General features: G+C 44.2%; 1 protein-coding gene and 1 pseudogene across 2 annotated transcripts; one reads left to right on the top strand and one right to left on the bottom strand.

Annotated features, from left to right (window-relative positions):
- Positions 1-2,995: 2,995 nt before the first annotated feature.
- tln1 (talin 1) lies at positions 2,996-101,410 on the bottom strand. The gene is made up of 55 exons (XM_083639421.1): positions 101,267-101,410; positions 95,617-95,714; positions 92,977-93,106; positions 91,478-91,630; positions 90,814-90,956; positions 89,402-89,529; positions 89,190-89,250; positions 88,416-88,520; positions 86,339-86,494; positions 84,232-84,333; positions 82,715-82,791; positions 81,407-81,587; positions 80,404-80,517; positions 80,106-80,214; positions 77,275-77,483; positions 75,069-75,167; positions 72,961-73,128; positions 71,754-72,048; positions 63,665-63,831; positions 62,299-62,427; positions 61,066-61,179; positions 59,754-59,867; positions 55,959-56,093; positions 54,992-55,120; positions 52,908-53,010; positions 48,931-49,139; positions 47,803-47,922; positions 47,185-47,382; positions 46,353-46,492; positions 45,759-45,852; positions 44,828-44,917; positions 43,700-43,822; positions 39,830-39,973; positions 39,570-39,731; positions 38,473-38,613; positions 37,640-37,821; positions 36,289-36,421; positions 35,318-35,419; positions 34,260-34,430; positions 32,947-33,195; positions 30,593-30,712; positions 29,871-30,017; positions 28,393-28,559; positions 27,279-27,462; positions 26,366-26,491; positions 25,764-25,880; positions 24,657-24,842; positions 23,712-23,819; positions 16,697-16,802; positions 15,802-15,926; positions 15,354-15,479; positions 13,409-13,471; positions 13,137-13,319; positions 5,676-5,801; positions 2,996-4,743 (listed from the first exon to the last, which is right to left on the bottom strand). The coding sequence occupies exons 1-55, from the start codon at positions 101,394-101,396 to the stop codon at positions 4,609-4,611; spliced, it is 7,626 nt and encodes a 2,541-aa protein (XP_083495547.1). The 5' UTR covers positions 101,397-101,410; the 3' UTR covers positions 2,996-4,608.
- A 4,699-nt stretch (positions 101,411-106,109) lies between these two features.
- On the top strand, positions 106,110-107,095 carry LOC310777734 (non-structural maintenance of chromosomes element 3 homolog pseudogene; annotated as a pseudogene). The gene is made up of 2 exons: positions 106,110-106,150; positions 106,396-107,095. The product of its transcript is annotated as a non-structural maintenance of chromosomes element 3 homolog pseudogene (transcript).
- Positions 107,096-117,983: the final 10,888 nt, after the last annotated feature.

Genomic DNA, 117,983 nt, shown 5'->3' with positions numbered 1-117,983 from the left:
ACTTAGAGTATGCTATCAACTGCCCCCATTTTAGAGTTATATCTTTCATAAATTATTTGAATATTAATACTGATTTATTAACTGTAAGTAACATTTTAAACCTATATTAACAATTTATGCTCATTTTGGTAGTGTAGGTAGGCTAATATATATATATATATATATTATATATATATATATATTATATATATACATTTTTCAAGATTAGGCTATTAGGCTATGAAATGTTTTAAGCAATATAAAATACTAGATTATCAGCAGCCTTCAAATCTAGTTTGGTGTTGTGTGCGGGGGTGGGGGTGTTGTCTCTGTGTGGGGGGTGGGGTTTATCTGTGTGTGTGTAGGGGGGGTGGGGGTGTCTGTGTGTAGGGGGGTGGGGGTGTCTGTGTGTGGGGTGTCTGTGTAGGGGGAAGTGTCTGTGGGTGGGGAGTGTCTGTGTGTGGGGTGTCTGTGTAGGGGGAGGTGTCTGTGGGTGGGCAGTGTCTGTGCGGGGTGTCTGTGTAGGGGGAGGTGTCTGTGGGTGGGCAGTGTCTGTGCGGGGTGTCTGTGTAGGGGGAGGTGTCTGTGGGTGGGCAGTGTCTGTGCGGGGTGTCTGTGTAGGGGGAAGTGTCTGTGGGTGGGGAGTGTCTGTGTGTGGGGTGTCTGTGTAGGGGGAGGTGTCTGTGGGTGGGCAGTGTCTGTGCGGGGTGTCTGTGTAGGGGGAGGTGTCTGTGGGTGGGCAGTGTCTGTGCAGGGTGTCTGTGTAGGGGGAGGTGTCTGTGGGTGGGGAGTGTTTGTGTGTGGGGTGTCTGTGTAGGGGGAGGTGTCTGTGGGTGGGGAGTGTCTGTGCGGGGTGTCTGTGTAGGGGGAGGTGTATGTGGGTGGGCAGTGTCTGTGCAGGGTGTCTGTGTAGGGGGAGGTGTCTGTGGGTGGGGAGTGTCTGTGTGTGGGGTGTCTGTGTGTGGGGTGTCTGTGTAGGGGGAGGTGTCTGTGGGTGGGGAGTGTCTGTGTGTGGGGTGTCTGTGTGTGGGGTGTCTGTGTAGGGGGAGGTGTCTGTGTGTGGGGAGTGTCTGTGTGTGGGGTGTCTGTGTAGGGGGAGGTGTCTGTGTGTGGGGTGTCTGTGTGGGGGGATGGTGGGTGTCTGTAGGGGGAGGTGTCTGTGGGTGGGGGTGTCTGTGTGTGGGGTGGGGGGTGTCTGTGTAGGGGGAGGTGTCTGTGTAGGGGGAGGTGTCTGTGGGTGGGGAGTGTCTGTGTGTGGGGTGTCTGTGTGGGGGGATGGTGGGTGTCTGTAGGGGGAGGTGTCTGTGTGTGGGGATGGTGGGTGTCTGTGTAGGGGGAGGTGTCTGTGGGTGGGGGTGTCTGTGTGTGGGGTGGGGGGTGTCTGTGTAGGGGGAGGTGTCTGTGGGTGGGGGGTGTCTGTGTAGGGGGAGGTGGCGTGGCATCGGTCGGCTGACCAACGCCCGATGTCACGTTTGTGACAGAAAATGTGACTGACAGACACGCCCGTTCACCTAGGCAATTTTATAATAAGGATTGATTTGAAAAGTAGCCTAACTAGTAGGCTAACTATTAGCTGCAAGTAAGAAGTAGGCTAAAATATTTCCATCTAAAAATGTATATACAGTAGGTGGTATATAGCTAGCCTACAAAGTAGCATGAAATGGACTCAAGTAAAGTACAAGTAGCCTACCTCAAAATTGTAGGCTAGCCACCAAGTCACCACTAGCTTTAAAGATTTCTAAGTAAGCTACCGGTATCTAGCCCCTACATGCACTGCTCTCTCTTGGATAGCGAGACAGTCAAGCCAAACTCCATTAAAAAAAATATGAGTTTAATAGCCTACCTTCTTTCTTTTTTTTCTTTGGGGGCATTCTGCCTTTATTGGACAGGACAGGGGGGTGGGGAGAGAGGGGGGGCCACGCGAAAGACCAAGCCCCCACGGCACGCACTCCACCAGGCGAGCCACCAGTTTAACTTACTTGGTGTTTGATAAACATTACACACACTATAAAATATGACTCGAGGTCTATTCTGAATCATCAGTAAGCATTCATCAATTTGGCATACATCGAATAAACCATATAACCTTTATTTCAATGTCGTGTCGGTTTGCTTGATATTTCCCTTCCACATGTGCGTTTGCTGTTGAGCAAGGCTACATGACATCAGATTTTTGAATGCATTTTGGTGCACCAATATTTCCATCAATAATAATAATCCTATAATAAGAATGCGAAATGTCTGTGTGTGTGTGAGTGAGCGAGCGAGCAAGCAAGCAAATCGTATTTGGCCACAGCTATGCCTATGCCATTTTACATGTGATTGCGCTGAATCTACCAGGAAGTGTAAAGAGCACCCCTGCAAGTGACCTAATGAGGCAGATTTTTTAATTGGGTAATTAGGGTTGACTAAATGGGCAAAATGAGTCAACACAGGTTCAGTACCATGGAGAGTTCCATTCATTAGCTACTGATGGAGCACACCTGAGCGGAGTTGGAATCAGCCCGGGAAGTGGACTTTGAAAGAACGCTCTGGGGGGAGAGAGGAGAGGCCTGCCTATATGGCCAGCGATTGTGTGCTCAATGTGAAGTCTGTGTGTGTGTTAGTAAGACAGTTTGCTTTAGTAGTTGCCATAGAAAGGAGAAGACAATTAGGCTACTTCTGAGGCATAATTACTTCACATGAGATATTTGGAATTACCGGTATATTTTTTGAAGGGACATTGCCAAACGTAGGCCTATTCCTATAATAATAATAATTAATTAGGCTATACTTTACTGAGAAAATTAAATTAGACTTTCATATAGACTTGGGGATCAAATGTAGTGAAGATTTGATTAATTTATGTGATTTCTCATTTATCTGTTCATTATACACACGGCAATTATTTAAAGAGAAATGCTTAAGGGGACTTAACCTTACACTTACCCTTCTCTCATCAATCCGTTGAGGAATAGGCTAGTGCAAATCAAATTGATGGAAAATGGACGAGGCAGCGTTATCATGGAAACCAGCTTTATTGACCATAAATCTCTTTTACAGTGCCCATGAGGTGGTACTACCATAGCAATAAATTTAAACCATATTGAAGTCAAAATGTGACAAAATAATAATTAAAAAAAAAGCATATTATCTTGAAAATGTGTGAACTTTGTGTGATACACAAACTTAGTCACTTTTATATGAGGCATACTGGATCAGCTCTGCCATTTGTTGGTAAGAAAAGAAAAAGAAACGTGTATAAAAGTGGATTTATATGAAGCTCTGTTAAGCTAAACAAATGAATAAGTGCACTTCGAATGGGTAAATGTTAACAGTTACGTACACTACACTTGGAAAATACATTAACGTTACATAGGCACTTTTTATGCATTGATATGTTGAAAATACAGGCTTAAAATGAGGCCTCTGACATAATACGATTGTACTTTGACAACAGGAATTACCCACCAAATACAAATGTATTGCTTCAGAAAGAACATTGGGTACTGCCAATGACTAGATGCATATTACAGTCGATCTTTAAGAACCTAACCAATAAAGAGACCCCCCAAAAAGCTATTCATGATTCAAACTGCAACATCCTGGAGTAAAAAAAATATATGGCTTGATAATCTTTATAGAAATAAGATAATTAATCCAATCTAGTCCTAAATAACTGCTTAAGTCTAAATGTTGAAATAAATGTAGAGCTTTTTATTAATATAGAAATTTCATCAAAGATACCGTTTTTACTCATTTCATAGCTCAATCTATAAAGAAAAATGATATGTTTTCCCTCTCAGATGTGTTGTGTTGCAAAGGAAATCATCACAACTCTGGTCCAAATTGCAACGCAATGCAGTTCAATGTCCTTAGTTCTGATAAAAACACAATCTTGACAAATATAACAGATATAACAGACAACAAACGTACTCAAACGTTTGCCCATAAACATTTTCAAAAGTTCTCGTGCTCAAAAAAACAAAAAGTATTTCTATGTATAATGGTAAAGGCACACATTTATTGGCAAGACCTTGTGAATTGAGCAAGCAACACAGTGTGTACACAGTGAAGACATGCAATCCAGATAGAAATAAGGGCTAAAGTACCCCAGACAAGACATTATATTAAAATATATAATCAAAAGCACAGTTACCTTAAGGACTTGCATAATCGCTTTGCTTTATCAAAATGAATGATCAGTGGCACTATTATGCTCATGAATGTATGAAATTAAACAAGGAAAACGCATTAAAAATAAACATCCTGATACATCTTTTCAATCTTATACCCCCCAATAATTTCTTTTAGTCGATTTGCTCAATGTTAGTCCTATAGGAAAGCATCATCCCCCCCTCCTTTCTAGCTAGGGTAAGGTCCTGAGCGTCTGATTTGTCATCGCTGTGTCGAGGCCCGTTCACACTTGGAACGATAACTATAGAGATGAACCATAACTATAAATCATTTTAAGGCAATAGAATGGCTCTCACACTACAACAATAACCATACATCAAAACATCCAGAACGACAACTATAACGATATTCTTGGTTCCATCTCAGAGCACCATTTTGATAGTTATCTTTATACTTATGGTTCTAAGTGTGAACGGGCCTTTAGAGAAATGCGTTGTCGGCACGGGGTGTGTCTCACTGCTCCTGGCCGTCCTCTCTCAGCTCGGTAGGCAGGAACTTGTACTGCTGCTGGCGGATCGTGGCCAGCTTCTTCCTGGCCTCGTCCAGCTCCCTTTCTTTCCTCAGCATCTCCTCCTGCGCCGCGATGATCTGCCAAAACGCAAAACGCAGCGACATCAGAGTGTGCGAAGCAAACATCTAGATATGAAATACAGATTCAGACAGCGGCACACGCGGCTTTGACAGGAAGTAGATATGAAATACAGATTCAGACAGCGGCACACGCGGCTTTGACAGGAAGTAGATATGAAATACAGATTCAGACAGCGGCACACGCGGCTTTGACAGGAAGTAGATATGAAATACAGATTCAGACAGCTGCACACGGGCTTTGACAGGAAGTAGATATGAAATACAGATTCAGACAGCGGCACACGGGCTTTGACAGGAAGTAGATATGAAATACAGATTCAGACAGCGGCACACGGCGCTTTGACAGGAAGTAGATATGAAATACAGATTATCGGCCGATAAAGGCTTAAAAATGAAATATCGGCATCAGCCCGAAACAAAGATTTCTGCCGATATGACAATAAAAAGCCCAAATGCTTGTAATATGCTTGAAATAAGTCCAAACTTGCCCTGGCTGTGGTGGCTATTGTCAGGCTTGTCTCAGGGCGAGCATTATTTATCCAAGCCTCTTTAAGCAGGATGAATCTTTTAAAAAGAATATAAAATAAAATATAATATGGCGTGTTTTACATAACCTAAGTTGATGTAGTTTTCTTATTTTGCCCAGTGAGTGTGTACATTTCGAAAAGCATTGTATTCATGTCTGCGTCTGGCAGTGGGCCATCACCATCAGAGTAGACATAATAATGTTCCACTACAGGAGAGACTTGATGTTCTCTGAAATAAGGTCGGGGGGAGAAAATGTGCGCATAAATCGGCATCGGCCAAAAGGGTTGGAAATGATCAGCATATCGGCAAAACAAAACAAAAATCCAATATGGTGCATCCCTACAACAGACACCTGCGGTCCAAAGCCGCACATGCAGCTTTTGGCCCCTCCTCCTCCTCACCTGAGCGATGCCGCCGACCATCTTACTCTTCACCACCACGGCCTGGTCGTCTTGGGCGTCAAAGGCCGCTTTCTGCGCCGCCTTCACCAGGTTATCAGAGGCTCTCTTGACGGCGTTTCCTGCGGCCTGTGGAATGGTAGAAATGACCGTGATTCAGTGTAACACAGAGTCAGTTTATACAGTGGTAATGTGTGTAACAGAGTCAGTTTATACAGCGGTAATGTGTGTAACAGAGTCAGTTTATACAGCGGTAATGTGTGTAACAGAGTCAGTTTATACAGCGGTAATGTGTGTAACAGAGTCAGTTATACAGCGGTAATGTGTGTAACAGAGTCAGTTTATACAGCGGTAATGTGTGTAACCGAGTCAGTTATACAGCGGTAATGTGTGTAACAGAGTCAGTTATACAGCGGTAATGTGTGTAACAGAGTCAGTTTATACAGCGGTAATGTGTGTAACACAGTCAGTTTATACAGCGGTAATGTGTGTAACAGAGTCAGTTATACAGCGGTAATGTGTGCAACAGAGTCAGTTTATACAGCGGTAATGTGTGTAACAGAGTCAGTTTATACAGCGGTAATGTGTGCAACAGTGTCAGTTTATACAGCGGTAATGTGTGTAACACAGTCAGTTTATACAGCGGTAATGTGTGTAACAGAGTCAGTTTATACAGCGGTAATGTGTGTAACAGAGTCAGTTTATACAGCGGTAATGTGTGTAACAGAGTCAGTTTATACATCAGTAATTTTGTACTTTTATAATTACACAATTTTAAGTAAATAGGTTATAACTTGACATGTTATGCCTCCAGAGTCAATAACGTTTGAGACTCCGTATATATGGTTTCTCCCGTTTTGCCTCTTCCCTTTTGTTATTGTGGTCATAGAAATGTCTGCATTTTAGCCTGGGTTAAAGTAAGTTTACTTGTTAGCTTAATCTTATTGTGTAGTACGCTATGCCTGTGTCATCTAAGTTAGCAGGAACTGAAGTTTGATCAGGATTGACTGAAGGATACCGTGTTGGATTCTTTTGTCAGGTATGTTTTCGGGTTTCAATATAAACGTATTCGCTAATAATTCTAAGTGATTCAATGTATATAGCGCCTTTGTAGATACTCAAAGCATTTCACATATCTGTCATGACTGACCGGAGGATTCTGTATTTATTGGATGTTTGGTCAGAATAAACAGATTGCCTCCAAAAGAGAGCCTGGTCTGGGCTGGTTCATCTAAAAACACAACGCACGTCACCCCCCGCTTACATCATCATCAGACACATTTTCACGTCCTCAAGACGCTAAACAAGTGCTTGTATGGACGATCCTAGGAGATGTAGGGAAGACAAATTAAAAGTTATGAAAAGCAGAATCCTCTGTAGTGTCCACTTAGTAGATGCCTAACATTTCTAATAGCTTGGACCATGATTTTGGCTTTCAGGGAACTTGGACTCAGACCCATGCAGGCTTCTTGAAGCAGACTTCACAGCCCTACTGATCATGTACAACTCCTGGAAAGGGAATGTTCGCCCCCACCAGTGAAGCATAACAGTGTGGGGTTTTTTCTTTTTTCTTTTTGCTGAGCGGCTGGGAATAGCTTTAAAAGGCAATGAGGAGCTGCTTGCTCTGCTCAAAACATTTGTCTCCTTTGGCAGCGCCTTTCAAACAAAGACTCGTCCTCTTTTTTCCTTTTGAGGCTCTGCGGGAAGAAATGGGACACTGTGCTGGCACGGGCTGAGCTAGGCAGCTAGCACTGAATCTGCCTCTACTGTATATCTCAGGGTGGAATGTTACTGTTAGTCTGGCCCTGACATAAAACAACACACCCCCACACACACACACACACACACACACACACACACACACACCAAGAGGTGGAACAGCTGTTCTCTAATGCAACACACCAAATTGGTACTATGACGATCTTGATGCCGGAGAGTCACTGCTAGCAGGGCGAGTTTCTCACACTGTGGATGAGATCTTTTTGCTTGGTGGGAGCTTCCTCCAACCTCCCGTGACCTGTCTGACTACACCCTCACCCTCCCCTGACCTGTCTGACTACACCCTCACTCACCTGTCTGACTACACCCTCACTGACCTGTCTGAACCCTCACTGACCTGTCTGACTACACCCTCACTGACCTGTCTGACTACACCCTCACTGACCTGTCTGACTACACCCCCCCCCTGACCTGTCTGACTACACCCTCACTGACCTGTCTGACTACACCCCCCCCCTGACCTGTCTGACTACACCCCCCCCTGACCTGTCTGACTACACCCTCCACTGACCTGTCTGACTACACCCTCACTGACCTGTCTGACTACACCCTCCTCTGACCTGTCTGACTACACCCTCCACCCTCACTGACCTGTCTGACTACACCCTCCACTGACCTGTCTGACTACACCCTCACTGACCTGTCTGACTACACCCTCACTGACCTGTCTGACTACACCCTCACTGACCTGTCTGACTACACCCTCACTGACCTGTCTGACTACACCCTCCCCTGACCTGTCTGACTACACCCTCCCCTGACCTGCCTCCCCTGACCTGTCTGACTACACCCTCCCCTGACCTGTCTGACTACACCCTCCCCTGACCTGCCTCCCCTGACCTGTCTGACTACACCCTCACTGACCTGTCTGACTACACCCTCACTGACCTGTCTGACTGCACGCTCCTCTGACCTGTCTGACTACACCCTCCCCTGACCTGTCTGACTACACCCTCCACTGACCTGTCTGACTACACCCTCCCTGACCTGTCTGACTACACCCTCCCCTGACCTGTCTGACTAGACCCTCACTGGCTGCTTTTGCTCCCGTTCAGACGTGGTGGATTTGACATTTGGAATTCAGTTAATGCCATGTTAACCCATTGATACCTGATGCAGCATTTGCGTGTATATCCCTCATTTGTAAGCAGACATGAAACAGTGACTGCAATTTAAATGGAATGAACGGAGCCGGATTTGTTAATTAGGTGATTGCCCTAATTACCTAATGATGTCATCAGTGATGTCATCCTTCCTGGCTGAGGCTATATAAGTTCAGTGATGATGTCATCCATGATGATGTCATCAGTGATGTCATAGAGCAGGCGAGCCTGCGTAGCGGGCGAGTTGCGTATTCGACGTGCAGAGGGCGAGCTGTGTATGCGAGCTGCGGGGCCAGCTCGGCGAGCTGCAGGGCGGGCGGGCCCACGCAGCGGGCGAGCCTAGGAATCGAGCGCGCGAGATGTCTAGTTATATAAATAAACTAAATCAGGATAGGGAGGACACACATTTGTTAAAATGAGTGCTACTTTTCTCTGCTGCATTGAAAACGTATTGAGCCATGAGCCCAAAACTGAAGTAGGTACAGGAGCTGTTCCACCACGACGAGCTGCAGGGCGGGCGAGGCTGCGCAGCAGGCGAGCCTAGGAATCGAGCACGCGTAGCGGCGCGATATGCATTTGTGGTTATTGTGTATAATTGACCGAAATAAATACACTGATAAAACTAAACCAAACTAAGCTGTCACACAACCACCTGCTCCTCCTCCTCCTCCTCCCCTTAAACTGCCCAAGTATTCACACAACCACCTGCTCCTCCTCCTCCCCTTAAACTGCCCAAGTATTCACACATCAAACAAAGGAGGAGGGGGAATCTAAATGGGGGTTAATCACTCGCCACATTGTGTCAGTACACAGCCTGGTGAAATGGACTTTATAGACCCAAGAGTGCAATTGGGTTGTAATAGTAATCATAGAACGAGGCTAATATTTCCAGTGCTGGATGCAACATTTCCAAGCCACGTTGTTTCCAGAGACACTGTAGACACAAATATATGGGAATTAACCAAGTGGCAGCTGCAAGCCCAGAACAGGAGGAGATAAGTCACTGCTGATTGGATCCACAGAATATGAGATGGGCTGGTATGGTTGGTGTGCAAGCAGCTAGCATACACACACAGCCCTTTAAAGAGATTATTTCGGGGGTTGTTATGTCATGTCTGTAGGGACTAAGCACATTAGATAAATACTGTGGACAGAATTAAGATCAAAGCTATTCTAATGGATTATTCGGTAGGTTTATCCCAAGACGGAATCGGCCTTTTCAGGGCGATTCAGTAAGAAGAAGAGCCTCCTCCACCTCCAGTTAGTTGGCTGAGGTTCGACTCCACACAAAGTTGTTTTCTATTGTAGGATACAGTGAAAAACAAGCAAAGTCTCCCACAGAATTAGAATTTTCACGTGAAAAAAAAACGGCTTCAATCTGGACGTTAAACTACATGATCTAAATGAGCTCTCAAGCTAGTGGCCCAACTAGCTGCTTTCTCTGTTAAAAAATAAAATAAAAGATTACAGGCCATAGATGAATGTCTGCTCTAACCAGTGTTAAATTTAGACCAGCCTAATCCTGATGTGGCAGCTGGACAGATATGGGGACTCACCTAGAGACTCAACCTATTTCGGGACCCCGGCTTACTGCTCGCCCTGCAGTGTGCGTAATTGTTCAGGAGGCACGAGACAAAGACTTGTGCTTCTCTGTTGTGGGATAGGTTTAAACCAAAGCCATAGAGGCTGCACTCTAGAAGACTGAGAACTTAACAGATAGGTTTAAACCAAGGCCATAGAGGCTGCACGCTAGAAGACTGAGAACCTAACAGATAGGTTTAAACCAAGGCCATAGAGGCTGCACGCTAGAAGACTGAGAACCTAACAGATAGGTTTAAACCAAGGCCAGAGGCTGCACGCTAGAAGACTGAGAACCTAACAGATAGGTTTAAACCAAGGCCATAGAGGCTGCACGCTAGAAGACTGAGAACCTAACAGATAGGTTTAAACCAAGGCCATAGAGGCTGCACGCTAGAACAACTGAGAACCTAACAGATAGGTTTAAACCAAGGCCATAGAGGCTGCACGCTAGAACAACTGAGAACCTAACAGATAGGTTTAAACCAAGGCCAGAGGCTGCACGCTAGAACAACTGAGAACCTAACAGATAGGTTTAAACCAAGGCCATAGAGGCTGCACGCTAGAACGACTGATAACCTATCAGATAGGTTTAAACCAAGGCCAGAGGCTGCACGCTAGAACAACTGAGAACCTAACAGATAGGTTTAAACCAAGGCCATAGAGGCTGCACGCTAGAACGACTGAGAACCTAACAGATAGGTTTAAACCAAATGTCATAGAGGCTGCACACTAGAACGACTGAGAACCTAACAGATAGGTTTAAACCAAGGCCATAGAGGCTGCACTCTAGAACGACTGAGAACGTAACAGCGACCAAAACGTGGATCCCACATAGAATTTCAACTCATCTCAGAGGTGACTCGGTAACGTCGTTTCAGCAAATAGTAGGGGGTGGCAACAGTGAGGTTTGGACTCTTTTTGGATAGTTTTAATTTATTAAACAGCTTTTAGGTAGGCTACTAGATCCATATGTAATTGCTGTGTTTTGCAGAAACTGAGAAAAGAGTTAAATAATGCATCAGAGGTGAATACACAAATTGCCAAGGACCACATATATCTCTACCATATCTGGACCATCATGAAAGGTACTCTACCACCATTTCAGCTCTGGCCACTAGGGGATATCCCACAACAGTATATCACTAATAGAGATTAGGGCCCAACCAAAGATGATGGGATTTCAAACAAGACACCCCAACTTCAACCCACTTCCTGTAATTTTGTCACGTGGGTTTTGCCCATGGTTTTCCACGGACATGTGGTTGGATTTTTTTTTATTTTTTTAATCGAATATCTTAGTTACAACTGTATTGAGCTAACAACGGGCAGCTTTGGGTTTATATGTGTGGTTTGTGTGGAGTTTGGGAACTCACAATCTCTATTTCAAGTTAGCTTGCTAGGTCAGCACTAACCCCGCGTCACCAGGCACAGTCCTCTCACAACACTTCAGGGGAGAGGTGACCACGTGACCATTTAGGAGACTTGCTAGTACCATTTGTTGGAATAGGCGGAGCTTGCGGTGACACATCTCTATAATGGACCCAACTGCGCCAACCCTTCCTCTGTTTGTTCACACCTGTAGCACGTTTGGAGTGCTGGATTTTAACGGCTTTAATCCCGGGTCAATTTGAACTCAGGCGGCAGCCAATAACTGCACTGAGATGCTGAGAATGTGGGTCTCGGTCCTCTTCCAAGAGAGATGCAGTGCGGTGTGTTGACTGAGAACACAACCCAAACGACAGGAAACGGTTTGTTAGCAGCGGAAACGCAACCCAAACGACAGGAAACGGTTTGTTAGCAGCGGGAACGCAATCCACACGACAGGAAACAGTCCCAAAATGCTAAATGCTGACAGCCAGCAAGCAGTTCCTCATACTTGGAAAGAGTAGCATAACGAAATGAATGGAGGACAAGCCACAGTCTGGACTATTCCTTCATGTGTTATTACCTGGTGTGAACACCAGAGACGGTCAATTACAGCAAAGAGCAAGTCCATCATGCTAAGCTAAAGTTACAAGGACAATAATTAGTTTCCGATTGTTTGCAAAGAGTTATGGTAAGACTTTATATTAAGGTACACATATTCAAAATTAACCAGTTGCTTATTAGCATGCATATTCGTAGCATATATCAGCTGTTTATTAGTTATTATAAATCACTTATTAGTTTTCCTTCAATAACCTCCTAATGACTGTTTATTGATAGTAAGGAAGTTGTTGTACATGGATTACGATCTTATGCTTTAGTGGTACTACCACCTTATAAGGCCCATACTGAGCATAGCATATTATAAGAGCATAATAATGGTCATAATAATATGGTCATGTAAAATAAGGCATTCATAAATGCTTTATAATGACTACTAATAAACAGCCAATATTCTACTAATATACTTATGCTAATAAGAAACTAGCGAATGGTGAATATGTGTAGCTTAATATAAAGTGCTGAGAAACAATCTGAGACACGCAGTGGTTGTCAAACAGAAATGATTGGATGTACTTCTTGAAACAGACTCAACAGCCATGGAGAACTGACCCTGCGGTGATGTACTCTGTATGTACTGATGTATTCTTCCAGTAGATAATGAGGAACTCTGACATTGTTGATCTTTCAATCATATAATTTATCAGAGAAATGTGCTTTGTTGAAAGTATATATTTTCTACATGGATCTCCCATTTCAATTGAATGCCTCTGACAGCCTACTATTAAACATCGATTTGATAAAAAGTAACTAATACTCCAAGTAGTTTTTTAGAACAGTACTTAAAACAATTAGGCTACCATAACCTGAACATTTCTTAATTTAGTTCATTGATACAACAACTTTCAAACCAACTCACTGAGTTAATTTGAACCCAAGTAGCTGCCAAAATAATGGAAGCATTCAAGTAACTGAGGGATGCATTATTATAGAAAGCAGGCCAAACTGCGCCCCCTACATTATGCAACAAAAACAGAAGCAGGTGTGAGTGTGCAGAGCAGCGTGGAGCACTGACCTGTAGCCTCTTCATGGTCTGGGAGTCCTGGTCAGCCTTGACCTTGCAGGCCACCAGGAGCTGAGCGGTGGAGGCCGCCACCTGCTTGGCTGAGGAGATGAGCTTCTCCTCGCTGGCGTGACCCTGCACTGCAGAGTTGGCTGCCTCGCACAGGTTGTTCGTTGCCGCTGCGACCATTCGGGCCTGGGCATTTGAAGGAGACAGATCGTGAGCGAATGTTTCAACGGCAAGTTGGAAGATGCCATCAAAACGATTCCCGGCAGGACACTTACAGCTGAGATGAGCCCCTGAGACCATTGTCCGTCATCTACTGCATTGGCTTGTATAGCGCCGACCTGGTGGGCAGATTAACAATCACAATGGCTTTATTGTCATCAACATAAGAGCGACATTACATGTATATAATATTTACAGATGGGATTTTAAGAAAATGAATCTAAAACAACCACAGATGACCAATGAATCCACATTTTTTCAGGGATTACAGGGATCATCACTATCCATTCTGACTAGGGGTGTCACGATACACTCAGTTCACGATACGATACGATACACGATATTGGGTTCACGATAACGATACGATACTTTAACAATATTTTTTTGCAATCGATTTGTAAGTTGAGGGGGCATCCTCCACGCTAATTTGAGTCATTTCACCATTTTCATCCTCCGTGTCTGTAACGTCCCTCGTCTGTTCAAACAAAGCAATGAAAAGGAGAGCGAGCATGCAATCAGATGCAGATCAGTGCCACCATGTTCAGCTTATTTTTCTCACGATATGAGATTTCATCTCAACGATACATATTGTCACGTTCTGATATCGCGATATATTGTGGGACGATATATTGTGACATCCCTAATTCTGACTACCTTATAGTTACTCTTAATCCACAAATGACATAAATCATTGCAGCAATATCTGTCTGGCTGTCCTCCCCTAACATTTCCTTTTATCTTGTCTTTACCTGTTAGAGCGTGGAATCCCTTGATTCACTCAAAAACAATTCACGATAGAGAGATATTTAGGATCTCCAGTTTAATACCGTTGACGGTGTGAACAGAGATGCCCATGTAATTCCTATGACAACCTTTTGCAGATGGGTAATGTCATGTCAAGTCATGGGTCTACTTTGTTAAGGATTTTTATTTTAAAGTCATTTATTGAGACGGGCTATTCTAATGGATTATAATCTCTTCCCAAAGACTTATAGCAGCTGAGTTTAGGGGTTTATTTTCTTTATGAATTTGGTTGTGTCTTTGGGAATTCATTTCTGGGTGTCATACCGTACACTGTCAGGTAGAGGTTTGGGGACACTGCAGTTCTCTTTATTTGTACCATTTTCTACATTTTACAATAATAATAGATAATACAGTAATAATGATAACAATAGTAAAGACATCAACACTATGACACTATGATAACACAAATGAAATTATGCAGTGACCAAAAAAAGCATTGAACAAATCCAAATCTATCTATTATATATATCTCTGTATTTTAGATTCTTTAAAGTAGCTGCCCTTTGCCTTGATTGAAAGTTAAAGGCTTTGGAAATAAATTCATACATAAGATCAACATCACTATTTATTATTTGTCTAAGAAACACATTTCCAGCATTTAACACATTCACTGCCAGCCGTTTTTTTTTTTACTGTAGGTAGCTTCTGCCAAAGGTTTTTTTTGAGGATTCTGGCTCATCTTTCAAGACCCGAGGATTCTTTTCTGCTAAGATTTTGTGAACACAAAATATCTCAAAAGAACTAATAGAATGTGTGCTTTCTCTGTCTAAAAGAGTTAGTTTGTAGAGTTAGTAGTTATGTAGGCATTAGCACTTGAATACAGCATGGTTTCAGCGTCTGAAAATTTAAGCTGAGATAAATAGCTTTTTGTGAAATTCGATAGAACAGTCACTTTAACCATTCATTTTTGGCATCAGTAAGACGTCAGACATCTAAACAATAGTTTTGAACAGTAATTTCCTCCATAACAACTCGTCATTGGCAGTCAACCGTTGGATTTTTTTTGATGTATCAACTCGTCATTGGCAGTGAACGTGTTAAGCAGAAGCCTTTAGATCAAAATGGCTTCAAGATAGTGAAAAACATTCCCCAACCGCTACGGTACCTGGCTGGTACCTTGGTCTAGTTTGAATGTCCCCAGAAGCACCCTGAATCTGAGGCAATCAGAGGTCACCAGGCAGGATGCGTCACACGTACCTTGCCTTGAGCGACCAGTTCCCTCTGAGCTGCGGAGGCGGCTTTGACCAAAGCGCTGGTGGCGGCCGCGATGGACTTGGCTGCCTCCAGGATCTGCTCCTCAAAGTTCAGGCTCTCGTCCGCTTCCTGTTTACGTCGTCAAGCAAGCAAACGTTCGAGCGTGTAAACATCATGTATTCATACGTGCAAAACAGGTCTTGTTCGTATCTAGTTTTCGTGTCCTTCTGACATTTCAATGGATATCAACATATTTCAAATGCATGCGGTATGTACCCGTAATCCATTGAAATAACATATTTTAATTCATTTACATTCATTCGCACAAAATACCCCTAACATTAATTTCAGGGGTAAAATTCAACATGGGGTGAGGAGTCGAGTTGATAATATGTTGACACTGAGGTAACGGGTTAAGTGTGTATGGTAGGGTGCTGTGAGGCTGGTGGACCTTGGGTTTGGTCCTGGGTCTCAGCTGCTCCAGTTTCTTGGCGGCCGCTTCGATGGCCGCCGCCGCTCCCAGCAGCTCGTTCTCCGCAATGACGGTGGGATCCTCGGGGTCCACCCATTCTGTACCTGCAACACAAAAGCACAACAGTGACATCACATGAAATAACCATAGCACCACTAAATAAACCTCGCTAGGTGAACACAAACTGGTTGAATCTTCCACTAAGAATACCTACTATATTTGAAGGGGCACATTCATACGGTTCCATAGGATTTGAATGACCTGAATATGTAAATATAGTGGAGGTGGACAGGTGATATGTGCAGATTTATAAAATGGGTAGCCCAAATCAAGCAATCTGGGTGATAGCCGGCCCAGAGCCGCACAAGTCAGCATCCGCGTCTGAGAAGGGCGTTCAAGCAGCACTGCAGACCTCTCGCATCATCAATAGTTGTGGCTTCACGTAACAACAATTTCTCAAAACGCCACTGAGTGACTGAAACATTAGCTGACTAACATGTACAATTTACGCTGATTCAATGGTGAAATCGGTTTCCTGCTCAGATGCTTGGTCGCTGGAGAAAATGGCATTTTACAACTACCCAAAAAAACGCTAGCCCAGCTTCGCGCATGCACAGTTGAGCAATTGTGAGCTGCGCTGAGCACCGCGTGGATCCCCTCGCCTGTTCAGTGAGCTGTAGGAGAATGCATTTATCCATTGTTGAATGATGCCACTCTGGCACCATTCTGAGTGTAAATAAAGACGTGAACTACCCCCACGGAGAGGCAGGGAGGACGACAGGTTGGGCACATCACTCAGTGGTTGAAGACCCCAGAGAGGCAGGGAGGATGACAGGTTGGGCACGTGACTCAGTGGTTGAAGAGGTCAAAGTACCTTTCATGGCCTCGGCGGCCTGGATGAGCTCGGTGACGGAGCCGGCCACACGCTTGGAGTAGTTGGCCAACTGCTGCTTCAGGTCGTGGGTGGGCTTCTGGATGATCTGAGGGTGCAAGACAAAGCGTCAAACATCTCGCCTCGCATTCATTCACAATCAAGATTGGCCTTCTGAGCTACTGTACTGCACTGCATCAATGATTGCTTCATATTTGACCCTGTGTGATGCAAATCTCAGACTCTCAGACAGAAAGGGCCCGGAGCACTGATCACTTTGCCAACTAATAGATGCCTTTACAGAAGACTATGCTGTATGAACTTGTACAATTGCAGGCTCTTGCATCAAAGGTACAATTTTGGACAAAATGAGACAGTACATTCATACAATAATATGCCTGACAATGTGTAGTTCAATGCATGAAAAACCTGCTTTCCGGGCAAGTGAATGAAACGCATAGGGACTCAATATGAGAACACTATGTGCTGCTTTCCCCCACTTTGCCACAAAGACCTGCAAAGTGGATCTCTTTGCAGTTGTGCAAAGTCCCGGAAAGTAGGTTCTTCGTGCAGTGGTTATTACAAGCTTGAAATCTGAGGACATGAGGACAATGAGGACATTTTCTAGAAAAAATGATGGTAATTTGTGTTTGAATAGTTGGTGTCCATATATGTGTTTTGGACTTCAGCTGCAGCTCTGGTTGACGTCAGTGTCCTCAGAGTGTCCTGGCCGGCCATATCCAGGTTGGAGCAGTGCAGGACAGGTGCAGGGCATTAACAGGGCTCAGTCAATGCCCAGCTCAGGTTCATTCAGATGTGTTGGGGACGGAGGGGGGGGGGGTGCAGCTGCACAGGAACGCATGCAATGATCTCTAAACTAATGCTATGGTCTAATGCAAATACATACTGTGCATGTGAATGCACACAGGCAGACTACATGTATGGACACGCAGACACACATGCTGTGACCACCCCATTACCTGAACCAATGAGTCACCTCCATTGCTAAAACAGTATTAGCCACAGGGAAATAGGACATTGTTTTGGTGTCACACAACAAGATACATGTAACTCCATGCGCCAACTCCACATAAAGTTAGTTGACCCGTTTTGAGAACACTTAGTGTGCAATATACTAATCTTATGAGAAGAATTAGTGTCATATATACTAATCTTATGAGAAGACTTAGTGTGTCATATACTCATCTTATGAGAAGACTTAGTGTGCCATGATGTACTAATCTTATGAGAAGACTTAGTGTGTCATATACTAATCTTATGAGAAGACTTAGTGTGTCATGTATTAATCTTATGAGAAGACTTAGTGTGTCATATACTAATCCTATGAGAAGACTTAGTGTGCCATGATGTACTAATCTTATGAGAAGACTTAGTGTGTCATATACTAATCTTATGAGAAGACTTAGTGTGTCATGTACTAATCTTATGAGAAGACTTAGTGTGTCATGATGTACTAATCTTATGAGAAGACTTAGTGTGTCATGATGTACTAATCTTATGAGAAGACTTAGTGTGTCATATACTAATCTTATGAGAAGACTTAGTGTGTCATATACTAATCTTATGAGAAGACTTAGTGTGTCATGTACTAATCTTATGAGAAGACTTAGTGTGACATGTACTAATCTTATGAGAAGACTTAGTGTGTCATATACTAATCTTATGAGAAGACTTAGTGTGTCATATACTAATCTTATGAGAAGACTTAGTGTGTCATGTACTAATCTTATGAGAAGACTTAGTGTGACATGTACTAATCTTATGAGAAGACTTAGTGTGACATGTACTAATCTTATGAGAAGACTTAGTGTGTCATGTACTAATCTTATGACAAGACTTAGTGTGACATGTACTAATCCTATGAGAAGACTTAGTGTGCCATGTACTAATCTTATGAGAAGACTTAGTGTGTCATGTACTAATCTTATGAGAAGACTTAGTGTGTCATGTACTAATCCTATGAGAAGACTTAGTGTGTCATGTACTAATCCTATGAGAAGACTTAGTGTGCCATGTACTAATCTTATGAGAAGACTTAGTGTGTCATATACTAATTTTATGAGAAGACTTAGTGTGTCATGTACTAATCTTATGAGAATACTTAGTGTGTCATGTACTAATCTTATGAGAAGACTTAGTGTGTCATGTACTAATCTTATGACAAGACTTAGTGTGACATATACTAATCTTATGAGAAGACTTAGTGTGACATATACTAATCTTATGAGAATACTTAGTGTGTCATGTACTAATCTTATGAGAAGACTTAGTGCGTCATGTACTAATCTTATGAGAAGACTTAGTGTGTCATGTACTAATCTTATGAGAAGACTTAGTGTGTCATGTATTAATCTTATGAGAAGACTTAGTGTGTCATGTACTAATCTTATGAGAAGACTTAGTGTGCCATATACTAATCTTATGAGAAGACTTAGTGTGTCATGATGTACTAATCTTATGAGAAGACTTAGTGTGTCATGATGTACTAATCTTATGAGAAGACTTAGTGTGTCATATACTAATCTTATGAGAAGACTTAGTGTGTCATGTACTAATCTTATGAGAAGACTTAGTGTGTCATGTACTAATCTTATGACAAGACTTAGTGTGACATATACTAATCTTATGAGAAGACTTAGTGTGACATATACTAATCTTATGAGAATACTTAGTGTGTCATGTACTAATCTTATGAGAAGACTTAGTGTGTCATGTACTAATCGTATGAGAAGACTTAGTGTGCCATGTACTAATCGTATGACAAGACATGGAACGGAAATGTAACTAAGTGTGTTCACATTGTGAGCAACACAATACACAGGTCACTGGAAGTTCAATCATTTCCTATTGAACTGAGGGAGAGTGACCAGTGGAACTGGGCCGATGTGTGGCCGGTCACCAAGCTTGTCAGCAGCTGAGAACAGTTGGCCATGGCTGAACTTTTCACAGGCATCGTCCACCAACAGCCAAACAAATGTCTGCGCCTCTATCAATCTGATTTAGGGAAAAACAAGAACAACTGCATGTCTATTTGAAGTCAAGTATTTTATTTGTTTTTATTTTCAATTAATGCTACCTAATTAACGCTTGCTAGCTAACTAGGTTAACTTAACGTAATATTATGAAAGGCAAAAAAAAAAATCATCCGTAGCTCCATATGTAATTTGAGTCTCTGCTACCGCGCACGACGACTAGAGTGGCCAAGTTGCTCACAGTGTGAACAGGCAGTCATCCTGACGTGAACATGAACCATGTTGACTGACGTGGCCAGTAAAGTTAGATTGCCTCAATGAGCTGATTGTGACGGTAAACTGAGGTGCGGAGCAGCAGGGGTTATGTTAACATTATCTTCCATGCCGTGAGCCGGGAGCTGCTCTGGGATCTGCTAATATGCTGCTGCTGACGCTGTATTCTGTAGGCTTGCTGGGGTGTCAAGTATGTCCCGGGGCATTCAACAAACGCAGCTCCACACTTGTGCAGGTCAATCATGTGGCCTACTCACCGGCTAGCACAGTCACCAGTGAGCCACAACAGCAGTGTCACCAGTGAGCCACAACAGCACAGTCACCAGTGAGCCACAACAGTCAAGGAATATTGACATTGGGGGGAAGAGGAAAGAAAATGGTGGATCAAACACATGAGCACCTTTACTGTACATTATGACATAGCAAAGGTGTTTGCCTCTGTGAGATATTGCTTTGGTGATATTAGTGTACATTTGTACGTTGAGACAAAAATGTTATTCGCAACTATAAATGAAATGATGGCCACAGGATACTTGCTGTGAACCTATAGCCGTTTTCCCACATGCGTACCGGAAAATTACCTGTAAGTCAATATCGGACATTTCCCTTCACACCTCTCCTCTGGCATGTGGGAATCTATCAGCGAAATTGCCTGTATGTGGGGGGGGGGGGCGGCACTGCAGAGCGGGTGGGGAGTGACGTGTCGGCAAAACTCCGAATGGTGAAATAAGTTTGCTTGTTTATCCGTTCACCTGCATCGCGTTGAAGCACTTTTTACAGACTGGCTTCATTTGATGTGTCCGGGCTTGCCTTGGCTGTCGGCAACGTAAGCAAAATACTTCCACTTTCGCTTCGTGCATTTGCTTAGTCCCTGTCGGGCTGTGACTTAAGGAGGAGGACGGACTGTGGCCAGAGAGCGACCAGAGAGGAGAGGGGAAAATCAGCACAGCACACCCACACATGAAGCTGACATAGGCTACTGCTCTTATTATCACAAGATCATTTCGCCAGTTTGCTTTAATGTGCGCGAATGATTAGATTATGCCCGCTGGAACATTAAGCAACGTGTGTACACCTCGCCCATGAGAGTGTCGCGGAAAATGACTGCACCCGTTTCTCACTAGTATCCGCTAAAGCGCATACCGCTCTTCTGACAGGCTAGAAAGTGGTGAAATCTCCGCGACGACGGGGTCGCGCTTATACCGGCACGGTGCCTTTCTCACATGCAGGCATTAGACCACGTACCGGTCATTTTGCGGTACAAAGCGCATGTGGGAAAAGGGCTTATGTTAGCAGGTTTTAGCAGCAGTAAGTGAGAATTGGCTAGAGGCAGGGATGGGGACTTGAACTTGAGTCGCGCACACACAGTGACTTGAGACTCGTCGTCAAAAGACTTGGGACTCAAGATTTGGGAGTCGTGAACAATATTTTTTTTATTTGTTTTTTTTTGGCACATTAGGAAATGCCTAGTGATAATAATGTCAACTATTCAATGCTGATACTGCATGCTAATAGGTAAAGGAGTGAGGATAATACAGTACACTTTGAATTCTTTACTTTTAGCTATGCAGTGTTCTAAGCAGATCGGATGGCATCCAGCAGATGAGCGAAACATGAGAGAATTGAGATTTGACTTGAACTCGTAACCAAAGACTTACGACTTGATTGGGCTTGCAACAAATGACTTGTGCGCATCTCTGGCTGGAAGACGGGAGACACGGTTGGACTAACGAGGGCCCGGGCTTTTCTGATGAAGTGTCTGCTGACAGCCTTCATGGTGTTGGTTGATGTAACCAAAGCACAGAACCTTCACGTCTAACCTGCTCTTCTGCATGCATCATGGCTGGGCAGTGTGCACTGTCTGTGCTTTAGTTGTTTGGGACACGCAGATGTTTGTATTGCACAGAGAGGTGAAGTGAGGAGTGATGGACATCTGGTATTTTGTCTGAGTTGTTGTCACTGAGGAGTGTCGTCAGAGAACTTCAGATAATGTGGTGATATGACTTGACTTTATTTCATTTGGCAGACGCCTTTCTCCAAAGCGACGTACAGAGGGATAAAAAACAAGCATAGATCATGTAACATACATAGTGGAAAGCAGAGATAATGAAAAAGATAAATAAAATAAAGAAACAAAAACAGTTGACAGTTTGCGGGGGGAAAAAACAAGTCCGTGGGCAGCATATAAGGGAGATGAAGAAGTAAGGTTAGGGGGAGGGTAAAATGGAGAGAAAAGAGATGAGTTTTTAGCCGATTGCAGAAGATGGGGAGAGATTCTGATGTCCTGACCATGTGGGGGAGCTCGTTCCACCATTTTGTATGAGCAAACAGAAAAGAGCTCAGGACACAGCCTTGGGGGATACACCTATTAGTAATGATGATGGGAGATGAACGGCCTATGGTCTTTTTTTCCCCTGATCCCCCCCCCCCCTTCAAGACCAATAACTGTCAAACTAGATGAATGATGAATAGTTTGACAGTTATTGAGAGTTGATTTGAGTTAATGAGTTATTCATTTGAGTTAGTGTGGACCAGTGACACACTTTAACACTCAATAACTGTCAAATTAAATGACAGACTTCAAAACCGTTTACAGTTTTCTGATATACTACTGATGTTCTAATGATACAAAGCTGGTTGAAAATGGGCAGAGTGTTCCTTTAATAGTTTGGAAACCAAAACCTGTCCAATATTCAACGTACACTTAATGTGATGTGGAAACTTGAAGCCTGCAGTGCACCATACACTGAGAATGGACTTTACAGTGAAGTAGGAGACATCTTGTGGCCAGCAGGAAAACGTTTGAGATGAAATATATTTGCATATTCATAGATTATGGAATTTCTAATGAGGGAGTCGATTTTAACAAAATCATTTCACTTTTTTTTGTGGGAAAAACATATCGGACACAAGTTATTCAGTAAGTAGAATATTCAAGGCATATATCAGTCGAGTATTTCATATACATGTTAAAACATGACTTTAGGGGGTGTTTAAAAAATGATGAGGTGCACACGGATAAGGCAGCGATCTGTTTCCATTGCCAGCAGGGCATAGAGCTTAAAATAACAGAGGCTGGAGACCAGGTTGTTGAGGCCGTATTTCACTCCTGGCTGTCTTCCAAATGAAGTGACATGGGGGAAGGGGTGAAGGGCAGGAAGCTCGTTGGTCTTCAGATGCCCCCCGTGTAACTGGATCTTCTCACAGGTCACACTGGTCACCGGTACAGGTCTTGGAAACCCACTACCACGGCCCACTGGATTGCTCGGGTCAGCTATAACACAGCTGATGTTTACACGGTCACTTAGCTGTCATGACCTTTTCTTGGCTGAGCTGGTGGTTGACGTATGGGCTGGTGTCGTGGAAGGTTGCGGGAATTCTTAACCGATTTCTACTTTCTAGGGTTTCCACACCTTCTTAAAACATCAATTTCGAGGACGTCGGGCCAAATTCCCTCAAAATCAGAGATGGGCTTGAATGTGTGAACACCTCTCAACTGTGATGCTTTGTCTAAAATATATTCCTGCACCAGAATATATCAATTCAAAGCACTCTTTCAAGAACTTTCAATGCCTTGTTTTTTTCTCTCTCAAATGGACAGACTTTGAAGGAGTTCAAGGACCCGTGGGAACTCGGACTACTTTCTCTATACTGTAATATGCTTTCTGGGGAAGGATATGATAGAAGGAATGGGTCGCGCTGTAAGGAGGTGACTGCATGTTTGTGTGTGTGTGTGTGTGTGTGTGTCTTACCACCAACACATGCTCCAGTAGTCCTAAGTATCCAGTAGCACATTCATTGCCATAACGTAGTGCCCTCATCTGGACCTCCTTGCTGACCTCTGGGTGATAGGCAGCTTGCTGAAGAGGACAACAAGGAAAGAGATCAACCTATGAACTACATATCGTCGCTGTCGGGCGGCGACCTCGTATCTCCAAAACGGCAACTTTTCAGGAACTTAAAAAAATAGTAATACTGAACACCACGTCGTCAAAATTGGCAGATGTCAGAGTTTCTGCAGGCAGTCAAACGTGGATTACTCGATGCAGAAAACATATACACAAAGTAAGCACCGTCTATTACAGAGATTATAATGATACAAAGTAGGTTGAAAATCAGCAAAGCCTCCCCCCCCCCCCGATTTTTATCCCCCGTTAGTGTGCTAATTTTAATTTATTTATCCTGGTTGCTGCTCCACCCTCTGCCAATCTGGGGAGAGCCGAAACTGGCTCCATGCTTCCTCCGAGACATGGGCAGTTAGCCAGCCGCTTCACCGGTAGGACATAGCATCGATAGCATAGATCACGCTATTCCAACGAGTTCCCCTCCCTCCGAACAGGCGCCCCTAACGACCAGAGGAGGCACCACATCAGCGACCAGGATATTGCATGTTTTAGTGTGGGGTTCCTATATGAAGGAAACCCCCAGGGGGCATGGGGGGGGGGACATGCAAACTCCACACAGAAAGGTCCTTTTGACGAACCCACCCGGGCGGCGGGCACTCGAGGACATGCGGACGGGCACGCATTCCTTCAGCGCTCACAGCGTCCCAGGTGGGAATCGAACCCAGGACCTTCTAGCTGTGAGGCGACAGCGCTTACCACTGCACCACCGTGCCCCCACAAAGCAAAGCCTTCTTTTAACCTCATTATATTCATGTAAGCAGAAGGCTATTTCAACGCCTTTGTGTCCTGTACCTTGCAGGAGTGCAACATGTCTGCGATGGCCCTCCTGCTGAGATTGGCGGTGGCGATGACGTCCTCCTGGCGACACGAGTTCCCAGCAGCCACTGCCTTGGCGGTCGCCTGTGTGATGCCTTTAGTCATGCGGATGAACTCCTCTGGCGTTGCCGTCTTTGGCGGCGGGTCGGTGCTTCTGAACACCTGAGTGGACAAACCAGGATGATATTCATGAAAATACTCCTTAGAATTAAACACATCATCGCTGTCGAGTGCTTTTTCTTGTGATATAATCGCAAAGAAGAATAACATGCAAATTAGGTGTTTCCATCACCAATTCAATAAATTGGCTTCCTGAATCTCACAACACCATCAGAAAAATATAGTCTTCCTAGATTTCATCAGTGGAACAGAAGTTGGTAATGTTCTTTATTGCCCACTAGTCTGGGGCCAAAAGCATAGCGCCATGTCATCCGGCTCCAAAAAATTCATCTCTGAAAACATGGTGTCAGATTAACGTCAATAAATGTGATGCGCGTTATCTAAAATTTAGCTACAAAACTAAAATGAACTAACCAATAAAATGAACTAACACCATATAAAACCATCAGAGAGTTTCAGACAAAGCGGAAACACCGCTACTGGCGGGCGGGTCTTAGGCCGGATGATCATGCCCTGTCGCTCTCTCTCCTTTGAGAGAGCCTGGTGACGCCAGGTGAAGTGCCCACAGGCACATTTCATGCTTTCATGTGATGACAAAAATGAAGAAATGGACTTGGGAATATTCTAATGTACCAACTAATGGTCATACAACCACAGTGGAGTCGTCATCATTTCCGGAGGCTGTGGCGCAGATATTTTACAGACAACAGTTCAGCCACTTTTGACCCATAGATATATGATATTGAGGAGATTTGATTGAATTCTTCCATTTTCATTCAGTGTTTCTAATTCCACATAAAAACAAGTGATTGGAAACCCAGCTACTGACACAACAAATTAAACAGATCAACGTATTCACCTTATTCCATTCTCGTACTCTCCAAGTCTAAACAGACTAACTTATTCCCCTTATTCCATTCTCATACTCTCTCTCCCACGTCCCAAACAAATGTGGTTACTCACAGTCAGCTCCTGTTTGATGTGTTCAATAGTGGCCTCCAAAGCCCTGGTGCCTTTGGTGGCTTCATCCTCCACTGCCTTCACCGTCTTCAGCAGCAAGGTCACGTTGGTGACCATCACCTACAGCAACCAGGACACACATGATGCCACTGGATTACATTGATGGCATGCCACAGCTGTTCAATCATGCATTTGAGAGGGTACTGTATATTTGATGTATGCTAATTGCCATTCTTCACTTTGGCATACCTTTTACCCATCAAACTGCATTTATTTTGATACCTTCTCAATTTTTAAGCTGGACGGCTACACATTGAGAATGTATCAAAAAGGCTAACATTGCGTGCAACATCGAAAATAGTGAATTAGAAAACACTATTCACTAATTCCATTGGCCATCTATTATTGCTATCGGTTAGCTAGAAGGCTAACTAGGCCGGACAGAATAACAAACAAAGGGAAAGCATCCAGATTATGCTATTGCTAGCTTCCAGGCTAACAAAGCCTTTTGCTTCAGGAAAGCAGAAATACTACCTTTAAAATGAAAATATATATTTTTTATTGGTGAATTAGTATTTTGTATCATATCTTATTAAGTATCCTACTTTAGCAGAGTTCTTCAGTTGAAGCATGGTGGGGTCATCGTGAGGTTTGCCCGCCGCTCCCTTGGTGGCGCTGATAAGGTCACCCAGGGCCTTGGCCACATCTTTGACTGCGTTGATCAGGACCACCTGCAGGGGGAGCAGCACACATTGCTTTGTATTATATTCAATCCAATGCCTTTGCTGCAGGAGTATGCATCAAGACACATGCAGTATTAGCACAATAAACAGTGGTGTGATTACATATAGACTGATGCAGAGAACATGTATTCCAACACTGCGGAGCAGATCAGAATGGAAAGATACCAGATGATTGGACAAATTGGAAATTCAGCCAGCTAACCAAGCACAAGCACATATTAATCCTTATGTAGATGTACACGTGGAGGTACTATAATATTTATTCATACAAACGGTTCAGCTATATTTAGAATCGGGAGAGACCACAGAACATTTCACTCGGACCAAAACTTGAGTGACAGGTCGTAGCACCGATGAGAGAGCGGTTGGAAAAATGGGCTGCGCCTCCCGTGTTGTCTGATCACAAAGTCGTTACTGATTGGAGAGGACTGAAGCCATCACTGGCATATGACTGGCCAAGTGATGAAAATCTGATAATATGCTACCTGGAGAATGCCACACCTAAGCCCCTGGAGGGTTTTTAGGCAATTCTCCTGCACATTCAATGCTGATTAATGATTATATTTTGTATTTTTTTGTAATTGTTTTTATATGTGTAAATAAACAACAACAACAACAACAACAACAACAAGTGAACGGTTCCCTCCCATAACCAGCCCTCTGAGGGAAAGTGTCCCAGACCCAGAGAGAGCTCTGCAATATGCAGTAACGTAGTGTATCAGCGTAAGAACTCTCATGGGTCTGGCGTTGAGACTAATTCTTCTCCTATCCCTACCTGGGTCTCTGGGTCCTCAGCACCCAGGCTGGCGGCTCCCAGTTTCACCACATCGGCCAGTTTGGTGATGGTGCAGACGGAGGACTGGGCAGCCTGGGCTAACCTCTCCTGGCTGGCTCCAGCACCAGACACCAACAGCTTGGTGTCCTCCACCAGCGCCTTGGCTGTCTTCAGGATGTTCTCTCTGGATGGATTGAGGTCATAAAGTCACCGACATGGACCACAGATAATATCGTATATCCCCAACAGAACGGCTGCCCCTCGTTTTGACATCGCACAAACTTAAAAAAACACGAAGCACAAAATTTGAAATGGAACGAGAAATCGATACAGCATTATATTCTGGGAGGCGGAGAAAGGCAGTTTTTGGCTGTGGCTAAGGAGGAAGCATAGGAGTTGGGGGCCGACCAACACCTAGGGCTTCAGCAGGGGGTGGCAGGGAGAGATCCCTGCCATCGCTCCGCCCACCATGAGATGTACTGGGGTTAAAGGAGCGAAATATCCATGATTGGTTCCATGATCCAGCTGATGACCCGCATAGGCCCTCAGAGGTGTTCATAGGAGCACACCAGCACAAAAGGCACTGGTGGAGGTGCGTCAGGCAGCAATGCCCGGCAGGTAGACCATCAACCTGTATCATGATAATGCATTTGGGGTTTCCCCAATTTCTTTCCAACTGTCAATGCTTTGACATGATTATTTTACACCTTTTTTCAGATTCCCCCCCCCCCCCCGCTATGGAACAAAAGTAAATGTTATTCCATTGCATTTATTCCCACCTATGAGTTCAAATTAACATGTTATTTTTTCCACACTTTTTTTTTTTAACTTCCCAAAGTTGCCACATATGTTGTACTTATAGCGATTCAGTCTCTAAGAAGAATACACAATGATTTACGTCTTATGCAATTGAAAAGATTGTCAGCTGCACATATAATCCCCATTTGCTATATTTATATTCTATTTTTGTTTATTTACTATTTTTATTTGTTGTCTCTGTTACATTTCTCCACAGGGATCATTTAAGTTGAATCCAATCTAATTGCATCTTACAGTATGGCTTAGAAGTTAGCGCTAACATGTTTACATGGGGAGTCCCTGTAGTATTGAGTACCTGTGGTCGGCGAAGGTTTCCGAATTCTCTCTGTTGAGAGTACCAGCGGTGGCGAACATGATCGTGGTGTCGAGGTCAGCGATGATGCCGGACACGGCGCTGGCCGCTGTGATGCAAGCCTGGGTGCCCCGGTTACCCGCCTGGAGGGACGCCAATACATGGGACACCTGCGAGAGGGAGAATCCAATATGACTGGAACTGATATTGTAGTGTTCAATGTGCCGATTTGACTGAAATTACTTTTTAGAATAAGAAGTAGACACTTAGCTCTTAGTTAGCACTTAAAGGTTGAAAGTAGATTCTGCTGCATGTAGGCTAATGCTTGCGTATACAATGTAAGTGGACACGGCTCATGGAGTATATAACTCAGACAGTATGAAAGTTGCTATTGTGAGTGGATCAGTGTGCTACTGTATAACAAGTATTTAGAAAGTTGAAAGGAGTTTCTACTGTTTTCATTGGCTGACTTATAAATCTAATGGAAGCCTATGAGTGACTTGGTTATGATCGCAGCCGTGGTTTCACTGATCGGGACAAAACTTGGTAGAGATGTTCCAAATGGAATTACCAGCTCAGCAAGTTTTGTAGCAATTGCCCAATCACAAGCCAAGTTATAACCTAAAATGTAATAGGCCACACCCAATCGGAAGTCATTTGGGGCAAATTTGGGGTTTTCATGAGTACAGCAACCGCCGACCACAACCGACAGCAACGTTATATACATTTATAAAACGGCTCTCTCAAATCAAGCAATCTGATTGGTTCACAGCCATTGTATAAATCCAGTAACCCACTCCAATAACCCATGGCCATGGGTTATTGAGTTGCCATGGCAACTCTCTTACTAAAAGCCTTTGGTTACCTCAAATGACAATGTAGAAAAAACAAATGGCGGAGACAGCTGTCAGATCCTTGTGAATCGATCTTCGCTTATAACTTTACTAATACTTCGCAGAAAATTATGTTTTGTACAAGAATAGACGCGGGCTAATGTCTTCTTTGCAAAAAAAAGGCTGTTAACCCCGCATTTAACCCCGTAACGTTAGTTGGTGTTGGGCTTTGCAGAAAAGCTCTCAGCTTCTCAGCAAGCGCTGAGAATGCAGCGCTGCGCTCGAGCTGCGTGTCGGGCTTTCCAGAAAGCTCTCAGCTTCTCAGCAAGCGCCAGGATTGGCCAATGTCAACTTCAGTCTCCAGAACGATCCAATCAAATCACCCGCACGTTCTTGCGGTCCCGCCTTACAGTAGTGTTTCAACTGACTCTGCCAGAATGACATGCCAGTCGGACTTATAGTATTATTATTATTATTATATTATCATACTTGGAAACCGTTTTATAAAAGCAATATAGCACTCGAGCAGCGTGTGTTGTGGCATATATCCCGCTGCTCAGCAGTTATCCCACTCGGCCGATAACAGCTGATCAGTGGGATATATTTTCCACAACACACTGGCTCTCATGCTATATTGCTTAAATATACCTTCTCGGAGACTTTGCGGGCGCTGTCGATCAGCTCCTTCTTGGTGAAAGAGTCGTTGGGGCTGCACTGCAGAGCTCCAGCTTTGGTGACCAGGCCGGTACAGGAGAAGCCCAGCTCGCCCACCTGCTTCTTGATGTGGGAACCGATCTGGACACAAACACAGGAAGAGGGAGTTAGGGCGACAGAGAAGAGGACTAAGGCCACGAGAAAAGTTTGGCTTCTGAGATCCAAGTCGGAATTCTGAAATTAAATATTCTCCAAATTCTGAAATTAAACATGAGCATCAAAGGAAATTGGTGGTACATGTCTCAACTCAAGAATTATTGGCACCCTTCATGAACATGAGCATAGATTAATTAATGTGTAAAATAGACAAACATATTTATTCAAATTGTCTGCTCAAGCATTTGGGGGAACTACTTAGTTTTACTACTGTAAGTCGTACCCCAACCGAAAACCTGTCTGAATTGAAGAGGGCAAACCTAACAATATCAAGGATGTTGAAATATGTTGCATGGAGGAGCAGTCCGAGGAACCCTCCCAAAATGTTCTCCAACAATGTCCGACATTACAAGCAAGAGGCTCAGTGCCAATACATTTAACGTTTTACAGACATTTCTGCTCCTTTTCATGAAGGTGCCAATAATTGTGGAGTGGACGGTCTAATGCCAAGATGATGAGGTGAGGTCAGCAGATGATGAGGTGAGGTCAGCAGCATTTACTTCGTGGTTCTCTGCGGTGATGGCAGCATATTTGGCCTCAGTGGCCAGGTCTCCAAACTCATTGGTCAGCTCGTTGGCCAATCCTCCCAGATCATCAGGGTTGGTGTTGGACTTGGTCACCTGAGGACACACACACACACACACACACACACGCACACGCACACGCACACGCACACACACACACACAGATTAGTCTATTTCCAATAGATGCTAAGAGCATCCATCAAGGTAAGGTGGTTCCCACACCTTCTTAAGCATCAAATTGAAGGACTTTCCAGGCCCCAAGGACCCAACACAGCGTAGTTTGAGACATGGGTCAATGTTAATTACTGTTAAGTTAATTACTTAATTACATTGAGAAGATTTATAATGAGAGCTAGTAGCTGTACAGAAGCTGACAGACAACAATCAAAAAGAGAGGCTTGAATGTGTGGACACTTCTCAACTGTGTTGTTGTGTTAGACCTATTTACTAACGTTAAATACATATAAATATCAAATTATGACCCATGTCTATTTATGTTCATATTGAAAAACTTTGAAGGCCTGGATTTTTTTTTCTTAAATTCACAAACATTCAAGGATTTCAAGGGACGGGGGAACCCTGGGTGACACATATGCCCCGCTATACCCGCTACACCTTACCATCTCCTGCACGCCCCACTCTACCCGCTACACCTTACCATCTCCTGCACACCCCACTCTACCCGCTACACCTTATCATCTCCTGCACGCCCCACTCTACCCGCTACACCTTACCATCTCCTGCACGCCCCACTCTACCCGCTACACCTTACCATCTCCTGCACGCCCCGCTCTACCCGCTACACCTTACCATCTCCTGCACGCCCCGCTCTACCCGCTACACCTTACCATCTCCTGCACGCCCCACTCTACCCGCTACACCTTACCATCTCCTGCACGCCCCGCTCTACCCGCTACACCTTACCATCTCCTGCACGCCCCGCTCTACCCGCTACACCTTACCATCTCCTGCACGCCCCGCTCTACCCGCTACACCTTACCATCTCCTGCACGCCCCACTCTACCCGCTACACCTTACCATCTCCTGCACGCCCCGCTCTACCCGCTACACCTTACCATCTCCTGCACGCCCCGCTCTACCCGCTACACCTTACCATCTCCTGCACGCCCCGCTCTACCCGCTACACATTACCATCTCCTGCACGCCCCGCTCTACCCGCTACACCTTACCATCTCCTGCACGCCCCGCTCTACCCGCTACACCTTACCATCTCCTGCACGCCCCGCTCTACCCGCTACACCTTACCATCTCCTGCACGCCCCGCTCTACCCGCTACACCTTACCATCTCCTGCACGCCCCGCTCTACCCGCTACACCTTACCATCTCCTGCACGCCCCACTCTACCCGCTACACCTTACCATCTCCTGCACGCCCCACTCTACCCGCTACACCTTACCATCTCCTGCACGCCCCACTCTACCCGCTACACCTTACCATCTCCTGCACGCCCCGCTCTACCCGCTACACCTTACCATCTCCTGCACGCCCCACTCTACCCGCTACACCTTACCATCTCCTGCATGCCCCGCTCTACCCGCTACACCTTACCATCTCCTGCACGCCCCGCTCTACCCGCTACACCTTACCATCTCCTGCACGCCCCACTCTACCCGGTACACCTTACCATCTCCTGCACGCCCCACTCTACCCGCTACACCTTACCATCTCCTGCACGCCCCGCTCTACCCGCTACACCTTACCATCTCCTGCACGCCCCACTCTACCCGCTACACCTTACCATCTCCTGCACGCCCCACTCTACCCGCTACACCTTACCATCTCCTGCACGCCCCACTCTACCCGCTACACCTTACCATCTCCTGCACGCCCCACTCTACCCGCTACACCTTACCATCTCCTGCACGCCCCACTCTACCCGCTACACCTTACCATCTCCTGCACGCCCCGCTCTACCCGCTACACCTTACCATCTCCTGCACGCCCCACTCTACCCGCTACACCTTACCATCTCCTGCACGCCCCGCTCTACCCGCTACACCTTACCATCTCCTGCACGCCCCGCTCTACCCGCTACACCTTACCATCTCCTGCACGCCCCGCTCTACCCACTACACCTTACCATCTCCTGCACGCCCCGCTCTACCCGCTACACCTTACCATCTCCTGCACGCCCCACTCTACCCGCTACACCTTACCATCTCCTGCACGCCCCACTCTACCCGCTACACCTTACCATCTCCTGCACGCCCCACTCTACCCGCTACACCTTACCATCTCCTGCACGCCCCACTCTACCCGGTACACCTTACCATCTCCTGCACGCCCCACTCTACCCGCTACACCTTACCATTTCCTGCACGGTGATGGCGATGGCCTTGGCCGTCTTGACCATGGTGGTCTGGTAGTCGACGAAGGTGCCGTGGGGCTCTCCTGCGGGGGTGTCTTCCATCTTGTTGATGGCCTGGTTGATGGATTCCACCATGCCGCCCACAGCACCCGCAGCGCCAGCCGCCTCCGCCAGGGTGGCTCCCAGGTCGTCCACCGCCTCCTTCATCATCTGCACCGACTCCTCCAAGGCCTCCTGGGTGTGGGCCGCCTGGGACAAGAACCAGAGACATTTGATTCAAAGCTGAGATAGAACGCATCACAATGTCTGTTCACAATAACGTCAGGGGGACGTCATGTACAATTTAATGGCGCGATACAGATGGGGGCGAGGAACAACTGGGATAAAGAGATAAATGGTCTAAATAGTCTAAAATGCATGTTTGATGCTTTCATATCTCATTCAGTTTTCATACCCACCACCTGGCTTGTGTGCTAGTTAGTTCTGGTCAATGGCTAGAGTAGTCAGATTGTCTGAGCTGTTGCTCATTTGGCTGCTCTGCTGCTGGTTCTAGTGTGCCGCTGCTACCTCGGCCTCGGCCGCTACTGCCCGGGCCGCTGCAGCGGGATGGCCAGGTGGATTGAGTATGTTCTGTCTGCCCTATGGGCTGGGCTCTGTATGCCCTATGGGCTGGGGGATACATAAGACTAATCGTTTGTTGTCTATTCAGTGGTTCATATCACCTGGTAACTATAATACATCACTTGGTTGCTGTAACTATTCGTGACCATATCACCCAGCCCCAGTACTGTATATCCTATCTGTTCTGCTCTCTCTCCTCTTCTCTCTTCCCCTGCTCTCTTCCTACCTCTCTCCCCCTGCTCTCTTCCTACCTCTCTCCCTCTCTTCCCCTGCTCTCTTCCTACCTCTCTCCCTCTCTTTCCCTGCTCACTTTCTCTCCCCGTTTCTCCCCTTCCCTCTGTCTCTTTCTATCATAAGATTGTTCAACCATGTTATTATTATTACTGTTAATTGTTATTGTTGTGTCAGCTAGATTTAGCTAGACATATTCTCTGTGAAGCCCTCTGAGACATGCTTGTGAATTATACAAATACATTTGACTTGACTGGCTGTAACAAACTCACATCACGTTTACAGTGTGTGTATGTATGTGTGTGTGTGTGTGTGTGTGTGTGTGTGTGTGTGTGCGCGCGCGCGCGCGTGCGTGCGTGTGTGTGTATGTATATGTGTGTGTGTGTGTGTGTGTGTGTGCGTGTGTGCGTGTGTGTGTGTGTGTGTGCGTGTGTGCGTGTGTGTGCGTGTGTGTGTGTTACCTTGGGATTCCCTCCAGCCTCCTTGGCGGTGTAGAGCATCTGCAGAGCCGACTCGGCCAGGGTTTTGGTCTGGTCCAAGACAGCCATCTGCTGCTGGCTGCTGACGATCTTAGATGCTGTACCAATGGCTGCCATGATCAGGGGCTCAAAATAGCTCACCATCTGAGAGACCTGAACGAATGGGTGGGAAGACCAGGAGACTATGAGTGACAAGGTATGGAGAGCTTCACACCAATACTAAGTGATAGACGATAATTGTGTTTTTGAAAAAAATGCTGTTCCTTTCCAGTTGCATGTCTGCAATCAGGTTAAGCTCTATAGTGTGGCTAGTTGAAAGAGAGTATCTCCAATGACAGGACTTTTTTTGGTTTGGGAATAGGCTTAAAGCAATATTTCGCTTAGTTTTGAGGGTTATTCGGCACTTGACCACCATGGAAACCATGTTAAAAGTAAGTTGAGTATTATTAAACCCAGGGGTAGTCCAACTTTTTTATTGAAGGTCCCCTTAAGAATTTTACACAAGTTCAAATGTCAGTAAAACGCACCAATGTCCATAACATGACTCCAACGTAACTTTAAGTACACACATTCTATACTACAGTATTGAGTATAGTGGCTTGAAATAGTGGATAAATGTTTGCTGATAACTACTATGCCTTGCACTGACCCAACTGTTCACTGGTCAAACAGCTGCTGTAGGAGTTTTTAATGATGTTCACGGTGGAGAATACAGATTCACATCGATATGTGGAACCAAGCATGGTGAGCACATGAATTGGCGCCTTCTGGAATGTTTGAGAAGCCCTGCTTTAACCTGCCTCCTGGTCGCGTCCGCAGGCACATCCAGCTGGGACGAGGCCACGGGGCAGACCGAGGACCAGGTGGAGTGACTGCATCTCCACGCTGGCCTGGGAACCCCCAGTCAGAGCTGGCTAATGTGGCCGGGGAAAGAGAAGTTTGCCTGCTGGATCTGCTACCTCCACGACCCGACTCCAGATAAGCGGTTGAAGATGGATGGAGATAGATGGATGATAGCATCGTGTGTGTCTGTGGTTTACCTTGTGGCCGAGCTGGGAGGCCTCGGACTGGGCGGCGATGGCCACAGGCTCGATCAACTTGCTGATCTCATGGACCGAGGCACCCATCTGTTCATGGAGAGCCTGTGACACACACACACACACGCACGCACACACACACAACATGGGTTTGTGATTATTGGCATGACAGTGATGCGGCAGCGCCGAGGTCCGTACACTTCACTGAAGTGCCAATAAGGAGGGCACACCCTCAAGTGTAATAATGAGGTAAAGCACACCCCAAGTGTAATAATGAGGTAAAGCACACCCTCAAGTGTAATAATGAGGTAAAGCACACCCTCAAGTGTAATAATGAGGTAAAGCACACCCTCAAGTGTAATAATGAGGTAAAGCACACCCTCAAGTGTAATAATGAGGTAAAGCACACCCTCAAGTGTAATAATGAGGTAAAGCACACCCTCAAGTGTAATAATGAGGTAAAGCACACCCTCAAGTGTAATAATGAGGTAAAGCACACCCTCAAGTGTAATAATGAGGTAAAGCACACCCTCAAGTGGAATAATGAGGTAAAGCACACCCCAAGTGTAATAATGAGGTAAAGCGCACCATCAAGTGTAATAATGAGGTAAAGCGCACATCAAGTGTAATAATGAGGTAAAGCACACCCTCAAGTGTAATAATGAGGTAAAGCACACCCCAAGTGTAATAATGAGGTAAAGCACACCCTCAAGTGTAATAATGAGGTAAAGCACACCCTCAAGTGTAATAATGAGGTAAAGCACACCCTCAAGTGTAATATTGCGATTATACAACAGTTACCAACAAAATACAATACAATACAATATAAGGTGTAATATTTTGGGGCAATTTGCTCTCAAAATAAACAGTTTGTTTTGTTATGTAGTTCCATAAGAGGGAGCGAGAGAGAGTGAGAGAGTGTGTGTGTGTGTGTGTGTGTGTGTGTGTGTGTGAGAGAGAGGGAGGGAGTGTACCTCCTGGGAGACGTCCTCTCGTGGTGTGAGCTGCTGACTAATGGCAGCCAGCGAGGCCTGGTCCACCTCGCGGATGCAGCCGTTCAGCACCTCAATCGCCTCGTCACACTCTCTCTGACCAGGAGCCTTCTCTCTGCGCACACACACACACACGCACGCACACACACACACACACACACACACACACACGCACGCACGCGCACGCACGCGCGCACACACACACACACACACACACACACACACACACACACACGTGTATTTTTCTAGTCTTGCTTTTATCTCTTCCTGTAAAGCACTGTAAAATATTAAAATATGAATATATGTCAAGTCAAGTTTACTTGTATAGCGCAAATTCACAGGCACGTCTCAGAGGGCTTTACAGAGAATGTGTCTATCTAGCTCTAAAATAAACAGGATTTAACAATCTTATATTAGAGAGAGAGAGGAGGGAGAGAGAAGAGAGGGCTTGGGCAATACGGTTGAAATCAATATCACGATAATCATAAGGATCTTTCTCGATACATATGACAATATGGTTCATGTAAGCAAAATCATGTTTCATAATCAAATGATACTATTATCATGTATGTGCTATATAAACATGATTACTCCTGTTGTTGTTTTGGTTGTTGTTAGTGCGGTGCTCGTTCAAAACGTGTCCGTTTGGAACGGGCCCATTGCGTGGCCTCTGGTACTGCTGCTTTCGGCTTTCTCGAGAACCACTCATCCAAACAACTTCACACTCGACACTGCGATTCCTTCCTCCTGAGCAACACAACTGTGCCAAGTGTGAAGGAGATCGCATATCTCGTCTGGAGATATGTGAAGGATACATACAGACAGAGACAACGTTTATTAATTAATATTGAACCTGCATGTCCAAATTGCACTGCCAATACCAACAATCCCAGCTAGAGAAAGGGTGAAAACTAAAGCAAAATGGCGTTTGCTTGCAGCCGCCCCAAATCACTAACTCCGCCCCTGCAAAACACACAACAGCCCCGCTGCTGCACAGAGCGCTGATCACTTGTTTCAAAGTTGATTCATATTGAGCGTGTCACGTGTCCGCTGCTCCACAGAGCGCACTGCTGATCACTTGTTTCAAAGTTGTTTCAAAGTTCATTAAAATTGAGCGTGTCCCATGTCCAAATTGCAGCAAAAATTGCACGTCCCTGGGTCCCCAGCAAGACATCTGCCAAGTGTGAAGTCGATCGGACAAACGGTGCTCGAGATATGCTCATAAACACACACACACGCGCGCGCGCACACACACGCGCGCGCACACACACACACACACACATGCACGCACACACACGCACGCACGCCTTGCTTTATAGTATGATGATTCTACCTCATGTTGGTGATGAGTTTCTTGATGGAGTCAGATACGGTCCTGGAGTGTCCGGCCAGCACCGACCACTTGGGCGGGTCTTTGGGGTTGACAGCCAGGGAGCGGGCGGTCTGGATCAGGCCCGTCGAACTCTCTAGCATGGTCCTCGCTGCTGCCACGATGGGCTCCATGGCTGCATGACCCTGTGGGGGAGAGGTGTGTGTGGGGGTGGGTGGGATGGGGAAGGTGGGGTGTCAACGGATATCATGGTGAAAATGATTAACTGTAGCAAGAAATATGGAATTTCTTAATATTCAGTTCTCACAGTCCTTTCTGGTTGCAACAGTTTAATTTCTGTGGTCTCTTGTGGGTTTACTCGGGGTGTTTTTGGGACATGGTCATGTTTGAGAAGAAATGTGCCACTGTATTACAGAAGTCATATTATTGCAGTTCTGCTAAGTGCTAACATTATCAGCCAATAGCCATATATAAAAAATAAATAAAACATTCATGTTGTCTATCATGTTGAATATCGGCCCAAGCCTAATAAGCTTCAAAGAAATGTGAATGATAATTGAATGATGAGTATTTTGGAACCACAGAATACAGCCAATAACTGCAAAATGTGAGAATGCAGTTATGAATTGATTTGTGGCTATGATCTGCAGATGAGTGTTTGGACAGGAGGGGGTGCTGCAGGGGTGTACCTCAGGGCTGATTTGTGTTTGGACAGGAGGGGGTGCTGCAGGGGTGTACCTCAGGGCTGATTTGTGTTTGGACAGGAGGGGGTGCTGCAGGGGTGTACCTCAGGGCTGATTTGTGTTTGGACAGGAGGGGGTGCTGCAGGGGTGTACCTCAGGGCTGATTTGGGCAGGAACGCTGGCGAACTCGGGGTTGGAGGCGAAGGCCGTCAGGTTGTCCACAGCCTCTATCAGAGGGCCGGTGGCCGCCTTACACTTCTCTCTGTTCTCCTGGTTAAACGCTCCGTCCAAAGCCTGCACAAGAGGGAGGCCATTTAAATCCACTAGTCCACTATCAATTTAATATCTTAAAGAAAGCTAAATATATGGTTTTAATAGGACAAAAACTCGGTAAGAGCATCACCAGTTCGATTTCTAGAATGAGTTTGAACTTCAAAAATGATTCAATTCAATCATTCCATACAAATTCCGAAAGGAGAATTTAAATTCAGTTGTCTGCTGGAACAAATCTCACCACTTCCAATCTGTCATTTACACAAACACAAAATCTCAAGTCAAGACTTTAAACATTTTTAAGTCATCAAAAGTACAAGTCAGAGTCAAGTTAGTCTCAACGCCAGACTCATGAGAGTTCTTATGCTGATACACTACGTTACTGCATGCTGCAGATCTCTCTCTGGGTCTGATACACTACGTTACTGCATGCTGCAGATCTCTCTCTGGGTCTGATACACTATGTTACTGCATGCTGCAGATCTCTCTCTGGGTCTGATACACTACGTTACTGCATGCTGCAGATCTCTCTCTGGGTCTGATACACTACGTTACTGCATGCTGCAGATCTCTCTCTGGGTCTGATACACTACGTTACTGCATGCTGCAGATCTCTCTCTGGGTCTGGGACACTTTCCCTCAGAGGGCTGGTTATGGGAGGGAACCGTTCACTTGGCCAGTCATATGCCAGTGATAGCTTCAGTCCTCTCCAATCAGTAACGACTTTGCCATCAGACAACACGGGAGGCGCAGCCCATTTTTCGAACCACTCTCTCATCGGTGCTACGACCTGTCACTCATTCAATTTCAACCCGCCTTCAAAACCAGCAGTGGCTGTGAAGTGGCACAGACTCACTAATGTAGTATGCGGAGTGCAGTGATTCAACATAATATTTGAGTCTGGGGGGAGAGACTAGCGTCAAGTCCCAAGTCACCAGAACTCAAGTCAAGTGTCTGAGGATTTGAGGCGGACTCACCTTGATGGATTTCACCAGGTTGGCCGTGCTGTTGGCCACCTCTTTGGCCGACTGGACAAACTGCCTTTTGGCGACGGGGTTGGGCGTTTTGGAGGAGGCCAAGCGGCAGGCGTTACACAGCGCAGACGTGTGTTTGGCAACAATGGTAGCTGCAGAGAGCACCTGGGGGGGGGGAGACATGAGCAGAGTGCAGTCAGGGAAGTGGATAGGAAATGATAGGAAATGACGTTTACTTGCGGCGGTGTGGAGCTGATGGCTACCTGGGACTGGGTGCAAGCTGGGTCCACCAGGTTCTGGCAGGCCATCTGAATGGACTGGTTGGCCCTGGCAAACTGGGCGGGGTCCACTAGGCCTTTCTGACCTGCTCTGCTGTTGGGGTCTGATACTGCCACCAAGTAGGCAGCCTGCCAACATGGACAGATCAATGATCAGTTTACAACAACAATCACCACAGGATATTTTGTGAATAATAATGGGAATCTTTTGATCCCCAAAAATCTGGAAAAAAAACATTTTTTTGTTACATTATTTTGTGCTCAACACGCTTCATATCCAGGTCAATTCACACACCTGTGCACATTGTATGATTGTACATTTTATGTACGACCTTTATATGCAGTATAGCAATGATGGGTGCTGAAATAAAACTCAGAAAGACTGACTGACGTGATGTGCACTGTTTTTGGAAATATGGTGCATCTCTAGAAGTGTATGATTCAACTTTTTCCCTTGGTCTAGTGTTAAAAAAGAAAAAGAAAAACACACACACACACACACACGCAAATCTTAATATCAAATTGCAATAGTTGTAGGATCACAATACTTAAAGATTCACAATACATATCGAATCGGCACCTAAGTATCGTGATAGTATTGAATCGGGAGATAAGCGTATTGTCCCAGCCCTAAAATTACCCCACCAAAGAGAAACAGAACCCCCCCCCCCCCCAATATTGTATATCACGGGACCAGTGTTTATCATATAGTTATCTGGTAATTGCCAGACTTTTACTATTAGAATTAATCAAAGTCCGACAAATTTAAATCTCCCGGACACCAAGTCCGGTGAAATTATCTCCCTCTAATCACAATTTGAATTGTAATAGGTTAAAATTAAATGTCCACACATCTCCTTTTAAATAGCCAGCCTAGGTGAATATCGTTATGTGTTTAGCCTATATAGCCTGCCTACCTTATGCGATGAACAAACAATGTTACATTTACAATTAGGATGCATGAGCTGGAAACATTGGCTTAACTTTAAAGGTAAGAATAGGCTATTATTGTTAGTTAGCTGTAGCCTTCATCTGAGAACTGAAAGCAAGTGTTGAGCACTACAGTATATCCACAACCACTGTTCGGTTGATTTTTTTAGGCGACTCCTTTTTCGTTTTTCTCACTTGGCATCTCAAGACAATCCCCCTGCTAATTCCACTGCGGGCTCCAAATTCTGTGGAATTTGCGGCCGTTGTCTGAGACTCGACACGCAAGGCAGCGTGTATCAGTATCAATGCTGGGTAGCACGGAGAAATTTCTCAACCCCAAAGCTTGCATTTGGGGTCGTTCCGTTCAAGCATGGTTGGTGCAGGGAATTTACAGCAATATGGAGATTATAGGCTACGGCCTACTATCAATTGTTTTTAAGATCAATAAACAGCGATCTAATATTTAACCGGAATTTATTCCATTTGTCCGGGTGACAAAATCTGCCGGACACGTTGACCAGCACCGTTTTTATTGTTTTTTTCAACGGAAACGCTGCACGGGACAGTAGTGAGATATCAAATTTGAGATATCGCACAAGCGTACCCCAGACAGAAATGTATAAATGTATGGTATAATTTGAGGCATATAGACAGTAACTGTATACGTCATAGTATATTCATTTTTTTTTTTCAATAAAAATGTGTCTGAAGGGATATAAGACTAGTGTGGTAACTGTGGAGCAGCCAGGTGGAAATGTTATTTATTAGCTGTGACCAGCAGCTCTATAAGTCACTGGGCCACAAAAAGTTCACCACCCTTTAGCGGCCACAGATCCTGCCCTAGGAGGCTGACATTTGGCATGGAGGTCAAGTGTGTGTGTGTGTGTGTGTGTGTGTGTGTGTGTGTGTGTGTGTGTGTGTGTGTGTGTGTGTGTGTGTGTGTGTGAAGATGTGTGTTTGTGTTCATGGCTATTGGCTGGGACAGAGAGCTGAAATTTGGCATGGAGCTTAAGTGTGCGTATTTTCAGGCCAATTGGCTAAAAGGGGGCGGTGGGCGGGTGGGGATTTAAAAATGCAGGGTGGCAGAGGCAGAGTAGGGTGGGCTGCCCCTGCATACGGTCGTAGCTATAGCGAATTCGCACTTGTTTATTTATTTATTGCTATGTTATCCGATGATGAAACGGTGTTTCTGTATACAACAAGCTGCTCATAACTAATTGCCCCCTCGTGGGATTAATAAAGTGGTGGCAACTTGAACTAGCTCGTGTGGCTCTCGGGTTTCTGCAGTGGCCTTCAAAATGGTGGATGTGTGAATGACAGGATATGCGTGTAAAGCATTTCCTCATCCACATGATATCCAGTGTGTCAGTGTGGCTTCATCCCAACTCAAACCGCTCCCTCTGCGTATGGGAAGCTCATTGGTAGCTCAAGAGATTCATCATCAGCGTTGGAAGCCTGGCACTGACTGGATTACACCAGCATGTTCAAGCGTCAATCTTGCTACCATGCTATGTGTGTGTATGTGTTGGTTTCTCTTTCAGACTAGAGAGTCTGACATTATTATTATGATGTTTTCTTTTTACCTTTTTTTAACCAGGAAGTCCCATTATAATACTGATAGTCTAGTAATACCTCCATGCTATGTGTGTATGCGTTGGTTTCTCTTTCAGACTAGAGAGTCTGACATAACACTGATAGTCTAGTAATACCTCCATGCTATGTGTGTAGTGTTTGTTTCTCTTTCAGACCTTCAGACTGATAGTGTAGTAATACCTGTGCAGCTGCTTCAGTGATATTATAATAGTGATAATGTAGTAAAACCTGTGCAGCTGCTTCAGTGATATTATAATAGTGATAATGTAGTAAAACCTGTGCAGCTGCTTCAGTGATATTATAATAGTGATAATGTAGTAATACCTGTGCAGCTGCTTCAGTGATATCATAATAGTGATAGTGTAGTAATACCGGTCCAGCTGCTTCAGTGATATTATAATAGTGATAATGTAGTAAAACCTGTGCAGCTGCTTCAGTGATATTATAATAGTGATAATGTAGTAATACCTGTGCAGCTGCTTCAGTGATATTATAATAGTGATAATGTAGTAATACCTGTGCAGCTGCTTCAGTGATATCATACTAGTGATAGTGTAGTAATACCTGTGCAGCTGCTTCAGTGATATTATAATAGTGATAATGTAGTAATACCTGTGCAGCTGCTTCAGTGATATTACAATAGTGATAATGTAGTAATACCTGTGCAGCTGCTTCAGTGATATTACAATAGTGATAATGTAGTAATACCTGTGCAGCTGCTTCAGTGATATTATAATAGTGATAATGTAGTAATGTCTGTGCAGCTGCTTCAGTGATATTACAATAGTGATAATGTAGTAATACCTGTGCAGCTGCTTCAGTGATATTATAATAGTGATAATGTAGTAATGCCTGTGCAGCTGCTTCAGTGATATTATAATAGTGATAATGTAGTAATACCCGTGCAGCTGCTTCAGTGATATTATAATAGTGATAATGTAGTAATGCCTGTGCAGCTGCTTCAGTGATATTATAATAGTGATAATGTAGTAAAACCTGTGCAGCTGCTTCAGTGATATTATAATAGTGATAGTGTAGTAATACCTGTGCAGCTGCTTCAGTGATATTATAATAGTGATAGTGTAGTAATACCTGTACAGCTGCTTCAGTGATATTATAATAGTGATAATGTAGTAATACCTGTGCAGCTGCTTCAGTGATATTATAATAGTGATAATGTAGTAATACCTGTGCAGCTGCTTCAGTGATATTATAATAGTGATAATGTAGTAATACCTGTGCAGCTGCTTCAGTGATATTATAATAGTGATAGTGTAGTAATACCTGTACAGCTGCTTCAGTGATATTATAATAGTGATAATGTAGTAATACCTGTGCAGCTGCTTCAGTGAGGCCGCACAAAGCTTTGGAGCCGCCGCTGACAGAATCGCCAAACTCTGGCAGGTTGGAGTTCTTGGCATTGTGGGAAATGCCGGCCATGGACTCACCAAGGACCTGTCAACAGGAACAGGATGGATTTGGGGAGAAGATGTGATTTAAATGCCCAGTGATTGATTAGGTTTATTTATCATGTTTTTAGTCAAATTATCCCACTGCACTGGCTGCTGGTTTCATTACACTTAACTTGACACATGCCAAAATGGCTTCCATAATCATAACTCAATTATGAAAATATTGAACTTTCTCCAAGACAATTTCATTTTCACCAAGTAAATGCCCTGAAACAAGTTTCATTTATTGAAAACAGTAAAATTGTGTGCTGATTATTTCACAAAAAAATTAACAAAATAAAATAAAGAAACCTAAATATATTTTCAGTGTACAGTAAAAAACAACAACTATTCATCGCATTTGCAAAGACAATAACCCAACACAGGAATGGGTATAAAGCATGACCATAAAAGACAAAACAAAAATGAATAGAGAGTCAAAGTTCACGTCACTTCCTCCTTTAGCATGCGTACCAAGGGATTTCATCCGCCATTTTATTTTCCATCAACATTTCGTAAAATGCTTATAAAAACAGCTTTACTTGGTCTATGGGTCAAACCAAGCAAATAAGCTATATTTAGAATCAGGAGAGACCATAGAGCATTTCACACACACAAAAAACATTTTTTTTTTTTTTCTTTAAATCTGCAAAAAACAACAACACAACAACAACATTTTGGTCCAAGTGAAGTGTTCTGTGGTCTCTCCTGTTTCTAAATATAGCTTGAACCGTTTGGTTTGAACAAGTAAAACTATTTTTATAAGCCTTACGAAATGTCTATGGGAAAATAAATGGCAGGTGAAAATCTCTGGTACGCATGCTGAAGCCGGGAGTGACGTTCACTTTGGCTCTCTATAAACAGATCAAATCAGGTAGCCGTGTCATCTGTCTGTATATAGTCATTTTTGTAGTTTTGATGGTCTTCCACTACACTAAAGATGACTAAAAATGAATATAGACACAGTAAAGAAACGGGAGGAGGGAGAGAGAAAAATGTTTCGTCCCACCTTGGAGTTCTCCATGACGCTGTCGATGCAGTCGAAGTAAGAGAGGTCGTTGACGGCTTCAGTCGGGTTCTCCAACATCCCCCTCACCGACTGCACAGAGACAGAGACACACGCCACAACACATGAGCTGCAGCTAAAACACTTAGCACATTAGCATCATCTGTTACGTCAGACTACGGTATAAGAATAGATGAGACAACAATTTTTCAACGTGAATGTTTTTCTCTCCGTAAGAATTTTTTTCTCTTTTTTTATTTCTGTGTAGGGAGTTCTTTTCAATGTAAAATTTCAATGTGAAAATTCATTTCTTCACAGAAGAATTACATTTCTTAATGAGAGAATGGATTTTCGCCACATAAGAATGACGCCCCCCCCAATGTGACAATTCACATTTCGGTGTAAGAACTATATTTTTCAGGCTGAGACAGGTTGAGAGAATTTTGGAATAGGAAACACAAGCCTGTGTTTGGGAAAGTCGCACATGCCTGTTTTGAGAGTGGGGATCCAGTCAGGACAAATACTATTATTGGCCAGCCTCGCTTGGCAGACCGGCAAAAAGTTTAGCAGGAAAATATTGTTCAGAACCACTAAGTTCAATGTAAACATGACATCTGAGTCACAGATGATAAGAAATGTTGGAGGATATTTTTGCTGATCTGGCAATTTATCCCAAATGAAGCAAGCAATGTGGTTGAATACTTACACAAAACAGATTTCTCTGTCATCTTAATTTCACAACCTATGATAAATTAGAAGAACCACTTTAATAATGACTACCGGTATGTTTCGATATAACCTGGGCAATCTCGCTTTGTGGAACGGCTCTCTGGGCGAGAGAGTTACCCACTACAAAAACAGACTAGACGGGCAAGGAGAAGAGAAAGAAAGGTAGAGGAGAGGACTGATGGACAGGCGGGTGGGTGGAGGCTACCTCCAGCTCTCTGAGAGCGTTGTCACACTCCTTCTGCCCAGGAGCCTGCTGGGTGCACATGGTGATGAGCTGGTTGATACTGTCTGTAACTGCCCTGTGGGGGGAAGAGCGAGAGAGAGAAAACAATTAAAGCTTTGTGATAACTTGGCATGTCAGCGGCTACCTCTGTTCTGAATTCACAGCTGCACTCGATAATCCTGTCACACTTTTAACAATGCCAAACAACACTGTACGGTGCTTTGGATGAAACTATTTGTACACAAACACTCTGTAAACACTACTGTAAAATGCTCGGGATGAAATGCTGTGTCTGCGGCTGTAGAATACCACTCACAAAAGCTAACGGGCTAATAGCTACGATGCTAACGCGGCAGTTATCATTAGCGTTAGCGTCTGCTAACATAGTACCCGAGTGTTATGGAAAACGCGCCAGCAGGAAGACAGCAGTACTGTATCTAATTTCTAGATTGAGAAGAGGGGTCAGATTGTGCTGCAGATGAATCCTCCCAGGTAAATGAACCATACACCATGCTGAGCCCTGCAAACAGCTGGAGGACTTCCATATGTTCAGTGAAGGCTGGAGGTGTGTGTTACCGCGCAGCAGCTGCCAGCTGGTTCTTCAGGTTGGGAGAGTTGGGGTCAGTGGAGAGGGCTTTGGCGGCCAGCAGCAGCTTGCTAGAAGACATGGAGATGGTCTTCAGGTTGGACACAACCTGGGTCTGGTCATCTTTAGTCTGAAGGCCAGAAGGAAGAAGGAGTCAGCCCATTCAGAATTCGGAATTTAATTTGTCCACCGGCTGCGGTATGGCTCCGCGCTGCTGCCGGAACAGACCCACACCAATGTAATCTGTCAGACGCATGCAGGATCCAACAAAAATAGAACAGGTGCGTATTTTTTCCGTCCCGCATGTATATTGCCCATCTATCAACTTGGGCGAGAGTCTGTTCCGGTAGTTTTACCGGGTCCGCACCGCACCGAGCCGTACCGCATCGGTGTACATTGGGTTTTAATATCTCCGTCGTACAACAACCATTTTGTTCCCTGAAAACATCCAATGAAAGCTGACAAAATAACTTAGACGGATATATAATTTATGTATGATGTTTGAGGCGGGACTTCCTGTACTATAAAAGACAGGGAACGCAAGCCTCATTTGCCATGGTAACCTCATTCTCCTCTTTAACGATATATAAACTTTTACTGTATGATACTGTCTGAGCACACAAAGCAATTATGCACACCAATGCCTCCTAATGGTAGAAATTGGGATTTGTTTTTAAGAGCATGACTGGAAAGGGTGAATTTAGTTCACCTAATTCAGTATGGGCGTGTGCATCTTACTGTATTGCAACAATTACAATAAAAACTAAAATGATGTAGTTGAAATAAAATAATTTGACAATGAATTGAAATGAGAAGCCTCACCTGGGACGTGCCAGCCATGTCGACACCGGCCTCCAGGAAGCTGGTGAAGTCCTGGCCAAACTTGCTGGTGGCCTTGGCCAGGTCCTGGGTGGTCCCCCTGGATGACTGAACCAGCTCGTTGGCCGACTGGTTCAGCCCGGCTGCCGCCTGATTCAGCTGGGCCTGCACCTCCTGGAAACCCCTTCCGCTGGACGGGAACTGCGGGAGGACCGGGGCAAATGAGACTGCTACCAAAACCAATTAAACCACTTTGAAGTCCAGTTAGGTGTCTTTTGACAGCCTGGTCACCAGAATAAAATGTCTGCATTGTATATTTCTATACTCCTCGGATATGTAGAATATCACGTTTGTGAAATAAAAATACATTGCATATCACGTTCCTAGATAAGTGGATAACGTTATCCACGTATCTAGAAAACTCTATGATGTTTTGTTTCAAATTTACGTTAAGATTGTAAGGTGCCGAAACATAAAATGTCAGGTTTTACATACAGATAAGAAGGCAGACGCTTTGCTTCAAATCTATGTTGAGATTATTCTGCCAATTGGGTTGCTTTTGATCATGCCACTAATCACTTTGTAAGAGCGAGGCTGCACATTAATAAGGAGTACACTAACAGAATCAGCCAGGAGCGTCTTGCTGGCTTCTCCCACGGTGCGGATGGCGTTGTCCACATCCCTCTGCCCTGGAAGGCAGTTCACACACCGGTTCAGGGCCTGAGACACTGCCTTAGCCACCTACACACACACACACACACATACACACACATTACTATACACACAAAGTTTTGCGCCCTTCAACATACCTGCCAATACTCCCAATTTTTAACCCTTTCTCCCACTGTGCTCCTTTTTTTTTATATATATATTTCCCCCCCCCCAATTTGTTATCAAATTTTTATCCTGGTTGCTGCTCCACCCTCTCCTCCGAGACATGCGCAGTAGCCAGCCGCTTCTTTTCACCTGACAGGGGAAGCTTCACCAGTAGGACATAGCACGTGGGAGGATCACGCTATTCCAACGAGTTCCCCTCCCTCCGAACAGGCGCCCCGAACGATCAGAGGAGGCACCACATCAGTGACCAGGATATTGCATGTTTTGGTGTGGGGTTCTATGAAGGAAACCCCCAGGGGGCACGGGGAGAACATGCAAACTCCACACAGAAAGGCCCTTTTGACGACCCCACCCGGGTGGCGGGCACTCGAGGACATGCGGACAGGCACGCACTCCTTCAGCGCTCACAGCGTCCCAGGTGGGAATCGAACCCAGGACCTTCTAGCTGTGAGGCGACAGTGCTCACCACTGCACCACCGTACCCCCCGAACTGTGCTCCTGATTGGTCATTTATCCAGTTAATCTCCTGATTTCATAGTGATAGAAATCAATAGGAGCAGTAGTGCAGCAGTAGATTCTCTGCGTACCAACACGGGGGTTGCAGGTTCAAGTCCCCGTGTTACCTGCAGCTTGGTCGGGCGTCCATAGAGGCACAATTGGCCGTGTCTGCGGGTGGGAAGCCAAATTAAGGGTATGTGTGCTGGTCGCTGCTCTACTAAAGGGCTAAAGGATGTAGAATCTGACCAAACATCTCCAAACAAGGACAGCCATGGCACACCAAACAAACATGTGTGTTTGTTGTACTGTAGAATGTTTGATTGGTGTGCCATGGGCTTTAAATGAGCACTGGTCCGTGAGATGCTATCATTGAACATGCTCTGTGGTAACGAGTCTGTCGTCTCTCTGTCTGACCTGGGCCAGCCTCTGCTGGCTCTCGGGTTCTCCGGGCTTGGAGATGGCCCTCTTGGTCTCCTCGATCAGGTTGGCTGACTTGTCCATGACGTCGGCGGCACAGTCCAGCATGGCATTGCGGGCTTGCGGGTCGGCCGTGGTGGCAGCGACTCCTCGGGCAGACGAGGCCAGGGAGCGCAGCGCCTGGGCAACATCCCTGGCTGCCATGCCTGGGACACAACAGGACCAGCATTAATTTCCTCGATGAAAACTATGGCGAAAAATGTTCGTCGACTACCTATTGTTACTGATGAAAACTAGACATTAACTAACTAAAAACGTTTTTTTGACAAAAACTATGAGGAAATCTAGTGACATTTTCATTAAAAAATAAAATCTAAACTAAAATGTTAGGGAGAGATGAATTGGGAAGCGTTCCAATCAGAAGAGAAGAAGAAGTTAAAGAGTTAAATCTATGTCTGTATTACACGTTCAATCAATACCATTCCATAATAACAAATTAATAGAGCTTTCCAATGAGTTTGGAAATTTTAAAGAAACAATAGTTAACACATTGACTGCCAGACGTTTTTTTCTTGCTGTAGGTAGCTTCTGCCAAGCCGTTTTTTGAGGATTGTGGCTCATTTTACAAGAGCCGAGGATTATTTTCTGCTTGGAGTTTGTGAACATACAATATCTCAAAAGTACTAATAGAATGTGTACTTTCTCTGTCTAAAAGAGTTAGTTTGTAGAGTTAGTAGTTATGTAAGCATTAGCAGTTGAATACAGCATGGTTTTAGCGTCAGAAAAAATATTCAGAGATAAACGGCTTTTTGTGAAATTCGATAGAACTGTCACTTTAACCATTCATTTTTGGCATCAGTAAGACCTAAACAATAGTTTTGAACAGTAATTTCCTCCATAACAGCAGTACACTTCCCTCTGCTCAACTCCTCCCTCCTGTGGGCGTTCTTTTTTGGTGCAGCGCCATGTCACAAGCACTTTCCTACCTTTGCAAATGCACTTTCTCATACTCTCGACCTCTCAAATAAATTTCTGAATAGAAATTAAATTACTCTAAATTATAGCGAAAAAGAAACAAAAAAGAATGGGTTGAAAATCCCATTCTAAAAGCCTTTTAGAATGGGATTTGTTTCCAATTTGGTGTCGGACTAGGGGGCAGTCCCCGCTTGTCACCAGTTTGCTTTGCTGCTGCTGTGCGGGTGTGAGCCTGTCTGTGCGGCCGCTCTTTGAGGAAGCCCGGCTGGACTCGCCCGCCTCCCGGAGCCCTGGCCGAGAGCTCCGATGAAGCCCCTGCGACTCTGGTCATATTTACGCTGCGTGCCTCAAAGTGTGCTCCATCCGCAATCCACGATGCAAGTTTGCAATCCCGCACCGCCAGCAATCAACGCGAAAACGAAAGCGCCTCCGCCAATCCATTTTAATGAGAATGGAAATGGATCACACTGCTTTTTGCTTGCCTTCCTACTTCCTTGTCGCCACTTAGTGGGTCGGTGGAATGGGTTGTACACGTTGTACACGTCCAATACTTATATAAGATATGTAAAAGGGTTAGATGCACAACCCCCCGTTAAAAAAAAAAAATCGATGCCAAAAACGTGTTTACACGTTGTTGGCAGTCAACAGCTGGATTCTGAAAACGTGTTTACACGTTGTTGGCAGTGAATGTGTTAAGATTTTCTTTTACTAAAATGAGACTAAAATACTCAGACTTTTAGTTGACTAAAACTTGACTAAGGACTTTTGACATAGGACTAAGACTAAAAAAAAAAAAAGTAGACAACAAAACACTAAACCGGAGAGACTGGGTGTCAGAGGGAGTAGGTACTAACAAGGACCGAACAAGCTGAAAAGTTCTAAGTCCAAGGTTCTAAGCTGCAACACCTACAATAGGTTGTGTTTGTTAAATCCATTTAGCTTACCCTCCAAATATTTTTTTTATATTTAACTCAAAGTTGAAGTCAAGTCAAGTCAAGTTTATTTGTATAGCACATTTCATACACAGAGGCAATTCAAAGTGCTTCACATAAAATGGTTGACAGGAAAATAAAAGAATAAAAGAAGAGAATAGAGAATAGAGAACTCAAAGTTGAAACTGGCATTTAAATACTTTCTTGATGTTACACGTATTTTTTCCATTGGTATGTTTTCTATTTAATTCCTTCCAACCCATGAGTAAGGCTGGGCAAAATATTGATATTATATCGATATCATGATATGAGACTACGGTAGATATCATCTTAGATTTTGGATATGGTAATATCGTGATAATGGCATAAGTGTCTTTTCCTGGTTTTAAAGGCTGCATTACAGTAAAGTGATGCCATTTTCTGAACTTACCAGACGGTTCTATCTGTTCTATTATTTGCCTTTACCCAATTAGTCATTAGATCCACATCACCGATGAATATTTATAAAAAATCTCATTGTGTAAATAGTTTGTGAAAGCACCAACAGTCATCACTACCAAAACAATATTGAGGTATTTTGTCAGTTGCTATTTTTGTTCAGTTTACATTTGTATTATTTACATACGGTAGCTGTGTATTTTGTTAAGCAGGAGTGGACAACCTGTACCCCTTGTATTTAATAGAGGGCCTATACACTAACACTTACTAAGGCCCTTCGCTGACCACTATGTTTGTATCCAAGCTGCCTGCCACATCTTTGGGTTTGCATGGGCTTCCTGGTTAGATCTGCATGTGAACATTTATTTTCATCGATAGTACAGTAAGTGGTTTATTTTCATCTATAGTACAGTAAGTGGTTTATTTTCATCTATAGTACAGTAAGTGGTTTATTTTCATCTATAGTACAGTAAGTGGTTTATTTTCATCTATGTACAGTAAGTGGTTTATTTTCATCTATAGTACAGTAAGTGGTTTATTTTCATCTATGTACAGTAACTGGTTTATTTTCATCTATGTACAGTAAGTGGTTTATTTTCATCTATAGTACAGTAACTGGTTTATTTTCATCTATGTACAGTAAGTGGTTTATTTTCATCTATGTACAGTAAGTGGTTTATTTTCATCTATGTACAGTAAGTGGTTTATTTTCATCTATAGTACAGTAAGTGGTTTATTTTCATCTATGTACAGTAAGTGGTTTATTTTCATCTATAGTACAGTAAGTGGTTTATTTTCATCTATAGTACAGTAAGTGGTTTATTTTCATCTATGTACAGTAAGTGGTTTATTTTCATCTATAGTACAGTAAGTGGTTTATTTTCATCTATAGTACAGTAAGTGGTTTATTTTCATCTATAGTACAGTAAGTGGTTTATTTTCATCTATAGTACAGTAAGTGGTTTATTTTCATCTATAGTACAGTAAGTGGTTTATTTTCATCTATAGTACAGTAAGTGGTTTATTTTCATCTATAGTACAGTAAGTGGTTTATTTTCATCTATGTACAGTAAGTGGTTTATTTTCATCTATGTACAGTAAGTGGTTTATTTTCATCTATGTACAGTAAGTGGTTTATTTTCATCTATGTACAGTAAGTGGTTTATTTTCATCTATGTACAGTAAGTGGTTTATTTTCATCTATAGTACAGTAACTGGTTTATTTTCATCTATGTACAGTAAGTGGTTTATTTTCATCTATAGTACAGTAACTGGTTTATTTTCATCTATAGTACAGTAACTGGTTTATTTTCATCTATAGTACAGTAACTGGTTTATTTTCATCTATAGTACAGTAACTGGTTTATTTTCATCTATAGTACAGTAAATGGTTTATTTTCATCTATAGTACAGTATGTGGTTGCTGTTGGTTGTCTGGAAGCACAAAGCATTACCACTTTGTTATGGCCAATTGTGTCTCTCTGTGGAAGTGGTTTGGGCGATCAGATCTCTTTAGTGCATTTACACCTGGATTTGATGTGTTTTTGTTTGATCTGGTTACTGACTGGTCCGATCCGCCAGCATGCAGGACCAGTCTGTCATTTGTAAGTGCATCAATGTGAGACGTACCCATGTAGTTTTCGTTGCCCTGGGTGGCCTCACTCAGAAGCTGGGCGATGGCCGAGCTCACGGCCTTGGTGCTGGAACTCAGATCCTGGGAGCACTTGTCCAACTGAACAACACGGAACAGTCAGACTCAACTCAGAAAGCAAGAAAACACGCTTGTAGCTCACTTGCTCTTGTGCTTTTGTGAGTATGGGTCATGCTTTATCATATTCCTGCTAAATCAGATTATAAAACAGCAACACTGGACTCACTTTCAAACACTTGTGAACGAGGGCATCACAAACCCCCCCCCCCCACAGAGCATGATCTCTGCATGTTTTTTTTATATCATTTATATTTTTTCATATATGTTATATATTTATATATATTTTTTTCATTTGTACACACATTTATACACATTTAATTTTGTACACATAGTGCCCTATTGTTGTAAAAGGGGTATGTTTGCGTGTTTAACGTCGAGCACAGCGCAAAATGGGGGCGTTCTTAAGTGCAGTCGTATTCTCCCTGCCGCACTAAATACCTCTAAGCCTGTTATAATTATACTGGGCGTGCAGTAAGGGGGTAGACGTGCCACATGCCAAACCAGGCGTGTCCGCACAAAACGCGGGGACACAGATGGCATTCTGCTATCGTCGGCATGCGTGCAAGTCTTTGGGCAAAGAGCTCTGAAAAGCACCTCTTAGCGTAAAGATACCCCGCTGCGTTTTTAGCGCACCATTATTCTCCGCGCTGCGGAGCGCAGTGCGGAGGGATTCCTTTTGGATAGGTCATTACGAACAGAGGTGCCACGCCAGGACATCCAACTCTGCTGCTAAAATTGGGTAACCAGCAGATTATTCAATCAGGCAATCAACTATAATTCACTGAAAAACTTTTATCACATCGCAAAGAAGGGTTAATGGGAAATTATTTGAGAAAACTTGGACATTACTGTTGTCAATCAAATGTCCCTGTTTCCCCGTTGCAAACACGTTTCTATTTTCCAGTCAACAAAAGAACCAGAACTGCATCAAAGCACAGATGTTTTTAACAGGTATATGATGTGATGGTGTTATTGTGAGATATCCAAATACGCATGGAGAGAATTACAGCATGCATTGCACAAACTGTATTAAAGGGACTGCGAGATGGGAATCTGATAGGTTTGATTGATATAACGCACCGGCATTGCCAGGCCACACCTGTGAATAATTCTGGTGGTTAAGACCGCCCCAATCCTATTTGCGCTGGCATTTTGCAGGGCACAGACAACTTGGCACGCCTCCAATTTGCGCCTGCGCCCGGTACCATGCTGAGTTCCGCACCCCCGCCGAGAATTGCGTCCCCACCATATTTTGGGGCTGTTTTAACTTAAAAACAGGGAGCTCACGTCTACCCAGACAATTATATCATTTTTAAACGGTTACGTTTCTGTATAAATCCTTACAATATGCTCCCGTGACGTGGGGATGCGTTTGGCGGCGGGGGTGCAAAACTCGGCATAACAACTGGAACGCAAATTGGCACTTGCGCGAGGCAGACTGCTATCGTCCCTGCCGAAGAGGCAGGGAAGATAGCATAAGAGGCGCGCACGCGATAGCGCCTGTAGTATGATAGGGCCCTTGCTCTTGTTCTAGTGTTTATTTCTTCTCTTAGCACTTCTCTGTTACCTGATGCTTCTATGGTCACAGAAATACTGTGAGGGCAATAAAGCCCTTGTTGTGAACCAGTCATCTCATTCATGCACGAATTACATCACAGGTCCATAACATAACTCAAATCAACTCTCAATAACTGTCAAACTAAATGAATCCCTGCAAGAGTATCAGAGTATTCCTTTAAACATCAAATTCAAAGACCCAACAAACAAACTTTTAATGCCTTGATTTCCGCCCCTCAAATTCACAAACTTTCAAGGATCTCAAGGACCTGTGGGAACGCTGGTCTCTGTGTGCGTGTGTGTGTGTGTGTGTGTGTGCGTGGGTGTGTGTGTGTGTGTGCGTGTGTGTGTGTGTGTGTGTGCGTGGGTGTGTGTGTGTGTGTGTGTGCGTGTGTGTGTGCGTGGGTGTGTGTGTGTGTGTGTGTGTGTGAAGCCGCTCGCTCACCGTCTCTCCCGGCAGGGGCTTGAGTTTGCCGGCCTCAGCAGAGGCCTTGGCCTCCTGCATGTCCTTCTCCAGACCCCTCACCATCGACAGAGCATTCTCTATCTCCAGAGGACCACACGCCTCCTGAGCCTATACACACACGCATGGACAAACACACACACACACACACACACACAAAAGAGCGTTATCCAAAACAAATTCCATGTTTTACATAACCTAATTTGAAGTAGTAGTATCAGTCGTAGTAGTATTCTGAGTTAATATTATGCAGTCAGGATTGTCCTGAACTTTTTTTCATGCAACCCAAAATCAAAGAATAAAGTAATGTCCCTCACAATTTCGTGAGATGTTTTGATTTATACGAATAAAACCTCTTTTGGGTGGGAATAAAACCTCGTTATCAATATGATGTTCATTATGTATTACTTCCCAACTCAAAATCCTCCCTCAGTCTATGTCATTGTCTATGTGAATCACATTACAAACTCAAAAGGCAACAGGTTAGAAGAAACGCCTTAGTATAGACCGGTGGTTCTCAACATGGGGTCTGGGGACGACCAGGGCTCCTTGAGAGGTTTCCCGAGCAAATTGATGAATCATTAAACTTCAGCATTATTTAATTTACAAGAAGTTAATACAATTACAGAATGTGGAAGAAAGACTGTTTTGTTGATGGTTTCACTGTTATCTCTCTCTCATTTCAGACAAAATGATGATCTAACAAAAACATTCTCAGATTTCTGACAGAATGTACTAAATTAGGGTTTGTTGATATGAGAGGTTGAGAATCACCGGTATAGACCACCTACTACTCAATGCAATGTCAATACCATAGTTATGACTCAGTCATTGTCACAGCACAAATCTGAGTTCAGTAACTAGTATATTTCAGGAAGTAGAAATAAAGATGTAAATTATTAGTAAAAAAAATTCACTGTAGTTTATGATGTGAACAGTCAGGCAGTACCTTCTGTGAGGCGGTGCGCAGCTCGGCCAGGGTGCTGGCCAGGTTCTTGGCACACTGGCTGAGCTGCATGGCCGACGCCTGGTCACCGATGGTGGGCACCGTGGCCTTGGCAGCCGTCACCATCTTGGCACCGGGCTGGAGAAGGAGAAGGAGAGAGCAGATAAGAGTCAAAAATACCTCCGTGCAGGAACACGCACAATCAATCAGATGAGTGCATTTTAAGAAGAGAGATGGTGGGAAATTCTATATCCCTTTATCTCAAAGGGATACACATAGAATCATATACATGTGTTATACCGGTATTTGTTACACTCAGATCCACCATGTTGTTTGCTAACGAGTTGCCATGGTGAATTTGGGTGGAGCTTTTCTGATCAGCTGTGAGATGGACACATAGATTGTGTATTTCCCCCTTTTCCTAACAGAGTTTGTCAAGTGTTGTCTACTGTAAGTGTTGTGCATCCCTAAATGAACTACCGAGTGGACACCGAGTGGAGGACTGCTTAGCCACCCGAGGAACGGCTTGACCAGGAGGAGAAGTTGGACTGGAGCTAGATACTAGCATGGCTACATGAGCAGGTAAGCTCCACTCTACAGTAACTCACTAAGCTGTGGCAAATATATATGTGTGTATGTATGTATGTATGTATGTATATATATATATATATATATATATATATATATACATACATACATACGGTACATACATACATACATATATACATACATATATACATATATATATATATATATATATATGTATATATCAACTTTTATTATCAGACACAAGGTCCATAGAAAAACACATACATGAACAACACTTAAGAAAAATAAAACACACAAGAAAGAATTAAGATCTATAGAATGCACCTATACCAATAGGACCACATTCGTGAGTTGTATCTCACAGCACTAAAAACAGGGTTGGTTAGCAGTACTATGATGGCATTCTGGGACACATTTAGTCTGCCGATAAATTTGTATATTAAGTTTCTAAGGAGGGCCTGAAAAGTGTAGACTCCTGCCTTACAAAAGAGGTCACTTGCACTACTCCACCTAGGTTTTTTCATCAGAATCCGCATACAATCGTTATATGCAACCTGAAGCTTATGTTGGCTCGCTTTTTTAAAGTTCACCCACAGGGGGGCAGTATAAATAGGCTCTGAAAAGGTTCATCTTTAAATCATCTGAACATGAATGGAATTTCCTGACCAGCATGTTAGCGTGCCCATATAGCACACGCCGCTGTTTATACATGTCCTCATCATCAGACATTTGGTCAGTGATGAAGTGACCCAGATATTTTGTTTTATCACAAACAGACAGAACATTATCTGACAAATAAAAGGCAGGAAAAGTGAGATCCCTGTCTCCCTTTGTTCTACAGATCATGACAACACTCTTTTTAGCATTGTATTTAACGTCAAATTTGACACCATAAGCAGAACATATATTTAATAACTGTTGGAACCCAGCACACACACATATTATATATATATATATATATATATATATATATATATATATATATATATATATATATAGTATATACTGTATATATATATGTGAGGTTTCATACCAAATTTCAATCAGAAGGCTGCCATATTTGCATAACCTGATCAGCCCGTGACATCAGTCAAGTTTAAGTATGACATCAGTTATGACGTCAGTTCATCCTAGTACATATAGCGAGGGTTCTACGTCACCTCCCTCTCTGGTGGATCATAGCAGCAGCTGGCATCACGGCTGTTCATCATCTCCTCTGAAGCTGTCGTTTCGCCCCACCCACCTCCCCAGTCCACCACCAACGAGTCTTGACTCCCAAAGAATCCCCCACGGGGGGAGTCTCTATCCTAGCCTATTCAGTTGCCCTCCTCTCACCTCAAGAGGAGCGCCACCTGACAAGGGAGTCATACGCCAAAGTAGTTGCCATGCTTGCCATTTGCTAAATAAAGCCTTTCATATACTCTACTATGTCATACAGATGTTACCTGTTTCCAAGGGCACTACAGCTGCAAAAGTACTGCCACAGTGGCCACAGTAATGGTTGGTTTTTTTTCTGTTTGTACCAGTAAGAGTCCAACACAAATCCACAGATTCCACTGGTGTTAGTCTGATCACTCGACGCCCAAAACTCTCTGAATTAGTCTGATCACTCTACGACCAAAACTCAATAAACTAGTCTGATCACTCCATGTCCAAAACTCACTGAACTAGTCTGATCACTCTACGTCCAAAACTCACTGAACTAGTCTGATCACTCTACGTCCAAAACTCACTGAACTAGTCTGATCACTCGACGCCCAAAACTCACTGAACTAGTCTGATCACTCTACGTCCAAAACTCACTGAACTAGTCTGATCACTCTACGTCCAAAACTCACTGAACTAGTCTGATCACTCTACGTCCAAAACTCACTGAACTAGTCTGATCACTCGACGCCCAAAACTCTCTGAACTAGTCTGATCACTCTACGTCCAAAACTCACTGAACTAGTCTGATCACTCGACGCCCCAAACTCTCTGAACTAGTCTGATCACTCTACGTCCAAAACTCACTGAACTAGTCTGATCACTCGACGCCCAAAACTCTCTGAATTAGTCTGATCACTCTACGACCAAAACTCAATAAACTAGTCTGATCACTCTATGACCAAAACTCACTGAACTAGTCTGATCACTCTACGACCAAAACTCACTGAACTAGTCTGATCACTCTACGACCAAAACTCAATAAACTAGTCTGATCACTCTATGACCAAAACTCACTGAACTAGTCTGATCACTCTACGACCAAAACTCTCTGAACTAGTCTGATCACTCTACGACCAAAACTCTCTGAACTAGTCTGATCACTCTACGTCCAAAACTCACTGAACTAGTCTGATCACTCTACGACCAAAACTCGATAAACTAGTCTGATCACTCTACGACCAAAACTCGATAAACTAGTCTGATCACTCGACGCCCAAAACTCTCTGAATTAGTCTGATCACTCTACGACCAAAACTCAATAAACTAGTCTGATCACTCCACGTCCCAAACTCTGAACTAGTCTGATCACTCTACATCAAAAAACTCTCTGAATTAGTCTGATCACTCTACGTCAAAAACTCTCGGAATTAGTCTGATCACTCTACGACCAAAACTCACTGAACTAGTCTGATCACTCTACGACCAAAACTCACTGAACTAGTCTGATCACTCTACGACCAAAACTCACTGAACTAGTCTGATCACTCTACGACCAAAACTCACTGAACTAGTCTGATCACTACGATCAAAACTCACTGAACTAGTCTGATCACTACGATCAAAACTCACTGAACTAGTCTGATCACTCTATGATCAAAACTCACTGAACTAGTCTGATCACTCTATGATCAAAACTCACTGAACTAGTCTGATCACTCTACGACCAAAACTCACTGAATTACTGTAGCAGCTGAAGAAAAACAAAAAACAAACATTTAGTGCCCCTGGAAACAGGCAACCAACATCTGTATACATACCGTACATCATATACCATACACACCATCCTAAGAGTTGCATTGAGTTCCTATCATCTTTGAAATGATTATTATTATTGAATGTTGAATGTTGTACTGGATAGCTCCCAGTATGAATGTGTGTAAGTCTGTGAGCATTGAGCAGGGTGGGACTGGGAAAAAACACACACTCAGTTGAGATCTCCTGCATAAATAAAGGCTCAAATAAAAAAATAAAAAAGATTGAAGTGTATGTCTTTAGTGGATGAACTTCAGTGATGGTGCCCTGGTGATTTTCCTGTCTGACCTGGAGGAAGTTGTGGCTGGCACCGATGAGGGCAAGCTGGGCACTGGGGCTGTCGGGCTGGGACTGGCTGCCTCTCACACCCTGGACCAGCCGGGGGATCTGCTCAGCTACCACCTGACACACACACACACACAGGCGCACACACACACACACACACACACACACACAGGCGCACACACACACACACACAGGCGCACACGCAATTAACATTATCAACTGTATAGCATACATTTACTTTAATAACTTCATTGTATTGTACTGTTTATTTTGTGGTTGATATCTTTGTGAATTTTCCATGACTTCATGACTTTTCCTGACTTCTAGCCTAGTGACTACCGGTAATTGTCAAAAAGTGCTTTAGTTTTTGAGATACCCCTACCGGAGGTAGAACAAAACACAACAATGTTTTTCCTCATCTCTAAGGTCTCCCATATATGAAATGGATTCTTGTGTAAAAATATTGTACTGCAAAAATGGTTAAATTGATAGATATTGTTGTTATTCCTTATGACCTACTAGCTAGCTGCTAGCCGCTAACTATTTTTTTTCGACCAAACTCACCCGCTAGCAGCTAGCGGGTGAGTTTGGTCGAAAAAAAATAGTTCCTACATGAAACTGCAGTAAAATACAAATATTTTCTTTCGACAAAAACTACACACACACTACAGTAGCTTCTAGCTAGCTGCTGGCGGCTGTAAAGAGACATTAGTGTTGTATGTATTTGTTTGGTGCTTTGAGCACGACAGGCCAAGTGCTACCCAGTTCCATTGTATTGGAGAGAAGGAAAAGAGGTCGGCGGGCATGTTTGGAAAGTAGTGCCGGCTACCTCTCTTCCTTCCAAAAAGGCAGATTATGAGCATTTTGGATTAATATTTCATCGTGTGGTGAGTACCCAAAGCACAACATGTATTTTGTCAACATGAGATGTGTGTTTTGGCAGATTTTTAACAGCTGTACCATTACCCTCCATTCTATGGCGATAATTACTAACTTCACGACTGTAGCTCACTGTGAACTGAGTGGACAGTGCCGGTAAGGCATGGTGTATCTTGGTTATGTGGGGGGATGTGGCAAATGAGCTAAACTTCCAAAAAAGTGGTGTATCCCTTTAAGTATTTTGGAGTGAACTGCTCCTTTAAGGTCAATGATTGCAGATAGAATACAACCTAACAGGATGCTTGTAGCGCACGCTAGACTGTAAACCAGAGAAGAAGAAAGACAGGCAAAGGCAAAGGGAGAAATGGACATGATAGTTGAAAAAGCAACTCAACCATGTGAAACATCCCAAAAGCAGGAAGTGAGGTGTGTTTACCTTGCAGCTCTGGACCAGCTGCTGCTGGGCAGCCAGGTTCTTATTGGACGAGGCGGCGTGCTGGGCGGCGGCGATGGTCTGAGTGGCGGCTGCTGCGGCCTGCTTTGCCGCATTCTGCCAGGAAACAAGTTGGCAAAAAGAGAAGTGTGAGACAGCCAAGATTCTTTGATATCTTTGAAGTTTTTCTCCTCTTTTTGCGAATAAGTTAAGTTAAGTTATCCTTTATTTATCCCCATGGGGAAATTCATCCTCTGCATTTGACCCATCCTCTACTAGGAACCTTCCTAGACCTAGGAGCAGTGGGCAGCCACTGTGCAGCGCCCGGGGACCAACTCCAGTTCTTTTTACCAGTGCCTTGGCCAGGGGCACTGACAGGAGTATTAACCCTAACATACATGTCTTTCTTTGATGGTGGGAGGAAACCGGAGCACCCGGAGAAAACCCACACGGACACGGGGAGAACATGCAAACTCCACACAGAAAGGACCTGGGACGGACCGGAGTTCGAACCCGGGACCTTCTTGCTGTGAGGCAACAGTGTTAACCACTGAGCCACCGTGCCGTCCAATAATCAACAGAACGTTTCTTTTTTCAGCTTCTGAACTGGCGAGCGTGGATCTTTGCTGGACAGTTTAAACTCTGTTTGTCAGCTTGTACTGGTTTCTCATGCTGTGTTGTTGTGGTACTGTACTGTACTGTACTGTAAGCCCAAGCAGCCAAAGTACAGTCATCTCCTACAGAGGTGAGCGACCTGGGGAAGTTGGCTGGGGGTGGTCGGTTGAGAAAAGCAGAGTTCTCACACCTTCTTCAACTTCAAATTCAACGACTTTCCAGGCCCAATTTCATCAAATTCAAGGAGTCAACACGGCAGAGTTTGAGACACGGATCAAGGTTCATTCCAGTTACAACACTGAGAATGTATTATATTGAGATGTAGCAGCTTTACAGAAGCTCAGAGACAACAGTTAAAAAGAGAGAAGCTTGAACACTTCTCAACTGTGCTGTGTTACACACGTTAAGTCAAGAATATATCAACATTTCTATTCTTGCACAAAATATAAATTCAAGCACTTTCAATCACCCCTATTTATGTCCATTTTAAAAAAAACGGCCTTGACCCCCCCCTTAACTTCACAAAGTTTCAAGGAGAAGAGAGTTTTTCTGTGGCTTCTCGCGTCCTCTCCTCTTACCTCCATCCTCTCCTCTCCTCTTACCTCCATCCTCTCCTCTTACCTCCAGCTTGTTGACCAGCCGCTTCTTGATGGCGTTCTGCGCGGCGGCGTTGGTGGCCATGCGGAGGCCCTCGGCGGCCTCCCGCAACTTCTGCTGCTGCTCCTCGCTGTCAGGGTTTGCTGCTGCACCCTAGAGTGACACACACACACACACACACACACACACACACACACACACACACACACACACACACAATCATACAGTAAACCAATCAAAACAAAAACCCTAATAATTCAGAGATATTATCGCCTGAATATTCCAAGATATGACCCAAATATGACAATGTACATAGTGGAAACTCTTCAATCATGACGGTCACAGATTTCATGTTCGGAGCATTCCAACTCCAGAATGGGACCACTTTATACTGACTAAATCTGTAGTTTGCGTCATGCCAAAATACTATGCAATCAAACCATATATTCTGAACATATCTAGCGTCACGGTTGGATTGGTTAGTAGCCATGTTTGTCACATGTTTGAGCAGATGATTGGCTGGGGGCCTGACATGAGGGCAGGGCTGACCTCGCATTTGGGGGTTATTTCCAGGAGGAAGCGGGAGGTGAGACAAAGCGTGTGTATGAACACATATGTTCATACTGTAAACACATGTATGTTCATACTGTAAACACATGTATGTTCATACTGTAAACATACATGTTCATACTGTAAACACATGTATGTTCATACTGTAAACATACATGTTCATACTGTAAACACACATATGTTCATACTGTAAACACATGTATGTTCATACTGTAAACACATGCATGTTCATACTGTAAACACATGCATGTTCATACTGTAAACACATGTATGTTCATACTGTAAACACATGTATGTTCATACTGTAAACACACACATTCATACTGTAAACACACATATGCTCTTACTGTAAACACACGTTCATACTGTAAACACATGTATGTTCATACTGTAAACACATGTATGTTCATACTGTAAACACACATATGTTCATACTGTAAACACACATATGTTCATACTGTAAACACATGTATGTTCATACTGTAAACACACATATGTTCATACTGTAAACACATGTATGTTCATACTGTAAACACATGTATGTTCATACTGTAAACACACATATGTTCATACTGTAAACACATGTATGTTCATACTGTAAACACATGTATGTTCATACTGTAAACACACATATGTTCATACTGTAAACACACATATGTTCATACTGTAAACACATGTATGTTCATACTGTAAACACACATATGTTCATACTGTAAACACATGTATGTTCATACTGTAAACACACATATGTTCATACTGTAAACACATGTATGTTCATACTGTAAACACATGTAGAACAGAAGAGAAACATCATGCAAACCTTAGCGGCCTCCACCATCTTGGCGGTGGCGTCAGCCAGCAGCTTGGCGGCTGACAGGAGCTTGCGTGAGTTCTCCAGGTCCGACTCGCCCTCGGCGTCCATCTTGATGGCGTTGACCAGGTCGGAGGTGGCCTGCGCCAGGATCCGCGCCTGCCGCACCATCTCACCTGGCGGAGCAGAGGAGAGAGGAAGGCAGAGAAGAAGAAGAAGAAACTGTTGAAAAGGAAAATTCCACCCGGGGATCCTCTTATGCTGTTATCATTAGTGAAGTTTTTGGTCTACCCACTTTGTCTCAACCTCCCTTGACTACTACTTCAGTAAGTACATTTCCCAGAATGCACCCCAGAGAATAGGGTATGAGCAAGCACCAACCTTTGGTTCTGAAAAACGAGGCCAATGCATGTTGGAAACTACCAAGGACTGCAGTTCCTCGAATGGCCACTTGAGGCTGGCTCCAAAAGGGACTCATTCCCCATTCAACATGTGAAAAGAGCACTCCACCGATTTTCAAACCAGCTTTGTATCATTACAAAAAATCAGTAGTAGATCAGAAAACTAAACAGTTTTGCAGTCATTCATTTAGTTATCGGGAGTTGATTTGAGTCAAGTTGTGGTACCAGTGATGTAATTCAAGTCCGATACTCAAATCAACTCCCAATAACTGTCAAACAAAATAATCACTGCCTATAAAACTGTTTAGTTTTCTGATATAGTACTGATTTTGACGCGCTAGGAACGCTGCTTTTCCCAGCACCGCACCTAAGCCTTTTTCTCACTAAGACCGGTCGTAAATATTACGCCTGGTCAGGAGGAGGCGTAAGGTGCCTGTAGAGATCTCCGTGGTAGTCTATCAGCAGAGACCTGCTGTGATTGAGTCCTCACCGTCCTCATCATCTTAAAGTCGCCTTCGAAGCATGACGTGCGATTATAACGAACTAGTTGTGTGGCTTAGCCTTCCCAAATGTTGAGGGTCGTTTTTTAGAATTTAATACATAGAATTGGGAACGTTACATTCAATTTCACTCAGACTGCCTGCCACTCAATCGCCGCCATTTTCCCCCGGAGCTTCCACAGGAGGTGGGAGGAGGGAGGGTGTAGTGACGCACATACAGTAGTGGCCATAGACTGTATATTAGAGCGTAGTGGCACAGTGATGGCGCGAGGCACATTTTTGGGCCAATCAGGGGGCATTTCCCGGCAATCCACATGGACGCGCATTGCTACGACCAGCGTAGTTAAGACCAGACGTAAGCCCTGTTGGTGCAACAGGCGTAAATCCACTCTAAAGACTGGTCTTAACTAAGACCGACGTAGGAGTTACGACCAGGCATAGTTAAGACCAGTTGGTGCAACCGGCCCCAGGTGTTTAGCGCTCTTGACGGCTAGTGCTCTCTCAGGGCACGTCAACTTGACGCGCCCTGAGAGAGCACTCCAGCAGAGTACAAGTGAAACTTTTGGAGAGGCATGCTGCTCATCAATGTCACTTTTTCCGACAGCAACAAATAAACGCTGTGTCTGTGCACGTTGTTTTCCGAAGCACTCGGACCTTAAAGGAACACTCCGCCCATTTTCAACCAGCTTTGTATCATTAGAACATCAGTAGTATATCAGAAAACGGTTTTGAAGTCTGTCATTTCATTTGACAGTTATTGAGTATTAAAGTGTGGACCAGTGACATCACTGGTCCACACTAACTCAAATGAATAACTCATTAACTCAAATCAACTCTCAATAACTGTCAAACTATTCATCATTCATCTAGTTTGACAGTTATTGAGAGTTGATTTGAGTTAATGAGGTATTAATTTGAGTTAGTGTGGACCAGTGATGTCACTGGTCCACACTTTAACACTCAATAACTGTCAAATTAAATGACAGACTTCAAAACCGTTGACAGTTTTCTGATATACTACTGATGTTCTAATGATACAAAGCTGGTCGAAAATGGGCGGAGTGTTCCTTTAAGGAAACGCTTCCGGTCGACACGGCCCCTTAAAATGTCCAACTTTACCAAAGAAAGAAACATTTACAGCCTGGTACAACAACAACAAGTGCTGGTCTCTACAGCTATTTTCACAGTTCAATACATCTGTACAGGGGTGAATTTATATGACTCACGCGTTTATACAGTCTATGACTGCATAAAGAAAAAAAAGTAAAGTATCGATAGTATCGAAAAAATCTATACTAAAAATTTGAAACGGATACAATACTCATTTGCAACAGGTATCGATAGTATCGATAAGTATCAATACTAAAAATGTTAAACTGATACAATACTCATTTACAACAGTATCAATATGAGCAGTGCTTTCTCTTAATGAAAAATCAAACATACTAGTACTGATTTCTCCCTCCCTGTCATTGGTGGGTATCTGTTGCTTCAACAAGCTCAAAGTGTTCTGATAGGCTGATGACTAGAGCAGGTGTAATCTGCTGTGTTCTGATAGGCTGATGACTAGAGCAGGTGTAATCTGCTGTGTAAGGTCAAAGTTTTTAATGAGTTTTATCAGGCCTAGATTATGGAGAAGCGTGCTTCTGTCCGTCCATCTGTCTTTGTTTATTTTTTAAGCCTCTTGATGTCTTGTCGCATCCCCCCGCGTGGTCGTGGCATATCGAAAAATGGTATCGAGTATCGATATTTTCCTAGGTATCGGTATCAAAGCAGAAATTCTAGTATTGGGACATCCCTAACACACACACACACAGACACACACACGCGCAGACGCAGACACACCCACACACACACACACACACACACACACACACACACACACACACACACACACACACACACACACAGAGGAAGCATGTGTTATGCCACCTGCAGGCACAGAAGTGAAACCCTGGGGAATGCCACATTTAGAAATAGAAAGAAAGAGCAGCAGCATGTGATGATCAACAGTATTTAAGACACTTAAAGCCCCAATCAGTAACTTTTTCACATTAATATAACAGCTTTTTAGTCATTGAAGATGGTAGAGTGACTTGTAACAGGGAGAATGTCACCTCTATTGGTCACACAGCGCCCTCCAAAGGCCTCTCCTGGGACTAAGCAGTTTGGTGCCTGCCTCCCAGAGGCAACATGCACGCATGCGCTGTACAGCGGGAGCGTTGTGTTCATGAAAACAAGGAAGTAACTCGGTGCGGATTTGCTACGAAAATGACGTTTCACGTAACTATGAATTATTATTTCATCACGTGGTTAGTACCCAATGTCACAACATGTACATAGAGCTTTCTGGCGCTGTGTTTTGTTGACTTTGAACAGTGATATCGATATCGATGCTATTGCACCCAGAGGGCGCAGTTTCTCCAATAGCAAAACGTGGAAAGGTTGCTGAATGGGGCTTTAAATGAAACCTAGAAATAACTGCCTCGTGGTTGTATGCCTCCGCCAACAAGTCAAGGTCCAGTTTACATCCGTGTCTGTCCAGACTCATAAAATATATGTAGTCAAGACTTTAAAGCTGCGTTCACACCGACCTATTCAAGTTTTTCGCTGGCGTCGAGTTTACATACAAAGTCAATGCAAACGAGCGATTGAGCGTATATTCACCCAGGAGAAAAATCGCTGGGCGTCCGAGCGACAGAGACAGAGCGATAGGGAGAAAATTTGCTCGTCGCCCGAGATGAAATATCCCAACTCGAGCGAAATTACGCTGGCATCAGTCGCTCGCTGTTCAACAGACACTAAGCCCTGGTCAGTTAGTAACAACACTCTGCTGTGGGCTGAAGCCCTGGTCAGTTAGTAACAACACACTGCTGCTGTGGGCTGAAGCCCTGGTCAGTTAGTAACAACACACTGCTGTGGGCTGAAGCCCTGGTCAGTTAGTAACAACACACTGCTGTGTGCTGAAGCCCTGGTCAGTTAGTAACAACACACTGCTGTGTGCTGAAGCCCTGGTCAGTTAGTAACAACACACTGCTGTGGGCTGAAGCCCTGGTCAGTTAGTAACAACACACTGCTGTGGGGTGAAGCCCTGGTCAGTCAGTAACAACACACTGCTGTGGGGTGAAGCCCTGGTCAGTCAGTAACAACACACTGCTGTGGGCTGAAGCCCTGGTCAGTTAGTAACAACACACTGCTGTGTGCTGAAGCCCTGGTCAGTTAGTAACAACACACTGCTGTGGGCTGAAGCCCTGGTCAGTTAGTAACAACACACTGCTGTGGGCTGAAGCCCTGGTCAGTTAGTAACAACATTCTGCTGTGTGCTGAAGCCCTGGTCAGTCAGTAACAACACACTGCTGTGGGGTGAAGCTCTGGTCAGTCAGTAACAACACACTGCTGTGTGCTGAAGCCCTGGTCAGTTAGTAACAACACACTGCTGTGTGCTGAAGCCCTGGTCAGTCAGTAACAACACACTGCTGTGGGGTGAAGCCCTGGTCAGTCAGTAACAACACACTGCTGTGGGGTGAAGCTCTGGTCAGTCAGTAACAACACTCTGCTGTGGGCTGAAGCAGGACAACAGACACTAAGCCTGGTCAGTCAGTAACAACACACTGATGTGGGGTGAAGCCCTGGTCAGTCAGTAACAACACACTGCTGTGGGGTGAAGCCCTGGTCAGTCAGTAACAACACTGCTGTGGGCTGAAGCCCTGGTCAGTTAGTAACAACATTCTGCTGTGTGCTGAAGCCCTGGTCAGTTAGTAACAACACACTGCTGTGGGGTGAAGCCCTGGTCAGTCAGTAACAACACTGCTGTGTGCTGAAGCCCTGGTCAGTTAGTAACAACATTCTGCTGTGTGCTGAAGCCCTGGTCAGTTAGTAACAACACACTGCTGTGTGCTGAAGCCCTGGTCAGTTAGTAACAACACTCTGCTGTGTGCTGAAGCCCTGGTCAGTTAGTAACAACACACTGCTGCTGTGTGCTGAAGCCCTGGTCAGTTAGTAACAACACACTGCTGTGTGCTGAAGCCCTGGTCAGTTAGTAACAACACTCTGCTGTGTGCTGAAGCCCTGGTCAGTTAGTAACAACACACTGCTGTGGGGTGAAGCCCTGGTCAGTCAGTAACAACATTCTGCTGTGGGCTGAAGCCCTGGTCAGTCAGTAACAACACACTGCTGTGGGCTGAAGCAGGACAACAGACACTAAGCCCTGGTCAGTTAGTAACAACACACTGCTGTGGGCTGAAGCAGGACAACAGACACTAAGCCCTGGTCAGTTAGTAACAACACACTGCTGCGGGATGAAGCCCTGGTCAGTCAGTAACAACACACTGCTGTGGGCTGAAGCAGGACAACAGACACTAAGCCCTGGTCAGTTAGTAACAACACACTGCTGCGGGATGAAGCCCTGGTCAGTTAGTAACAACACACTGCTGTGGGCTGAAGCAGGACAACAGACACTAAGCCTGGTCAGTCAGTAACAACACTCTGCTGTGGGCTGAAGCAGGACAACAGACACTAAGCCTGGTCAGTCAGTAACAACACATTGCTGCTGTGGGCTGAAGCAGGACAACAGACACTAAGCCCTGGTAAGTCAGTAACAACACATTGCTGCTGTGGGCTGAAGCAGGACAACAGACACTAAGCCTGGTCAGTCAGTAACAACACACTGCTGTGGGGTGAAGCCCTGGTCAGTCAGTAACAACACTCTGCTGTGGGCTGAAGCCCTGGTCAGTTAGCAACAACACACTGCTGTGGGGTGAAGCCCTGGTCAGTCAGTAACAACACACTGCTGCTGTGGGGTGAAGCCCCTGGTCAGTCAGTAACAACACACTGCTGTGGGCTGAAGCCCTGGTCAGTTAGTAACAACAAACTGCTGTGGGCTGAAGCCCTGGTCAGTTAGTAACAACACACTGCTGTGTGCTGAAGCCCTGGTCAGTTAGTAACAACACACTGCTGTGGGCTGAAGCCCTGGTCAGTTAGTAACAACACACTGCTGTGTGCTGAAGCCCTGGTCAGTCAGTAACAACACACTGCTGTGGGGTGAAGCCCTGGTCAGTTAGTAACAACACTCTGATGTGGGGTGAAGCTCTGGTCAGTCAGTAACAACACTCTGCTGTGGGCTGAAGCCCTGGTCAGTTAGTAACAACACACTGCTGTGGGGTGAAGCCCTGGTCAGTTAGTAACAACACACTGCTGTGGGGTGAAGCCCTGGTCAGTTAGTAACAACACACTGCTGTGGGGTGAAGCCCTGGTCAGTTAGTAACAACACACTGCTGTGGGGTGAAGCCCTGGTCAGTTAGTAACAACACACTGCTGTGGGGTGAAGCAGGACAAGAGACACTAAGCCTGGTCAGTCAGTAACAACACACTGATGTGGGGTGAAGCTCTGGTCAGTCAGTAACAACACTCTGCTGTGGGCTGAAGCCCTGGTCAGTTAGTAACAACATTCTGCTGTGTGCTGAAGCCCTGGTCAGTTAGTAACAACACACTGCTGTGTGCTGAAGCCCTGGTCAGTTAGTAACAACACTCTGCTGTGTGCTGAAGCCCTGGTCAGTTAGTAACAACACTCTGCTGTGTGCTGAAGCCCTGGTCAGTTAGTAACAACACACTGCTGCTGTGTGCTGAAGCCCTGGTCAGTTAGTAACAACATTCTGCTGTGGGCTGAAGCCCTGGTCAGTCAGTAACAACACACTGCTGTGGGCTGAAGCAGGACAACAGACACTAAGCCCTGGTCAGTTAGTAACAACACACTGCTGTGGGCTGAAGCAGGACAACAGACACTAAGCCCTGGTCAGTTAGTAACAACACACTGCTGCGGGATGAAGCCCTGGTCAGTCAGTAACAACACACTGCTGTGGGCTGAAGCAGGACAACAGACACTAAGCCTGGTCAGTCAGTAACAACACTCTGCTGTGGGCTGAAGCAGGACAACAGACACTAAGCCTGGTCAGTCAGTAACAACACATTGCTGCTGTGGGCTGAAGCAGGACAACAGACACTAAGGCCTGGTCAGTCAGTAACAACACATTGCTGCTGTGGGCTGAAGCAGGACAACAGACACTAAGCCTGGTCAGTCAGTAACAACACTCTGCTGTGGGCTGAAGCCCTGGTCAGTTAGTAACAACACTCTGCTGTGGGGTGAAGCCCTGGTCAGTCAGTAACAACACACTGCTGCTGTGGGCTGAAGCCCTGGTCAGTCAGTAACAACACACTGCTGCTGTGGGCTGAAGCCCTGGTCAGTCAGTAACAACACACTGCTGCTGTGGGCTGAAGCCCTGGTCAGTCAGTAACAACACACTGCTGTGGGCTGAAGCCCTGGTCAGTTAGTAACAACAAACTGCTGTGTGCTGAAGCCCTGGTCAGTTAGTAACAACACACTGCTGCTGTGTGCTGAAGCCCTGGTCAGTTAGTAACAACAAACTGCTGTGTGCTGAAGCCCTGGTCAGTTAGTAACAACACACTGCTGTGTGCTGAAGCCCTGGTCAGTTAGTAACAACACACTGCTGTGGGGTGAAGCCAGAGTGCAGAACGTCAGGAATCTCATGTCAGGACAAAAAGACAAAGTAAACCAAAGGCTTATGTTAGTGTTGGAGAATGCATTTCAAAAATGTTCTCTCTGACTGGAAGGCTTCCCACCCCTTCGATTTGAACTTCGATTTTGTCTCTCAGAGCCGAACCTGAGAATATTTTTGTTAGATATAATTTTGTCCGGAGTTCCATTCCATGAGATAACAGTGAAACTATGAGCAAAACAGTCATTCTGCTACATTCTCCTATTGTGTTAACCTCTTGTAAATTCAATAATGGTGAAGTTTCATCCACTTGCTGGGGACCACCTGGAACCCCCGAAAGCAGTGGTTGTCAAACTTTTTCATGTCAAGTAAACTGACACAAATTAGACCACAGACCCCGATTTGATAAGATTTTCTCCCAAGATCTCCCATCTTTTTGCGTTTAGATATTTTATTACAGAAAGTTTATGAAAACCATGACCAAAATGGCAGAATGACAGAATGTATGAACATTTTGTCATTGTGTTACCTATGGAATTATAGTGAAACATGATCCCCCTTTTTGCTGGGGACCCCCTGGAACCCACTCAAGGACCCCACTTTGAGAACCACTGCCCTAAAGGACCCCTGGTGCTCCCCAGACCCCATTTTGAGAACTACACTGCCCCTACTCCCTTCCACCTACCAGCATCTCCCATGGAGCTGAAGATGTTCTCGGTGACGTCCAGGATGCGGTCGGTGGCCTCCCCGTGACGTCCGATGGGCTGGCCCCCGCTGGCGTACTGTTTGATATGCTGGAGCAGCTCGTTGAGGGCCTGGGTAACGCCCGTGGCGGCGAAGCCCACCTGCTTCAGGAGGCCCTCGTCGCCGGTGGCGCCCTGCGACGCCTCAACGCAGCCTTCCACCGACTTGGCCACGAGCTTGCCTGCTTCGATCAGCTGCTCCTGGCACACGGGGGAGCTGATGGTCGGGGCCACCACCTACAGATGGAGGAGGATGAAGTGAATATGGGACCCCGCCTGGTCTTTTCAAGTTCCTAAATTCTGACATCACCAACAACCGCTGCCTGGGTCCAGACCTTGGAATCCTCCCAATCCACCGAGTTGAATTTTGGCTGCTTCTGGTCTGGCATTGTGACATGCAACAGAATGTGAAAGAATGGCTTGTCCAATGAGCGCTGAGGGGGACTAACGATTAGCCAATCAGCGTCACTAAACGGCCCAAGACTATTGCCGTTATCAATGCGCCGTGGAGTAATAACAACAATGGCGGCCGCCATAAAGAAGATAGACGCCGTTATCGAGACTGTTTTAAATTGATTAAAAGTACTAATTACTTTAAAATCTAAACAGCACTCTGCTTTGAAGGGATTTATTCAAAGGGAGATGTGTGTTTTTTTTTTGCGTTCTCCTGACTGGATTAACCAACGTTAGATCCAGGCGAATACGTTGGTCTCTAGTGATTGGTTAGGAAAAATGTAATTCCCTCATGGAAATCCATTAGAATGGAGACAATCTCAGACTAGAAGATGAAAATGGAGTGTAACAAGTTGACAATTTCGTCTGATATCTGGCTACAACAACTGTAAACCTATTGTCAAGTGCAGGGACTGTATTTGTTACTGAGATTGTGATATTGTGATAATGCTGTGATGTTTTGTATTGCGATTCCCTGTTATTTTTTTTTATAAATTAGCTTACTGCTCCATCTGGTGCATCCATATTTTTATTTTCCAAATAATTCATGTTTGTGCACACTGTCCTTTTTATAAACTTCCAAACGCATCCTACATGTATGTTGACTGTTGTTGTTCCGGAAGTACTTGGATGTTGCTGTGATGTCACGCTGATTCGTCCCATAGGCCTGAACTGTATGAGCGTGCGCTGTCTTACCCGTGTGCACGCCACCAGCTGAGAGGTGGACAGAGCGCACTGGGTGGCTGCGGCGATGACCCGGTTCTGCTGGGCCGAGTCCTCCGTCTTCTGGGCCACGTTCTTGGCTTTCAGCACCAGAGCCGCTGCGGCGTTAGCCACCGCTTTAGCCAGATGCATTAGCATGTCCTGCCCATGGCGCACACAAAAACACACGATAGTTAGCATTAAGTAACGTGAAAATAAGTAACATCAAATAAAATACAAATTAAGTGAGTAAAGTAAATCTAGTGCTACAGCAAAAGACAGAAATTGAGAGAAAAGGCATTTTTTTAGTACAAAAGAAAATAGTGTCCCATTGAAGCTTAAGGTAATGAAAATTGACTAGGGTGCTTTGTCCCTTTAAACAAGGGTTCTCTCTCCTATGTCACCAATCACTTTTTTGTTGTCACATCCAAAGGTGTGTGTGTGTATATTGCATCACTTTCACCATATGGGTAGAGCTGGAATTTCAATTTCCTGTTAAAAGGGCACTGTATAATATGGTCCATTTATTATGGGCTACAAATTAACACGGGCAAATTCAGGGGGTAGCTCTTAGTTGAAGGGTGATGGATAGTCTCTCCAACAATTACTGAAGCAAAACCCCATGAAACACACACGCAAGCATGCACGCACACACACACAGTCACACACACTCACACACACGCAGTCACGCGCACTCACGCGCGCGCACACACACACAGACACACACACACACACACACACACACACACACACACGGATGCACTTTTAAAACTTTGTTTGGACAGTCAAGGCCACATAACCAAGTGATGCGTGCCTTCTAACTAAGGGAATGAACCTGTAGGATTTTGCCATTTTAACTTTTCTTCAGACGTTCTGACCTATATCGATCACAACTGAACTCTTAGAATGCCTGTACCTTTGAGCAATCAAAATCAAGTCCCTTTGGACATTTAGCAATTGGTTATTTGTGAAAAGCACCAGACTCAATGCATGTGAAATGATGAAAGAGTAAAGAGTAATGCATGAGATATGACTCTGAACTGGAGTCACCCGACAGCAGTTTGGAATTAAGACAGATTGGATTAGATATCCCCGTCAAATTACTCACGCTTACTAATCAAGGAGGATCTAAGAACGATTAGCATGATTGGCCATTGAGAATGATTGGTTTGTCTTATGGACACATTTGTTACCAGCATGTGACTATTAGAGGAGACTGTCCGCCTTGCACCCATCAAAGATCCTTTACCTAGAAACTGTCCAATGCAGATGTAAAAACAATTGTTATATTATACAACTTTATTATACGACCAGAGTCTCTGAGTGTATAATATAGTCACTTACAAACTTGTCAAATATAATAGATTTTTTAGATCACACATACACTGCAGTGGTTCCCATGGAAATGTCTATATAGGGATGCACGATATAGAATTTTTTGACAATATCTGATATGCCGATACTTTACAACTCCTTTGGCCGATTGCCAATACTGATATATGAGCAAACCCCCCCCCCCCCCCCCCCCCCCCAAAAAAAACCCACCCACCTCCGCTTAATTTCAGAGAGCATCAAGTCTCTCCTATAGTGGAATCAACACATTATTATGCCTACTCTCATCATGATGGCCCACTGGTGGATCCAGGCATAAATACGATGTTTTTCAAAATGTGCACATTCACTCGGCCAATTCACTCGAAAACTGCTTCAACTGAGGTTATGTAAATAACATTGCATGTAAATGTAAATGTAAATAACATTTAGTCACGCATAGATCATTTGGGCATAATCAAAGCATCATTTTATCGGCCTGTCATATTGACAGAGATGTTCGTTTCGGGCCGATGCCGATATTTCATTTTAAAGCCTTTATCGGCCGACACCGATGAGGTGCTGATATCACCGTGCATCCCTACTATTCATGGCGATCCCACTACAACACAACACTGACATCATACACCACTATCTTCTCCACTGCCGACCATGTATTATACCCTACCCACCCTGGCCTGCCGCTGCGCAAAACAAGCTTAAAAACCTGTAGGTGGCGTCAGCACGGCATCGTAGCGACTAACTCTCACTGAGAGTTGAGGTGAACTCACCTGGAAGTGCGGGTCCGTGTCCGTCTCTCCGATGTGAGACAGCAGCTCGCCGCTGGCCTGGCCAACGTTCCCTGCAGCCTGCAGCAGGTTCTGACGAGGCTGCAGACAAACACAAACAGAGTATTTCACACTGAGACAAGACAACTGTGGTAGCTGTCTTCAAAAACCCATAATGGTCGAACCACTACAACCTTGGATCTTCATCAAGTCCGAGAAGGAAGAGGAGGTGATTTAAATACCCTCTTACTCGAAGGAGAATGTTTTCACATTTTCTCTCACGCCTAGAGGCCTGAACCAAGAGTATGAGATCAAACATCCCTACTTTTATTTGATTTTAGATTATATTTTTTTCTAGACCCTGACACACATATCTGTAAAATGCTTACTGTAATTATACAAGGCTAATGTGATTTAAAGATTCTATATCAACAGGTATCTGATATGGGTATTGATCTGGCTGATTTTCTATAGAAGGGTGTTAACCTGTGTTAACATCCAGTTCCGTGAATTTAAGATTTCTTTTTCTTGCTGTATACATTTGTTTTGCATGTAAAATTTGGATTTTGATGGGATGTTGTATTTTATGTTTTTTGTGTGCCTATATGATAAACATGTATGTTTTTTAAGTATAGTTTTTTGTATTACACTTTGTTTCTATATGTAGGCCTACCCTTTTCTATGTACTTCAGGCTATTGAATTGTTAATTATGTTGAGATGTGTATCACCCTGGGTGTTTTGGATCATTAACCACACCTGCCATCATTGAGTCTGTCAGCCTATGGGTGTGCATGATGTTATAAAATATTGGTGTGATTTCATCTTTCAAACATTTTTGACTTGAAGATCCCAGTAAGATGGAAACATTGTCTCTAGTAAACTTTTGTAGCCTGGAGTAAGTGTGCAGGCGTTACTCTGTCTTTAAAGACCCTGGCAAGGCAATTTTGTGATTTTCTTGTAAATACAGTATGTGATGTGTGGCCTCCAATGTATAAAAAAAAAATGACAATTCAATTATACTCCCATATATCTGGATTCTGGGCCAAAGTATTTGACTGGTACTCTAAGACCTATCAAATAACCCTTCAACCAGAGGCGGAACTCGCCATCTTCTGCTGCTCAGAATCCTCACTGCTCCTCCCCACAGCTGTGCAACAGTCTCTGACGCTGGGGACGACTGTCGCCAAGAGACTCCTTCTGAAGGAGTGGAAGTCTCCCTCTCCTCCTTCCTTTCAGTTGTGGCTGCTGGACATGGTCTCAGTTATGCACATGGAGAGACTCAGGTTCCTGAGGACCAACTCACTTGGGAAGTTTTCCACTATTTGGGACCTGTTTCTGGCCTACTTTGATGTAGTCAGGGGTGACGAGTGACTCGCCCAGCTGACCTCTATGTTTTGCATTATGTGAATGCAAAACATCTCTCATAAGCACATGACATGAGCACACTACGCTGCTGGTAGCTGAGTCGTTACTTTGACAATGTAGTATATGTTTTTCCTTTTTATGAGCCTGTTTTTGTTTTTATGTTTATGTTCTGTTTTCATCTTCTGAAAACTGTGAAATAAAATATATATAAAGAAATTGATACTCCCATCTTTCAAAAAAAATCTATTAAGTAGAGTACTAAGTAGAGTTAAAGTGGGCGGAGTTATCTCAGGAGATTACCGAGGTCAGCAATCTCCAACCAATCATAATTAGATATGGGGATGCAGCATGGACATAAACACCGAGGGGGTGTTCAGGGTGTCCCATCCTGCATCCCCATACTGTTCATATAGCTAGAACGTGATTTGGCCACGCCCCCACACTCCTGAGAAATGATTTAAGCAGTCTGATTGGCTGTGTTTGAGCTCTGATTTATAATAGTTGTGAATGTTGGTTTTCTTAAACTAATTTGGGTGGGTAATTAATGTGATGGTCAGCTGTGATATCCCATAAAAATATATATTTGAGGCTGGGTTGGCAGATGCTTTAAACCCCATAATAGTTGAACCCCACAACCTACTAATATTGGAAGTGCATCTTAACCCATTGATACCTGATGCAGCATTTGCGTCTATATCCCTCATTTGTGTGTGTATCCCTTTAAGACCGCGAACCGCATCACGCGGTTCGTGGTCTTAAAGGGATACACACACAAATGCTGCATCAGGTATCAATGGGTTAACCCAAACATAGTAAAACACAAACAACATGGCAGACATGGACCTCGGTGTTGGCGGGCTGGGCGGTCTTCAGCATGTCGGACACGGCGCAGGCCAGGTTCTTGGCGGCGCCCAGCAGCTGCTGCCCGTTGGCGCCCTCGTCGTCCATGAGGGCAGCAAGCAGCTTGACGCCCTTGGACATCTCCGTCAGGTTGGAAGAGATGGTTGTGACGGCACAGCCCACCGCTGTGTAGTCCGTCTCTGCTGGGTCACCTGGGGACAGGGAGAGCTTTACTGGAGCACAGAAAACACATGCACTTAAGACTTTGTGTAGAGTGCCATAGCAGGGAATCAATAGCCTGTGAAAACGAGGATACAAGTGAAAATGTTATTTCGATAGTTCACTGTTGCCTCTCTATTCAGCGTATGTAGCCCCGCCCACTTGACCCATTGCGTCACGACTTCCTGTTGAAAACGCCGGCTGTTTTACCTGCTCAAACTAGTCTGACTCACCTGGTCAAACCTAGTTTGACTCACATATGAGTCAGACTAGGTTTATGAGTCACACGAAGTGTAAACACAATCAGAACTTCCGATTGTGTTGACACTTCCTGTTAGTCTCTCAAGCCAGACTGTCTCTTCTACATAAGGTGAATAACCCGTCAACACTGTATCGACTGAATCTTTCTCATCACACAGCTGGCTCCTCTCCTATAACCAATTTGTTTGGATTTCTTATGCATATTTATTACATGGATACACTACATAGTCTAAGTAATGAAACGGACAGCTTCGCTATTTACTCAATTTTATTGACCATTTACGTACAACTTTCGAACGCTTTTCAAATTACAGTACAAATTCAATTATGGTACTGTGTATAATTCACATACATTATAATACAGTACAGTATTGTATATAAAATATAGCTTACTAACAAGGTAGCCTGACCAACACCAAGTTTGGCTGCTGTATCTTGTTGGCTGGTTTTTGTCAGTTTGTCATGAGCTTCGAGGAGACTGTTTTTCATTCGTCATGATGTCAATGTGCACATAGCACCAGCCTTAGGTAGCCAGCCGGGAGCAGACGGGTTACTGCACTAACGCAACCGATACGTATCATTGAAATAAAGTAAAAAATAACAAATAAATACTGTTAAAAAAGAATAGAATTACCATACTTAATTTTTTTTTTTATTGTTCTCAGCTATACAGTATATATACATTTGGCAATGTGGACTCTGTTTGTTTCAAGAATTTTGTCCGGCCACAGCTTTGCTGTTTTACGTACGATCGGGCTGAAGCTTTCAGGAAGTGTAAAGAGCACTCGTGCGTGACGGTGCCGGATTTTAAAATTAGGGCAGATTAATTTTGCGCGCGTCAATAGGGCAGGCAAGGCCAAGCAGCAGCCGAGCTGTGGGCGAGGCCGCGCAGCGGGCGAGCTGCGTATGCAAGCTGCAGGGCCAGTTCGGCGAGCTGCAGGACGGGCGAGCCCGCACGGCTGGCGAACATAGGAATCGAGCGCGCGTATCGCACGAGATGCCTAGTGTATGAAAAGACCCCTAATGAATACTGTAAACGGACTACTGATTACTATAAGCGAATTATTTAAACAGTACGTGTACAGTAGAGGAATGATTCTGTCCCAAGCTTTTTGATCCATACTGTATAAGCGGCTGATCACTGTAAAGCTGATCAGATCACTATAAGCGAGCCTATAGATATAAGATATAAGATTCCCTGCCTACCAGCACGAGGGTGGCAGGTTCACGCCCCCGTGTCACCTCCGGCTTGGTTGGGCGCCCATACAGGCACGATTGGCTGTGTTTGCGGGTGGGAAGACGGAATGAGGGTATGTGTCCTGGCCGCTGCAGTAGCGCCTCCTCTGGTCGGTCGGGGGCGCTTGTTCGGGGCGGAAGGGAACTGGTGGGAACAGCGTGATCCTCCCACGTGCTACGTCCTGCCGGTGAAGCTCCCCGCTGTCGTGTGAAAAGAAGCGGCTGGCAACTGCACATCATGTGTCGGAGGAATCATGTGTGTGTCTATGACTCTCCCCAGATCGGCAGAGGGGGTGGTGCAGCGACAGGGGCAGCAGGGGTAATTGGCCAAGTAGAATTGGGGAGAAAATGGTGGTGGGGGGGAACTGGGCCATTTATACATATGGTAGATTCAAGACCTTTTGTTAATATTTGTAGTTTGGATTGGAACAAAGCCTCTGATTGAAGCTGTGTAAAAACAGCTATCAGCCAGGCAGAAACACATTCCTCCATATGAAGCTGTCTCATGAGTCAAGTTGCCTTCCTAGCCAGACTAAATAAAACATGAGCTCACAGACTCGTCAGGTTCCCAGGCTCCTTACTGTCCGTTGTTAAGGCGGCTTCACTGGAATTATATGTTGCTGGGGAACAGTTTGAAACCTAGCTTATTTCCTGTTAACTATTGTATTAGCAAACACCACGAGTGTACATTTCAAATGTTTATGTTGTCACGTAGAAACGGTCTAACTTTAATCAAGGTTTATGTGACTAAACTTAAACCTAACCAAGTTTCTTTTACATGTGCCTGAACTCAATCCTAACCTCAACCAAAGTTGTTGACAGTCTACCAACAGATTGTTGATAGTAATTTGAGACATACAGTGCATATTGCAATTGTTTAACATTAGCTTATAGTCAACTTAATACACTGTTGAATATCTACGATACATTGAGAGGCAACAGTGCAGTGTTGAAATAAAGTGATGCCAATTAAAATGCTTGTTTCAATTGACTGCGAAATTGTAATGCTAGGAGGATTCTTTATTTTCTCTATCTTGTAGGGAAGTGGAGAATGAATTTCCCAGTATAGTATATATATATATATATATATATGAATGTTGTGTGTTCTGTGTTTGTACCTGCAGTGAGGTTAACCATAGAGGCGGTGCCCGCTGTGATGGCGTCCACCTGGGAGTGGATCTCGTGCTTGGACTCATCCATCTTGTTTTTGCGCCAGGCTTGGGAGGCCTTAGACAAAGGGAGAATAGATTTGTCCTCATGAATACACAACAGAGATCCAGAAGGAACTCCTGTGCACAGACAGTACTAATCTCCTGTGCACAGACAGTACTAATCTCCTGTGCACAGACAGTACTAATCTCCTGTGCACAGACAGTACTAATCTCAAAATCTCTAATGTAAAAACATTTATCTCACAGCGTCTGTCCCGAGAGGCGGCAGGGTGTCGAACTCATCCAGAGAGGCCTGGGCAGCCTGCACGGCCTGCATGCTGGAGTTGATGGTTCCAGTCAGAGCCTGCTGGGCTGATGTCTGTGAACACAACAGCGGTACCATTATTATTATTAGTATCATTATTAGTAGTAGTAGTATTAGTATTGTTGTTGTTGTTATTATCATCATCATCATCATCATCATCATCATCATCATCATCATCATCATCATCATCATCATCTTATTATTATTATTATTATTATTAAGGACTACTAGCCTGGAACCTGACCAATGCGCAAGCTCAGTTTTATATGCTCCCGAACTGAAAATGGACATGCCAATCACAACCCCTGTATTACAAGGCTTGGTTTAATACTTGTTTCTGATTGGTCGGTTAGGCTGGTTTAATACTCGATTCTGATTGGTCAGTTAGGCTGTTCTATGTCTGTTATTTCTGTATAGCAAACCGCTGCTATGAAGAGCAGAGTGTTCGTTGCTATGAACACCGTTCTGTCATATCATCAGCAAGAAGTCTGGTCGGGGTCTTGCATCATCGGTGGGTTTATTTCGTGATAATGCCCGGCTAGCTGTAAATTCTCCCTTACGTATTACTTATCTAATGGGGCGGGTTTAATACGATGACTGACAGAGGAGAACCATTCAAACGTGAGCTATCTCACACGTTTCATTGCTCTGATTGGTTTTAGGCCTATCCAATTACCTCAGGAGGCATTTTGATCTGCGCCCGTTAGTAACGCCCCCCAGACCCATTCGCATTTGCAAATTGGTCTGGCAATGTCAGGCTAAAGGACTACCGTACTGTGTCCCACTGAGAAAAATATCACTTTTGTTGAAAATTAACACAATTTCTACGTCAATTATCTCAGAATATTTAAACTCTTCTGGACTTAATGTGTCTTCAAAGATGATTTTGCTGCCAAGTCAAAACAGTTCAAAGAATTGTTTCAGTAGGTTTGTTTGGTCTTACCAGCGGAGGCATGTGTCCTCGGTGCATCTGCCCGCTGGTGATGTGCTGCTTGGCCTGGGGCATGCTGCCCATGTGGAAGTTCTCTGGTCCTCCAGCTCCTGAACGCATGATGGCTGGCAGGGCCACTGAGCCCGTCTCCGCCTTGCCCACCTTGTTGAACTGCTGCTGCAGCACGGTGGACCTGGGTGGAGGCGCATTGCCCAGAAATGCGTTAACGTTTGAACGTAGTCTATGGCAACACTTGGTACTGGGAAGTACTACTCCCTGATATTTTCACGTCAAATATAAACGTCTGTTTTGCTACATTTCTACAATCATAGTGATTCAGCCTATGCGGCCACTTCATGAAGGCTTTTACATTTGCTTCGCTTTTTAAACACTCGGTGACTGACTATTATTCTCATACTCTTCTCTTCCCTGGTGCCACAATGGTGGAACGAGCTCCCCCCTTCGGTCAGCACAGCTGAATCACTGCCCATCTTTCGGCGAAGACTTAACAACACACCTTTTCAGGCTCCACCTGGGCCCTTCTTGAACTTTCTTGACCATCTTTCTCTCTTCTAATTTTTTTTTCCAACTAATGTTACTTATTCCATCTCAAACTACATTCTACAAGTGCTGCTCTATTCCTTCAAAAGGTTGTAGCTGTCATAGACTGTTGCATAGTTGATTTCTGTACTGTTGACAAAATGTGATATTGTAAGTCGCTTTGGATAAAAGTGTCTGCCAACTGACGTAATGTAATGTAATACTCACATTATACAACACATAGGATAGGTGGTACTGAATATGAACTTATTGTAGTATCTTAAACCATTAAAGAGTTGTAAATGTTTCAAGAATACCTGTTTTTCCTTATTTACGGTATATGCAAATGTATGCAGCAAGGCGTTCCAAAATCTAACCGGTTTATTGACTCTATAGGGGGAACCTGTGTACGTATCCTTCTTCCTGCCATAAAATATACACAGCTGAAAAGAGTTTAGGAACAAACCACGTAACAATTCCACTACTTTCTTTGCTTCATGTAACTGTTCCAAGTATGAAAGGTGTCCGGGAAGAGAAGATTGAGTGACTTTTTTAACCTGTTGTGTTTATTATTGATGTTATTATACTGTGTATATTATGGTATTATAAGACGAGTGGTGAATGCTTTTGGACACTCCATCCCCCAGCGTTCCTTTGCATAATAAGTGAAAGAGATAGATGCGAAAAGGCATCTGGTATCATCACGTGCGCGCGCGTGCGTGCACACACACACACACACACACACACACACACACACACACACACACACACACAACTTACTTCTTGGGTGACACAGAGTCTTCCAGCATGGTCGACTCTTCATCTCCCTCCAGGCCAAAGTGGTCTTTGCTCTTTTTCTGTGGAGACAGCATCAGCGTCACTGCTGCACACCTCATTACACACAGCCATTCATACTGTAGTGTAGTCACTGTAGTGTATAGCCTTGGTCCCATATTTAGTTTAGTTTATTACTTTATTTGACAGCGACAGACGGTGCATATTAATAACGTTTCGGAAAATATGCCAGTTAGCCAAAACGGATCATTTTCCTCTGTAGTCCCTGGGCAGGCAATATAGTTGAAGGCACAGACGTTGGAAATAAATTGAGTTTTCAAAAATAACGCTCACTTCCGCGAGGAGAAACCCACGCGGAGTATAAAAGCTCCAAGCGTTTTCTCGCCAGGATTCCGTGTCTCTCATTTCTGTGCGACAGTCCATACTGTCCGTCTAGCAGAATTCACACTTCAGGCAATCTCCTCTAGTTGTTGCTCTAGTAGTTTGGCTGGTTTATAATGTGATCTAAGTATGGAGTGGTGGAGGAGCCATATTGTGTTATGTGTTGAATATGACTGCATTAGTTGACTGCATTTAGCTTAGTTTGTTCTTTTTCAAAATACTGCAATGATGGTATCCTTGTGGCTTCTTATCGTGCATTCCTTTATAACTGGGAACTGGTAATCTTACGACTTCAAAGGTCATGAGCTGGGACGGTGACGTCATCAGAGCTGGTATTTCCCATTCCAAACTCGTAGGAGCCTCAGCAGCCCCGACCTCAAAAATCCAAGATGGCTGCGCCGCTCAACAACAGTAGTTATAATCGTAGTAATGTTGTCACTTCTGTTTTGTTTGTGTCTCATTAAATCAGCTGTACACACAGCACTGCCTAACATCTATCTGTGTGGACATGAGGCTGCAGTGTTTGTATGCGCAAAATGCCGCAAAATGCCATGTTATCAACTGTTATTGCTAACAATGGCTAGCCTGGCTAGCAACTGGATCTGACCAATGAACAGTGAACTTCCCAGCTCAAGTTTTCTGCAAATGGAATGCTAACAAAACGGATGGGAAACGTCATTTAGCCTCCACATCCCAGTTATTTCGCGATAAAGGAATGCGCCATTATCTAGTTTTTTTTTAAATTGTTTGTTTATGCAGGGATTCTGCAGGGATTCTATTGGCTTTAGTGTGGTTTTATTAACGTGATGTGTGGATTCGTTGTATTCATGAACATTTTGCTGCATTAGTGGACAACCAGTTCCTCGTGAATTTGAAATTCACCAGATTGAACATTCCTTGCAACTTTCTTTTTATGTGTGCCGTGAAAGACAGATTTGGGTCAACAGTGATGCCAAGGTATTTCAACTCAGACACAATCTGTAGGTTTTTTCCCCTCCAGAGAATGTGAAGTCGGGATCTGGTGTTGAGGTTGGTCTTTTTGAAAAAGAAGAATATGCAGACTGTTTTTGTACCGTTAAGCTGAAGGCAGGATTAAACTAACTAGCCACGAGGGCCCTTACCTTCTTTAGGATGATGTCGATGTAGCCAGCGATCAGCTGAGCTATCTGCTCTCCCTCAGTGGTCTGCACGGAGTAGTAGCCATCTTGGTAGTCGCCAAAGTCCTAGCGGCAGAAGAGGTATGAGATTTGAGACATAAAGATACAGTTTTTGAGTGATCGTGATGTGATGAAAACATAGACACTCAAATCATCCATGTCGTCCAATAGACCTTTGGTCTAGGTCTCCCCGTTAACCAATGAATCCATGAAATCATGTCAATAGAAAAGCCACAGAACAAAGTTATGTCACAGCATAAAATATCAGAATGGGTAATAGTTCGTCGTTCGTAGTCAAAATTGGGTGTAGTTCGGTCATGAAAGACCTTGTTGTTAGCAGTTTTATGTAGGCACTATTTTCTTTCGCCGGAAACTACACCTAGGTAGCACCTAGCGGGTGTAGTTCGGTCGCAAGAAAATAGTTTCTACATGAAATTGCTAACTAATTTCTGGAAAGAGAGATTGCTGTTGAGTTTCTCAAAATGATTTTTTTATTTTGCGCTTTGAGCACCACAAGCTAAGTGCCATCCAGTTCCACTGATATTTGGGAGAGGGCAGACATCGCCGATATGTCCAAAACTAGCGAACTCACACCAAAACCATCTAGAGGGACAAACGGCACTACAGGTAAGAAGAAAAATATGATGTATTTTTGATTTTGGCGTGAACTGTCCCTTTAATAAAAATGCCTGCAGCGACTAGTCACTTAACTCAACTGTACATCACACGCTTCCTCAGTTTAGGCAGAGCCAATGCCAACCTGCTGTGATCAAAACAATTAAACATGACCTGCTTTCAAGACTGCCCTCCAACGTTTCACTGCTAAATTGTATGGTGACGTATGATCAACTAAACTGATATGTACAACTTCAACAATGAGCCTTTGAGATGTGACCACATCCTTGTTGCTGATGTTAGCCGTCAAGTGTGGGAACCTGCACTGAAACTAGCCACCGCTATTTACTTTGTGCTGTTCACACAGCGTCGCAGGTTAGCAACGGTGTTGCAACTTCTCACGTGGTGCGTCTTCATATTTCAAGTTTCAGTGCAGACAGAAGGATCCAGTTAGGACAAAGTAGTTAAGGCTGAGAAGATAAAGACATGCGATACCGAATTTGGAAACACTTCACATTAAGATGCACATATTCACCATTAACTAGTTGCTTATTAGCATGTATACTAGCAGCATGTTGGCTGTTTATTAGTAATTATTCATCGACAACATGGTTCATTAATCACACTTCATGTACAATAACTTCCTTACTTCATACTCAATAAGCAGTGATTAGAAGGTTATTGACAGAAAACTTAGTTAATGGCCTAGTAGTTGTAGATTATGATCATGCAGAATAGGGCAATAAAGAACAGCCAATATGCTACTAATATGCATGCTACAGTATGCTAGCATGCACTAATGCTAATGGTGAATGTGTGTTTATTTTTTTAACCCCACCCCCCCCCCCCCCAGATTGTTTTATCACATTTTCATCCCCCATTAGTGCTAACTTTAATTTATTTATCCTGGTTGCTGCTCCACCCTCTGCCCATCTGGGGAGAGCCGAAACTGGCTCCATGCTTCTTCCGAGGCATGGGCAGTAGCCAGCCGCTTCTTTTCACCTGACAGGGGAAGCTTCACCGGTAGGACATAGCACGTGGGAGGTTCACGCTATTCCAATGAGTTCCCCTCCCTCTGAACAGGCGCCCTGAACGACCAGAGGAGGAACCACTTCAGCGACCAGGATATTGCATCTTTTTGGTGTGGGATTCCTATATGAAGGAAACCCCCAGGGGGCACGGGGAGAACATGCAAACTCCACACAGAAAGGCCCTTTTGACGACCCCACCTGGGCAGTGGGGCACTCGAGGACATGCGGACGGGCACGCACTCCTTCAGCGCTCACAGCGTCCCAGGTGGGAATCGAACCCAGGACCTTCTAGCTGTGAGACGACAGCACTTACCACTGCGCCACCATGCCCCTAATGGTGAATATGCGTAACTGAATATAAAGTGCTACCCTGAATTCCAAAATGTTCCCCCTAAATAGAAAAGGGTCAGAAGTGTGGGACCCACCAGTGTGAAGCTCTTGGGCGAGGCGGCCCAGCGTTTGATGTTGGTCAGGTTCCACTCCTGGATCACCTCCTTGGTCCTCTCATCCACCCTCATCACGCTCTCCTTGGTGATGCCCAGCAGACGAGGCACCAGCTTGTTCTTGCCCTTCATCTTCTCCTGCAGAAGCAGGACGGTGGAGAAGTGAAGGATTAGCATTAGAGATGCACCGTGACACATCGGCACGTCATCCTCAAATATCGGCATCAGCCCGAAATGAACATTTCTGTCCGATGTGACACGCCGATATCATCCGAGCCTGTTTAAGTAGGAATCAATCTTACAGTTTTGTCTCAAAGAAAATGTTTCATAAATACAAAATATGACATGTTTTACTGTGTTGTTTTTCTATGTTGAAGTAGTTTTATTAGTTAACCCAGTGAATGTGTACATTTTGAAAAGCATTGTATTTGTGTCTGCATCTGCCAGTGGGTCACCATAAGAGTAGGCATAATAATGAGTGCGTTTACATGCACAGAGAACTGAGAATAATCCGGTAACTGGCAATAATTTGATTTCCGCGTTTACATGCACTTAGTAAATAGCGGGAACTCACCTCAAAGTGTCTGAGTGGACACTGACGGCAATGAATAAACCTGATGATTCAGCAGTAACCTAGGTGTGTTTATTGGATTTCTCATAAACTGATAAACGGACTTTATCCGTTAAAGGATGCCTTCTACATCTTGATAATCAGGTAACTCTAGAAATCCATTAATAAACGGTTTATTAGTGTGCATGTAAACGCACTCAATGTGTTAATTCCACTACAGGAGAGACTTGATGTTCTCTGATATTAGGTGGAAGAAATGCACACATATATTGGTATCGGCAATCAGCCAAAAGAGTTGGATATCGGCTAAAAAATACAATACAATTAAAAATACAATATCGTGCATCCTAAGAAAGTCTTAATTGATCGAGTTAGGCTCATTCTCTGTCAAATTCTTGAAGTCATGCATGTGATAAACAGCTATATAAATAAACAAACTTGAATCTGAAGATCTGACTCTCTCTCTCTTTTTTTTAAGCATGATTTCTTTTTTAACAACCTTTTCTAGGATAAAGAATGGAGATTCATTTTAAGGCCACTAGGGGGCGCCAAAAGATTGATCTTTACATGTTCTGGAAGCCCAGGCTAGATTGTTTTTGGAATAAAACACCCATATTTTATCATTCATATGCAACAGATTTGTCTGAAGTTCAAACACTTACTTTGTTTTGTGACTGAAGAAAAGATTGCCAAAGTATAATGGTATCATTAAATTCTCTTTGATGGGGAGTAATAACTAGTCTAAATCAAAGGGGGACATCAATTGACCCAGAAGGTACAGGGGAAAGTATCATGCAAATTGCCTGAAATGGTATAAACTGCTGTTAAACCCTGGGGATGAATGACAAGCACCGAATGATCATAATCATCACACTAAAATCAATTCTCATTGTTTTACTACCCGAGAAACAAAGCTCACTTGTAAGGACTTCTTCAGCATTACTCTCAAATCCCTCATTAAGATGCTGTCACACATCCCAGAAGCAGCAATGTCAAATCGTGATGGCGGTGACGACGGCAAGCGAGTCCTTTTGTTTGGACACAACACAATTCTGTCATCACCTGCGCTTCTAATAAGATTAATTGGTAACACTTTGTTTGGATAGTCCGCCTACAGAGAGTCTACAGAGTATTTCTAACATTTCAACAGCTTATTAACTGACATTCAACAATTCAGCTGTTTCACTTTCGTCTGTATTATGTCTGTTTGGTCTGTATGTAGCTAACAGTTAGCTTCCCGTTCCACACACCTGACTCATCTCCTGGAGCTACTAAATTATTCTGAGAATATCTAGGCATGTTCGTGAATTGTCACATTATATACTCTACTCTATGGATATTATGTTAAACATCTACAGACAAAGTGAAACAGTTGAATTGTTGAAATGTTACAAAATACTCTGTAGACTCTCTATAGGCGGACGATCCCAAGAAAGTGTGAGCGCTTCTCTCCTCAAAACAGGCATAGCCTACACTCTGAACCCTTACCTTGACAAGGAAGAATGACACGCCGTAGGTCTTGAGGGACCTGGCGAGTTTAACGTAGCTGACTTTGGCCTCGATCTCTGTCATGTTCTGGTAGTTTTTGTGTGCCTGCAGAGAGAAGAACAACGACGAATGCATTTCACACGTCCAATATAGCATCAGACACATTGTATTAAATCAACGCAGCAGAAAGACACAATGCTAACTCAAAGGCAATTATACCACACATACTGTAGGCTCAGGAGATGATCCAAAATCTTATATTGTGTTATTATCCCGCCAAAATATCGCAGCGTATAATATTATCATGGGGTGAGGGGTTGTTGTTGTTAATTGAATTTGAATTGAAAAATATAATTACACTGTATGTGAACCAACTTATTTAACCCGCCCCCACCCGCTGGACCCATTTTCAATATTATCTTTATTAAAATATTATTTTTTATTATGTTTCTATTGCTTCTATTGCTTATGTTCTGCTTCTTTACTATGCTCTACTTTTTGTTTCTTTCCAGCTTTTCCTCTTTTGTAAAGCACTTTGTAACATTGTTTTTGATGAGTGAACAAGTCAATTATTAAAAAAGTAAAAAAAAAAAAATCTTATTATTATTATTATTATATTATGTAACCTTACCAGATATTTTCAGTTAGTTTTCATTGAGTTGTTAGTTATTATTAAGCGCTTTTTATGATGTCTGCAAAGTGCTACATAAATTGAAATACAAATGAATAAGTTATTATATCTCCCTAATACACTGCCCAGTGTACAATTCTTACCTGGAAGATCCTTTTCTCTCCTTTGATCTTGATGTACTCTTTGGGAAGGAACTCTTTCAAACTAAGGAGAAAACGTTGTAAATGTAAATTATAAATTTATGTCACATGACCCTCGGGCCCATGTTTGGGAGAGAGCACAAAGACGATTTAAAAAAATAACTGTAAAAATAAGCAGATGAAGTCATGGTCCCAATATGAAATGCGGCGCTCACTCTAGGAATCCAAGTTTGTGTTTGGTCTCGTTGTGGTCGCCAAACTGGATCTGACACTGATAGCCGGCGAAGTCACAGGCCTTGTCGAAGGAGACTGGGTGCGAGCCGTTCAGAATGTCATCACGGGCCTGTACACACACACACACACACACACACATTTCTTTTTTTTATAATTTTTTTTTTTGTGACTACTGTATATTGACTGAAAATGTCATTCTAAAGTAAAGGTAAAGTCCCAAAGAGAAAACAGAAGTTGGCCATTGCACTCATAATATTAAGTCTGTATCCAAAAATCGAGGAGCTCTTTTTTCCGATCTAAAGGTGACCGCGCTTTCGCTGTCGGGGCCCCTAGATGCTGGAATTGGTCGGATTGAGTTGGACAATCAGATTTCAGTGTGAATGGCAACACCCAACTGGGGTGGGACGAACAAACCTTACTAATGGGGGACCCTGGGGCGTGTGGGTAGCCTAGAGGGAAAAGCACTCTCCTACCACCACGGAGACCCCGGGTTCGATTCCCGGCAGCGGTACTTCCGGCTGGGTCAGACGTTCCTACAGACACAATTGGCCATGTCTGCGGCGGGTGGGAAGCCGGTGGGGTATGACGAGTCCTGGTCGCTGCACTAGACGCCTCCTCTGGTTGGCCTGTTCAGAGGGGAGGGGAACTGGGGGGAATAGCGTGATCCCCCACGCGCTACATCCTGCCGGTGATACGCCTCGCTGTCAGGTGCAAAGAAGTGGCTGGCGACTGCACATGTGTCGGCGGAAGCACGTGCTAGTCTACAACTCTCCCCAGATCGGCAAAGGGGATGGAGCAACCAGGACAGCAGGGGGAATTGGACAAGTTAAAAAAAATGGGGGATGGGGGTGTGGTAGGGAGGAAACTTGGATAGTTTGAGGTCGGCGCCAATTTTGATCCAATCAGAGAAAAGTTGACATTTTCTGAGAAACGGAAGGTCCAATCGCGATGCCTCTAAAGGACTATATTTTTTCACCCCGAATCCAATGCTGCCATCCGCGAGTCATAGAGACTCGCCTACGTATCTCCGCAACTCTTACGGTTGCAGAGATACGTCCGCCCTGCCTGCAGGACTACAGGAGAGAGATAGAGGACAGTGGGGGGTTAGGGGTAAGTCACTGACCAAACACTCTATTTCAGTGATTGCTGTCAGAATATAGAGCCATTTAACACTTATTTGAACACAAAAACATCACTGAATGCAGCTTTAACCCATGTTGACTGACTTGGTATGAATTGACAAAAGAAGGTTTGCTTCAGGTAACCCTGGTCCGACCCGGGTCATTGCTATAAAAGTGGTATCAGCTGAATCTCTATGCATCCATCTCAGCCTACGGTGCCTCCAAAGGACCAAATACAAGTCAAGTGGATGTTTGTGGTTTGTATACTGTACCTGGACGTAGAGCAGGTTGAGCTGGACCGGGTCTCTGGAGTCCACGTTCTGGTCAGAGTAAAAGAACTTCCTCCTCAGCAGCAACATCTCCGTCTCCTCCACCCCCTGCTCCCTTAACGTCCTGCCATGGTCCAACCAGTTCACTGAGGACAAGAACACGTCTTTAACAACATCAATTCACTGTCGTCATTCTGAAGCCACCAGTGATTTTCAACTACCCCTAATTTAGTCCACATTGGACCGACAGACTCACATTTCATATGATTTTGTCTCTCTGACCCAAATCTGAGAAGATTTGTATTGTTAGATATGATTTTGTTACTGACTATCTGTATTGCAGGTAGAGAGAGAACAGTGAAACTATGTTCAAAACAGTCATTCTTCTACATGCTCTGTGTTAACTTCTTGTACTTTTACATTTTTATATTTTCTCCAACCTTCTACTTTCATGGTATCCAAACAGGTTGGTTGTCAGTATCTACTGTAGGACTAGGATGCTCTCTGTCAGTGGCAATCATACAGTATCTTTTGGCCTATGGCAAATAATGGTGGAAACTTTGAATTATGAATACAAGCACAACAATGAATGACCAAAGAGAGAGAGGGAGGGAGAGAGAGAGAGAGAGTATGAGGTGGTGTGTGTGTGTGTGTGTGTGTGTCGTACGCTCGTCGTCTGTGTGGAGCTTCTGCTTGAGCTTCTCCATCTTCTTGTCGTCTCTCAGCAGGGTCTTGTCTCTCTTCAGCGTGCCCGTGCTCTCCTCCTTCTTCTCCTCGCCCAGGTCTCGCACCAACGAATACTCGTCGTAGTTTGTGATGCCTGGCCCAGAAAGCGTTTACAGTAGACGTTTTACTTCTTCTCACCAAGAGTCGTGAAAGCAGTGTTAAGGATGAGTTTTTCCGTCAAATTCAAGGCAACATTTAGAAGCATGTCAGTCGAGTGGAATTCACTTCATGATTCCACACTGTGCATTGAAGATCAAGACAATGACACCATTTAATTAGGGACGGCACATATCGGTGCTGATAAATGATATAATGGGAAATTTAGATTTATCGGCTATTATCGGTATCTGCATTAATAAATCGGCTGTAATAATATCGATACAAAATGGAGTTGTTTACAAGGAAAACTCTGTTTACCTTTAAGAATAAAATGGCATAGGAGCCATCTAATAGCCCATGCCTCTTGTCATTGTGTTTTATCTGCAGACTAAACAGCCACAGGCTTTCAGTTCTATTCACCTCATTCGTGGACTTACGTTTCCCATGATTCTCAGTGGTTGCCGGTTGTCGACTTCCTGTTTAAAAAAATTTCACTAGCAAGGAGGTGCGCGTCAAAGAGTGGGAACGTTTGGCTTATTTTATCCGAAATGGCTAAAAATAGTAATGTTGTGTGGTTGCATAGCGGCGATATTTTACAAAAACGAGGTGAATGTCAATTCCTCCTGGAAATGGCTAAAAATAGTATGTGGTTGCATACTGTAGCGGCCGCTTTTGTTTTGAAGGATAAACGTCCAAACCGGTGTCATGCCGAGTTTTGCACCCCCGCCGAGAATTGCATCCCCACCACATTTTGGGGCTGTTTTAACTAAAAAACAGGGATGCAGATCTCGGCAGGTACAAACCGCAGAGACAATTATGATTATTTTCAGTCTCTTTCACTATGAACGGCCCTGGGCGGAAACAGGCAACTGGCAGCTGGAAACAGGGAGGGAGGGTGTCATGGAAGCGCCCACGGTCTCACCAGGAAACTCGTGACGTGAATAGAAGCTTTTATTTTTGTATTGAGTGATGCATGTGCCATCATGAGAATGCTATGAATAGGGAGGCGAAGTTGACATCATTTCTATCAACCACAAGATTGACTTGACCCTACAGAATATGGGTATCCGGCTTTGATTTTGAAATATGTTGTAGGAAGTATTGACACATCTCGCTTGGCTTAATTTCCCCAAAATCCGCTCAGTATTATTTACATGGACTACAAATTAATTACCAAAGTGTAGGTGTAAAAATCAGACTTCACACATTTAAACTAGAAGTCATTTTACAACTTTTTTTTTTTTTTTTTTTACAAATTCTGTCAATTCTGTGACTTAACAGTCCAGCATAACGAAAGTGATGGAGGTGAGTAAGCATGTTGAGATGAATGACAGAGCTGACCTATTCTGGCACAGATGGTCATGAGCATGTCGCTGACGATCTTTGAGTCGTCCACCATGACGGTCTTCACTGTGCCGTCCAGCATGCGGATCTTCAGAGGCCTCTGCTTCTTCTTGTACTCCAGAGTGTCCTGGTGGAGACAGCACGCATTTACACACTGTTAACACATCCATCTAGTCCTGCTAAAGTACTTCACAGTGTCCTGGTGGACACGGCATGCATTTATATACTGTTCACATCCATCTAGTCCTGCTAAAGTACTCCGGCATGCATTTATATACTGTTCACATCCATCTAGTCCTGCTAAAGTACTCCAGAGTGTCCTGGTGGATACAGCATGCATTTATATACTGTTCACATCCATCTAGTCCTGCTAAAGTACTCCACAGTGTCCTGGTGGATACAGCATGCATTTATATACTGTTCAAGTCAAGTCAAGTCAAGTCAACTTTATTTATATAGCACATTTACATACAGCGGCAGCCGAACCAAAGTGCTTCACAGGCGGGGAGTAAAGTGCACAGATGTAAATAAGTAAAGTGCAAAAATACTAATTGAGAGCAACATAATACAAAGTGCATATAAGATGACAATTAAAATCAAAAAGATAAAACAATAAGACAATAAAAGCAATAAAACGATAAATCGATAAATGCCAGGGACCTAACGATGGCTAAGTAGGGGGGAAAGCCAGGGAAAACAGGTGGGTTTTTAAGAGCGATTTAAAAACCTCCAGGGTCTGGGCAGCACGAACGTGTAGGGGGAGACTGTTCCAGAGTTTTGGGGCAGCTGCCGCAAAGGCTCTGTCCCCCCTAGTTTTTAGTTTGGTTCTGGGCACCACCAGCAGCGATAGGTCGGCCGATCGAAGAGCTCTGGAGGGGGTGTGGCGGTGCAGCAGCTCGGAAATGTAGGGAGGGGCCAGGCCATTGAGGGCTTTAAAAACGGTCAGGGATAATTTAAAATCAATGCGAAAGCGCACAGGCAGCCAGTGGAGCGAGGACAGGACTGGGGTGATGTGCTCGCGCTTTTTTGTCCTCGTAAGGAGGCGTGCAGCCGCGTTCTGAACGAGCTGTAGGCGGCGGAGCAAGGACTGATCAATCCCCACATAAAGTGCGTTGCAGTAGTCAATACGTGTGGTGACGAAGGCGTGAATAACCCTCTCCAGGTTTGCCTGGGAGAGGTAGGCCTTCGTCTTAGCCAGCAGCCGAAGGTGGTAAAAGCTGTTTTTAACTACTGAGTTGATCTGCTTGTCGAATTTAAAAGCGCTATCAAATATAACCCCAAGGTTCCTAACCGAGGTGGAAAGGTTAGAACCCAGGGGGCCGAGAGCATCGACAAGGGGGGCCGGGGTGGCACTGTTAAAAATGATGACCTCTGTCTTTTTTTCGTTAAGAGTGAGAAAGTTGTTGGACATCGTTGTTCACATCCATCTAGTCCTGCTAAAGTACTCCAGAGTGTCCTGGTGGATACAGCATGCATTTATATACTGTTCACATCCATCTAGTCCTGCTAAAGTACTCCAGAGTGTCCTGGTGGATACAGCATGCATTTATATACTGTTCACATCCATCTAGTCCTGCTAAAGTACTCTACAGTGTCCTGGTGGATACAGCATGCATTTATATACTGTTCACATCCATCTAGTCCTGCTAAAGTACTCCACAGTGTCCTGGTGGACACGGCATGCATTTATATACTGTTCACATCCATCTAGTCCTGCTAAAGTACTCCACAGTGTCCTGGTGGACACAGCATGCATTTATATACTGTTCACATCTAACTAGTCCTCCTAAAGTACTCCAGAGTGTCCTGGTGGATACAGCATGCATTTATATACTGTTCACATCTAACTAGTCCTCCTAAAGTACTCCAGAGTGTCCTGATGGTTCCAGCCTTAAAACTCTGCATATGAGGATTTTCTGAAAGTCAATGGAGAAATGAACGGGAAATTCACTTCCTGGAACTGGAGCCGCACAAAAGTGGGCGGTCACTGTTGAGCTCTATGCTGATGAGCAGTAATTTTGATTGCAGGAAGAAAATAAGTTTTCTGTCAACATGCATCTTTGCCAAGTTTTTCTACATTATGATTTTGGCTTCCATGCAACCACAGTGTTGCTATATTTCATGTTTTGTCATTTCATTCATTCATTTTATCTACATGCTAAATCCTTTTCAGTACTATAATATATAGTGATGACTCCCTCCCTCAAAGATAACAGTAGTAAATAAGATATATTGCACATTAAAACGTCAAAATCAAATGTACTTTTTTGTAAAGAAATAAAATAAAATAAATGCATCATCATCATCATCATCATCAAGATGCATCAAATACAAAGCATCAACATCACTGAATGGTCTTTCCTCAAAAGCAAAAGCAAATATTTGTCAGTGTCTCCATAAAGCACGGTGGCTGAAAGTATTATGTATGGAATGTGTTCATTTTCCACTCCAGCCTCCCCGTCATTTTATCTGATTTATTTGGAAGTATTTACACTACACCAACTATTCAGTCATGTTTCTGTGTGTGTGTGGGTGTGTGTGTGTGTGTGTGTGTGTGTGTGTGTGTGTGCGTGTGTGTGTGTGTGTGTGTGTGAGAGAGTGTGTGTGTGTGTGTGTGAGTGTGTGTGAGTGACTCACCCCATTCCTCAACATGTAGTAGTCCAGGGCCTTGCCTGCCTCCAGCCAAATGCCTTTTTTGGGGTCTTCATCAGACAGGAACAGGCCATAGTCATTGGCTGCAAAAGGCACCACAACGACCTTATTATTACCTTTGCTGCTAATCAGGTTGTAAGAACTTGTGTAACTAATGATTATTTTCATTATCTATTAATCTGGCGATTATCTTCATTATTGATTACTCGGTTGGTCTATAAAAGGTCGCAAAATGGTGAAACATGTCGATCGCTTTTTTCTCAAAGCCCAAGATGACATCCTCAAATGTGTTCTTAGTCCTGTCCTGACCAACCGTCCACAACTCCAACATCCTCAGTTTACAGTCACTGAAGAGGGTCTGTGCTTGGATCAATGTCTACTCTACACAGTATTTGCAGCATAGGAGCACTATGGAATAAGCCACGTCTCCTGGCATCTGAAGCTGTAGCCTTAGATCAAGTCCCCCGTAACCCATTGATACCTGATGCAGCATTTGCGTGTATATCCCTCATTTGTGTGTGTAGCCCTTTAAGACCACGCGGTTCGCGGTCTTAAAGGGATACACACACAAATGTTGCATCAGGTATCAATGGGTTAAAGGGATGTGCCAACGTTTTGGGAGATTCGCATATTTGCCATGATGGCCGACAGTAAATGGAGAATGTGGACGCATTTATCGTCACTGTGCGCACCCTACAAAGATCGCTACAGCGCTACTTACTGTAGCTTAGCGCTACAATGGTAGTGAGCGGTACTACAGCTGTCTACTCCCATTCAGTCGCCCAAATTACACATTCCAACGGCACCAGAAACACTCGCATGTACATGTTGTGACCACTGACCAAAAAAATATGGACAAAGCTATCCCATTCATTTTGGTCTCTCGTTTGGCGTTGATTCGTTGGCCGTCGCCATCTTGATTTTTCGTCAGCAGAGTGGGAGGGAATGGGTTGAGTCCTTCCGCAGATCACGTGAGATGAGGGTTTCCCAGAGCCGCAGCTCCGCCTGCTATTGGTCCGTGATTGGCAAGCTGCGCGATCACTGGACAGGCGATCTGTCAATCACCCCCTTTTCTAACATCTATTTTACTCTAAACGGGCGAGTTATATAAGATATGACCCCCCCACAGTTGTTATGAGAAGTTGAAATTAGCTATATAGACCAACATCGTGTTAAGGGCCAGGCTTTAAAGATGTTTAATTACTCTTACAAAGTGAGGCATTTTAACAGGAACGGGACTTCTGAGTCCTGCCTCAAGTGGCCATTCGAGGAATTACAGCTTAAACAAAGACTTCCGCATCTTCAGGGGAAAGGGGGTGGGCTTGCCCACTGGTTGTGACTCGTGTACTCATCACGCGATGAAATACTAATCCAAAGTTACCGGAAACGGTCATTTTCAAAGTAGTAGTAACTAACCGAGAGTAACTGAAGTTACTTCCTCGTTTGCCATGAGGCGCATGCACTGTGTGCAGTCATCAGTACAGCGCATGCGTCTCATGGCAAATGATGAAGTAGTAACTTCAGTTACTCTTGGTTAGTTTGGTTAATCTTTGTTAGTTCTGGGTGTGTGGATTTACTTCGAAAATGACCCTTTCCAGTACATTTGGATGATTATTTCATGGCGTGGTGAGTACTAGGGATGGGCATTTCTAGCAAAAACACTATTCGAAATTCGCTGGCCAAAGTCGACTTTTAATCGAAATTCAAAAAAAAAAAAAAATGTAAAAAAAAAAAAAGTTTTTTTTTTTTTTTTACATTTTTAATTTTTTTTACATTGACATTTTCTAAAATAAAAAACAGTTTTGACAATCATGAGTGGTTCATTAAATATTTAGTAGGCTCAGGTCTGAGTGCCAAAGGGGTGCCAAAGTCACCCCCTCTCCCTCTTCACGGGATTTCATCCGCCATTCATTTTTCCAGAAACCTTGCTTAAAATGCTTATAAAAATTGTTTTACTTGCTCAAACCAAGCGATTCGACTATACTTAGAATCAGGGGAGACAATGCAACATTTCACTAAAAAAATTTTTTTTTTTTTTTTTTTTTTCCCGACTTTCAATAATAAAAGTCGACCTCGATAATAACAACGATTATTCGAAAATTCGAAATTCGATGCCCATCCCTAGTGAGTACACGAGTCAGAACATGTACTTGTGAGTGTTTCTGGCGCTGTTGGAATCTGTATTTTGGGCGACTGAACAGGACCGATCATTACCATTGTAGCGCTAAGCTATTAGCAGTGAGGACTGTACCGCTGTTTGTAGGGCACGCAGAGTAGCGATAAAGGCATCCACATTCCCCATTTACTGTCAGCAATATGGAAAATAATAAATCTCCCAAAATGTTGGTGTATCTCTTTAACACAGAATTGAAAATGTGATTCCTTTGTCTTATTATGGAAGCCAAATTCCTGCCATTTAATAAAACAGACTCAAACAACTCAATTGTGAGTTTATTTCCCAGAATTCTGACTTTAAATCTCAGAATTATTACTTTTTTTTGTAAACTTCAAAGTTTGAAATTGGGTCATCTAAGACATGCAGAACAGTAGAAATAAGCGACAGAATTTGGGTGAGATGTTGATATCGGCGTCTCACTCTCTCACTGTCTCTTTGAAAGTGTAAAGTTCTTCACAGGTTGGGACACGTATGGGAGAGAGTTTCTGTCCAACTTGCACATAGTAGAAATAGCTTTTCGACAGGTCAGAAACTCTTCTGCTGACCCTGTAATCAACAGCACAAAGGCTGGACTTGCACAATCCTTCTTCTTTGCCCCGATTCCCTTCCCATCCCCTCCTGAATTCTGGATCAAATTCAGAACCTTGGTTGCAGGTTGCTAAGGTGCCCCCAGACCAGACCATGGTGCAACTCTACACTCAGCGAGGCTGGATTCAAATAATCCAAAAATATGTTCCTAACTGCTATTCTTAAGACTTTTCCTCGACCTCCCTGGAAAATGTCATGAGGTCAAGGTAAGATGTGCAGGTGAATTCATAAGGCAACCACAGTGCCAAGACAATCCCACTGCACTTATACTAGGCTAGTATGTACAGTAGGCTACACTAGGCTAGTATGTAGGCTACAGTATGCTAGGCTAGGTACGTACTGTAGTAGGCTACACTAGGCTAGGTACGTACAGTAGGCTACACCAGTGATACTCAACTGGCGGCCCACGGGCCACATGCGGCCCGCGGGCGCGCCCTGTGTGGCCCGCGATGGAATTGCACATGGAATTTTTACAGTGCACCTGAACGCAACATGCAAGATACCCGCTGAATAAGTGTCCAAATGTTCATGTCATTCTGGCCAATACTCCACTTCTGTTATAGCATTTCAGTCTGGAATATGGAATATCTTTCAATAATCTATGATTTAGCTGCTAAATTGTCAAATACTAGTCTGCTCGCTACCCAGGCACTTATGTATGTACTTATCCTAACTAACTTAACCTAAGTAACTATCCGGTGTGCACAACATTGTCAGACTAAACTCTGGCTGACACCCCAAAAACCTACAATCCGCTACAGAAAAATGTATATTGGTGGTTTATTAACTGGCCCCTGGCCTTCTATCATTTCACGGAAGTGGCCCCCGGGCAAAGCAAGTTGAGTATCCCTGGGCTACACTAGCCTAGGTATGTAGGCTACAGTAGGCTAGGCTAGGTACGTACTGTAGTAGGCTACACTAGGCTAGGTACGTACAGTAGGCTACACTAGGCTAGGTACGTACAGTAGGCTACACTAGGCTAGGTACGTACAGTAGGCTACACTAGGCTAGGTACGTACTGTAGGCTACACTAGGCTAGGTTTTTAAATCATAGATTATTGAAAGATATTCCATATTCCAGACTGAACTGCTATAACAGAAGTGGAGTATTGGCCAGAACGACATGAACATTTGGACACTTATTCAGCGGGTATCTTGCATGTTGCGTTCAGGTGCACTGTAAAAAAAAAAATTGCAATTCCATCGCGGGCCGCCAGTTGAGTATCACTGCTGTAGGCTACACTAGGCTAGGTATGTACAGTAGGCTAGGTATGTACAGTAGGCTAGGTACGTACTGTAGTAGGCTACACTAGGCTAGGTACATACTGTAGTAGGCCACAGGGGCCGGTTGCACAAAGCACCTTAAGTTAAGATTTCCCTTAGAGTCAGAGTTAAGGCGTCCATAAAATAAAATCGGTCGCACAAAACACCCTTTGTGCAACACCTTTGTGCAACCGGCCCCAGTAGGCTAGGTACGTACTGTAGTAGGCTACACTAGGCTAGGTACGTACTGTAGGCTACACTAGGCTAGGTACGTACTGTAGGCTACACTAGGCTAGGTACGTACTGTAGGCTACACTAGGCTACAGTGCATAACTACACTAGGCTAGGTACGTACTGCAGTAGGGTAAACTAGGCTAGGTATGTACAGTAGGCCACAGTAGGCTAGGTACATACTGTAGTAGGCTACACTATAGGCTAGGTACGCACAGTAGGCTACACTAGGTACATACTGTAGTAGGCTACACTATAGGCTAGGTACGTACTGTAGGCTACACTAGGCTAGGTACGTACTGTAGTAGGCTACACTATAGGCTAGGTACGCACAGTAGGCTACACTAGGTACATACTGTAGTAGGCTACACTATAGGCTAGGTACACACAGTAGGCTACACTAGGCTAGGTACGTACTGTAGTAGGCTACACTATAGGCTAGGTACGCACAGTAGGCTACACTAGGTACATACTGTAGTAGGCTACACTATAGGCTAGGTACGCACAGTAGGCTACACTAGGTACATACTGTAGTAGGCTACACTATAGGCTAGGTACACACAGTAGGCTACACTAGGCTATGCCAGGCTCAAAACGCCACTGAGACACTGGCTAACTAAGTCACACTCTTTTCAATGGTGAAACCATTTCCTGCTCAGTTGCTGATAAAATAGTGTCTTTCTGCTTTAGCAAGCTAATCAAGCTAATCGGCCGAATTATGCCATCGCTTTGCTTTTGCAAGGCATTGTGGGACGGCATTATGGACTTTCCTTTGGTAAAGGATGGTCCACTGTATCCTATTGTATGTTAAAGGAGCTAAGCAAGGAAGCATTGAAGCTCCTTTCCTTAGCGTTTAGACGATTCAAACAGCTCTCATCATGGCTGCCACTGATGTACTTCCGGGTCATTTCACTCAGTCTGGAACATTCCTAACCCAAAAAGAGAATTTGAACCCAGCCTTGGACCCTTGTATCGCATCTCCCTCTCCCTCCCTTATTAAGTAAATAATAAATAAATAAATCCTTTTCTACTATTTTACAGGCACCCATCTATTTCACATCGATTGCTACTGTTTCCTCCACCACCCTAATGTGTTCATATGTGCATGTTTCTATTATGATAACTCCTATTAGTACTACTTCTAGTACTTATTTCATCACTTTCATTTTTTTATAACTTAGTTTTATAGATTATACACACACACACACACACACACACACACACACACACACACACACACACACACATCTATATAATATATATATATATATATACTGTATATATATATATATACACACATACATACACAGTATATATAAAGGATATTCTGAAAGCTTTGTCTCTTTCTAAAATGCATGGCAATAGAGGGAGACTCACGCTGGCCGAGCTGCGCCTCAGGGACCCTCTCCCTGATGATGCGACAGGCGTCATACACCATGGTGGAGGGCTCAAACTGCATGGTCTTCACCACGTTCCCCACGCCCATCTTTAATGACAGAGCCACCATGATCGCCGCTCGTCTGATCCACTCAACTCACACCTAGAAGAACACACAGAAGAAAGGCCGCTTAGACAGCACCACACACTTCCTGTAATGGGAGATATATACAAACATGTTTTAGGCAATTCAATCCTGAGCTATTTGAGAAATAACAGCATTGCGTGGTCAACATCCAAACAAGATTATTATAGTTAAAGACCCCCTAAAGTAAAAAAATCTGTGTTTCTTCTGGTTCCTTCAGTTGGATGTTTCAGAATCAGAATCAGGATCAGAATCACTTTCGCCAAATGCATCACAAGGATACACAGGAATTCATTCTGGCGTAACAGCACAGCTCAAACGAGACAAAAAACACAGACAGCACACATGTCAAAAACACACTCAGGACATGATAAAAACTATACGTGGTCCAGAATGGCAAGGTGTATTTAAAAGTACGATTAAAACAACTACCCAACTAATTTAAACAAGGCCAGGTCGAAACCTGGCATAGGCCCATGTGCTGCTAATTTGAGTGGGAAGAGGGAGAGGATTTGCTAGTGTAACAGACTGTTCTGTATCTGTTAATGTCTACTCTTATTGTGAAGTCCGGAAGAGGAAGTGGACTGTTGGTTCACTCTCTCTAGCTCTCTCGCCCCTGACCAAGAAGAAGTGGCAGCAGCTTCCAACAACAAGCGGTCTCTGACTCCTTATTTCAACACATGAACAATATATAAAGAACCCAAAACGCAAAAAAAGTTACATTGGTGGCAGCGGTGGTCGAAGGTGACGCCAGCGGTGGTCGTCTCTGACCCACAATTTTTATTTATTTGAACGTGTTGGACCGTGGTGAGCACTGTTTGGTTAGCTTAGCTGTGTAGTGGCTACAGTTAACTGGCCGGACGAATCACACTTTATTATTACGGTATTCTTTTCAGGTCAGTAAAACGTCACCAAGCACCTTGATACAACAATAGCACTTAAAAGAGGTTGTGAAGGGAGGGATTGGACTCTGTGAACAGAGCTGTGAAGTGTGAAGGGAGGGGCAGTGGTTGTGTAAAGGCCCAATTATACTCAACATTAAAGAGGGAGACGGAGACGGACAGAGCCTTCTGTCCGTACTCTGCGTTCATTTCGTCCGTTTTCTGTCCGTCATCTGAAAGCTTACGGATACGCATGAAACGGAGGAAAATCACACACACACTCATGCATTTGACTCTCTACTGCCCACTGGTGGATGTATTACTTAACATGATACCAACGTGAAAGACGCATGGAAGTATGTGGACAGTGACGATTACACCGTTTGAAACGGATGCCCTTATTTACGGATGAAAATGGAGTATAATTGGGCCTTTAGAGGTGAAGAAGGTGCCATGGATGAGTGAGTCTTGTCTGATTAAAAGTGTGGACGGTGGAGCCTGGGAAGTAGGGAAGTCAACAGTTACAACATTTTCTAAACTTGTAGGCTACACTGGACCTTCAGGCAGCGCCTAAGGGCCTGTGTCCACCTAGCTTCTTTTTCCGACGTTAAAAGCTGGGAGTGCGCTGGGGAACGCTGATCCCAGCGCACAATATACAAGGAAGCAGTCTGCAAGTAACGTTAGTTCAGCTTGATAGCTGACAGCTAGCAAGCTAACAACACAGGTAGGCTACGCTATTAAAAGCAGTAAGCACAACACTCACCAGAAATATTAAGTGTCTAGCCGATCTGCTCCCACAATTGAGCCGTTCTGTCTCTGTTGCGATAGTTTTTCCATATGATTAGTTACCAGAAAAGGAGCAGCCGACACCAGCGTCTTTCTGAAAAGTTAAAATATTTTCAGCTGGAAGCGCTGGGAGTCGGCGCACAAAAACGCCGAAAAAAGACGCTGGGCGCTCTGCACTTTCTCTACACGTCCGTGTGCGCTCGCATACGCTCTCCTCCCATTGGAAACAATTGAAAATAGACGCTGGACCTGAGGAAAAGACGCCAGGTGGACACAGGCCCTAACCCGTTAACTGGATGTTTTCTTTTTCTTTTTGGACCGCATTTGCACATTGTGACCAATGCGTCCTTATGTGCAATGTCCTACTGCACTTGTGTGAAAACTTTAACGATAAAGTTATCATCTGTAGTAGCACAGGCAGTAGATGTCCACTAAACTTATTTTTCTGACAGTTAAACGCTGGAAGAGCGCTGAGGAGCGCCGATCCCAGCACACCACACAACATGCAAGGATGCAGACTGAAAACAATGTTAGCAGCGGTAGCTAGCTTGATAGCTAACAGCTAACAACACATACTGTGATAAAAGCACAGCACTCACCATTAAGTTGAGCCAATCTGCTCCCACAATTGAGCCTTTCTGTCTCTGTAGTGATAGTTTCTCCATATGATTAGTTATTGATTTTTCTAAACAGATATTATTTAATATCCGTGTACACGGTGACATCCCTACTGGGAAGCGCGACCTGTTCCATTGTGTTACATCAAGTTCCTCTATTCAGCAACTGTCGCCAAGATCTGCTAATGAGCATAACTAGAAGCACCCTGATTCAAGCCATAAACCTGGCCACTACCACACAAAGCAGGGCCAGAGAGAGAGTTGTGAGAGCTTAAATACGACAGGACATTTGTCACAGCAACTTACTATTTTGCTGCTTGGAAGACTGAATGTTAAAATGTTACATGATAAAACTGTTCTTCCAAAACCAGCAAACATCATTCTCAAACAATAGACCAGTGGGTAAAAAAACAACCTTGAAACACAGTCACTGAAGAACTAAATCTATAAAATGAAAATAAATCAACTGATAGTCAGTTGTTCAAGTCAGTTTTGGTGGAGCACAAAGTCTTATCACTTGTGTTAGTGGTGGTAGGGAGTGGACTTGGTTCAGATCACTTGTGTTAGTGGTAGTAGGGAGTGGACTTGGTTCAGATCACTTGTGTTAGTGGTAGAAGGGAGTGGACTTGGTTTAGATCACTTGTGTTAGTGGTAGTAGGGAGTGGACTTGGTTCAGATCACTTGTGTTAGTGGTGGTAGGGAGTGGACTTGGTTCAGATCACTTGTGTTAGTGGTAGTAGGGAGTGGACTTGGTTCAGATCACTTGTGTTAGTGGTAGAAGGGAGTGGACTTGGTTTAGATCACTTGTGTTAGTGGTGGTAGGGAGTGGACTTGGTTCAGATCACTTGTGTTAGTGGTAGTAGGGAGTGGACTTGGTTCAGATCACTTGTGTTAGTGGTGGTAGGGAGTGGACTTGGTTCAGATCACTTGTGTTAGTGGTAGTAGGGAGTGGACTTGGTTCAGATCACTTGTGTTAGTGGTAGAAGGGAGTGGACTTGGTTTAGATCACTTGTGTTAGTGGTAGTAGGGAGTGGACTTGGTTCAGATCACTTGTGTTAGTGGTAGTAGGGAGTGGACTTGGTTCAGATCACTTGTGTTAGTGGTAGTAGGGAGTGGACTTGGTTCAGATCACTTGTGTTAGTGGTGGTAGGGAGTGGACTTGGTTCAGATCACTTGTGTTAGTGGTGGTAGGGAGTGGACTTGGTTCAGATCACTTGTGTTAGTGGTAGTAGGGAGTGGACTTGGTTCAGATCACTTGTGTTAGTGGTAGTAGGGAGTGGACTTGGTTCAGATCACTTGTGTTAGTGGTAGTAGGGAGTGGACTTGGTTCAGATCACTTGTGTTAGTGGTAGAAGGGAGTGGACTTGGTTCAGATCACTTGTGTTAGTGGTGGTAGGGAGTGGACTTGGTTCAGATCACTTGTGTTAGTGGTAGTAGGGAGTGGACTTGGTTCAGATCACTTGTGTTAGTGGTGGTAGGGAGTGGACTTGGTTCAGATCACTTGTGTTAGTGGTGGTAGGGAGTGGACTTGGTTCAGATCACTTGTGTTAGTGGTGGTAGGGAGTGGACTTGGTTCAGATCACTTGTGTTAGTGGTAGTAGGGAGTGGACTTGGTTCAGATCACTTGTGTTAGTGGTAGAAGGGAGTGGACTTGGTTCAGATCACTTGTGTTAGTGGTAGAAGGGAGTGGACTTGGTTCAGATCACTTGTGTTAGTGGTAGAAGGGAGGGGACTTGGTTCAGATCACTTGTGTTAGTGGTAGAAGGGAGTGGACTTGGTTCAGATCACTTGTGTTAGTGGTAGTAGGGAGTGGACTTGGTTCAGATCACTTGTGTTAGTGGTAGAAGGGAGTGGACTTGGTTCAGATCACTTGTGTTAGTGGTAGTAGGGAGTGGACTTGGTTCAGATCACTTGTGTTAGTGGTGGTAGGGAGTGGACTTGGTTCAGATCACTTGTGTTAGTGGTAGTAGGGAGTGGACTTGGTTCAGATCACTTGTGTTAGTGGTGGTAGGGAGTGGACTTGGTTCAGATCACTTGTGTTAGTGGTGGTAGGGAGTGGACTTGGTTCAGATCACTTGTGTTAGTGGTGGTAGGGAGTGGACTTGGTTCAGATCACTTGTGTTAGTGGTGGTAGGGAGTGGACTTGGTTCAGATCACTTGTTTTAGTGGTAGTAGGGAGTGGACTTGGTTCAGGCGATGTGTGCCCAGTGCTTCATGGATCCGGCTCTGACACACGTGGGCCAGACAGAAAGACCCTAAATGCCTCGGGATCCGGGATCCGCCCTCACCTCCAGCTGTGCCTGCTCCGGGGTCACCAGGGCCGTCTCTTCTTCTTCTGTGGTGTTTTACCACAGTTGGCATCCTTTATGTTGCATTGCTGCCTCCCATGCCTCACCGGCTTCCCACCCGCAGACATGGCCAATTGCGTCGGTAGGAACATCTGGCCAAGCTGGAGGTACCGCTGCCGGGAATTGAACCCGAGTCTCCGCGGTGGTAGGCGAAGACTGCTACCTCTACACTACCCAGATGCCCTGGAGCCGTGATGACATCACAATTGCTCGAGTGACATCACTGATGACATCACTACCGCAATTGCTCCAGTGACATCACTGATGACATCACAATTGCTTGAGTGACATCACTCAGTGATTTATGACTATGGTAGTCACAAGGGTAAGCCATCTAGAGCTGTACATCTAGTGAAGGACTGGAGAGGCTCACGATGGCACAGGTCAACCAAAAGATGGCAGAGGTGGTGCAGTACCTTCTAGTGAGGGACCAAAAGAAGATTCCCATCTGCCGAGCAGACATTATGGAACATGTGCTGAAAGACTACGGAAACATCTACCCTGAGATAATGAAAGGAGTAGAGCGCATCTTTGCGCAGGTGTTTGGCCTTATACTGGTTGAAATAGACACAAAGAATCATGTGTACATACTGATCAATAAGATGGAGACAGTTGAAGGGGCCCCACTGAGCAATCCAAAGATGGGTCTGCTCTTTGTGATCCTGAGCATTGTTTTCATGAAAGGAGGCATTGTCAAAGAAACCCTCATCTGGAATACGCTGAAGAAACTACACGTTGAACCTGGAGAGAAACATGAAGAGTTTGGTGATGTTAAGCGGGTGGTCACAGATGAGTTTGTGCGTCAAGGATACCTGGAGTATGTGCGAATCCCCCATACAGAGCCCATTGAGCATCAATTCCGCTGGGGTCAACGTGCCGAATTGGAAGTGTCAAAAGATAAAATCCTGGAGTTCATGGGTCAGCTCCATGACCAGGACCCTGAGAGCTGGAGCCAGCAGTACAAAGAAGCCACCAAAGAAGCCACCAACTCCAACCCCAACTCTGCCCAGGCCAGTACTAGTAGTCAGAGATACGCCCATGTTTTTGCATGATACATACATGAGTTTTTCCGCCTTCATTTGTTTCTTCTTATTCTTTTTTTCTTTTCTTTTTTTTTCTTTTTTATATTTTCTTTTTATTTGTTGAAGATCAACAGACAGACAGGTGGCAGAGGTGGAGGTGGCAGAGATGAAGATGCTACGCTTCTCTCTGGGAGTGATGAGGCTGGACAAGATAAAGAACGATTACATCTGAGGAACCGCCCATGTCGCGCAGTTTGGACAGAAAGTGAGAGACGCAAGACTGAGATGGTATGAACATGTGCGGAGGAGGGAGGTGGGGTACATTGGGAGGAGGATGCTGGAGATGGAGCTGCCAGGAAAGAGGAGGAGGGGAAGGCCCAAGAGGAGGTTCATGGACGCAGTGAAAGAGGACATGCAGGCAGCGGGCGTGACGGAGGACGATGCAGAGGACAGGAACCGATGGAAACAGATGATCCGCTGTGGCGACCCCTGACGGGAACAGCCGAAAGAAGAAGAAGAAGAAGATCAACAAAACATATCACACAGATATATTTTTACCCAGCCTTCCTGCCCTCCTTTTTGGCTGCAGTTAAACTGGTGAGCCATAACTTGCGTTGTCTCTCACTCAATACCATGCATTCTTAATAAAAGAGGAATTGGTTTTGGGGTACCAATCATATCAGAGTTATTTTTACCCTTTTTAAGTGTGTTTTTGTGTCAGAGATGATGTGGGTTTACTTCCCAGTTTGAGCCAAAAAAAAAAAAAATGATTGCCCGACTAAGATTGTTATGTTTTTAAATGTAAATAAAGTTGTTGACCCTTTCTTTCCAGACTGTATGTATTCATTCATTGTTTCTGTGCAGTTAATTTCACACACAAACACAACGCTGATATCGTGTTTGGGTTTACTTTTTTAACTTTTATTGCCTGGATTTTATGGTGACACTTATATTTTTTCAAGTACAGAAAACAAAATCCTTTTATATACTGTAGATTTAAATACACTAGGGCACAAAATCTTCCCATTTCCCTCACTTCCACGTTTTTCAAAGAGCTGGATTCTATAATTCTATTTTACATCTGGAATGATAAGAATCATAGAATCTCGAAAATCTCTGGTTTCTGTTGCTAGGGTGATATAATTTCACGTTCAGCAGGATAATATGGCTGATTCAGGCAGGCTAAGAAAGTGGTTCTCAACGTGGGGTCCAGCGACCACCAGGGGTCCTTGAAGGGGTTCCAGGGGGTCTGCAGAAAATACTTAACTTACATTAAGTTAACACAATTTGAGAATAGAAGAATGAGTGTTTTGATTGTTATCTCAAGATAAATAGTCATGGAATTCTGGGGGGGGGGGGGGCTCATAACTATCTGCTTTGATTGTTCAGGAGAGTAACAGCTCTTGGGAAAAAGCTGTTCAAGTGGCGTGTGGTTCTGGTTTTGACGGCCCGGAACCAAGTTTTTGGAAGAGAGGCTTTCCGGGATGAGAGGGGTCAGTGTTTGAACTTCACTGTGCAAAATGATGTCTCATGTGCAGAGCTCGACACTAGAAGGCTGTTTTCACATTTGTCTGCTGAAAGTGGAAAGTTTTTCTGAGCTCACTGAAGAGGTGATTTTCAACGAGCATGATTCATGACCAGTGTTGTGGGTAACTCATTACAACAGTAACATATTACATTACTTTTATATTACTTAGTAATGTAACTTATTACCAATATGGTTTCAGTAATATTATAACATTTACTCTGTCAAGTAACACAAGTTACAAATTGAATTATTATTTTTTAATCAAAAGGCACATAATTTAAATAAAGATACAATCATTTCCTAATCAAATTGTGTGTTTTTATGAAAATAACCACTATAGATGACAATAAAAAAGGAAAAGGAAAAGGATGACCCAGTGGTAATTAAAAGAAAAAGGGGAGATTGCTAGAAACTAGCAAAGATAATGCTTGCTCTTGCACTGGGCGTAAGATAAGATGCGAGTCAATTGCCTTCACAAAGGGTTGTGTTTGTATTGTAATACCTATTCTGAACTTCTTAAATCTTGTCCCTGACAAATACCCCCATATTGTTAAAAAAAAAAAATTAATAATAATACTCAAACTAAAAACGAAATGAAAACTAAACATTTTTAAACAATAAAAACAAACTAACTGAATCTAAACTCCGCTAAATTGAAAACAAAAATTTAAAAACAAATGAAAAATGCAAAACTATAATAAATACATCCAAACAATATTTGGGTCAAAGTACCTCAAATGAAACCAAACTATGGGTACAGGAAGTAAGTTTGCACGTCGCCCCAGAGGACAAACATACTGTAGGAGTTATTTTTGGCTGAACTGTGACTTTGAGGAACAAGGAAGTTCAATCGAGGTAGCAGACGACAGTAACGGTTTCATTTTCTTACTGCTACTCTACCGTTTGTGACTGTCTGTGGTATGACAAGGTTCTATCTGACCTTTTTGTCAAAACTCAGTGAAGTCACATGAACCTATTCTATGAGTGCCTGTTGACATAATGCGTGGTGTTATTTTTTGTAAATAATGATTTTTGAGTCTGTAATTTCAAAAACAATAGAACCCATCTCCATTTAACTCAATGGATGCTGAAAAATCTCAGAACTATCCTGAAGGCAGATAAAACCTTATAACACCAAGGTCATCAGTTGGCAAAAATGTAAGCTTAAAATGGAAGGAGGACTTAAAGGGATACTTAAAGGGATTTTGCACAGAATCTCACACATATCCGAAAAGTGTAAACCGTTTTGCACACAATCATTTAGTTTGACAGTTGTTGAGGGTTGCTTTGAGTAAAGTTGTGGACCAGTGATGTCATTCATGCACAAATTCAATCACTGGTCCACAGCTGAACTCAAATCAATTCTCAACAACTGTCAAACTAAATGATTGTCTGCAAAACGGTTTACACTTTTCGGATATGTGTGAGATTATGTGCAAAATAAATCAACATTGAAAATTGGTGGAGTGTCCCTTTAACTACTTTCATTCAGATTCAGATTCATTTATTAAGGACTGCACAACAAGTCGGCAGAATTTGCTTTCGGTACAGCAATTGTTAGCACATGAATATAGTGTCAGCATGAGACATTACAGTACATAGACAGACATATGACAACATAAATACAGAACATTCAACATATACATTGCTGGAGAGGTATGCAGAGAGGTATGCAGTGAGTGAGTGAGTGAGTCAGGGGTGAGTGGAGTTTAGAAACCTGATGGCAGTGGGGAAAAAACTGTTTTTGAAACGTGTTGTTTTGGTGGGGAGTGATCTGAAGCGCCGTCCAGAGGGCAACAGTTGGAACAGGTGATTGGCTGGGTGAGATGGGTCAGAAACTATTTTTTGTGCCCATGCCCAATATTCCATACCCCACATTCACTAGCCACTAGGCAACCACCAAACACGATAGATAGATAGATAGATAGATAGATAGATAGATAGATAGATAGATAGATAGATAGAGAATAGTGCAATACCCGTGCCCGTTCTCTCCCTTCCTTCCTCCCCGTTCAGCGCCCCCCATGGGTACATCTACCCAGATGAAGATTCTGCCCCCCCCCCCCCTCCCATGGGTACATCTACCCAGATGAAGATTCTGCCCCCCCCCCCCCTCCCATGGGTACATCTACCCAGATGAAGATTCTGCCCCCCCCCCCCCCCCCATGGGTACATCTACCCATTCCCCTTCCCCCCATTCATCCATCGTGCTCTCCCACTCCTCACCGCACCCGATTGGTGCAGTACCCGTTAGGCAGTGCCCCGTTCCCCTCCCCCTTGACATCACTGATGATGTCACACTGAAAATGTAAAATATCGCTGTAGCTCCCCCCGTGGGCGCATTTCTTTAATTTTTTTCTCACACTGCACTCGGTCAGGTCCCCCCTAAGCGCACTCTCCAAGTTTGAAGTCGATCCGAACGAAGGTTCTGGATATATTATGCGAATGACAGACATACAGTCAGACAGACACTGCCGGAATTACAGGATAGATAATACCATTACTATGACTGTACACAGAGTACACAATGTGCGAAGTGGACAAGTGTATAAGTGTGCAATGTGGGTTTAATAGTGTCATTATAGACCTTATTCGCTAACCCTGGACGCACCATATTGTTGACATACCGTCCTGCACGCACACAGCGCTGCTGCAGCTGACAACTAGCTAGTAACGGCCTTATTGCCGTTTCTGTTCCATTACAAAATAGCGATAGTGATGACAGCAATAAAAACCCCACAGTTGTTGTTTGTATGCTGCCGTTAATGCCTGTAATAATAAAAATAAAAAATAAAACGAGGTGAACAGACTTGGCTGTGAGGAGCTGTCAGAAGGTTTCACCTGTCTCTCCTAACTATCCACACATCTCCTGTGCTGCTGACGTATCCTCAGTCTCGCTCCCTTCGCGTCTGTGGACGGTAGAGGTAGAAACAAACCACGGGGACTTTATTGCTGTCATTACTACAGCCATGCCTAACGCAGGTCACCATCCGAACACAACAGGAACGATACAGGTAACAACGCTAACGGCGGCTAGCTTCCTATAAACGCTGCTCTTAGGGTTAGGGTTAACCACCGCCAACAACATGGCGGCGGTGGGCGTGCCCGTACGCGAGTTATTGTATGGTTGCGGACGGTGGGCACGAAAGCCCTCCTGTAACGGTCTTCACTGCATGGGAGCGGACGGAGCCTCTGACTGAAAACACTCTGTTGTCGGGCAAGTATGCTGTGTAGGGGGTGTGTTGTGTTTATTCATTTGTGTTCCTTCTTTTGAGCAGCTTGTGCAACATCCTTCTCTCCACAACCACCTCCAGGGGCTCCAGAGTGGTCCCCAGCACAGAGCCAGCTCTCTTTATCACTTTGTTCAGTTTCTTGGAGTCACCGGCTCTGATGCTGCTGCCCCAGCTGGTGGCTGCAAAGGGGATTGCACTCGCCACAACAGACTGGTAAAATACATGCAACATCTTGCTGCACACATTGAAGGATCTGAGCCTCCTCAAAAAGTAGTCTGCTCTGCCCCTTCTTATATACAGCCTCGGTGTTGCGTTTCCAGTCAAGTTTTTTGTCCAGGTGAACGCCCAGGTATTTGTAGCTGTCCACCCTCTCCACCTCCTCACCCCCAATGGAAATGGGGTTCGGCTCAGTCCTGGGTCCTCTTAAAGTCCACAACCATCTCCCTCGTTTTGGACACATTTAGGAGGTGGTTTTTTCGACAACAAGTCACAAAGAGGTCCATCAGTTCCCTGTACTAGTGTACGCCATCTCCTCTCCACCACTGACACACCCCACAACTGCAGAGTCGTCTGAGAATTTCTGAAGATGACAGGACACTTGAGTTGTATTGGAAGTCTGAGGTGTACAGGGTGAAGAGGAAAGGTGAGAATACAGTCCCCTGCGGTTCCCCATGTGCTACTGACCACCTGGTCGGACACACATCCCCTAAGTCGCACAAACTGGTCCGTCAGTCAGGTAGTCAATAATCCCGGAGGTTGTGGAGGTAGGTGTCCACCTGCATCCCTTGGAGCTTCTCACGCAGCAGTGCAGGCTGAATGGTGTTAAAGGCACTGGAGAAATCAAAGAACATGATCCTCACAGTGCTGCCTGCCGTGTTGAGGTGAGAGTGGGCTCGCTGATGCAGGTAGATGATGGCATCGGTTGGCATTCAACCCTGGGGCGCTAGGCAAGCTGCAGTGGGTCCAGGAAGGAGCTCACCTGGGGTCTGAGATGTGCCAACATCAGTCTCTCCAGAACCATCATGATGTGTGATGTTAAGGCAATGTAAACCATATAGTCCTCACTTTAAATGAGGTCACACAAAATACTTAACTGATTTACTTAACTACTCATGACATTATAATTGAGGTCATAGACATGACATCAGTGATGACAACTGATGACTGATGACTCAAATCTACCCAAGTCTTGTGCAGGCAGATTTCTGTATACAGCGCTTACAATTGAGCCTAGATGATGATCAGGTGACAGAAATATTTAACAATAAAAGTTCACTTAGACTACACAGAGAAATGTGTAATAAATAATGCTGACCAATAGGGGGTGCAATTGCAGGAGGCCAGTGTGTTGGCCTATAGGTGCACGCTTCGCGTGCTCAAATGGCATGTGCAGTTGAGCAATTGTGCGGCGTGCCATGAGCGGGTCGCCTCACCTTATTATAGGAGTTGTAGTAGTAGTAGTAGTAGTACATGTAGTAGTTGTTGGTGTTGGTTATTATAGGAGTTGTAGTAGTTGTAGTACATGTAGTAGTTGTTGGTGTCAGATTACATTATATAAGAGTTGTAGTAGTAGTAGTACATGTAGTAATTGTTGGTGTCAGATTACATTATATAGGAGTTGTAGTAGTAGTAGTAGTACATGTAGTAGTTGTTGGTGTCAGATTACATTATATAGGAGTTGTAGTAGTAGTACATGTAGTAATTGTTGGTGTCAGATTACATTATATAGGACTTGTAGTAGTAGTAGTAGTACATGTAGTAGTTGTTGGTGTCAGATTACATTATATAGGACTTGTAGTAGTAGTAGTAGTACATGTAGTAGTTGTTGGTGTCAGATTACATTATATAGGACTTGTAGTAGTAGTAGTAGTAGTACATGTAGTAGTTGTTGGTGTCAGATTACATTATATAGGAGTTGTAGTAGTAGTAGTAGTACATGTAGTAGTTGTTGGTGTCAGATTACATTATATAGGAGTTGTAGTAGTAGTACATGTAGTAGTTGTTGGTGTCAGTCAGATTACATGATGATGACCACTGGTCGGGGCCCAGAATGTTTGCCTAGGGCCCCAACAGACTCTAGTATCGCCACTGTCTCTTCCTCTTGTCTTGCACAGAGGGGCGTCTCCTTAGCACTGTGCTCTGGCTGGCTGCTGCTGAACTCTGAGCTTCCTGACCACTGCCTGGTGCTTCAGCTCTGGCTGAGACACATGCACTTTGTAAGTCATCGGCTTTCAGGCTGGCCTTCCCTCCTGAGCTCCTCTCATCTGTAGACGAGGTTGCTGAGGCAGTTGTTGCACCACTGGTGCGTCCCGATTCAGTGTCTGTACGGGGTATGGCTGTGGGTACAGATAGAGTAGTGTCTGTACGGGGTATGGCTGTGGGTACAGATAGAGTAGTGTCTGTACGGGGTATGGCTGTGGGTACAGATAGAGTAGTGTCTGTACGGGGTATGGCTGTGGGTACAGATAGAGTAGTGGTGTTAGAGCACTGCGCTAGGAGCGACTCTCCAATGCTGCTGTCTGTAGAGGTCTGTCTGTTTTGTCTCTGAAGGAACTCTTTGTAGCACACTGAACACAGGCCGTTATTACGGGGGGTCCCATAGAAACCACAACCGCTTGTACAGAGCGGAGCATGATGGCTCTGGTTGGTCTCTTCGGCCATAACCCTCAATAATTGTCCCAAATCCCCTCAAGACCATAGTGAATACTGATGTCATAGAACTTATGCATGCTAATGAGGTCACAGACATTGTGACATGATCAGTCATGTCATAACACTGATGATGTCATAACAGTGACATCATCATTGATTTATGACATCACTGACGATGTTACTTATGCATAGACATTGCGACATCAGTGACCAAATGGTGACATCACTCACTGAACCCACTAGAACTAGCCCGCTAAAGGGTCCCCACAGGATGACTTTGCACCAATGACGTAATTGCTCGAGTGACATCACTGATGACATCAGCACAGATGGCATCACACAGGGCTTGTGTGACATCACTAATGACATCACCGATGACTTCACAATTCCTCGCATGACATCTTCACTGATGACACACTGAACGTCTGAGGGTCAGCTGAAGAAATGGCTCCACAGCTTCACATTGCCGCCTATGAAGGAGACCTGGACCAACTGAGGACCCTGCTCAGAAAGACCTCTTCAGAAGGCGGATCAATAAGAAGTGCGGGTGTAATAATAAGCAGTGCGGGTGTTGTGGGTACACTCCTCTGATGCTCGCAGTCAGGTGGGGTCACCCTGCCTGTGTGAACTACCTGATCATCCATGGAGCCCAGGTAGATCAAGCCGCTGATGGCACACCTCTTTATTGGGCTGTGGTCTACGGTCACCTGGACTGTGTCCGGATCCTCCTGGAAGCCGGGGCCGACCCCAGAACTGGCTGGCCAAAGGGTCCAATCCGCAGGATAACTTTGCAAAGTGTAAAAACTGAGAAGTCAAATCCAATGTGATGCAGACTAAGAGGCAGGGTTCGAGACTGCGACCATTATTTTAGTGTGCGCGTAAAAATGTATCATAGACTGATGTGCGAGTCCAGTACTGCAGTCACACTTACAAATGCCGATTGAATATGGAATGAAGACAGTCTCCATGAACCAAAAGAGAGACATACTAATGAGGAAGGAGGGGAGGCAGGGACACAGTCACGCTATCACTGCCTCGGCGGACAGGACACAGACAGACAGCGAGATGACGGAAAAGGAAAACGTTAACATTTGAAAGTGTGCTTCGATCGTGGACAATGCTCACTGGTTGAAACACGATGAGCGATCTGTGTAAGCACTGAGCGAACATGCAAACTGTGAAGTGAAAGTAAAAAGTGCAGGCGGAGAAATGCATTTTCCGACTGCCTCATTCGTCAGGTAATGTTATGTACTTAGTGCCTAAGTTTAAGCTCAAACACGGCCTTCTTTGACTGTCATTTCGGGTTCAACTGCTCCACAGCGCCAGATGTATCGGTTCGGTGCTCAGTGGTGCGAGGGTGTACTGCAGTTTACAATTTAGACCATCGGCTGTGCTTCCTTAAATATCGTGGATATAAGCCCCCGTTCACACAGCACGCCGAAGCAACGCTCAACCCGAAGCTCTACCTACGCTGAACCCACAAGTTTCAGTTAGGCGTCCTTGTTAACAGGCGAAGCCGTTCACACCACCCGCGCGCGTGCCCCGCTGAAGCCTCGCCGAAGCTACGCCACGCTACGCTGAAGCAATCACTCAGGATTGACGCAGATTTTCCAAGCGTGACACGTGAAGCCAGCCATGGGGGTTGTGGGCGGCTTCAAGGCGCGAGAGTAGGCGCTGAGAGGAAAAGAGAAGGAGAGAAGAAGATTACAAGACAGACAGTTGTGTAGTATGAAGGGAACAGAGACTGACTCCTGATTACAAGACAGACAGTTGTGTAGTGTGAAAGGAACAGAGACTGACTCCTGATTACAAGACAGACAGTTGTGTAGTGTGAAAGGAACAGAGACTGACTCCTGATTACAAGACAGACAGTTGTATAGTGTGAAAGGAACAGAGACTGACTCCTGATTACAAGACAGACAGTTGTGTAGTGTGAAAGGAACAGAGACTGACTCCTGATTACAAGACAGACAGTTGTATAGTGTGAAAGGAACAGAGACTGACTCCTGATTACAAGACAGACAGTTGTGTAGTGTGAAGGGAACAGAGACTGACGACTCACGGGGATCTTGTAGTCTGTACGCGCTATTAGGCACGGACAAGTTCACAGCAAGTCACCTCAAGACCAATGGTGTTGGGATGAATACTTTGCAATAATTATATTGAACATGATCATGATTTCCTACAGTTATTGTTCTACATTATTGTATATCTATACTGTACACCCAAACAAACAAACCTGTGTGAATATTCCAATACTGCAACACACTGTACAAAGTCTCTCTCTAACACACTGGCTCACTGTTTTGTGATCATGTGACTTGGCGCAAGATCAAACAGAACTGAGCCATTCAGGAATTACATATCATTGGAAAAATGGACTGATAAGAAGAACACAAAGTGTCACGTGGTTGTTTTAATGAAGGTTACTAAACAATAGCTGGGTTGGGTTTCCTGCTGGTGTCTTACTCCATGTTGCTAGATCTCATGAGAGTGTGTTGCTGTCTGCTGAGACAAAGACAGGTCTCCAGATCTCATGAGAGTGTGTTGCTGTCTGCTGAGACAAAGACAGGTCTCCAGATCTCATGAGAGTGTGTTGCTGTCTGCTGAGACAAAAAAGACAGGTCTCCAGATCTCATGAGAGTGTGTTGCTGTGTGCTGAGACAAAGACAGGTCTCCAGATCTCACGAGAGTGTTGCTGTCTGCTGAGACAAAGACAGGTCTCCAGATCTCACGAGAGTGTGTTGCTGTCTGCTGAGACAAAGACAGGTCTCCAGATCTCACGAGAGTGTGTTGCTGTCTGCTGAGACAAAGACAGGTCTCCAGATCTCATGAGAGTGTGTTGCTGTCTGCTGAGACATAAAAGACAGGTCTCCAGATCTCATGAGAGTGTGTTGCTGTCTGCTGAGACATAAAAGACAGGTCTCCAGATCTCACGAGAGTGTGTTGCTGTCTGCTGAGACATAAAAGACAGGTCTCCAGATCTCATGAGAGTGTGTTGCTGTCTGCTGAGACATAAAAGACAGGTCTCCAGATCTCATGAGAGTGTGTTGCTGTCTGCTGAGACATAAAAGACAGGTCTCCAGATCTCATGAGAGTGTGTTGCTGTCTGCTGAGACAAAGACAGGTCTCCAGATCTCATGAGAGTGTGTTGCTGTCTGCTGAGACAAAGACAGGTCTCCAGATCTCATGAGAGTGTGTTGCTGTCTGCTGAGACATAAAAGACAGGTCTCCAGATCTCATGAGAGTGTGTTGCTGTCTGCTGAGACAAAGACAGGTCTCCAGATCTCATGAGAGTGTGTTGCTGTCTGCTGAGACAAAGACAGGTCTCCAGATCTCATGAGAGTGTGTTGCTGTCTGCTGAGACAAAGACAGGTCTCCAGATCTCATGAGAGTGTGTTGCTGTCTGCTGAGACAAAAAAGACAGGTCTCCAGATCTCATGAGAGTGTGTTGCTGTCTGCTGAGACAAAAAAGACAGGTCTCCAGATCACATGAGAGTGTGTT

Source organism: Poromitra crassiceps, assembly GCF_964638095.1.
Source record: "Poromitra crassiceps genome assembly, chromosome: 6".
NCBI classification, from domain to species: Eukaryota; Metazoa; Chordata; class Actinopteri; order Beryciformes; family Melamphaidae; genus Poromitra; species Poromitra crassiceps.
Note: the sequence above shows the minus strand (reverse complement) of the source record. Positions and strands in the feature narration are given on the sequence as shown.

Excerpts from the sequence above, each read along its gene's own strand:
- tln1 (XM_083639421.1), bottom strand. The coding sequence starts at position 101,396 with ATGGTGGCTCTGTCATTAAAGATGGGCGTGGGGAACGTGGTGAAGACC. Across the intron at positions 62,428-63,664 it reads AGATGGTGGAGGCCGCTAAG|GGTGCAGCAGCAAACCCTGA; the intron begins GTTTGCATGATG and ends GTGTCACTCTAG. Across the intron at positions 47,383-47,802 it reads AGACGCTCCTGGCTGATTCT|TTCCCGTCCAGCGGAAGGGG; the intron begins GTTAGTGTACTC and ends GTCCTCCCGCAG.